The 129,271-nt window shown below is 40.3% G+C and overlaps 2 protein-coding genes across 3 annotated transcripts; both read right to left on the reverse strand.

The window, feature by feature from the left end:
• Window positions 1-1,477: 1,477 nt before the first annotated feature.
• On the reverse strand, window positions 1,478-8,448 carry arl6 (ARF like GTPase 6). The gene is made up of 8 exons (XM_033623941.2): window positions 8,310-8,448; window positions 6,632-6,785; window positions 6,269-6,330; window positions 5,983-6,051; window positions 5,800-5,894; window positions 5,377-5,506; window positions 5,214-5,269; window positions 1,478-3,919 (listed from the first exon to the last, which is right to left on the reverse strand). Exons 2-8 carry the CDS (start codon window positions 6,749-6,751, stop codon window positions 3,894-3,896), a joined length of 558 nt encoding a protein of 185 aa, XP_033479832.1. The 5' UTR covers window positions 6,752-6,785; window positions 8,310-8,448; the 3' UTR covers window positions 1,478-3,893.
• A 1,354-nt stretch (window positions 8,449-9,802) lies between these two features.
• Window positions 9,803-92,698, reverse strand: LOC117255231 (ephrin type-A receptor 6-like). Of its 2 annotated transcripts, XM_033623921.2 has the most exons (20): window positions 92,089-92,698; window positions 78,990-79,054; window positions 57,480-57,608; window positions 55,416-55,565; window positions 55,155-55,316; window positions 54,805-55,033; window positions 40,364-40,519; window positions 39,043-39,393; window positions 26,284-26,408; window positions 25,715-25,877; window positions 22,945-23,050; window positions 20,021-20,091; window positions 16,649-16,774; window positions 14,764-14,949; window positions 14,581-14,642; window positions 14,265-14,474; window positions 14,004-14,153; window positions 12,492-12,685; window positions 10,918-11,067; window positions 9,803-10,626 (listed from the first exon to the last, which is right to left on the reverse strand). In XM_033623921.2, the coding sequence occupies exons 1-20, from the start codon at window positions 92,165-92,167 to the stop codon at window positions 10,512-10,514; spliced, it is 2,979 nt and encodes a 992-aa protein (XP_033479812.2). In that variant the 5' UTR covers window positions 92,168-92,698; the 3' UTR covers window positions 9,803-10,511. The 2 variants fall into 2 exon arrangements, with proteins under 2 accessions (XP_033479812.2, XP_033479818.2); XM_033623927.2 differs by lacking the exons at window positions 78,990-79,054; window positions 92,089-92,698 and adding an exon at window positions 65,879-65,983.
• Window positions 92,699-129,271: the final 36,573 nt, after the last annotated feature.

The raw sequence follows: 129,271 nt of genomic DNA on the forward strand, positions 1-129,271 counted from the left end.
GAAGTGATACAAAATGTATAATCTAATGTATCATCTCCACTGCCTTGTGAGAGAAGGTGACAGGGCCTTGTTCATCGCTGCCTGCAGCTTTAATTTCTGTCTATATTTATATTTTGACAACACAGTGATAGTTCATTTTTCTGGATATGTCAGCCATTTCCTTAAGCAAGTCATTTTTTGGAACACCAGTTTTAATTACTTTGTTTTTACCATCCCTGCCCTGATGAAGATTCTGTGAGGTGGATACTGATCAGCATTTTAACCGATATACTCCACTAAATGAAAGTTTGTAATCAGAGGAGTACCATAGTTACAATGGGCCCCAGTGCATTCTAATATGACAGGCCCTTATGCGCCCTGTTACTAGTTATGAAGCACACACACAGAGTTTTAGGGCATATTTGTATTTTACCAGCAGTGGGTCTTACTGCCGCTTTTATGTTACGTCCACTTGCAGATGTGTCAGTCTTGAGAGATTTTGCACCTAAACTAGCTACTGTAAATCATATTGTCTTGTTACATTGATATTGGAAAACATCAACATATTACTCAGCGTTCATCACTACATATAAAATAGGAAATTATTAGTTAAACTTAATAGTTTTTTTTATAGTTAAATTATAGTTGTTAATAGTTACGTAGAATAAGATGGTCATTTTGTTATAGATTGATACTATCTTACGAAAACAGAAAACCATGATGGAGAGTTCTTCTTTGAACACAATGCTACACACACTGCAACTGCATTGCCTGCACTGTCTATATTTAAGCCCGTTTGTAATAACTTCTCTTCGCTCAGCCTAAGAGCACTTGAGGACCATTTTCCTCTCCGTTATAATAATGTGTTCATTTAGGAATACTATGACAAAACTACTTGACTCTGCTTGAAAGGCTTAACAGTGTTCTTCTGTGCTTTCCTGTTTAAATTAACCAAACATAAAGTAACAAACACAGACAATGAGAAAAGTTGAGCGATTGGAGCATTAACTTGAACTGGATTTTGTTTAACATCTGACAAGCGATTCTGTGTGATACTGATGCCAAAATCCAAATTAACCGGCAGACAGCTGGAAAGGTTTCTAACTGCATGTTTGACAGATGGCTGCCACATGACCTTGACACTTTCTCAAGCCAAACACTGAAGCAAAAGCGTGTTTACAGCTTGATGATACTAACTACACACACATGTTCCTTAATGATGTCAACATATAGATCCACAAATTTACACAATTTACAAAGATGAACAGGTGTGCTACATATAATAACAGAAACCCTCATAAGTTCTATAAATGAATGTTTATGTTTAATCAAATAAATTCTGCAGTGCTCAAGGACTGGAGGTTTAATGAGCAGCTGTTGCTGGCAGCCCTCAAGATGTCTGAGAGAGAGAGAGAACTAGAGTGTGTGAGAGCCACACAGAGGAAGAGAGAGGAGATAACACCACAGTGACATTACTTCCAAAATCAGGAAACAATACTCATTTTCCACAATATTTATTCTTTGAAAAGTAACACATACAATGTAATAAACAGAACACACACATTTGATAGTAACAATCTATAAAGTCTCTGATACTAAAGTGAACTTGTGCTCACAGAGTCTGTTTTGAAATAAATGTCTGGAGGACTTGACACACCTCTCCTCGTTTTCAAAATATGAGGTGTCTGAAGGATATGAAGCTCATCCCGGTAAATCATCACTGACATGTTTGTAGAGTTAGACGAAGACAATATATTACAAAATCAATGTCGTGTCCTTAAAGCAACTATGAGCGGGAGGATTTGAATATTTTGGACTTGGGCGTCACCCAGTGGATGTCCAAACTGGGACACTGATGTAACTGGGCTGAACATGACACACAGACTAATTTTCACTGGAAATGTCTTCTTGAAAATGTTAGACAGTAAAATGATTCAGAACTTTCAGAAGCAGAATTTTTAGCTTATGTTTCTTGTCTGTGGTTGGTAAATCTGTTGAAATGAATTCACTTTATCTGATTCACAACTAAAAGATGTAAATACATAAAATCTAACAGGAATAGTTTTATCCTATCCATCTCATACACTCTGGTAATATATTCTACAGTTAATATTTTAAACTTAAGTGAACAAGACCCTTTAAAATAAGACATAACTGTCTTAATGTTAGTCAAACATCCTAGATTTGCTGCATGGTGCAGCCCTAAATGTGACCAGGACTGTAAGGACACCCATTAGTGATTTTATCCTGATATTTTCTGTCTATATTTGGTTTCATGTCAAGTGTTATTGGAGGAAAATATTTTTGGATTGTTGCAAGGCCTTTTTGGGGTATCTTAGAACTAAAAAGCAGGTTTAAATGAGACATTTGTGAGCACGAAACCACAGATTATATAAAATAAAACACTATTATCTTAAACATCGTATCATACATTTTTGTCAGTTGTTCCCTTTTGCCTTGAACTTACTCAAAAACAGTGAAACGCCCCACACAGCTCGGTTGCAGCAATGCACCAAAACTAAAAAGCAACCACAAACTCTGATCTGTGCAGAAATTGTTTTTAATGCAAGCTCTCAGTCCGAGACTGGAGAAGAGGATCAAAGACTTGCATTAAAAACTGCGTGCAGTCTGAGCAGATGACTCTTCCTCTCAGTTGTCTGCCTTTGAATCACTGGAGTACTATGAGTACATTATACGACGCATTTTGTTTGATTACATTCTTCTTTTTTGAGCAATGAAATAAGGCAAGGATAAAAACACTGGTTGAAAAACAGCTTTGTAAAGACGAGTTTTGACTTTGAACCAAGCTAATTACCTCGACATTCACTTTATGACAAATTGTTTTATCACCTGTTACAGCTAAGTTAACTAGACATGTACACTTAGCTACAAGTACAACAAAATATACAGGGTCCCTTAAAACATTTAATTCAAAATGTATGTTTAAAGCTACTCAAAAAAAGAGCAGCATTAATCAAACATGAGCAGAGCTGCATGAAGTTTTAGCTGCAGTATAGATATAGTAGTTCTTATTTTTAATGTGACAGTGAGATGGGCCTATATGCAAGTCTGAGAAAGGCGATGTGCTCTCGAACGCATGACACAAATACCAGAAAACTTGCTTCTGCTGAAAAACTCAATTATAGTTAACTGAACTGTTGTGATGGTTAAACGCAAATAATAATATGTTTCCACAGAAGCCCTGAGAGACATAAGAAAAAAAGAAAAAAATGGAGCATTTGGCATATTTCAGAGGTGGAAACAAGTTCTACAGTGCCTTCCTTACAGGTCGTCTTGTATGTATTAGCCCATTACATGTAATAGTATTAGTATGAAAATGATAAATGTCAGCCAGTGGACAAAAAGTGGACCTTGAGTTTGCATCACTGGTGATATCATGTGATGCCAGTGTGAAAAAAACAGCTGTGAAACGTGTCTGCAGGGAAGCTGGCACATAGCTGAGGGCTAAAACATATAAAATAACACACCCAACAATATGTCCTCTCTATAAGACATCCCAGGTATTCATGCTCCCTAAAATGAAGACAGCACCAACCAACATAATGTCACAGATCATGATCCCTGTGAGCCTGCACGGCAAAGCTGTTTATCACTTTGACCTCATAACGCTTGCATGGAAAAGTAAGAATATATCCAAAATAAATGTATTTAAGTTGCCAATTTGTATGGTTCCCTTTGACTCTGGATGCATCTTTATGGTTGTGTTATTACTGGTACCAGGGAATCAAGTCGTGAACTCATTTGTCGCATGAAACCACACACATCTGAGAATCAACGAAATACCCCATTGAAAACATTTCTTTCCCGTGGTACCTCTGAAAACTGGGTCAAGTGGTCTTTCAGAAAAGACTTCCTGGTATGCTGCTACTTCTGGTGTGTCTGTCCTCACGCCCTCACGTTCTCATTGTTTTGATTTGATCTGGAAAAACATGAGAAATGCAGTTAATCAGAAAAATATAAGGGAAGTTATGAAAAAATCTAAGACAAATCTGTGTTATTTATTGGGGATGCAGATATTGGATTTTTTGCCAATATCCAATATGCCAATATATAACAGCTTATTTGGCCATAACAGATACTGAAATGGATATGTCCATTTTTTCCCCACCTAATTTCAGTGATCATCAAGTCTCTTGACTCAGTGGATGTAGTAAGGAGTACTGGAAGTGATGAGTTTTAGTCATATTGTGCTGTTAGTAGAGCTGTGACGGTATGAATTTCATACCATGAAGCTCAAAACGAAAAAAGAAAAGGGGGCGATGACGATGATGACCTCATCATCGGGGTACCTTCAAGTACCGCTATCGTATGGTTATCGTCACACAACCTTGACGTTGACTCAGCTACTTTAAGACAGCAGTCACAATAACACAGTAAGCATGGTAAGGAAAAAGTAGGGGAATTATTTTTTCATACAATCTTTTACAGCTATGCAGCAACACAATAAATAACACGCAACATATAAAGCAGCCAGTACTCACTGCATAATTTGATCTATGGAAGGATTTGAATGAGAGCATTAAAAATAATACAAAGAAAAGCAAATGATGTTAATGTAGTGGAACATTAACACAAAGTTATGTGCAGTGTATCTTTCAGTCGTACATGGACATGCATTTAAACAAACATGTGATCCATTCTGATGTGGAGAAAAACATTTTTAAATTCTACAGATTTGTAGGATTAAGAGGGAAATTGTTGGTGCTTACAATGAGGGCGAAAAATGGAAATACATATTTGTTCTGGAAAATTTCAAAATTATTAAAACCTAAATGACACCGTCCAACAATAAACTAATTCAGCCAATTGTTGAGCGTTTCAAGAAATATAAAAACACATAAAATGCAACGTAGGTTTTGAAAATGACCACTAAGATCCTTGCTGCTTATTAACTGTGGTTGTGTCTGCATTAAGTGGCTAATATTGAATTTAAAGTTATACAACTAATATAAATCCGTAACACAGTGAAACAACTTTAACATTTTTGGTTTTCTACAAATGACCTATAATAAAATGTTGTGTTTCTTGCCATCATTATGTCCAAGTAAAATTTAGATGCTTGTTTAGCTAAGATGACAAATGTCAGACAAATTGTGGCAGATACTTTGTTCCTGTTATTTTGCTCATGTACACACAAACTCAAGAACTCAAGGTAGAAGCTGATCTGATATACATGTATTCTACATGTAACAGTGAATAAAATCTCAACATACCTTGTAACCAGTCGACTCCCTCCTGTAAACCTTCTCCTTTCAGAGCATCGGTAGCACTGAAACAAATCAACACATTGTGTTAAAAAAAAGCAACAAACCTTTAGGTCCTTTTTTTTTAACATCCTGGCAATTACCGGAAATTAGTGTACATGTGTGTTCATACCAGATGTGCCAGGGTTTGTCTTTGATGTTCTCCAAACACAGCAGCTGTGAGACCTTGACAGAAGACAGAGCATCCCTGACATCCATCTTGTTAGCAAAGAACAGGATGGGGATCCTCCTGTGTTTAATATCTGTAGTGAGAGTGAGAGGGATGACGTCAGAAAGTTAGTGTGATAAATCTGTAATGTCATTCGGTTCTACTAATGTGTAACCATATTGTGAAAAGCCTGAGAAAAAAGAAGACAGATGTGCTATTGGCAAATCCTTAAGTGTGCTCATTTTTCAACAGTAAAAACAGCCCTCTTTGCTTAATGCACAGTTTAGACTGAAAATAGCCCAAGAAAGAGACAGAACAGCACAACGATTTACTGGGCTGAGATTTAAAACCAAGTTAAAGAATCATGATAAATGTACATAAGCGTACCAGGATGGTTTAATAATGTGTCCAGTTCTTCTTTGGCTACTACCATCCTCAGTTTGTCTGCACTGTCAATGACAAATATGATAGCCTGGCCTTCCCTGAGAAAAACAAAGAGATCACAGGAATTATTATGTAAAACAATCAGAAAAAAAGCATTGGTGTTTTTTGTAGCACTGGTTCACTCACTTGTAGTAGTGTTCCCAAAGGTTTCTGTATCTGCCTTGACCAGACATGTCAAACACTGTGAAGGACAGACTACAAGAAGAGAGGAGAAGAGAAGAGAGAAAACTTTGATGCGCTTATTGCAGTTGTAGATTAGGGTTGTCAAAAACAGCATAATATATCCGAATAGCTCCAAAATTATTCGAATTTACTTGAAACAGAAATATGCAACTGTTAGAGAATGACACAACATCTTAGACTACCATTTTTTAAACAACAAACAACAAGCTGTTGTTTCATGATGAGCTACCTGGATGTCTTGAACTTCTCTATGCTGAAGCCAATGGTTGGGACGATGTCTTGTGCCTGGGCCTGAAAGACAAATGCAGCATATTGTAAATAAAAACCTAAATAGGGAGTACAAAGTAACTACATGTCCTAAATTCTTTCCTAAATTGCTAGTTAACCATAAACAAGTGATGTATAGATAGCTATGGGAAAATGATAATTCTAGGAAAACAAAAGCAGTAACATAGAATATGGATTTGCAGAACTCCTGTAATCCCTCATTTGGTACATACAAGTCTATCTGACATTATACTGGAAGAATTTTACTATGATGCTATCTTAGTCCTAAATCGTCAACATCATAGTACACATTGAGTAGACTTACATTAGTGGGCTTGAGCTGGTTGATGATGGTGGTTTTTCCACTGTTGTCCAGACCAAGACACAGCACATTCACCTCTTTCTTCAAACCCAGCCATCCTGCCAACTTGTCAAACAGCCCCATTGGCTAGCCAGCAACCATCAGCAGCCTGTCTGATCTACAAGAATAAGACAACAAATACTCCAGTGGTTAGATGAAATCAGCATCTCTCGCACAAATTGCAGCTCAGTTGTCTTAAAGGTTTAGATTCCAAAAGCATAGTTGCACTTAAACACTGACATTTATTCTGATTTCTTGCTCTTGGTAAAAGATGTCATGTGTCACCCTCCACCAGACCGCTGGTGGAAGTAGTCCACAGCTTTCAGTGTCAATACTTTAGCTGTCTTTGGAATACTCTGTGGATATCTGCTTAGCGTCACAATATAATATCACTGTTTTAAAGTAATAGCTCTGTCTTACTTTCTTACTCTGTCTTTCTTGTGTCCTCTCACCTTTCTTATTCAAAATGGTGGCAGCGCCACAACTTCATATTTCCTTGGCATCCCCCCTTCCCTCCTCTCTTTCCAATTTCCCTTTTTCCAACTTATAACTTACAGGCATGAGTTAAATGAACGTTAACAACCCCTACAAAACCCATCATTTGTCAAGACAATAGATCACTTTAAATATATCTTCTGAAAACTTACAAACTTGTGTTCAATATCCAAAACTTGTCATGACAAGTGTAGTTAAAGAGAAGAAATAAGTTAACTCAATGGAGCTGTCTTTTCTTTACAATGTATGTGTGATATACAGCTGATATTAATGCAGCAGAATCAGAAGTTTTATTGCCAGGTAGGTGTTGTCTGCATACCATAAACATATTAAGTGGAAATCAAAATAAAGGCAATGATCTAAAAAAGTAAAAAACATAGAGCAGAAAAATGTAATTGTTTTTGAATGAGAGAGCTGGACTGTTTTGTGCAGGATGAACACAAGTACTGATCAGGGGATCTGCAAAAAAATACACATTATTCAGTATTATATCTGCTGCTTTGCGGCAAACTTGGAGTGCAATCATCAATAAATGGACTTTTCTTTAGATCAGACAACAAACACCCTACTCAGTGCGTAGCGTTTAACCGATTTACGTTTTCCAGGACCATTTAGCATAGTGAATTAGCACATCCACCCTCTCCTGGTAAGGCATATAAACTTAATTAATGTCAACGCTGAGAGAAGACACTCGTGTTTATTAGCTACAGAGCTATGTCTCATTGCAGCTACAACCACGACGACTTTTATTCGGTAAGCGTTAGCTTAAGCTAACGTGCTTAGTGGGCTCTAACCAGGTTCTAACGTAATTAACATTCGCTAACAGCTATTTAGTTAATCTCTTGTTGTCACTGGTGCTAGCTAGCCTTAGCTAACGTCTAGCCGCTAGGTTAATTACTTCAGCTTGCTGGGTCTAAATGAGCTGTAATGTTATCTAACGTTAGACAACTCCTCTGCAGCACATTATATCTATGTTTACAACATAGCTACATTAGTAAGACAGCATGAATAAAGCTGTTTGAAAGCTAACTTAGCTAGCCTAACGTTATAGCTTCACAGTTAAAGCTAACACGTTCGCTAGTGACGATATCGCTAACGTTAGCTTATGTTGTTCTCGCCCAAACTGTTTTATAGAGCTGGATTTTACCTGTAGTATTGTCGTAGGGTCTTGCCTCCAGGATGCACTAATGCTCCCTTAAACTAGCTCATTAAATAACCAGGGTCAAGGCAGTGTTTCATTCATTTCTCCTCTACTCTCTCATGCTCTCTAGCCAACAGAGGAAACACCGAGATATTTACACTGTGTTGCTGGGAGACCAGTATGCTGACTCAAGGCTGCCCTCTGCAGGACAAACAAGGCTGCCTTCTTCCTGCTACTGCAGCCCTGCAAAAGAAATGTGACTGTAATGATTTTCAGTTTTTCTCATTTGCTTTAACACATTTGTCTCATCAGATTGCAGGCTGAATTTTGCCCACAGCTGCATGTTGAGGATCATTGCAGCACACCTTAAGACAATGGTCAAGCAGAGAGTTTATGTTGAGTGTAATGCAACTTTACCTTTCTTTTTCAAAAATTAAGCTTTTTATTTACCTGTTTTCTCAGTTTTTTTCTTTTTCCAGTTTGAGTTGTATCCCTGCAACTGCATTTGTAAGTTACTTTATGCAAATTATTATGGATAATTATGGAAAAATACAGTGTTGGGGAGTTGTTAACTACATGTAGTTCAATTATTGGTTTAATTACATTTTAATTACTACATTCAAATGTCAGTAGCTTTTTTAGTTGTTAACTTTGGGTTACATAGTTTATGTAGTTAATTACAAACTACCTATTCATAATATTTTCATGCAGTTTTTTTGACTGAAATCACCTCTGGTTTGCAACCAAGATGTCTGCAATTGTATATTATAAATATCCCTAGATGTTTTAGCTCCCTATCCTCTCCTTAAAACGTATCCTCAAGCTGCCCTAGTCCCTAAATCAAACACACCTACACTTTACTCAGAGTCAGTTGTACTTCTGTGTATCAATGATATTACAGACTCAGGTTGTGATAATTTCCTGTGATGTTGTTTGGATGTATTGAACTACTTTTTGAAACCATTTTGACTTTGCAAAGCTAAAATTTCAAGCGCAGTTAAAATGTAGTTTAACTTCTTTTCATTGTGAAGCAGCTTGTAGCTTGATAAATTAAAGTTTTAATGTAGTTTCCCCAACACTGGTAAAATATAGACATTAAGTTAAAAAACATATCCCTTGGTAAAGAAGCATTATACTGCATTAAATTTAAAAAAATAACAAAAAGTGTGTGCTACATATTTTTTCTTTGTCTTTGTCTCTTTCAGTCTGTATACCTTGAATCTTGAACCTACCATAAGGACCTGTTTGACAAACTCACCTGACGATTCTTCATGTCCAGAAAACGTGTCAGTCTCTCGAGTGACAATTAAGAGGACACTGTTATTGTGCATGTGTGTTTGAGAAGAGAGAACATGCATCCATGGATACCTGCCGTGTGTGTGTGTGTGTGTGTGTGTGTGTGTGTGTGTGTGTGTGTGTGTGTTAATGAGCATGAGTAATTAACGGTGCGCTTTGATGTTCAGGCCCTGGGTGGTTAAAGTCTGAGAGAAAACGAAATATTAAAATAGGGTTGTTTATTAAGGAACAAACATACTGAATAAAACATACAACTTTCACAAGACTTTTTGTACAAGACATACTGCATTATCATGAGGATAGAACGTACATTTCTATAAAATCTTTTGACATTCAGCGGTCTTCAGTTCAAAAAACATGATTGTATTTACTTTTCTGTCGATCTTTATCTCTGGTGAATTTGTTTTATTAACCAGCAGGAAAGGTTGTTATTAAAATCACATACTGTACCATTCGTTACCATACCTCCTATCCTCTCCGCATCTTCTCTGGTCATGAGGTAACTGACTTGAGACCATTCAAAGTCAATAGAAACCATTGGATTGTCACTTGGAAAGAGAAGAGGTATCGGTGAACACTTGAAAAGACACTAGAGAAAAGAAGTCCTAAATTCAAGTGAATGCTAGTAGTTGCTGAGATAATAAAGAGACCGCATTTGGCCAACGCTGACAGAGGTTGGTTGTTGTGGAGGCTGTATTGATAATGATCCATAAGATGATGAGTGTGTGTGTGTGTGTGCGTGTTAACTAGACCACGTGTGTCTAGCAGCGGACCGCTCTCGCATGAGCAGCATGTGGTACCTGCTACACCTAACAGTCTGGTGTTTGTGCAATTAGTTGGATGACGATGCCAAGGAAGTCTGGTTTGTTTCCGGCTCAGTGTGTACACACAGTCTGTCTCAGCTCCGTGGTCTCACACTTGAAAGCCACTCTGTTGGATGTGGTGGAGCTGCAGGCGAAGAGACTGTATGCTGCTTATGATTCTCCTCTGGTGGCCAATCAAACAGATCCCGATACGCCTGATGTCGCTGAAGGGGAGAAGAGGAGTTACAGTTTTAAATTCATAGTTTGAGAAGAACTGTAGACCTACTTATAAATCATGACAAGCATGCAGTAAAGCTGTGAATGTCACACAAAAAAATACTTCCCTGTAATACTGTAATACTTGCAGTAGTAGTAATATAGTCACAGATCATTTCTTGCCAGAACTTAATAGTTAAATCAATTTCAGTTTCACTACTTTTTCTGTTCCTTCGATGCTACTTTGTTCCCTTTTAGTGTCTGATACTGTAGCTGCACTCTGTATAATCTTCACTCACTCTATGCTCATGGTTGAAATGGAATCCAGTGTTGTGTATCCTGCTGCAAGGAAGTTGTTCTTATACTGGCTCATTTTGATGGAGTCGAGCCAGTCGCCGATAGAGATGAAAAGAGGGTAGTCTGGCATGTCCTCTGGGGAGTCAGGGAAACTGAGATGACAAACAGAAAGTTAAAGAATACATGGAGAAAAGTTAGCAGATTGTTGAAGGATGCTATGATATACTGCTAATCGTCTTTCAGTGCATAAACCTGCCTTAGAAAAATGGTTTTAGTTCACTGTATGAGGTCTGGTATGCAATTTAACTTGCAGACACTTGCAGGAATTAGTGGCCAATATCACAGCTTTACTGATTTTTCTCCTCCAAAGCTACATTATTATTGAGCTGGGGTAGTTTTAACATCTCTACCTGTTGTTGTGGTGTTGTGTCCAACGCTTAGGATTTACCTGCTTTTAAAAGACATACTTCAGCTACAAAATCAGTTTCTCACCCCATTGTTATGTTGAATTCATGAAGAAAACTTTGGCTTGGTCATGCCTCTGCTGAACTGAGAATCCAACAAAGGAGAAAACTCTTGGTGAGTGGGAGTCAAACAGAGCCATGATTAACAACTATAAATCTATATCAAAATATCCATCTACTCATATATTCACAATCAAATTCAAACCTTTTCTTCCACCTCTCTAATTTCTGTGAAGGCTCTTTGGGAGGAGGATTTGGGGCGAGAAGATCTCTGAGTAGCTCGAATGTGTACATACCTCACCTGTTTGCACCAGACATGGGTTGATTCAATGTCAAACTGTTCATCACACTTGTTGGACCAAAGCTAGACTATTTAAAATGTATAAAAATTTGGCCCTTCTTGTGAAAAATGTCATCACACACCTGCAGTGTATGCACATATGTTTTGGTCATGTGTGTCGCTGCATAAATACTGGGCTGGGCTGCGATTTTCAAATGGGACATTTATCGAGCCTGATGCCATTACAGCCCTATGCTCGGAGAGATCTTGCAGCTGTTGTAACATTCTTGGCTAGACGTCTACGTCTCAAGTACTGAGCATGCGACTGGATAAATGAGACTTGGATTATACTGTGTGAAAGTTTGTAAAATAAACTTCGATATAGTTTTGCTGATGTTAAACACAGGCTCCTTCACCATTAAGAACTTTCTTCATTTTTGGATTCTTCATTCACCATGGAGCTCTCAAATTCAAGGTAACACAGGGTGAGTCACTGATATGCAAATTATCATTTTGTGGGCAAAGTATTTCTTTAAGGTACGAGAGATTCAAATATACACCCTCTTTTTCAAGCCAAACTGAATAAATATTCAGTGTGTGGTTTCCCCACAGTATCTGCAAGTTTTTAAGTCCATTCAAGATGATCATTATTCCCTCCTGACATTGAAAGAAATGGCTGCCTGGAGGGTAGAAAAGCAATAAACCTATACAGTGCACTATGCTTTAAATAGTGTTGTTAAGTCTAAACAACTTAAAGTAATTGGGCCAAAATCATGCAAAACCACCAGTGAACAACACCTTTTACAAAGTGTCTGTATCCACTGATACTTACCTCTGCACATCATTCACCAGAGTGAGCAGACTACTGGGATTAATTATGAGTTTGTCCAGGAAAGACAGCACATTGTTGAAGCGAGGACGCTGGTTGGACTCCTTCTGCCAGCAGTGCAGCATTAGCTGGTGCAGTGTCACAGGGCAGCCCATGGGTGCTGGCAGACGGTAGCCTTCCTCAATTGATAAAATGACCTGAGATGAACATCAGTAAGTTGAATACTAATGCAAAATAATATTTGTGTTGATCATGTTTAAAGCCCAGTTCAGACCAAAGATTTATGACGAGATAAACTGATACTTGCAGCTACTTTCTTGGCACCAGTCTGCAACGTTCAGACCACCTGCCAGGTTACACTGATATAACTAGAGGAGATGGTGTATCGTCTCCATAGCAACAACTCTATGTACTTCCTTTCTCACTCACAGCTTTTACATTAATTTTGTAGCTGAATATAATTTGTAGCTTCTTAAAATATGAATGAGGATAGTGATAGTGAGATGCTGGCTGCAGTTGCAGTTTTAGTAGTGATGAAATGGCAAAAACAAAACGACCTGAGCATCAGATGGACTCATAATACTAGGCCACAATGATTTAAATAACCAGCACTGATTAATCTGTCTATGAATATGTGGTAATACTTAACTTGAAGGTATCTACATAAGGATGACATGACACTGTCATAACTATGACATGACACTGTCATGAACCTGTCATGAACATTATGTACATGTCATAAACGTTTATGACTTCTGTCATTACGTGTCATTCGGTTTTTGTAATGACAAGTTGACATTGTTTGGGTTGTCTTGATTATGACAACTTGACATTAATTAAAGTGACATTACCAGAAGCTGTCTTTGTCATGACAAGTTGACATTAAATTTGTTTGGGATGTCCTTATAATGACAACTTGACATTAACCAGGATGATATTACCAGAAGATGTCTTTGTCATAACAATAATAATCATTATGTCAACTTGTCATCAACACAAAAAGAGGTGCATTTCTTGTTAATGTCAAGTTGTTATGACAAAGACATCTTCTGGTAATGTCATCCTGGTTAATGTCAAGTTGTCATAATCAAGACAACCCAAACAATGTCAACTTGTCATTACAAAAACCGAATGGGACTTAACGACAGCAGTCATAAATGTTTATGACATGTACATAATGTTCATGACAGGTTCATGACTGTGTCATGTCATAGTTATGACAGTGTCATGTCACTCTCATGTAGATACCTTCAAGTAAAGTGTTACTGAATATGTTTGTGTGATTGCTCAGCCGAGTGGCTATTGAAACAGGTGACATGCAGTACTTTTTAAAACCAGCCACTGGCAACTTAACAAGCTGAGTCCCAGGTGACACCATCAGCAGCTTCAGTCGAGCTGAGAGCAGTCAGTTTATACTGCTCCAGCTTTTTTCTGCAAACACTTTCATCTGGCCCAAATCTCTGGTCTGCACTGGGCTTCAGTGATTATGGAGTTTTAATGTGATCAGCAGCTTACATCTTGATTGGACATCTCCCAGTAGGGCCTCTCACCATATGACATCACTTCCCACATAACAATGCCATAGCTCCACACATCACTAACTGTGGAAAATTTTCCATAAGCGATAGCCTCTGGTGCCGTCCACCGTATCGGTATCTTTCCTCCCTGGCACAAAACAATAACAGAATAAGCCTGTTAGGGAGATATTCATCATTTCTATCTGCAATAACTGTCAGATTGTAATATGCCTGCACTAACTGCTGGACCCACACTCACTGTAGCAGTGTAGGCTGCCTCAGTGTCGTCCTCAAGGACTCTGGACATGCCAAAATCAGACACCTTACACACCAAGTTTTCATCCACCAAGATGTTGCGAGCGGCAAGGTCTCTGTGAACATAACCCATGTCTGAAAGATAGGTCATGCCTACTGCGATGCCGCGCAGCATGCCGACCAGCTGGAGCACTGTGAACTGTCCGTCACGTGTCTGGAGATGTTGTGAGAAAGCGAGAGGAAGAAAGGACAAATATGATATATGGAGGACAACAGTCTCAGGAAACAGGTGTACATCTGTGAACATGTTTTCCTCTCACCCGGAGAAAAGAATCAAGCGCTCCATTTTCCATGTACTCAACGACTATCATTACTGGTCGGCCTGAGGAGAAAGTAAAAGACAGGATTTTAGTGATGAATAGAGAGATGAAACTAAAGTAAAGATTGCTGTGAAGTGATGCTGAAGAGACGAACACCACAGATACACAAATACGTGAGCTTACTTCTGGTGACCACTCCCTCCAGTCTGATGATGTTGGGGTTGTCAAACTGTCCCATGATTGAAGCCTCACGCAAAAAGTCTCGCCTCTGTTGCTCCATATAGCCCCCTTTAAGTGTCTTTATTGCTACAGCGATGTCCATCCGTCCAGGTATGCGCAACCGACCGCTACAGACTTCTCCGAATTCACCTGTCAAAACAACACAACACTTAAAAGGGTGCTGGCAGGAGAAGCACACACTCGGCAATGTATAGTTTGTTTTGTTCTGCTACTTTTGACGAGAACTTTCAAACTGAATAACAATGGGAATGTGACATGGGTATACTCAAATATAGCCCTCAAAAATAGCACTAAAATATCAAAAAATATGTCAGCTAAGGATTTTTGAAAATAAAGATAAAATACAGGGCTTGAAGTACACCCTGCACACTGAAGAAAATGGATCACACATTATCCAAATTGTGCTGACATGGTTGTGAGGCAGTTGCTTTGGCACTGTCCTCTTGTTTAGCAGCATTGTTAAGCTATTACTGAAAATGTGCCATGTTTCTTTACCCCTTTGAAACCTGGAGCAACATCACTTTTCTTGTGCTGCTTTCAGATACCTTTCGTAAGTATTCAAACCTTTGAAGACTGAGCAACTTGGTGTGATTTTGTTCAAAAACATGGGAAAAAAGGCAATGAGCAACTTGGTAAGAAATGTCCCACAAACTGCTAAATGAGTAAGTAACAAAATAAAATAAAAATAAATAAATAAATGAAATAAAATGAAATAAAATGAAAAATACATTTAGAAAATTGTTTTAAAAAAATGGGAAAAAGAAAAAAGCAAGGGAAAAATATATTTATGAAATTTATTATTATTACATTATAAAACTGTGTTACTAAATAATTATCATTTTTAGGCACTCTTTCCAAAATTTCTTTCTTTCCCCCCTTTTTTATAGCTAATTTCCTTGTTTTTAAATTTTCTCCTTTTTTTTGGTAGTTTCTTCTTTTTGTTGCTCATTGCCTTCTTCCCATGTTTTTATATTAATTAAGCCAATTTGCTTAGGTTTCAAAAGGGTTAATATAGATATTAAACCTTCCAGTAACTAAGCAAATCAGCATAATGAATTGGAAATAATGCAAACCAAAGTTTTTTAGCATGGAGAGCTGGTGTAAGGACTTTATGGACTTGCTAAAACATATTTTATATTACTGAATCTCTGGTGTGAAATTGATTTTGTCTTTGTTTATTGTATTATTGCAATCACCATCATTTTTTGTGGTAGACGTGAAAAATGTGGATACACACACAATATACTGCAGCTGCCTTGCTGTTTTAACATCGCTAAATACTTCCTGCCTCCACCAGATGGAGCCCATGTTACAGAAACAAGACAAATAGGAGGCACCTTCATAATTACTCATGGGCTAAACAGCAGACACAATCTGTTCAATTTAATGAGCCATCGAACATTATTATTCATAGTCAGCAGCACTGGCTTTGCTTCCCTAAGGTACAATACTATAAATTACTTTAAAATCAGCTTGCTAAGAGTGGCTGTAAAGAATTTTAACTCCAACTTTATGAGGTTTAACATTTCTTATAAAATAAAAATGTTACTCAACATAAAATGTGACCATTTATCACAGGTGCTTGGAAACCATCAGTGGGACATTTTTACAATGTGCCTGAGTAATCCTATTTGGGGATTTAAGAAATAATACCCATATTGAGATAATGGCACACACTAAATAGCCTCTTCTATCTGGTGACCTGTCAGGTATTCTAAGATTTTCTTTCTTTTTCTGCAAAAAAAATGACAACTGTGCTGTTGTGAATACAGAAAACAAATGCATAGTATGCAGTGTGAGTAAATACTTGTGTGTGTGCCCATTTTACCTGCACCAATCACCCTCTCGATGCATATGTATGAGGGGTCTATCTCTTTGGTGAATTCCTCCACAGCCTGAGCAGGGTCTTCATATGTGTCTGGATCGACATAGGTCTTTATCCCGGAGAATGGGACTGGAAGTGAAAAGAAAAGTTACAAATACAGTATTCTACATATTGTATTGGAACATGACACTTTGACAACCCCCAGACAGTTGCATTGCAGATATAAACTTGAAGCAAGATAAAAGCAAAAGGCTGAATACAGACACAGGAATATTATGACACTGATTCACATCTCAAACACACTGACAATCTGCAGAGCTTCCCATGGGGAATGCTTACAGGTTTCAGCCCAGAACAAAATGTTGGCATTTTACGTTTCTGCAAACCACTGATATGATACACTTGTATGTTTCGAATGCATCATATCAACATTTCTAAAATGATGTAGTTCTGTTCACATGGATATAGGAGCTGAGTTTCCTATGAGGAGGAGGAGAGGATGGTGGATGGCGAGACACTTAGGTGAGATGGCTGCCAACAAATGGAAGGCAGCAGACCACTTTGGAGACCAACAAAAAACAAATGCTGTTATTTTTAATGACACATTGGGACATTTTTAACCGTGCTTGTTGCAACAAAATTGTTTACTTAAAGCTAAAATATGAAGTTTTCCTAACTCTAACTAAATTACGCTCTAGTGAAAGTTCAGTCAGGACGACAATACTTTTATTTTTCAGGCTAAGTTTTCTTTCTCATTCTGCCATTTGCTCCTTGCACACTTGCTCACTCACTATCTCTAAATATCATTGTCTGGGTAGGTCAACTGAGTCATCAGCTGATTCACACCACCACCACCACCACCAGTGTCTGGACTCCATGGGGGGATTTATCTTGCTGCTGCTCAGATGTCCCTCCCAGCATAAATCACATGTTAATCTGTACTCTTCATTCTTCTGTCTCTCCTGTTTGAAGTGGTTTTTGTGCCTAAACCCAACCACATGTTAACAACAGCGTTGTCACAACATAAAATGAAAAATTGAAACGTAAAGTTCCAACATATTTGCTACGAAAAAATGTAACATCTGAAATGTACAAATGTAACATGGTTTGCAGAAACATTCAATGCCAATATTTATTCTGGTGACTGGGTTGCAGGTTTACAGACACTTTGGCTCTTCTTTCAGTACAATAACAATGGAAACATAGTGCACATGCAGATGTGATGACCCCTCTGCTCCACTAGGTGTGCCTGTTTTCTTGGCTGTTCTTTAAGTTACAGGATGCAGGACAAGGCAGAGGGTCGTCATTAACCTCATGAGCCACACCTGCGCCTGGAATGCTTCATGATATAAAAGCTCACCACCTTCCAACAGAATATCCCTCTTCCCTCATGGCACAGCTGCTGTTCTTTTGGATTTCTACACATTTCTACACATCCATAAATGCAGACATGACTGATTACTGACTTTCACGCCATTGGTTATTTATCGTTATTTTGTGAATAAACAAGCTTTTAACTATTTGCACACTCGTCTAGTCTCCCGTCATTGTTGCAGCCTAAGAGCTGGTTGGTAACAGAGCAGATTATTTGTGCATCCCTTTGGACATTACAACATGATGCAATCAAGCAATGTAGAGCTTGATTATAATGTATTTAGTGAAACCCCCTCAGTGTGTTGGCAGTTTAAAACCACAGGTTCCCTCACCACACTTTAAAATACCTTTCTTAAACACGACCTTAATTTATGTAGACAAAAAAGTCTTGCATTTTACTCTACAACATGTTTTACACCCTTACCCATTATCCTATCCACTTTTTTGTGTGGGTTTTGTGAAACACATTGTCCTCATTTTCCTAATTTATTCAAAATGCAGAATAAATCTTTCATTCCCACATTTTGCCTGCATTAAGACGTTATCTTTGGACTACAGCCCTGCGGTAAATTCTGATGTACTGAAGCATATAAAGTAATTTCTGTTGAGAATGTGCAAGTGAAGTTGATTCTTGTTTCGACTGTATGAGGCCATAAATAATGGTGTATTTGCTTCCATTATACTGTAAGGTTTTTCTGTTATTTCGTCAAGGGATGGAGAAAAATGGTGAAAAAAAGGAAAGAAAGAGCTCGGAAAATGCCCCAGAGCAGCGTATAAAGACATTGCAGGCAGCCTAGGCTTCAGCATCCTCCTCACTGGCTGAGGCTGGGGACGTTACTGCAGTGAGCATTGTGCATGATGACTGGCACAAATGATAAGTTGAAGCAGCCCCTGGTACACCTCGAGCAGATGAGCAGGGGACTAAATGTACTTTATAGCTGTGTCAGCTCATATTGTGGAGGGTTGAAGGCTTCGTCTGAGATAGATTCCAGTTTGGAGTCTACACTCTACCTCTGTCTCCAGGGTGTCTAAGCTCAGCTCTATAATAGAACAAGCCTTTTCTTGGAGTTTGTTGAGCCTGCTGGCATCCCCTGCCTGGGTGATGCCTCCACAGCACACAACAGCAAAGAACAGACAACAAGGAATGACTGTGTGAGGTGAGGATTATTAGTAGTCAACTGATTTCCATAATATTTGAAGAAGAGGCTCATAAATGCATATTTGTGTAGGCAACACTGTTATCAGTTTTTGTCATGTGCTGCAAGTAAAACTATGTCATGATATGCAGAATTAAAATAATGAAGTATGACTAGATAATTCTGCAAAAGTGCATCCAACTTCCTGTACTCTGGAGGAAAAGGAGAACTTAGGAAGACAAGCACAAACTGTAAAACTGCACTCAGCCTCGTGTCCGTTTCTCTGCAAAGGCACTGGTACATCAGCATGTTACAGTATTTTTTATTCACAGTGCCTTGTTTTCTTCTTGGATCAATCACAAATCCCCAAATCAGGCCCGCAGATGATAGAATGGTTGGATTTATCTCAGGAGTCACACTCATGTCCCTGCAGGCCTCGGATCGAATCCTACAAGAGCTCTTACTGAACTGTCTAAGTAAATAACAGGACACCATTTTGTTCCCCAAGAATGATACGCCTCCCCTGCGGGGCCAATCAATAACTCTGTTTTTATCTGTAATTGTCGCACCGCACTTGGGTCAATCCTGTAATTCCTAAAACGGAACAGCGGTTACCCAACTTTTGTCACAATCCAATAATGGGTGTATGAGATACTGTGAGTGGGGGATCATGATAAAAACTGCATTACAAAAAAATTGCAACCCGGAGGCAAACTGTGACCATTTGTACAGCTTGTGTCAAAACGAAAGCCCTGGGAGTTGGAGCATGCAGTCTGTTGGAGAATGCATGCTTGCCAGCAAAGCAATTTTAAAACAAACACACACACACACACACACACACAATAAAAGACATTGTACACAATACCGTGGCCACTGTGAAAGCGAGTCCTCCTCTTCTCCTCTGACTTCATCCTGGCTTTTATGTATCCTTGACACCTGTGCAGGTGAACCAGTCAAAGAGAGAGAATAACCTTCATCACCACTTAAAACACCCCTGCACATCCCCTATCTTGTTCCTCCTTGTCCCGCCTTGTCTCTCTTTTTGCTAACAACCCTCTCAGTGTTTCGTGCTCAACACAGTGACTTAGTTGACATTATCAGCAGAAGACAAGTATGACATCTAACAGATTTACTGCCCTGATGGGAAAGAGGGGAGAAGTGAACATTTGTTCTGACAGCAGAAAACTGCTGCCACATCACCAATCTTTTTTGGTTTGCAAAGACGTCTCTGGTGGAAAATACAGGCAGCCATTTTACTCTTTTCTATAACCCATTCTTTAAGTGCAATTTTTCTTCTTGCCTTTTATGTCATTTTTTTTATATTTTCTTCTATTTCCCAGCTTTTATCCTATTCACAGTCCCACACATTCAAGGCTTTCAAGGTTCGGTCTCCATAGAGAGGGGGAGCCAGGACAAAAGTAACAATCAAACTCTAGCATTCAGCAAGAAGAACAATTTGCATCCTCTGTGTACGAACCACACAGAAGAAGGCTGTCCTTTGAAAATGTAATCATAATGCGCTAATATTTTTTAAGTTCTGAGTTTTAGAAGAGTTTATTTGTATGAAAATAGTTTATAAGCGCCAATATATTCCTTACACATCTTATCTACTGTATATATTCAGAGGGCTCCATCGCTGCTAAGCAACCTCTCTACGCCTCCAGCCGACTGGATTCACTCAGCAATTATGTTGGGTATGGAGATCATTGTTAAAGAGTGGAAATCTGTTGATTCACCTCCAGCACATGTATAGTTCTCTCAGCTTGAAATTTTCGCAGCTTATAAGAAATTGTCTTTTAGGGATTAAAAATCAGGTGGGTAGATATTGCCTGAAATGGAACGCATATTAAAAGCCCTTAAAAACTTTCACATTCAGTTATAGCAGCCCTTTTATTTGCAATTTATTATTCGCAGTCAGACGCTGAATAAGCTCCACATTGCTATGGCCCTGGACCTTTAGGCTGACATTATAATTCTCTCTTTAAAAAATATATAATAATAATAATAATAATAATAATAATAATAATTTATTTTTTAGGGGCAGATGTGGCTCAGGAGGTGGTTCAGGAGGCTGGTTTCTTCCCTGGCCCCTTGCCAGACTTCATGTCCTTGCACACAAAACTGTTGCTCAGCAAGGACGGGAGATACAATCCAGTTGTTTATCTAAATCAGTATGAATATTACTTGTATAAGAATGAAGCTTCAGATAATATATCAATTATGAATCATTCATCTGATCTAGCTCCGACAAACTGCTGTCTGTCAGAGAGAGGTTGAAGGTTGTTATGTCTGTTTAAAAACCAAATAAAGTGTTGAACATAAGAAATCAAAGTTTATAAGCTGCTTTTAAGGAAAAAAAAACCCACCTTATTTCGACTCAGTTGAACCTGGGTCAAGGAGAAATACGAGACAAAGCACGTACTGTTAAATCTTATTCACATACTTTAATCCTTTTGTATTCCTATGGCTCCCATTATTGGCACCTGAGGAGGCTAAACAATATATGAGGATTATCCACTTAAATTAATGGACGGGCAGCAGCAGGCCTCTGACAGATATCAGGTTAGATGTGATGTTGGCTTGTGTATACAGTAATATTGTCCCCAGTGATATACAAGTATATTTCAGGTCAAAATGAGGATTGGGTTGGTAGAATTCAAACTACAGTATAAAAAAGGCCTGATCTTAAAATACACTGGCAGAATTTCTGACATATTTAATATATGTTGCATAGTGGACTACACAAACATCTTAAAGGGACATGTTTGGAAACTGTATCTCCTAAGATCTCATGCAAAAACCACTTGTATGAACAGTTCTTAAGAGACACCAAGTGATTTCAGAGATTTTGTCGCATTCATCAATTTTCTCATACTTTGAATTTTAGTTTCATGTCCTACAAAAGATGTGCAGATCTACTTTCTTCCATAAAGGGAAAAAAACACTTGTTTGCCTTAATCTGAGTTTAAATATGACTGGTTAACATTTTTGTTAATGAAACTTTTTCACAAATTGAGCGCAGCAGCCTCATAAAGCAGCTTAGAGGCCGTGATTATGCAAATGATCATATCTTACAAATGTGCACTTGGTTGTTAACGAGGGGTTTTTACTAAGTTGAAACTAGCAAATTACGGCAAGTTTGTGCAGTTGAAAGTTTTGTGAATCTGACTGTGAACACTCGTATGAGCAACTTGCAGAAAAAAAAAGACATGGGGGACAAAATGTTCTTGCACGAGGCCCGACTGTGTAGTCTGGGAAGTACCTGAATCTAGGCTTCTCTGTAAAGTGAGACACATTGTTCCCCTTCCTGAGCTCAGATTTTTTCAGCGTATGACATTTGCAGACTGTGTGATCAAAGATTATCACGTTAGCTTGTATAATAATCAGGTAAAAATCCAGACAAATTACCTTCACATTCTGGGCCATTTTTCATTGTTTATTAATAAGCGCCACTAATGGTAAAACTCTGTGAACCAGGGGCGGACTGGAGACAACAGTCTAAGCTAACCTGTGGAAGTTAATGGAATGGAGCAAACTTCTGGTACATGCATTACATGCTGAGTAATTAGGCAGAAAATTGGTTCAGCCATTTGGAAAATAAAAGTGTCTGCTTGGTGGCAAAAAGAGAGCCCATTAAGAGACTTCTGGTTGTAGTGTCTCTCTGGAGAATATGAGAGGAGAAGCACAGAGGTGTGTGTGTGTGTGTGTGTGTGTGTGTGTGTGTCTGTGCGTGTGTGTGTATGGTGTTAACGATAAGCTGGCACCAAAGAGAAGCAGTGGGTGTCTTACCGTCCAGTGATGAGGAGGAAGAGGGTAAGGATGACCAGCAGGGAGAAGCCTCCTACAGACGCTGTGACGACCACAAGAACTTGACCCTGGTCAGCGATATCAGGATCTGAGGAAAGTGAGAGCAAAGCAAAGCCAGAGCAGTCAGTACCTGTTCATTCCACCAGAGTTCAAACTACAGAAGTGACACACTGCCTGGTGATACAACGCTGTCACAATTCACTGAGCATAATAGGTGGAATAAAAATGATATTCAGTTTCTGTGTAGCTAAATTACAACTTTGTCCATATGTATCACCCATGGTATCACCATAGAAGGCATCCATTTCATTCATAAAATCCTTTATGTATCACTCAGGTTTCCAGTCTTAAACATTCCTATGAACAATACAACAGCATTAATCATATCGATCGTATAAAAGCTGATTAAAATTCTTGTAATTGCTCTGCTTTGTTCTGAACTCAGAGCCTAAATCAGACTCTACTGTGATAATCCAGAAAACAAACAGACCGAGATACACAAGCAGTTCATCATGTTCCCTGAGAAATTTCACTGTTGCACATAATCTATTCAAAACCATGACTTCTCGTCCTTTTCCACTGGTATGTGGAAAGTAATTTCCTACATATCAAACTAAAAGCAATTTAAAGTATTCTGACCATTACCAGTGAGCAAACAATGAAATGAGTTTGTTTTTGTGGGCAAAATAATCTTAAAAAAAAAAAAAAATCTTAATCTATTTCTGACAAAAACCTGACAAACAGGAGCGGACAGAGGTCAGAAATATTTCTTAATGAACTGACATCTCAGTGACATCTGTTAAAGTGAATACATTTATTCAGTAATCCAAAGAGCCATTATTTTTACATTTAACTGTGGATAACTTTTCAATATTGTTGGACTTCTCCAATGGTTGGTATAAAATGAAGTTTTATACAGGGTTCATCAAGAAATTCAATGACTTTCAGGTACTTTTTTTAGCACTATTTTTTAATTTACAGGGACTTGACTCAAAGCAACTATTTCGTTTTTAAATGTTTTTCTTATAAAACATACTGTAAATAAATGATAATGACTTTAGTTTTTAGTCTTTTATCTCAGACATGTGTTAGGATGTTACATACCTTGACATGTTTCGGCAGAAACTTCCGCAAAAGTGTCACTTGGTGTTGGTTGTGACGCGTCTTTATCAGCTGATCTGTCAATCAGCCGATATTAGGGAGGCGTGACAGTGACCGTCCTGTCAGTTTTGACAACCACTACCAAGTGACACTTCTGAGGAAGGCAGAAGTTTCCGCCGAAACATGTCAAGGTATGTAACATCCTAACACGTCTAGATAAAAGAACAACTAAAGTCATTATCAGAAACTAAAGACATAATGAACACCATTGAACTATAAATAAATGATGTGATCAATGTCAATCAACTGTGAAAAAATTCTCAATAACACATCTGAATGGCACAAGCTATGGTGCTGCTTATACTACACTATAATACATCATGAAAAGTTTCAGTCCAGAGAAAGTTTCAGAGCAGGAGTGTCACTACAACCATACAAACACTCTACAACAGAACTCCACGATGGGTGTTCTCCTGCCTGCTCCACACCTACTGACTGCCTGCACATGCAAGAGGGGAGGAGACCCCATTGTGCTTGCATGATGTTAGACAAAATTGTCAAGAGAGAAACAATGGCAACTTGAACTTAAGTTTCAATTTCAGTGTTTGATGGAGCTATAATATTAGAGCACAGCTAAAGAGGTTGGGAAACAAATCAAAATCTGGCTTATTAAGTTAAGTCATGTCAAGTTTTGTCATGACAACATAAGCCTACTGATTTTGCTGGGGTTTTAAGAGTGGAGCAAAGTAGAAATAAACTACAGTGTTAGGTGGGTCATCAAAAAGGCCAGGAGGAAAGAAGATGGAGAGCATGCCCTGGGCAATGGAGGAAAAAACGGAGCAATTTCTGATGCTGAGCAATTTGATATTAATGAACAAACTTTGGTCAAAATCAAAGACAGAATTGTGTGGTTCATTTCAAGAACTTTTAAGTACATTGTTAGAAAGGAAGCACTTTTCAAGGAATTCCAGGACCTTTTTTCCCCCCTCAAAAAGCACTTCGAGAACCTTATGTGAACCCCGTGTGTAAGAAAACATAAACAAAGTCTAGATCACTACATTCTGTGAGAGTATGGGTTGAATAAGGTGAGAGAAAAGACGGCACATCTGTAGAAGCACAATCCGAGTATATAAATGGACTTGTGTCATATGCACTGGCATATGGGCGCATGAGAATATGAAGGTGGACATCTACATATTCATCACCTTAAGTGTGTATCTTGTAGGAGGATGTGCATTCTTACATATTTCAGGATTAGAATCAGCAGAGCGTGCTGTGTGTGTGTGTGTGTGTGTGTGTGTGTGTGTGTGTGTGTGTGTGTGTGCATCAGGAACTTACAGAGCTTATAAACATTTAAATAAATGGCTCACGCCTGAAGAGGCACTGATGAGTTTCACTGATCCATAGCAAAGAATGACCATAAAATGTCTCCGGGGATTTTATAAGGTTGTTGATCAACACTGATGACTTCACATCGCTGGATTTAAAACTCCTTTCTTCTCCTGTGCATTGTTTTAAAGCAAAACTACATATCAATTGGGCTTTAAACACAAATCTAACTGACTGCATGACTGAATATCAGATCTGTTCCTCACTGAAACAAAGGCAGTATAAAGACAAATGAAAGGCACAGTACAGACTACAGTCGTACCCTCAGCTGCAGTAGCAAACTCAAAGTTGGGACTGTACGCTGTGTAGCCAGCAGCAGTGCGAGCGCGCACGTGGAAGACATAGACAGTGGAGGGTCTGAGGCCTGTTACCACCACGCTGGGGGATTTGGTTCGCGTTGATGAGTAGCTCAGCTGCTCTTGCTCCTAAAAAAAAGAAAAAAAAAGAAATGCAGAAACAGATTGCCAGAGACGATAAACAAAAGCAAGTTTTGGCAGGACACACAAACATGTGTTTGCATAAACCCATTATCACAGCAACGTTTGAACAAAACACATCATTTTCATCCTATTAACTATCTGAGCAGATGGTGAGCAAAGTGGAAATAGCAATACATTATGGATGCTCTGCACTTACATTTGGGTTTCTGTATGCCAACAATGCATATTGTTCTGTGAGCAGTGACTGTTCTGTGTGTGTGTGTGATCACTTGTGATGTGTTTCAGTGCTAAGATAAATGTAACACAAAACAGCCACAGCTAAGCAATGAACACATATGGTGTATAAACTTAAATATCAAATGATCTCATTTAGTGTGATAAAAGTCTTTACCTTCTCAAAGTATTTGACTTCATAGTCCACTATGTCTGAGGGCAGCTTTTCCACTTCTGACCAGGAGAGGGCGATGCTGTTTTGAGAGGCCCAGTCTTTCCTGACTACACCCACTAGAGCAGGACCTGAGAATGCAGCCACAGAGAGCAGGGATTTCAGCTGCAATTACAAAATAATCAGCTCATTTGGCTTAGTGACTGACTGAAGGGTTAGCTTACTGAAATGTATATGTTCAAAAGGGTGATTCTTGACATAAAAGTCTAAGGATTGGGAAAGAAAAAACAGGAGCAAGAGAAATGGCAAGTTTGCAGCAGGACTGAGCCACCCAGAGTCACCTGTCCAAGAGGCCTGGGGAAATGAGAAAATGAGCGGTTCCAGCCATTTATAGCTTGAGCCACTGCGCTGAACTCTAAAGTGAATCCACTGAGTTCAGAGACATGACTGCAAAACACTTTTTAAAAGTATCTTCAGCCATCAGAAAAAGGATGTCAACACTGAACAAAAAAGTTTCGAAACTGAAATTGAGCCTGAGAGAAATGGATTCAGTACTGTAAACATATCTTCTTCACTCTCCAGCTTACAGAGGACAATCTCGAGAAAAACAACTTTTGAGAGATGTAACAACTTCGTTGCCAGTTGGAAGAGAAATTGTTTCAGTATCACAGCACAGGAATACCCGGAGGGAAAGGTGGGCCGAGGAAACAAGCATTTTACTGTCCAGCTCCAGCATGATGTGCGGCTGGAGAGAAACGTTTTTGTTAACCAAACAACTAAACCTACAGCAACTGTTTATCATGTTTGTCATTATTGCTGAATTTGGAGGAATATTTTGTGCAAGGCTGCTGAGGAGACACAAAATCACCCAGCAGAGATTCAAATATTTACCATCAATTATTCATAAAGCCTTCGCTTGAACAGAATATGATTTGGCAAACTAATAGATCCAGTCCCTCTGTTGTTGAGTGTGCTGTCTGAGAGATCATTGTTGGAATACAAATTCAAGCCCAGATTGATGTCTTAAACTGTCCTCATGCTCGGAGAAGCAGATAAACTACTTCACACAGGAGGCCTCAGACCGGATGGGGCACTTCAGAAAGGTGACGTGTCGCTGCATTTAGGCGGACGCATTGGGCTTCAGATGCAACTTTCACATCTTGTCAAGAAGCCAAGGATTTCTCACACCAGCTTGGCCCAGACACGACGCTTCACAGTCCAGCAGCTCAGCCAGTTTGACTTGTATTCAGACAAAAAAAGAGCAGAGAGAAAAATGGTGCAAACAGGAAGCAAGAGTTTGATGCTGACTCCTGCAAAAATGCACACTCGAGGTGACAAATATGTAAATACAAGGTGTGTCCGACTTTTGAATTACAATGCACAGACTCAGTCTCCTGACTCGGGTCTGTTTGAACCCACATTTCCTCATGAACTGAAACTGCGTCCTGTTTGTGAAACTGAGCCACAAATCCTTGCGTTCTCTCCTGACAACACAGAAATGAAGGTGTGTCACATCAATTAAAATTTTACACTTCTTACAGGATTATCCGAAAGAGATAAAAACCGAGTGTGTCAATCATTCAAATACCAACACACACCCTATACACACAGCCCCACATATGGATATGATAGGATCATTGGACTGTGCTGTCAGTCTGCACAGCCATATCACACATCTGCCATGTCAGCCATGTTATTCCAGGTAACATGTGTCCTCTCTATCTTGGTGGCAGGTGGTGCCTGAGCTGCACAGAGTGCCTGGAGATGTTGGGGGAATATCTCAAGCCTCTCAGTCTGGCTGCCTGCTGCAGTTATTAATGGCAAACAGCAGACACAACAACAAAAATACACACCATGTATTGACAGAACACTGCAGTGCAAAAGTGCACAGGCAAGGCAAGGACAAAATCCACTGAGTTCCTATGCAAATGTCACCTGTGCCATACCTGAAGATTGTATCTTAATAATGACTAGTGCAGTGTCCACGTGAGAAAAAGAGCAGTCATTATTACAACACGTACGATATTAAACACCACGTTCTTTGACAAATCTTTTAGCAAGTTCACGTGACGGCATTTGTTCGTTCAGTCTGATTGTTGTATGACTACATTGACGATACACTGTGTACACTGTTATTCTAAACCAAAGCAAATTATGTGCACAGTGGGGCTGCAGCTAACAATTATTTTCACTGTCGATTAATCTGCCAATTATTTTCTTGATTAATTGATTCATTTTTCATAATTGGGGCGGCTGTGGCATAGAGGTAGAGCAGATCGTCCACTTATAGGAGTAGTTATAGTTCAATTCCAGGCTCCTCCTGTCTGCATGTTAAAGTATCCTTGGGCAAGATACTGAACCCCAAATTGCTCCCTATGGCTGTTCCATTGGTGTGTGAGTGTGTGTGAATGGTTACTGAGAAGCAGGTGGCACCATCTATGGTAGCCTTAGCCACCAGTGTGTGAATGTGTGTGAACAGGTGAATGTGACATGTAGTGTAAAAGCACTTTAAGTGGTCAGAAGACTAGAAAGGCACTATACAAGTACAGTCCATTACCATTTTTGATCTAGACCATGTGAGAAATTGGTGAACAATGGCAATCTTCCTAAAGCCAGTGTCTTCAAAGTGCTTGTGTTTCCTGACCAGCAGTCCATAACCCAAACATGATCAACGTACTATCTCATAAAACAAAGAAAATTAGAATTAGGATTATTGGGCAGAGATCCCTCAGTTGACTGAGGTTTTGTCAGGTCCCTGGTCCCTGTGTCAGTGTGGGTTTTCTCTAGGTACTCTGGCTTCCTCCCACAGTCCAAAGACATGCAGGTTAATTGGTGACTCTTAATTGGCCGTAGGTGTGAATGTGAGAGTGAATGTTGTCTGTCTCTAGGTGCTAGCCCTTCCACGACCCCCGACAGAATGAAAACGAATGAATGACAACTTGAAGCAATCTCAGTCCACTGAGAGGTCTACGACTGACGATTCGAATCCTCAACTTTCGAGGGGCAGTGATGTTAAAAATAATTGGAAATTAATTTTCTGTCTAATCGATTAAACGTAGCTTCGGCGTTCAGAACTGACAGGCGGAGAAACATCTTTAATTATCCTCTGCACGTGAAAAACCTGAGGTAATCATCGACTAATCTGAAGAGGAACAGCTACAAAATACATGTCGATCAATGTCAGACGAGCAAAGATGTCTAGAGTCAAAATCAGGTTTGAAGTCATGCTTTGTCACTCTGTAGTTAATTATCAAAAACCACTGTACAGAGATCCCAAACAAATCCTGAGTGAGTTAGTGAGAGCTCGTTATTAGTTTTAAACGTAGTTAAAACCATAAAAAAGAATTCTGTGCGTGAAATTCTCAAAATCATGCATGAACATATCCCATAATTTGAATTTGTAACTACAGTATATTTGCTTGTGATTTGAATGAATCATGAATGTCATGTTTTTAATAGGAAATGATGATGTTTTCCTGCTGGCACCAGTGAAACCAGGCAGATAAATATGCATAACCCACTTAAGGGATAAGAATGTCCGCGAGAATCACATTACCAGAGGGGATTTCTGTCTGCAGCATACAGTATAATGTTATGTATCTATCACCAGGCCTGTGTGTGTGTGTGTGTGTGTGTGTGTGTCAGTGTGCTCGAGAAGTGGAATTTTCTGTGCGTGGACATTTTTGCAGTGTGAGAAAACTCTGAAAACCCTCTAAACTCCTATGCAAGAAGCTATTTTAGGTTCAGGATAAATCAATCCACTGGTTAGAAATCCACTACGTGAGCTCAAGGAAAACAATTTCGGTCATTACAGCTCAATCACAACTCACACATCAAAAGATAATTGAGAATCTTTGAGCTCTGTGGTTGGGTTTATTGGCAACATGTAAAAATAGGTTAACCCTCGACTATGGCTGCTCAAACACATAAAGAAAGGACAGAGTGGGAAGAAGAGCAAGAAAAAGAGTGAACAGGGAGAGCTGTAAAGAAATCCCACGAGGTTGCATCTCCCCAGCATCTGAGCGTATAAATAGACGTCAGCCTTATTCCCAGAGCAAAGGAGATGAAAACAGAAGAGAATCAACTGGGAAGGCTCCGAAGAAAGGAGCAAAGTAAAAGAGAGAAAATCTCCTGAATCAGGACACCACAGAACAGTGGGAGATATTCACACGTGGAATACGCATGTGAGACCTTTGCATGACTCCTGTTGTTGTTTTGTAAAAGACATATTTAAGGTGGTGAAGATAACCAAAGTCAAAACTATTTTTTGTTTTCATGGAATTTGTAGGAAATTGAAAAACAGATGAAACAACAGCCCGTCATTTCCAGTGTGAGGTGGCCTCGAGTTTCATATGAATTTTATCTACATAAACCTTGTGAGGAACCTTTCCACCTCTGTTTTAACTGGTCGAACTAACAGCACCAGTCCACCGAAAGACATGCGCACAGCACACCTGGCACATTTACATTCACAGTATATGTACATTTTAATAGTGCTCTTCAAAGCTGACCCAAATGCTGATGGAATGGTTATAAGAAAACAAACGTTCACCTATATTATGCACCGCTGTGAGAGGGTATAACTAGCTAGAAGTAAGGGTTCGTAAACATTTTTATTCCACTGTTAAACTAATCAAACATATGTTTGAGAATGTCTGCTAAAAAGCTGCAACATAAACTGTGAGTTTTTCCCGTGCACAGTTATCAGCCTGTGGTGTCTTGTTTGTATAAAAAGAAAAGATGAAGGTAATAAATTAGCCAAAAAAGCACTAAATGAGAGAAATGACTGATTCCTTAGACAGTTCCCACAGTGCCAGGCACAGCAAAAACAAAAACTATATGCTGTGGACCCAGATGTTCAACAAAGAGCCAACAGTAATGGTGTAAATATCAATCATGCAAGCAGTGTGGCACAGCGGGGCCCAGAAGCTGTCAGGGGCCCATGTAGGAAGGCAATTTTTTGCTGCTTGGAGAATTCAGACTGTGGTAGTTAGAGTTCAGGGCATAAATGTGTTTATAAATGTGGCGCTTCAGCTGCTGATACAGGGCTAGTTTGCAAGAAAGGACAACACATTCTCTGACCTCGACGTTTGGCCATGGACCTTCCACATCCTGATATGACGTGAAAGGTACCCTGGGTGCGCTGGTTGTTGACTTTCTGGGACGCTGTGTCAAGTTATGTCTGTTACATGCATTGTCTTCTTTCAAAATACACTTCTGCTTTCACAGGAAATTTACCGTTAATATACAGTCTCTTTCTAATTAAACACACTACGTCAGTACAACAACAAGAACTGGCGTTTTTTTTTTCCCCTTCAACAACTAACGCACGTGGTTGGGTTTTACAGGGTTTGGCTTTCAATCTTATGGGATGTAAGCACTGCTCTCCCAGGTGAAAGTCAGTGTTTGTTGGTGTTTGATCCCCCTGACGCTGCCAAGCACTGTTAGACTATAACAGCAACTGGCTGTGTATCACGCTGACGTTAAATTACTGCTTTTTTGTCAGTGTCTGACGTCGCAAGGGACTGCCCAAGCGCCAGATTTCTACGACTTCAAAGTGAGACATTGTTGGAAAGGAGGGATGCCCTTCAGGTCAATTATAGCACCAGCTGTTTCAGTGTGCACCATTGGGCAGTGGTGTTATTTGGCCTTACTTCATCGGGAGGAGAGCGGGCAGCAGTTGACCATCAGTGGCTGTAGCAACCCAAATTAAGCCAGTGCAAACCCAACAGAATGTTTGCCAGTACAGCCAACGTTATTGCCATCCACACATCAGACATTATCTGCCTGGGTGGGCGGCCCAAGTAGAGCCAATGTGCTGAGGATGAGCCCCGCAAAGACCACTTTGGTCAACAGCATTGACTGGCTAATGTCAGATTGGAGGTTACGGGCTCTAAAATGTGGCCATCCCAAAACAATGTCATAAAGTCAAAAAGTGACTGATTGGGAAAACATATGTTAAAATCATTTCTCAACAGTGAGTCAGAGGACAATCCAAAATGTAACATTAAAAGGTACTACTAATTACTTAAGAATAGGTACTTATGGGGTGCCTACTAGCTCACATGGTAGAGCAGGGCCCCAGTGCACAAAGGCTGTGTCACAGTGGCTGCAGGTTTCCATGTCATTCCTCCTTTCATGCTGTGGCTGTTATATTGAACAAAGGCAAAAAGGCCCAAAAAATCCCAGAAAAAGAATAAGTACTAATTTTTCCGATTTGAATTTTAAAAAGTAGAATGGTGAACACAAGTACAATCTGTTGCAGTGGAGTGGTTGAGCAGTGGAGTCTGGAATGAACGGAAAGACAATGAGCACAGCTCTGTAGGGACTTAACCATTTAAACCAGCAGCTATTCGATTTCGATTATTTCAGCAAAGGATCAATACGTCATTAAATCTCACATTTTGCGAATGATTTGATTTATGTTGTTCAATTAACTTTGATTCTTCAAGGCTCCAGAAATAAAAACCTGCACCGCCGACAGAAACACATGTAAACTTCAGAAGTGTAATATTTAGTCCAAACTTTCAAAAGCTCAACATTTATTTTCAGCCTCTGCTCGGATGGTCGTCTTACATAAGGATTACTTTTAACACAGACTGAGTCTATCTTTGTGGTTCTCTCTGCTCTGCTGTTGTACGAGCACATTCTTCCTCGGCGCAGCAAACACCTTTCACAAATTTGCACTGATTTCTCTGTGCCTCTTCACAGAATACTGCAGTGAACTTTATGGGAGCAATTGTCAGTGAGAGACGCTCTGCTGAGCAATGACTACAGTGTATTTTGAGCAGAGTGCAATTCGCTGTTCATATACAGAGATCATCCTGCTCGCATTGCTCTGCGTTGCTGCCTTGAGAGACGTTAGAAACAGCTGACCTTCATCAGCTTCAACAAGCAGAAAACCAGCAACCTGCTTTACAAAGTGAAATTAAGTGTGGAGGAGAGTGCGCACAAAGAGGCATTCAAGATGATCAAATGTGTCTTCTGAGATTCTGTGACATAAAAAAATAAATACTGCTCAGCTCTTACGGCTGCAAAACTGAATGATAACTCGGTGGATCATAACACTTCACTCTGTGCAAAGACAGACTGATCGTGCATCTTGCTTAACCGAGTATTAGGCTATAACTTATCAAGGTTAGACAAGCACACAGGCAATAGGGAAGAGAAATTATTAGTAAGTCTGATAAATAGGTTTAGCATAATTAAAAGCATAATGAGGCATTAATATGCAATTTACAAACAGATAGCATGCCAACAGAAAATAAATCTTCCCCCCTCCTTCTCGCTAAAAAAATCCAGTTAATTGCCAATTTTGCTTTTGATTGGCTATTATTCCATCATTGACACAATATCACAATCAATTACACGAATCACCTTGCAAGCGTCTGCGTTAATTGGCAATGAGCCTGCCCATCCTGGGTCCATCCAAACATAAGTTTGGACAAGCACAGATTTACAACAAGCCTTTCTCTCAACCTAATGAATGTTCCACCTCATTTGAATTTATAGTATGTTCTCGAGTGCTTGACGAATGTTTTGCATTTAACAACAGGCATACGGTGCTTTGAAGTGTTTAAATAGATTTTCCAACGTTGGTCTGTATTAGACGTCATTAAAAAGCTCCCTGGAAGTATATACCCTATATATGAAAAACATATACCCTATATATTAAATGCCACATGCATGTTACCTGCTCATTTGCATTCATGGGAATTATTCATTAAGAATTTAGCACATGTATAATATTGCGAATGATGCTGTGGACTGATGTAAACATTTCAGTCCAATAAAGTGCAGATAATGTGCCATGGAAAACTGCATTCAAACCGCATGAATGGTCTACAGCGTTCAAACTTACAGCGTTCTTTGCTTTTTATTTAGCCTGTTTACCACTTTAAATGTGAAGGACGGATATATAGTTAAACTATATGTGTGTGTGTGTGTGTGTGTGTGTGTGTGTGTGTGTGTGTGTGTGTGTGTGTGTGTGAGAAAGAGAGAAAATCAAGGGCAAGCACATGGAAGAGCTGGTAAATAACTAACCGACCACCATATGCGTGGCTGTAGATGCTACATGGGTGAGGCAAATGTCATATGTGTATGGATTTGTTTCCCTGCTTGTTTGCATGCGTGTCTGGCTCTGTGTGCATACAGTGTGTCTGCTGAGGAAAGGCAGTTTGACAAGTTAATCCATTCTAAACATCCGCATGGAAACATCCCCACAGGCTGCTTCTCCTCCTCTACAGAGATTATTTTGCATTCCAACTTCCTCCCGTCAGTCTAGCTGCCTTTGCCAGAGAGACGGGTATGAAGTGACACACACACACACCTGACATCTGGTTTCCATGATATGATGACAGCCTATCAGCAAAACATTTCTAAAAATAATACTTTGATGCAATATTTCTTCTCTGTATGCTGGGGGAAAATTAGCCACGAGAAATAACAATTGGGTCCCCACTTACTGACCATGTGCTCCATATTGCCTGAAACAAAACCACACCAAATCCTTACAGTGAGCCAATAAGCACAGAAAGGTTGGCTGGCATTGATAATAATTTTTATAATTAAATGGTAGTATGTTTGAATGGGGCAGCTGTGGCTCAAGAGGTAGAGCAGTCGTCCTCTACTCAAAAGGTCACTTGATCGATCCCCTGCAGTCTACATGTCGAAGTGTCCTTGGGTAAGATACTGAGCTTTAAATTGTCTTTGAATGTGCGTGTGAATGGCGATCGCACCTCATGAGCAGGCGGCACCTTGTATGGTAGCCTCTGTCATCACTGTATGAATGTGTGTGAATGGGTGAATGGCGCTTTTGTCCTAAAGCAGTTTGAGCGGTTGCCTAGATGAGAAAAGCGCTGTATAAATGCAGTCACTTTCCATTCAATTTCACTTTAAAGTCTGCAGCTTAACCAACTGCACTTACCCAACTATTAGATGGACTGCCATGAAATTGTTTACAGATATCTATGTTCCCCACAGGTTGAAATTAAGTTACTATGGTGATGCCTGACTTTTTTTCTCGAGCACCACCATGAGGTCAAGATGTTATTTTGGGCATTACTTTGATTTAACAACCACAAAATAATGACATGAATCCTCAGCTCGCTCCACTATGTGTTTAGTACTGATTAGCAAATGCTCGCATGCTAAACTAGGATGCTTAACATGGTAAGCCAACACATTCTCACTCCGACCTCGTCACATATCAACATTCGGTTATGGACTTTTCACGTCCAGATACAATGTGCAAGGTACCCTGAGTGCGTTGGTTGTTTATGTTCTGGGACGTTATGTTCTGTACTGTCTTCTTTCAAAATACACTTTTGTTTTCACAGGAAGTCTATCGTTTACATACAGTGTCTTCCAAAATAAAAGCACTACGTCAGTAGTGGAATGACTTCAACAACACAAATTGCCATTTTTTGTTTAGGCAACAAAATAACGTGGTTGTTCTTAGGTAAAAGAATAGGGTTTGGCTTTGTAACCTTACGGGACGTGAAAACCACTCTCCTAGGTGAAAGTCATTGTTTGTTGGCCTTAACTTTCGTCCTTGTCCTGCCACGTTTCCCCCCTGCTGCTGCAGAGTGCCGTTAAAAAATAACGGCGACCAAACACCACTCTCCCAGGTCATTGTTTGTTGGACCCATCCACTACTGCTCCAACCCACCCCACTCTGACTTTTGCAGCCTTAAATTTCATTCTTGTCCCGCTGCGTTTCCCCCTGACATCACCAAGGGCTGTTACGATATAATGACAACCAGCTGTGTATCATGCCGAAGTTTAAGGACAGCTTTTTCGTCGGTGTCTGATGCCACAAGTCACTGCCCAAGCACTGGATTTCGATGACTTTGGAGTGAGACCATGTTGGGTAAGTATTATACTTGCTAAGCATTAGCAAAGTAGCATTGTCAAGACTTAGTCTTGTTTAAATGTAACAAAACCGAGAAATAGGAATTCAGACCAGTGGACGGTCTCACAAAGAGGCTGGTCTGTAGTGTTAGGCCAGCCTTAATATTGCTCTGACATAAATTTAATCCAAGTTAGACAATCTCACAAAGATACAGACTGACTTCTTTTAAACCTAAAAAGTTAGCCACAACAGAGGCCTGTACTACGAAGCCAGTTCAACACACCCACGGTATCTTTTGTTTATCTGGCTTCACTAACCCTGACACTGGCAATTTGGATAACTGCTATCACAGAGTTAATAAAAAGTGATTAAACACAGCAGCAAACATTTCAGTCCTTGATTATGATAGTCAAGGACTGAAACGTCTGCTGCTGTTGTTTAAATACTTTTTATTATTTTTTGCACTTTGAGCACCTTTCTTTTTGTGCGTGAATGTTCTAAATAAATTGTTCTCAGCCTGTGAATCTTTTTTGTGGCTGTACAGCCCTGATGTATTGGTGTGCAGGTATCTGCTCTGCCATCCTTGCTGGATGCTTATTAAAACATTTTTCTACAGCATGAAAAACTCATTACACATTGTTATTTTTCTTTACCTGGATTTTAAGAGACTTTGTTCCAAGCGTACAGATTAGCTGTATATATGTGGCTATGGCTCAGAGGTAGAGCCAGTCGTTCATCCTCCAGCCAGCATGTGGAAGTTGGCAGGATACTGAACCCCAGATTGCTCCCAATGGCTGTTCCATCGGTGTGTGAGTGCGAGTGAATGGCTATCGAGTAGCAGGTGGCATCTTGTACAGTAGCCTCAACCACCAGTGGTTGAATGGTTGACTGTGACATGTAGTGTTAAAAGTCTTTGTGTGGGTGTAAGACTTGAAAAGCACTATACAAGTGCATTGCAGTCTACTTATTGTCTCTAAAAGTGGAAAATATGATAAACCTTTGTGTGATATGTAAATGTTCTTTTCAATCTCCTCAGTTTCATTAGGAGCCAAAAGTATTTTTCAGATTGTCTTCTGCTGAGCTACAAATGGTAAACCGCAACAATCTCTTTGGATTTAGCACAGATATACCCAATTCTCTATTTTTATATCTCAGACACTGATGAGCGTCTGCCTTGTTCTCATCAGAATTTCATCTCAATACTAACTTGCTGCGCTTGCTGAAGGGAGAGAAAATGTGCACATACAGTACATCTCAGTATAATTTATTAATCCACTCCCTTTCCTTCCTTCATCTCATCCTTCCCCATCAATTATCCCATCAATATTCTTGCCCTTAAAATATCAAGTTCTGTAGTTGAACTCAGGTCTCTTATTTTTCCCCAGTTCAAGTCAAAGACACCGCTGCCTTGAGGACATCTATCTGTAGTTGATCTCAGGTCAGCCGGATACTGCTAATTAGGACTAGGTTCAAGTCACAATAGCGCTGTCAGCTATTCAGGGGTCAGAGATTGCTTCACCTATTGACACGTTAAGCTGGAGGGAGAGACAGACACAGGGGAAGCACAGGGTGCTCGGGAGAGACAAAGGCAAATCTAACTGCAAAATAAATAAAACTTCCTGTTGCTGTAGCATCAACATCTCCGTCTGCTCCAGTGCAAACACAGCGTTTGTGAGCTGTGTGAGTCAGGTATTATGTAACTACAGTGTATGCATATGTCAAGCATAATCATCTAAATTTAATCTTTATATATAATTTAGAGCTAAATATGGCTAGGTGAATGTTAACCCACGGCAATCTGTCCAGAAAAAGGAGAACATATGGAGTACGTAAACTGCAGATGTCCTGTAAACTAAAAGGAGCCATTTTTAGGAAGAACTGCAGTTTCTGTCCTAAAGCCACTGTGCACCAAAGTTATAGACTTTAACTCAAAGCCTCGAGACACAGTTTAATGTATCAAGTACAGTTGATGGTCATACTTGCAGGAATCAATCTGAGCATTTGTTTCCTTACATCCAGTCCACAGATGCCCCAAAAAGGTGAATCGTGGACGAACAGACTACAAGAAATGCACATAACTATTTCTGCACATAATATTTTTGCTACGGTAATTTTGGTGAACACCTTTTTAATGCTCATGTAAATTAAGTAGTTAGAGTATTGTTGGGCAGCAATAGTTTTTGGTTGTGCTCTTTCGCAAGTTTGTAAACTTTGTTTTTTATCGCTTTTGCTTGGCTCCCTGCCATCCCACAGGCTGAATGGTCCACTGGGAAAATTCCCACTATTCCAGATGGCCATTTTGCCCGTGCCAGCAGGATTTAAATGATGAATGTGTTGAATATTTTGTAGCTTACCATGTACTATTTCAGCCTTGCAAAATGTTTTTTAAATTGATCTCTGTAATTACAAAATTCCATGGCTGCGACTAACACCTGTTTTTATTATTAATCTCTCACATTTTTTTTAAGTCATAGGTTAATCCAGAAAATAGTGTTCAAATAAGACTGTGGAGCCCAATGTGAAGTCTCTTATTTGCTTTTTTTTTTTTTTTTGCACGACCAACAGTCCAATACCAGGAATTTTTTAATTACAGTGATGTGAAACAAAGAAAACCGGCAAATCCTCACATTGGAGAAGCAAGAGCCAGCGAATGTTTGGCGCTTGTGCTTAATAAATGACTTTCTCTAGTGATCAATTATCTAATTGTTTGTGATTAACTGTCTGTCAGTCGATTAATCTATTAATCTGTTTAAGCACTCACAAAATAAGCAATCAATTGTGAATCTTATCCAAGTCAAGAACCCATATCAATAAATCAATCCTGTAATTCCCTTGGTGGTACAGCCGCTTGTCATCAGCGCCACAGTTGGATCTGAAGACAGAAAGTTGCACTGAAGAGCTCTGCAACTCACCGGCTTGGTGTGTTTTGACGGTAACATTCGCCAGCGAGCGTGCAGACATCCCCAGTCCAGAGACGCCATTCGCGGCCTCCACGTGGAAAGTGTAATTGGCGTGCATTGCAAAATCTAGTATTGCCACAGAGGTACCAGTCAGACCAAGCGGCCGTGGGATGAACCGCAGGTCTGGCTCACATGGCTCGCACTGTGTCACACCACTGTCGCCGTCTCTTCCATCACAGCGCTGGCACAGGATGTTGTAAGTGATGTCCTTCCTGCCACCTGTGTCGCTAGGAGGCATCCACTGCAAGAAGAGAGCCGTGTCATTGATCAATGAGACCAGGTTCCTGGGAGCTGACGGAGGCCCTGAGGAGAGAGGAAAAGTATTTAGAGAGAGATTACTTATTGATAACTCTGATTTATTTTTAAACAAATATGCTTGTACAAATAAAGCAACAGACATACAGAGGGGTTTGATTATTGTCTGACTGAACGTTGAGTGGACAAAACACATGATCTGTGATCACTGGTGCCATTTCAGACTCTGGAGACCTCTTGGGAGAGTGACTAACAGTCTACAGTTTACTAAAAATGATGAAATGAGTAGCAATAACATCTTACTTCTGGCATACTTCTGCGCAAGAAAGAAGGTTTCTAAGTACCGGTATTAAGTATAACAGCAAATACACCACTCATCTGACCTTGAGGATGAAGCTGAAGTGGGCCCACGTTGATCAAAATCTGTCAATTTAAGGAACTTTTGCAGCAAGTGAGTCTAATTTGAATCTGTAGTATGCGTGTAGGTTGGTGTGTGGGTGGTTGGCTTTCAACTTTATTCTACAGTATTTCATTCCAACAACCTATGTGTCAATTTTCTGGATAGAAAACAGATCGGATTTTTTTTTTTATTTTTTTTTTGTCCCATTTTTTACAACTGTACAATGTCTGGTTTGGCAAAGTGATCAGAACTGAAGTTGCAAGTGTGACTTTGAATAACCGTGTGCAGGCATGTGGGTGGTAAGCTTTCCGAGCGCCCCAAGTGTTTCATTCCGGCGTGCTACTTGTCAATTTCATGGATGCTACTGTCAGAATTTCCCATATCCATGAATGAGGTACATCATAACAGATGGCTTTTTTTAAGTTGAGATATAGAGGGAAGAAGTTATGGAGGCATATATCTAAATTTAGCTCTCAATCATATTGCCAAAAAAAAAAAAAAAAAAAAAAGAGCAGATGGATGGGGGGAAAGATGGCACAGCAGACTAAAATAAATTACAGATATGCAAACAGAAATTAAGAATGTTTCCTTTGCTTGTTTTGTAACTACTCTACTAACTTGTACAAGCCATGGTGGAGGAGTCTTTTATAGCTCTGTAGAAGCCTTTGTCGCAGTGACAGATGGTGGCGGCCTGGTCATGGCTGGAGCTATGTGGAGGACACTTGGAGCATTTAGTGTTCCCAGCATATGCCTTGAAGAAGCCCGGCTTGCATGCTGGAGAAAAAGACAGGGGAAGGAAGAAGCCGGTTACACAAGGCTAATGTTCCTCATGCGATTGCATTTCCATCAGCACACATACTTTTAATTACATTCCCAGCTGCTTCTCTCCTCACCTGTGGTCTGACCTTATTTCTTAAGATACTATGGATCATTGTCACCTTCTTATTAGCTCACTAAGCAACATGCTTATGGTGCTGTCCATTGTCCAGCCTAACAAATGGCACACACCTGTACTGCCTCTTCTCTCCCACAACACACACACATGTTTTGAAATAAACAGATTACAAACAGCTCATAGCGTTTGTGGTGGCAAAGCTCAACAGCAGGCAAGACAAGTGTTGGAAAAGTTACTTGACAGCATTAAGCTAATCAAAAACTCTCAAATAATCAATCAGTTAATGAGCAAGTCACCTATCACATTAATTTTCAAATTACTTGACAGGAGGTACATAAGGCTAACTTTACGTGCTACCATTTTTCCAGTTATTAACATCACTACCTGCACAGTGTCTAAAATCACCAAGGCTACAGTCTCATCTTCAGTTTCTACTGGACTAAAAGCTAAAACTGTTAACTGGCTTACGTAGCACAGGTCAATGTACACAACATTCCCAAACAAAAGTCCTGTCCTCACTTCTTTGTACATTAGTCATACTCCGAATTAGGATGTACCATTGGTAAGCTAGCTAGCGTTAGCTACGGGAAAACTGCAAGCAACAAAAACAAGTTTGAAGGTAGTTGAATGTAACGTTTCAGTGTTCGTCCTCTTTTGACGTAGAGCAGAGGCCATATTTATAACCATTGCTTACATACAAAAAAGGGATTTAAATATGCATACGCCACTCTAAGCATAAATTGCGATTTATAAAGAAAAACTTGATGAGGAAATGTGCCCAAATTTAGGAAAACTCTGACCCATGTGTACACATGTATTGTGGAAATTAGATGTACTATAAGAGGAATCATTGTACGTATAATGATCTCTCACACATTTAAATTTACCTCATGTCACATGTTTCTCATACATCCATGTCATAAACATTCAAATGCAGCAGCGTTATTTGTGTTTCTGCCAGTGAGCCATAACTTTTCCATAAGCAGCTTTAAACTGCAAAAGATATGTCACTTTAAATCTCAAATCAAATCCTGCTTAATATTTTATTAGCGCTGTCTCACCATCACATTCCCCACCACCAGAGCACCGAGAAGAGGGTCAGGGCTGGATTGTGTGCTGCTGACACTCATGGTCAGCTGTGGAGATCTCCAAGTGCAGCTGAATGATGCCAGGCTGTGGCAGGTGACAGGAATCAGGAGAGTTTGGCTTTTCTTAACCTGATAATAAGCGTGAATATTCAGTCGTTTTCACCTCAACCACATTAATTAGGTTAACTGATGAAATTAACGTTGTCGGTTGTAGAAATCCAAGATAACATTAAACAGGATTAAATAACTGCAGTACACTGCATCAACAGTTTTCAATAGTCTCCTCTAATACCGTGCATATATCACCAAGAATGATTTTAGTTGTCAGATAGTTTTTGTGTGTAAAATGGGTGCAGTGAACACAAGTGTGCTGTCAGGTGCAGAGAGTGCAGTGGAGACACCGCGGTTCTCTGCTCCTCACCTGGCACATCCTCACCACCTGCACATATGGATTGTGTAAATTAGCAAATACATCAGAGTGTAATTATTTTTTTTTGGCATCCATTAAAAAAGAAAGTCAGGTAGTGTCCTGTCCTAAAAGCGGCAGCAACATGTTCCCACTTGCTGCTTATGGACTTTGTTTTGGCGGTTTCTGTTTGTGCTCCTTGTTTCATGTAATTGATTCATGTTTAATCTACTTCCTGTTTTATTTTGTAGATTCTCTCCTCATGTGTCGTCAGAGATAGTGGATAAAGGAGATACCCCACCGTAGACTTATCCAATGTTAAGAAAACGGTTACTCTTCCTGTCTCCTAAGTGGGCGTGGTTAGCTCTCCCTCCAATCAGACCCTGTTCTCCCTCAACCCCCCCCACCACGGTGTTGAACAGAGGCTCTGTGGATGTCTGTGTATGCGGACCGAGAAGCAGGTGGAATGAAAATACATTCTTCCTATTATTGCAGCCTATTGTTGCACAAAGCTTGGGCATTTTTTGTTTATTACTAGCGGTAAATAACTGTTTGTAAGCTAACTGTGATTTTACCGCCTGTTTATCAAGATCACAAGATCTCGCGAGAACTTGTTTTCTGAGACGGACAGGGCTCAAACAAAGTTAATTTTCTCTTGATCTGTGCGGATGAAAAATGCAGCTTTAGTGTCAGAATGTTGGTAAGATGTGTGGCTTGTGGAAAACGAACCCAGTATTTATTTAAGTGACTATAGGGCGAAAGAATTGACCATAAATTGTGATCACGTTCATTTTCCTCATTGACGACAATACATTCAGAGCTGCCGCAAGTCTCCTGCGGGGGCGTGGCACTGACGTCACTGAATCAGGAAGTGAGCTGAGTGGGGTATCTCGCTTTATCCAATATCTCTGGTGCCGTGTCTGGTTTTACTTCCTGTCTTTGTGTTTTACCCCGTTTTCTGTCACACCTGTCTCGTTAGTCCTTCCCTGTTCCCACAGTCTTCCCTTCACACCTGCTCCGTATTAGTCTTGTTTGCTCCACCCTAGTGTTCCCAACCACACCCTTGTTAGCCAATCTCCATTTCCCTCCTTTTGCCTGTGTCCTCCTACTCCAGCTGTGTCTCATTCTTGTGATTAGTTTTCTGTGTGTTTCCCTTTGTTCTTTGTCAGTTCGTCTGGTTCGTCATTTGGGTCCTTCTTGAACTGTTACATGACAAATAGGCTATGTCCTTTCTAACCTCCAGCTCACAAACAAGCATCTCAATTTCTGCGTCAGGGATATTTGTTTCCTTGGTTTTCCTCTCGGTCATTGCCATGATTTACCATGAAGAACTATTGATCAGCCAGCTCATGTCTATGCATCAGCATTATTGAGATGCTTTGCTGAACGCACCCAACTCTCAGTAAGAGAGCTAACAAGGCACCCTCCAAAATATGGGAGTAATGTGTAAACACTGTGATAATAATTGAGTTTTTAAATTACACTACTGTTGAAGAAAGACTCGTATGATTCAGAGACACTCTTGCAGCCTTGCAGGACTTTATTGAAGACACAACGTACAACTTCACATACCGCAACAATGAGACAGCCCCATACAGCAGTTCACCGAACATTCTTATACTCCTCCTCAGATAAACATCATACCTAACTTTCCGTGTGTATACATCACAGTGTTTCACCATCACAATGTTTGCCAGGTCACTCTGCTCTTAGACTTCTCCCCAGAGTGAGACCATTGAGGGTTGCTCAATCTTAGTAAACATGTTTTGCTTTTAACTTGACCTTAAGGGTCAAATATTTCTAGGCCTTTTCACCACCACAATACTTCTTTAATTAAGACTTAAAGCTATTAGCAAGTACCAGATATTTTACTGACGTAAAACAGGTAATTTAACGTTAACGTCAAGTTAGCAAGACAAGATGGAGGAGCTGATAATGCTGGTGTCTGAATACCCTGAGTTATGGTGCTAGCAACGTATGACAACAACCAGAAGAAACACTGGGTTGGGATAACATTTCCGTCACACCTCAGATGAATGGTAAATTGTCCAAATATCTAGAGATCTTTGGTAATTACAGTGATTTCCATTGTCCTCCTACACTATGCAGCTACAAGCTACCCCGCACTTCTTCCAGCGTTCACCGAAGCACCTGCCCTTCATTGCAGCTGCAGACTGTAGTGGTTGTAGTCGCTTTTAAAAATATTTTGCTTGCATTTCGACGATTTCCTGGGCAGTTACCACATGGCGGTGTGCAATCAGCTCAATACAGCTAAAACAAAATGGTGTAACAACAGAATATATGGAATATCGTCTTACAGTGTACACAAATACATATGTTTAAGGCTTTTGAGTTTTCAGGAGTTTCAATGGGGAAATTATAGGGGTAAAGGATACTGTAGAATTAAGCGATGGAAAATACTCTCGAGTCCATTTGTTTTAATCAGCAGGTTTAATAAAGTCCCCACTCCCAAATTCCCCTGAATACACACAGAGGAAAGTTTTTATTTCTCGTCAGGCAGGTTAAAGAAACAGGCCTACATATTAACATACAAATAATGTATTATGAAAATGCAATTATAGCCTGCTTTCAGTCTAAAACCTCCATCCACTTACCTGGTCCGTTTTGCTGACCTAAGTATTCTTCAGTTTTCCATCCTCACCATAGTTCACTTTCCCACCTCATTACTTCTTCCAGGTCTCTCCTATTTTACCTTTCCATTTCCTTTTTCCCCCCCATCAATTCAACCAACTCTCCTTTCCTTATCTCTCCAATATTTCTCTAACTGTTGTGCTCTGCCACAGTTCTCACCTTTTCTTGTTTTTTTTCCCCATCTTCCAATATTTTTCCTTTTCCCATCTCTCCACATGCTGTCCTTTGTTTCCCTTAAGGCTTATCAGAAGAATGCAAAACCATTGCAGATTGCCTCCTTCTTCCCAGACTTATCTCAGCGGAGAAAAATAAAGCGCTATTAGTGTGATTATAACATATTCTGGGAAATCTGGGGATAACTTTATTTCAGAGTGCTTTCTATGAGAATAGATGTGCCTGGGTGGGGTAATAATTTTCAAAATTATCAAATAAATATGCCAGCTATATGACGGAGAATGATAGAGGAAAAAAGTAACTCATTTGGGGAATTCAATCAAGACTTTACTTCATGCCAGACAGCCAGCAGGATTTTATAATTTTAGTATTTTGATATTTTTCCCGAAATTACTACAAGTAGGGAGCCTCATTTATTTATTTATTCATCACATCATCAGTGACAAACCATGTTACATAATTCTATTATTGTCTGAGGCATTATTACCTCCACTGAGGAAACATTACCACTATAATCATTCTGTTGATATCAGCCCTTTTTATTATAGAGTGATAAGTTTCATACTGTGCTACATGAATGATGTCCAGCTGCTACCCCGTACTGTAGCCGCTATTGTGCCCAGGACTCCTCGTAAAAAAATTATTGTCACTGAGTGGGTTATCATTGGTGAAAAAAGTAAATTGAATTAAATTGCTTGTAATATTCATGTAGTAATGAAGATCCAATAAATTCAGTAGTTGTAGAAACACTAAATCCCTCAAATTATAATGCGGACCAAGTGATGCAGTGTCTCTAGTATCTAAATATTTGTCAGCTTGGGAGACCGGTGGGAGAGTACTGGTTGAGTGAGGATAAGACTTTCCACCTCGGGCTAGATTGTTGTTACGTGAGGCTACCCGAGGCTAGAAACTTGTTAAAGTATTTCCAGTCGCACCATCAGCAGTTCAGTTGCTCGTTCAGCTGATAATACAGGCCTTTGTGTGAAGACCCTGCAGAAGTCTGTCACACCAGCCTGGAAAATTATTTTGAGAAAAGACAAATAGGACTGTTTTGAATACGTCTCCCCTTGTTCCCCTCCCACTGAGATTGATCTGGCCGAGCTTTGACCTTCAACATTTTTCATCCATAATAAATCCAATATGAGCGAGTGGAATAAAACTCATCTCTTGTTCCCAGCTAAACTAAAATTATATCATGATATCCCTGTAAGTATAACTATACGCTTTAAAATTCTCATTTCTGATTGGCTTTCAGGTCTCCATAAATTATATATAAAGGCACCTCAAGCTAAAAATACCAATAACTTAAAAATTGCCAACCTCTTTTTGTCTTTGTTTGATAGAAAGATGTTTGAAAGTACATCTTTAAGTAAAACTTTTGCCAATTTTTCCAGTGTGTGCAGGTAAAAATCACCAGTTCTGGCTTCACCTGACCAGATTTAGTGCTACAACTAACAATTATTTCTGATGCGGATTGATCTGTGGATAATTATTTTGATTAGTTGTTTAGTTTATGAATTTTAAGTTACCAGTGTTGAATGCTATTCAAATTTGCTTTCTACATAGCTATGTATTCTTCTCCATTGTATTTTACACAGCTTTATTTCCTTAGAATGCAGTGGTCAAAGGTCAGTAAAGTGCATTTCTTTAAATAGCAATGGTCAGTGTTTTTAAATGAGGGAGCGAATGAGAGATGACATGCACAGCAGACCGAAAATGAAATATGAAAGAAGTAAAAAAAGATACAAGGAAAAACAATCTGCATAAACAGGTGGACATAATTGAGAATTAAGATATGTAAAAGGGATGAGACGAAAGATTGACACTCAGACAGAAATCCGCGCCAAAATTACCGTCGCTGCTAAGCTCCTAATGAGAAGAGTAATTTGTCACCCAGCTTCCAATTTTTGAGGCACCTCAGTTACTTGGATATTACTTTCCTCCTACACTGAGCTCCTGCCAAAGGCAACAAACACACAGATTCATTTGAATTTCCAGCTGCTCCCTGCTCTCTGGTACTCGCTGGGAAGAGCACCACCAAAAAGCAATTACAATACTCATACAACTATTTCTATCAAAAAGTTTGAAAACATCCCCCCACACACATGTGCACACACAGGCACATAATGAGATCCAATTTGTACACTATCAGTTGTTTGGCTTTTTGTCATGGAACGCATTCTTATTCATGAAAAGGACAATATTGGCACCGAATCCCATTCAGAGCAAATCCTGCTGTACACACAAAACACACAACAGTGACGCAGACACAGTACGTTTCACCAGTTAATAGCTTCAGGGCTGAAACAGACATTCTTTTCTCATTATCAATCACTCTGCAGATTATTTTGTTGATTATTCAATTAATCATTTGGTCTGTTAAGTGTCAGAAAACAGTGAAAAATGTCAGGAGATGTTTTCAGATGTCTTGTTTTATTTGTCAAATAGTTCAAAAACCAAAGACATTCAATTCACTATCATATATGATGAAGGAAATTAGCAAATCCCTACCTTTGAGAGGCAGGAAACAATAAATGTTTGGCATTTTTGCTTTAAAAATAACTGAAATGACTAATAGAATTATTTAAAAAACTAATTTTGGTCATTATTTTCCACAAATAGTTGCAGCTTTAAATAGCTTGGGAGTCTTTAATTGATGACACCTGCGTGCTACTGGTCTTGATGATATACTGTGAATGGTGTGGAGCCATAGCTTCTCTTTGACTCTTAAATCCTATTTAGCTGTGAGTGTTACATAACAAGTAACACTCTTTTCTGTTTCCACTGTGAAAAGTTGTGGATGGTAGCAATGATGTCGTTCCATACCGTTCCCATTTTTGGTCCCCCCTCTGTTGGGGTACCTAGCACAGAGATCTGGTACTAAAAGGTGGAGCTGTGAACACTGCAGTCCGTTGATTGGTCAATACTGGTTTGAGGCTCATGTAACCACTGTTCATACCGTAGAGAGTTGCATTAGAACTCTAACTATATAATGAAAGGATGTTTTTCTGTCTTTAGGAAAAAAAAATAATTCACTGGGCCAACTGCCAGCAAGTTTTAAGGCGAAACTTTAACTTGTGTTGTTACTCAGAGATTCGATCAACACACGTTAAATTTCACTGAAACAACTTTGTCCATCACTTAAGTTTTTATGTGACAGAAAATTTTAGTAATGAGTGGCTCTTCAAGCATTTATATATATTAATGTGGACCAGGTTATGTTAACTGAATATATCCCAGTCCTCACATGGAGAAAAAAAAAGCATTGTGGAGCCTCGTTCCTGTGGGCTACGGCAACACCAAATCCCTGAGCTTGCCTTAGACAGACTAAATACACAAACCCGCTATTTTTAAATATCTCATTGTGGCCTGTGTCATTTTGTTGTGAAAATGTCTGTGTGCAGCCTCGTTCTGTGGACAATAAACAACCCTCTGTGTCACCGGTAATGAGGAAATACAAGGAGTGCTGGATGGAGAGTGACAACAACCCCGCCCACATTCAAGAGTACTGTTTGCAGTGGGAACGCTACTGTAGGGTCTAGGTACCATGTCTGAAGGGTTACTTTTGGTTCCAAAGGTACCATACCGAAAGTGTTTGGCCACTTGGGGGCGGCACAACAAGCTGTAAAGACAAGATTGTTACATTATTACTTTATATGCACCAGATATGGAGCTACATTTATTTGGAGTTGAGTTTGTGTCCAAAATTCACTCCCTCCACCGACTACTAAGGGAAGTAATTGGCTCTTCAGCTGCTAAACACTTTGCCTGTGTGCCGTTTGGTGCTCGGCAGGTTGCGAAAAGTGCATTTTGAAGAGTGTTTTCCCATGAAAAAGGCTGCCTGCCTGCTGTAAACATCGCTGATAAGAGCAGTAAGTGAATCAAAACAGTAAAGATGCGGGCCGGAAAAGCAAAACAGTGAGCTGGAAGATGCTGCACAGCTCCGCAGAGCTGAGGGAAACTGCCGTCTGGTGATAATTAACTACGGGTTCAACAGGTGATCCCTTTTAAATTACTCACAGTAATTTGATCCTTAAAAAAAGACACTTTTTTTAAAAACATCTTGCAATGATTAAACTTTGCCTTCAGGTTATTGCTTATGAACGATTGAGAGTGGAGTGTCAACAGATAACCTACAGGGGGCTCGGTCAAAGGAAGTTCATCACCTGCACATTTACAGGAAAGTAATGACGTGCCAACTAAGAGATTTTGAGTTGTTTGGGTGTGTTGTGTTGGAAGTTTTCTCTTGGCTTTACGTTGTCAGAAACAGATGGAGCCAGAGACTATGTTTACTCTGGACTCTCAGCTTTGATATGCAGATGGGAAGTTCACAGAGAATGAGTGATGCTCTAGTCTGGCTGAGCTGCGTTAGAGGCCGGAGTAAACACAGTCCTTAATGGACAGAAGAGGGGCACAGTGGCTCAGATACAACTAAGAGAACGTATTGATTTCCTCATTTCCCATTCCACTTTACCTGAATTCAAGGTCACAAGTTTGTACTTTTCCTGCCTGATCAATCTTGTGTCTCGAGACAGCAGAGGTCATCAGTGAGCAGGCTAAGTATTGTCGATTTCTGGAGAACTCTGACACGGATGGGTCATGGGGAAAAAAGAGAAAAGGGAAAACACTAATGGACTTTTTGTGCGATTCTGAAAATCTCTGTTAACTTGCTTCCTCACTATTTGTTTTTACAGTAAGAAGAGAAACCGGGCTGCGTAGGTATCGACTCTGTGAAAAGTACAGGAGGTGTTAGCTGCAAACATTATCACTGAAAAGGTTTTGTTGAGACTAGAATATTTGAATATAGAAGATTTTTCTGCTATTGTATATAATCACTTAGCCAACTGGTGTTTGGTCTTGTCTGCATATTTATTCTGATTCAAATGAAATTCAAAAGGACTTCTCTATTAGCTTCCCCCACAATTCACTACCTCCTTTTGAATATGATGGTGTGACGAAAGGATGTGGAACAAATAGCATTAGCACTATGATGTTGCCTTATCTAGGTCATGATATAACCAGCCTATCTCTGAGTAATCCTCTTGTGGCTGACACTGAATGAAAGGAATAGAATAATAAAGCACTCGATTGAGATGTCAAAACAATCTGGCAGAATGCTATTGGGGTGGAAAGCAGGGTTTGATAAGCGCTGATGCCTTTGTTTAGGCAGCTGGGAGGGAAAGATGGACGTGTTAGCGCAGAGCTCTGCTTATATTTGGGAGCGTTGGGGTTTTCCCTATTCTCTCTCTCTTGCTCGCTCTCGCGCGCGCTCTCTCTCCCTCTTTTGCTCTTTCCCCATGCTGCCTCTCAGACAGCTTTGATCACAGTACCCTTTGAAGCAGTGTTCCAAAATGAAAACGAGGAGAAAGCAGAAGTCACCGCAAGTTCATGCCTAAACTTCCTGCAACTACTTGCAAAGTGCACATCTTCAGCACAGCACAAGCTCTGCAAGACCTATGGAAATTATTGATGAGGAAAAAAAGAATTGGCCGTAATTCATTAAAGCCCATAAATCATTAATTGCAAGGCCATAATGTGTTGTTAGCATTGATCACCTCTGCTAACCTAATGTTAATGAGTTCAAAGATGCCGTTTGAGAATCGCACAGCAGCTCAAACTCAATAGATGGTCCCTGACATTTCTGAACCCGACTATAACTCCTGCACAGCAAAACAAAAGAGCATAGCAATATCTCTGGATTCTTTTACTCAGGATGCTACAACAGTATTTCAGAGAAGGCTGAGTCTTAAAGGAACAGCCATTTTGGGAAATATACTTGTTTTCTTTCTGACACAGTGAGATGATAAGTTCATGTCTGTTCATCCAGTGCAGAGATAACTCTGGGAAATGTGTAGCAGACACAGAAACTCGACACAAGGGGAAACTGCCAGACTAGCTCTGTCAAAAGTGGAAATATACTGTAGGCCTCAATTTTCAAGTTTTATTTACAGGGCATGTTGGATTTTGCTAACATTGCACATGCAGTAAAATATCAATTATCATCACATTGACTAAATTTTCTAGTAGTACCTGGTCACAGCTATCGCATAGGTACCTGTGTACAGCGCTGTATCACAACCCTTGTCAGCACTCTTATTGATTAACCTTAACGCTAGTGTGGCACTTTGCTGTGCTTCATTGTGTTAGTTTTAAACTCTGTATTAAAATATTGTGGTTGATTAAATTTTTCTGTGATTGTAATTAATTATAAACTAAACAACAGATGCATTTAGCTGTGCATGCTAAGGCTAATGTTGGTGCTGAGATTATAGGAATGTGTTTCCACAGCAATTTTGCAGCCATTAAGTTACCAGTGTTTAACTAATTTTCTAATTTTAGCATCATGTATACACATGCTAGGGCTAACTTTTATGTTCAGTAATTAAGAAAGTAGTAGTGACAGTTTATTATTTTTTACAGACAACAGATTTATATTGTATTGTATTATATTATACTATATTATATTGTATTGTATTGTATCGTATTGTATAATTTTATATTATTTTATATTGTATTGTATTGAATAATCATATTATTTTATATTGTATTGTATAATTTTGTTATATTATTGTATTATATTGTATAATTTTATATTATTTTATATTGTATTGTATTGTAAAATTTTATATTAATTTATATTGTATTGTATTGTATAATTTTATATTATTTCATATGATCTTATTTTTTATTATCTATCTTTATAGTCCTTTATTTTTCTTAATTTAATTTTATTCTTCTTTTTCTTAATTTCTTGGGATTTCCAGAAACTATTACACAGTATGCCTTATAGATGCACTGATTCTTCTCTCTATATATTTCTACTGTTCCTGATACTAGTGGTTTCTTTCCACAAAATTTAATATCTGTATAACTTGGTGGAATTCTCATGTAGTTTTCATGTAATGTACCATGAGGTCAGGGGTTGCTGTGGCACAGCTTGCCATGCTTGAACGATAGCTGATAGCGGAAACACTGAATCTTATAACCACACTGATAAACTGAATTAATAATGTCAGTATTAGTGCTGATGTATCAGATCATGCAGTATATGGGCTATATTCACACATATTATTATTAATGTGCAGCTTTAATGCTTGGAATTATATTGCAGTTCTCTTACTGCTGACAATAAAGCCATAATGAATTTTGTGCAATAACCGTTGTGTACTACACTTACTATTCATCATATATTTTGAAAAATATAGATATGCATGTGTGTGTGTGTGTGTGCGTGTGTAACCGTGAGAATGATGCAATGAGCGAGTGTGTGTGTTGGTGCTTGTGTAATATTTATATGCTGCTAATGGATTGCTCCAACAAAGTTTCATTGTATAACATACAATGATAATAACGGATAAAGGAAAGGAAGGAATAAAGTGTGATTTTGTGCCGTCTGATAGAAGCTGTTCAGAACTGTTTCACTACTGTTTCACTGAAAATTATCCAGCTATTATTCAAGGTTTAATAGCAAGTCCAAAACTAGAGTAGCAATAATACCTGCAGTCTAACAGATACCAAACACCAAGAGAACTAGAGTGTTTTTTTTGTTTTTTTTTTGAAGACCCTGAAACATCCTCAAATCTTCCTGAGCTCAGTTCTGCCAACTGGAGTTGGGCAGCAGGATGATATACTGTGTACTGTGAGCTGATACACTGTACATCTGTCAACTGTCAGAGATATTGCCATAGCGTTTATACTGAGGTCGGAAGCTGTCCTTTTTAATATCTCTGGCTGTATTAGACCATTGTGAGCAGTGTAACGAATCAATAACAGGAGTGGTTTATGGCAATATTATATTTCTACACTTTCTTTCATGAATGTGACAAAATACCGGATTTTTCAGTTGTTTCATTTGCTGAATTAGCTGAAAACAGACATTCCTGCCTGGTTATTTAATGCATGAGCCCTTTCTAAATAGATTTTAGGTAAATATTATATCAAAATATATGTCAGTGTTGCAGTAGAAAATTGCATTACATTCCTACTGTCAACTCAGTAATGTGGATATAATGACTAAGTGGGTAAAGGCAAATAATAGAACAGCTAGAACAGTCTGATACGTTCAGACAATTGCATCACTTTAAAGTAACGCAGCCTTTAAAACTAGGAACAGACAACACTTACGACATTACAATATCCATAATCTTAGACAATATCTCGTCTCATATTGATACAGTATCAATATATATTGCCCAGCCCTACCTCAGAAGTCTGACACCTTAGTTTTGTTAGTTCGACTGAGTACGACTGAATAAACAGACAAACTGCATTGTTCTCCAAATGCCAAGTGGGTTACTGCTACATGAGTTACTGACCCATTCATCGCAGCGGCTGCCAAGATCCCCTAGACACTGTTGCAACTACAGTACAAACGGGAGAAGCAACTACTGTCAGCCAAAGGGGAGGAATGGGGAGGATATAGATGTAGGACATATATGAGGGACACCATGAGAGTGCTGCTCCTAAGCTGCCGTCTCATCAGTAATCTCTCCTGACAGGCTTCTGTGTTGTTTAACTACATCTTTGAGATGATTGAGAGCAAGAGAGAGAAAGGATAAATAAGAAGCAGATAAAAGAGAAGAAGATAAAAAGAAAAAATTACACCCGAGGAGCAAATAAAGGAGATATTACAGCCTGTCCTACATATCAGCTGTGCTAATGACTGTTGGAGTTCTCTCTGTAATAACCTGAGTAACCACATCACCACAGGGGCACTACATGAATTTTACCCCAACCAGCTGAGACTTCTGTAAGTCTGCAAAACGTAGCGAGTAACACAAGGTGCACTCCAATTGTAATCATGCAGTGTGGCTCCATTTAGCACCTGCCTTAATTACAACAGTAAGTCTGAGCTGCGTAAATGAAAGAGAGGGTTGGGGGAGTTTTTAAAAAAGACTAGGTGCAGGCTAAATTAGCTGTGAAACTAACAAATGAAGGCAATTAGCCAGCTAGCCCCCAGTCTGTCTGCACAGTCAAATTGAGAAACCAGGCCAAAGACTATCTGGAACAACTCAACAGTTTCTTAAACTTTTTTTCATAATCTGTTTTGCTGACAATGGAGCACATTTGGGTAATGCTGATACGACTAATTAGTGAGGAGGCATCCCAAAAAAAAGGCTTTTATAGAGGCTTTGTGGTATTTATCAAAGTTCTTAGGTTTCAGAGTGTTTATGCAAAGGTTATGAGGGAAAGTGTATGCAGTCATCTACCAAAACATGGCCTTTATCAAGGCAGCAGCAGAGAATCCAAAAACAGCTTAATATTACAAGAAATTACTTTCCTATTTGAACCAAATAATTGATAGAGTCCAGAGAGTTCTCGTGAGAGCCAAAGTAATGATTTTGAAATGTCAGGAAGTCCTTGGTGACATACACTAATCTTTTCATACTCGCATTGTTTAGGATGTCATAGCAGAAAAGGATGGCGATGAGAGTATGCAAGCGTGAGAATTAAAAGGGGAAGACTGAAAAGAGAGCAAATAAAAGGGACACGGAGGAGAAAGAGGGGGGCGTAAGTGAAGCGTAAACAAAGTGGACAAGAGAGGAGAAAAGATGATGAGGGGGAGGTGGAGCTGTGAGGAGATGAAGAGAGATGTGGATGGAGAGGATCAGACAAGGCTGCAGGATCTTAGAAGGAGAGGAGGGAATAGCAGTTCTGTAAACTCAAACTCCTGAAGATGACTGGTGAGGCCCTTGAGATCTGTTAATGTAATGCAATGCCTTCTCTTCCCACTCCCCATTTCTCTCTCTGTGTGTTTGATTCCTTCTCCGTATCTGCAGCTTCAGTGCACTGTTGGTTAGATTCCTGCTCTAAAATTAGTGCAAACACAAACACACTTTCTTACCCCGGCAGTAGCCATCCATCTCCTCGTGGCCGATACTACAGACGCAGCGGCCCAGTGGTACCAGCCAGTCTCCATCAGCACCACAGTACAGTTTGGGCGTGTCCCTTTCTTCTGCATTCTCCACACATGCACCCCTTACTTCCACCAGAGAGGATGAGTCCATGTGTGGCACCGTATCAGGAAATGCTGCCAGGTTCCTTAAAGTCGACGGGCAGCGTTTGTAGAAAACCTTATGTGAAAAGGAAAAACAGGATGTTGAAGCACTGCCAGTCTTTTAAAAAGAAATAGAATTGACAGGTTCATGGCTGTAGTTCATGCAAACATAAGCTGCACCACCTCTGTTCACTGACCTTCACAGACACAAGCGCAATACAAGCTCCCACATCTTGGAAGGCCAAGTAGAAGCCCTTCTGTGTCACCGGCCCCACCTCCCTGACCTCGGTGTTGAGACGAAGAACACGATCTCCGAGATCTGTCTGTGTAAAACTCTCATCTGCCGCTATGGTGTCCACCTTTAAAGCCAACAAAAAAAACATATAAGCACAGTTCATCATTGCTGAATGATACCAATGGCACAACAGTCTTTTCATGATACAGCTCAGATAGCCAACCTTAGCATAGTCAGTAGGTCGAAACCGTGTCCCTGCAGGAAGCGGATCTTCTGTCTGCAGGTAAAAGAGGTTGAAGGTTTCCTTACAGGTGCCAGAAACCCAAGGAATGGAGTTGCAGTCTCTCAGTGTGAAGCGCAGCTCCACATATACCTGAGGTAAGATACAGATACAGAAAAACTGATTGATCACAAGCTCATTAGACTTTACAAATACAGACGTTTTCAGTTAGCTCTTCAGGTTTAGATATTATAGACCTTTTTACATTTTAGAAACATTATGATGTTCGTAAGCATGTGCAAGGAGGATGGCAACGGAAGTATGATGAAGTGCATTAACTTGTCAAACTATGCAAGGGCATTAACCACCAAAAATTATGACATACTGACTTTGACAAATGGTGATCAACTTCCAGATCTGTGTACCATTAGTGAACGGTAAGAAGACATAAGCAAGTGGCTCAACATTCAGTGGTTTACAGATGCTTATGACAACGTTATCTGTGGTCATGTGATGAATGTCAGACACCATGACTCAGAGACTTTTGTGTCTTTAAATCAGGAATCATCCCTAGCCCAGAGACAAGGACACAAGACCACCACGTATGAGGCTCACTTTATAATCAACAAACCTGAAAAATATGTCTTAACAGAGAATTGCACCTGCATGGCACAGTGTTTTTTGTATTGTTGGCCTTCTAGCTAGTTCAGTGCTTGATGATATAGCTGTAATGGTTACAGCTGACAGCTGAGCTGACATGAATTCTGCTTCTGTTTTACTGTACCAAGAGAATTTTTGATCGTGTCCTCAGCCCAGTGGTAGTCGACATGTTTAACAGCTTGCAGCCACAGACGCCACCGGTATTTGAGTTTAACGAGTAACCGTGCAGGTGACCTTTAGCCTAATGTGTCCGTCTGTAAATGCATAGATAATAAACAAAGATGAGTATGGCAAGGGGGGTCCTGGGGTAGGAGAGCCCTTTTGTGTGTGGGTACTCCAGCTTCCTCCCACAGTCCAAAGATATGCAGGTTAATTGGTGACTCTAAATTGGCTTCCAGGTGTGAATGTGAGCATGAATGGTCTGGTCTCTATGTGTCAGCTTTGTGACAGTCTGGCCACCTACCCAGGGTGTACCCTGCCTCTCGCCCAATGTCAGCTGGGATAGGCTCCAGCTCCCTGCGACCCCTAACATGATAAGCGGTTGCAGAAAATGAATGAATGATAAAGTAAAATTGAGGGCTTTTACAACGACACATACGTGTTTTGTTCATGTTTTCAAAACCTGCTGTCAAGACAAGCAGCGTTGACATTTTCGGCTAAGTCACGAGTTAGCACAGACACTTGTTAAAATTAAACCTGTTGCTCTGAAACAGTTGTGATCGTATTGGAACACTGATACTGACACCCAGTTTTAATTCAATGTTTAAAGCTTTCTAACTCATCTAGATGGCTAGGACAAAACGCCACTTCTGTTACAAACATGGGAATGCTTATCTTTAATGATGTCGGCTGTAAAAGGGTCTATAACCAACCAAAAACAACAACAATGAAACAATGACGCAATGAAACTATACAACTTAATAAAAAAAGGTAAAAAATACAGTATAAAATTACAAGCAAGCAATAGCAAAAATATAAAGGCTTCTGCTTTTTTTGAAATGCAGTCGTTTGAAATTCTGATATAGTGGCAGACTTAAAGGGTTTTTAGTAGTTTGTAATCCAGCTCTGTTTCAGACATAATGAGCAGCACTCCAATCAGTGTGTAAAGAAACAATCCTGCATCATCTTTGATTTTTATTATGAGTTGTTCTGTACTGACTTGAAAATCAGCAGCTCTCTATCACAGTTAAGTCACGTTTTTATTGTGTTAAAGTACTTCTGCCTGCCTCTTTTTTTCTTCCCTGCTGTGTTATGTAAAAGAGTGCGTTCCCTCCAGTTATAGGTCGATACTTTCCCATCTCTGAGACGATGTCACAACCAGGCCCTGCTTCAAGACTACTTCATTTGATTCAAATATCTGGCAAAGTACATAATGTGTTTGAAGATGTGTTGTGATGTGGTCCAGACCCTCTGTGCAGCCTGCCGCTGGATCCATCCAGACCGTAGCCAGTTGTTCTGGTTTGGCTCCATTACATGGCAAACCTGGAAGGTGTGAATAGGTCTGTTCTGCTCATCCATCTCTGTGATCGCGTCCCACTGTAGATAGAAATATAGAAAGCAAATATAAGTGCGTAAGTAACAAGCAGAGTAGTTAGTCAGTTCATTTGGGTGAACTGACCCTTTAATACGGCAGTAATTTGTGTGTTGGTGTGAGCGACTAGAGCTGGCTGATACGCTATTCTGTTTCTATTATATTTGTGTGTACTGGGCTGCAGATTAGTGTAGAAAAAGAGACTACTGTATGTTTGGAGATAACAGTACATGCATGATCTGGTTTCAGAGCTGCTCCATGTAATCTTCAACCTGTGCACCTCCTATTGCATGTAGTGAAACTTAATTTCTATAGAAACATGACGTTTGAGAGACACCGAGTTAGTTTCACCAATGTTTTCAAGCTGTTGCATCAGCCAGACTCTCTCATTTGTCTGCTCCGCTTTAACGGTGTGATGATCAGAGCTTCAAAAGCCCTAACGTGTATTGACAGAACTTCTTTCTCACAACTCCTCTGGCAACAAATGGGCAGCTGAGATTGTGTCAGATGCACAGCTGGACATAATTATATCTCGAGAGCATGAGATACATGGGCGAGCTCGTGCGCGCTTTTTATTTGTTTAACGTGCCATTGTATCCATCTGTTTTATTGGGGACTAATGGAGAATTGATTTCCTGGATGTTGCGTTCTATTAGAATTCATTAATATTTATATAGCAGTAATGCTTTTTCACACCAGCTCACTATTTACACTCTGATCAGGTCAGCTGCAGTGACCACTTTATAGTTTACAGTCATGTCATGGATTCTCTGAAGGATGCAGCCCACAGAGGGGGGTTCTTGCTCCTGCTCCTCAGAGAGATCAAACCTAATGGTGCATCTGTGTCTCTCTCAAGCCCCAAATTCCCATGGTCAAATGCATCACTAAGTTGCAGAAGAAGTTACATTCAACAGTGCAGTGTGATAATATTCCATAATGCAAACAAGAACTAACAGCAGAATTTATACCTGCCCTCCATCATTTACAGCAGTGCCTTTTTCATCTGATGTTTTTATCCCATGAATGAGACAAATGAAAGACAGAAACGCCTGAGACTAAATTACAGATGAATACAATGCCGTTATGTGACCTTTACGTTGACAAGGATCACTCAAACGCTCCATTAAACATGTGATGCACAGTGGAATTATAGGATACTGAGGGTTGTAAAAACTCCATGTGCTGTGTCCTCCTAATATGAGCGAAAAAGGCTGCATATCTCAGCCATGACTGGAGCAACCCTGTCAGATTATAACAATCAATGATGGATGAAGTACCTGAAAGCCACACTTGAATAGAAGTACACATATCTTAAGAGCCAATGACTTTGGTAGAAGTTAAAGTCACCTATGAGAATATTACTTAAGTAAAAGTCTAAAAGCAATGGTTTCCAATTGGTTCACTGTACTTAAGTATCAAAAGTATGTTCATTATATTAAATGCTATTAAGAATTGAAAGTAAAAGTATAACTATACAGTCAGCATTTGAGGATTGTGAAGTTTATTTCATCTTAACATGTACACCACCTTAAAATGGAGCATACATTACACTTGAAGAAAAACTAAGTGTTCTTCATACCTTAAAGGACTTAAAGAAAACCCTTGACTATCACGGGCTGACACTGCAGTGGAGCAGTCACTGAGCAGTTACCTGTCACAGATCTATATCCTTGAATCATTACTTACACTCCCTGCTGTGGGACGCAATTTTCTGCTTTAATCGTGTAGTCGCTAACAGGGAGCATCTAATCTGACATGCAGCCTGGATTTAACTGGAAATCTAAATTTAACTAAGAGCACTTGTTTGCACTTCCTCTATGTGATTAACCTATGATCTAACTTGCAAGCTAGAGCCACTGATTTGCCAAAGCGTCCTATTTTATGTTGTAGTAAAACTTGTAGAAAAGACTCCTGCACATTGTCTAACTTGCAAAAATAATGATTTAATGCTGCAACGATGCTGCATTGCTGTCTGTAAGTTTTATTCTTCTCATCCCTCTCCTATGCACCTGTTTGGAAATAGATGTGCGAAGTATCTTACTACGAAAACTCTGTCTGTGTGTGTGTCTTTGTGTCTTTTCCACGTTTTTCTCCTCACTGACTTGGTCAATCCATATGAAATTTGGCACAGTGGTAGAGGGTCATGGGAGGATGCGAATGAAGCAATATTACATCAATTGGCCAAAGGGGGCGCTATAGCAACCGATTGAAATTGCAAACTTTGAATGGGCATATCTCATGCCCCGTATGTCGTAGAGACGTGAAACTTTGCACAGAGATGCCTCTCCTCATGAGGAACACATTTACCTCAAGAACCCATAACTTCCTGTTCCGCCATTTTGAATTTTTTGAAAAACACTTCAAATGGATCTCTTCCTAGGAAGTTTGACCGATCTGCATGAAACTCAGTGAACATAATCTAGGGACCAATATCTAAAGTTCCCTCTTGGCAAAAGTTAGTAAACTTACTAAAACTGAGCTTCTATAAGGCAATGAATATTGCGGAGGGCGTGCCTCATCACATAAAGGTGTATAACATCTCAAGGGTTTCACCGATCACCACGCAGCTTTGTAGGCATATGACCACACATAATGTGAGGGGACCCCTCCATTATTGACCCGATCAAACAAAATGGGGGCGCTAGAGAGCTAATTTCTTATCTAGGCCTAACCGCCACATCGATTTTTACTAAACTTAGTAGATATGTAGAACAGGATGCCTCAAGGTGACTGGAGAAATTCAACTCTAATTGGCAACTGGGTGGCGCTATAACAACAGAAAAATGCTTAAAAATGGCTAAAATGCGACCGATCGCTGTGGCCGAATGTTTTTTTTTGTTTTTGGTATGACTAAGTCATGGTATGGTATGCTGCACCTTTCCCATGTGAACTACCAGTGCGCCCCACTTTTAAGTCAGTACAACATATAAACACTTTAACTATCTGCCTTTCAATGTGCTATCTCAACTACTAATGTACAGTTTTAGCCCGCTAACTCTCCCACTATTGGCAATGGTACTACTGTATTTTCAATAAAGCAGTCGTACTGTCAAATTCACAAAAACTGTGTTTGAATACATTGCTCTTCTTAATGGGTTCAGCTGACTATTTAATTTGCAATTTCCTATGACCTGCATCCCAAATACACACCATGTGAAACTGTACGTGGGCAACTGTGCACTCAATGGGTATGGACTAGTTCCTTTGATTTATGTTGTACTAAAGAAATAACAAAAATGCTATGGGCATAAAAAAACATAGATATTGAAGTAAAATACTTTTACTCCAATGTATAAAAATGTATTTGAGTAAAAGTATACAATATATTTAGGAAATGGAGTAAAGTGAAAGTTAACAGAAATATAAAAACTCAAGTATTCCCAAAAAATACTTAAGTATTGTAACAAAGTATTATTATTTTGTTGCATTACACCACAGATAACAACCTATTAAACAGATTTCCACTGAAGTGATGTCACTATCCAGTCAGGATGCAAAAGGATGCATAGGATGTAGCCTTCCCTCCTCTCTTCCAGTCTTCTCGAAGACACTAAGGACTAAAGCTTCCTCCATGATTGCAGCTACCATCTCCAGGTCCACAAGATGGAATATGGAAGACGTGAGAAAGCATAAGTAGCTAAATGGAAAGCACTCTGAGACTGCTTATTGATTTCACTCTCCACCATGTTTGGTACCTACATTATGTAATTCTGTACCTGCGAAATGGGGTGTTCAACAGGAGAACATTGTCCAGAGCTGCTGTGTTGAATGTGATATGCGTTTTTTTTTTTTTTTTTTCATTTTAGAATACACACACACACACACAGACACACTGGCGGCACAATCCTTGAGGCACCCAGTGGAGGTGGTGACAGACAGAGTTGAGTCGTAGAGGAAATTGAAACAACTGAGGTAAAGTGTTCTCAAATATAAATTATTAAATAACACTTTAACCTTGACTAGAGCGTGCAAAAGCAATTAATCTAATATTAATTAAGCTATCTAAATTAGCTCTATGTGACACCCAGGGGCTAAATGATTAATCAATCATAATCACTTCCTCTTTCATTTGGAACTCCAGCCAGACAACAACACTATGCTAGCACCTTATGATGTTAGTGGACTCTGAGATAGTATGTAAGCATGCATATATCAACGCTATAGGAAACAAATAAGCAGAATCTAACATGGCATATGCTTCATGACATGTGATTACAACATAATTAATCTATAATATTAGCATTTAACGCAATTCTTTTGTGTTACCTCCTACAGCCATACTACCAGGTCTGTCAGGCTGTGAGGATAGGTTCACATATGAACACTGAAACAGGTTTTGCTTGCTGTAATTATGCCTTCCTAATGCATTTAGTGTTGGAAACACAGGGACAAAATTCACTGTCTTCATTCTGTGCATCGCTGCAGTCTCAGACAAATCAAGCAGATGTGTTCCAAAGTTATAGTCTTTTTAGTACAAATAATGTTTTTTCCTTTGTGTTACCATCCCTCCTCTGCAGCTCAGCGCAGAAACATTGTCTGGGGAAACAAAAAGAGAGAATATTACACCGAAAAGACTGTAACTTGGGAAGATACACACTTGTTTTAATTAACTCAGGCTGCTGCGGCCCAGTATTTCCGAAAAACTTCTAATAATCTTCGGATTACATTTTGTTTTTGTTGCACTGAATGACAACTGTGGATTTTGTCCCCCATCACTGACTAATGAAAGAGCATCTTCGGAAGTGATCTCTTCATGGCCAGCGTGAGCAATAGAAGAGTTTCAGCAAGCAGAAGTGGTTTTAATAGTCATAAGGGCAATTGGCTGTTATTTATAATGCTAGCATGTTGATGTTTATTGTATACATGAAAAGTCAGCGGTTTAAACATCCCATAGATGTTGAGATATTTCAAACTGGACCAAAGTGGTGAAGCGACTGACAGACCGACATTCCCATCCAGCCGTATCACTAGCATGACCAAAGATCTAAAATTCATACATTCATTCTGTGTTCACTAAAGTGAGAAGCAGCCCAGTATTTTACAGTGTAAGACTGCAAGGCCACAGCCCTTTGTCACATGCCATTTAACCTGTCATCTCTGAGATTTTCTGCTACTGTAGAAATGCAGAAGTCCAAGAAATAAATTGTAACTTAAAGCAAAACTCACACACTTGACATGAGAGGAGTTTCTTCAACCTCTAAACACATTTCAGTGCCCTCAATACAGACCAGAAACAAAAACTCAGTATCTTTAAAGAAAGCAGGCTTTCTGGTTTGCATAAGATCAGCATTAAGTAATTGAAGTTCCATTATGCATACAAACAAGAGAAAATGGTAATTTGTCACTCTGTGTGCCTCAGTGTTCTAAAATGCCCCCTTGGGATGTGGCATGGTTTAGAGCAGAGAAAACAAATGCAAACCCAGAGTTTGAAAGATGAGCTCCAGCCCACGCTCTCTGAGGCAATCAGATATGCACCTACTAATCGCTCTGCCTATTAGCCCCAAGCTTAGCAGCATGTAGCAGACACAGACCCGGTTTTGAGTATGGGGTGTAGAAGTTATGAATGTGTTTGAACTCAGGCTGCACGATTAATCACGTTACAGGATTGTGATCTTCATTCAGGCACATACGCAATCTGATTTGTAAGTGACAATGATTTTGCCATATCTGCTTTGGATAGTTGAATATATCTGGAATGAGCGTGTACAAATGCACTACAAGGCTGAGGGACTCTCCGTGAACATACCACTTTACCAACACTCAACCAATCAAATTAGCCACAAAGCTATCTGAGAGGTCAGGCCAGGCCACTGCAAATACTGTCCAGTCTTTGGTGGCAATTGTGTGGGAGGTGGACACAAGCCTAGCCTGTAACTTTTCTAACTTGCACCAACGTTACTGTAATTGTTCACTCTACCAGAGATATTCAGGGCTGTCCCTGCCATGACGGCTTAGGCACTGTTTGTACGAATGTAAAAACGATGTGGAGATCATCTGAATCAGCCGAAGCACAGGATGTTACTGTTAGCTATCAAGCTAACTAGCTGGCGTATAATTCACCACCAGTGTTGGGTAAGGGTTACTTTAAAAGTAATCAAAGTACGTTACTGTGTTACTTTTTAAAAAATATAACCAGTTACTTTACTGCGTTACTCCCTGTGTAAAGTAACTCAATTACTTTACAAGTACTTCCAACGTTACTCCCTGAGAAAAGTAACTCAAGCACTTTTAAAGTACTTTTGAGTATTCTACATTTCCTATTGGACAATGGACCACAGGGCGCTAAGCCTACATTTTTTTGTCTCCAAAATTAAAGTAATGGACCACTTGCCCTTCACTGAGATCCAATTCTCCCATCACAGCCGTCACTTTGACCAATAGAAACACAGAACGATCTGCTGCTATAGACAACTATACAGTCAGGTCCATAATTATTTGGACAATGATACAGTTGTTGTCATTTTGGCTCTGTACACCACCACAATGGGTTTTAAATGAAACAATGAATACCTGCTTAAAGTGCAGACTCTCAGCTTTCATTTAAGGCTTTTTTCAAAAATGTAGTATGAACCGTGTAGGAATGACAAGCATTTCTTCACACAGTCCCCCGACTTTAAGGGCTCATAAGTATTTGGACAAACTAACATAATCATCAGTTAAACAGTCAGTTTTAATACTTGGTTGCAAATCCTTTACAGTCAATGACTGCCTGAAGTGTTGGACACATAGGCATCATCAGATGCTGGGTTTCTTCCCTGGTGATGCTCTGCCAGCCCTTTACTGCAGCCGTCTGCACTTCCTGCTTGTGTTTTGGGTGTTTTGCCCTCAGTTTTGGCTTCAGCAAGAGAAACGCATGCTCAATTGGATTCAGGTCAGATGATATGACTTGGCCATTACAGAACATTCCACTTCTTTGCCTTAAAAATGTCTTTGGTTGCTTTTGCAGTATGCTTCAGGTCAATGTCCAACTGCACTGTGAAGCATCGTCCAATGAGTTTTGAAGCATTTGGTTGAATCTGAGCAGATGATGTAGCCCCAAACACTTCAGCTTTCATCCTGCAGCTCTTGTCAGCAGTCACATCATCAATAAATACAAGAGAACCAGTTCCACTGGCAGCCATACATGGCCATGACATAACAGTACCTCCACCATGCTTCACTGATGAGGTGGTGTGCTTTGGATCATGAGCAGTTCCTTCCCTTCTTCCTTCTCTTGTCTTCCCATCATTCTGGTAGTTGATCTTTGTTTTATCTGTCCATAGTATGCTGTTCCACAACTGTACAGGCTTTTTAGATGGTTTTTGACAAACTCTAATCTGGCCTTCCATTTTTAAGGCTAACTAATGGTTTGCATCTTGTGATAAACCCTCTGTATTTATTCTAGTGAAGTCTTGTCTTGCTTACAAGAGCAGCAGGATGAAAGCTGAAGTGTTTGGGGCACCATTATCTGCTCAGATTCAACCAAATGCTTCAAAACTCATTGGACGATGCTTCACAGTGCAGTTGGACACTGACCTGAAGCATATTGCAAAAGCAACCAAAGACATTTTTAAGGCAAAGAAGTGGAATGTTCTGCAATGGCTAAGTCATATCATCTGACCTGAATCCAACTGAGCATGCGTTTCTCTTGCTGAAGCCAAAACTGAGGGCAAAACACCCAAAACACAAGCAGGAAGTGCAGACGGCTGCAGTAAAGGGCTGGCAGAGCATCACCAGGGAAGAAGCCCAGCATCTGATGATGTCTATGTGTCCAACACTTCAGGCAGTCATTGACTGTAAAGGATTTGCAACCAAGTATTAAAACTGACTGTTTAATTAATGATTATGTTAGTTTGTCCAAATACTTATGAGCCCTTAAAGTCGGGGGACTGTGTGAAGAAATGGTTGTAATTCCTACACGGTTCATACTACATTTTTGAAAAAAGCCTTAAATGAAAGCTGAGAGTCTGCACTTTAAGCAGGTATTCATTGTTTCATTTAAAACCCATTGTGGTGGTGTACAGAGCCAAAATGACGACAACTGTATCATTGTCCAAATAATTATGGACCTGACTGTATGACAACGACACCCCAGCCTTTTTAATATTTCCTCTGGGGATGTTACCACACAGAGTAAAAGGGGGAAATGATGGTGTGAAACAGCAGAGGCACTTTGTCAACCCGCTGAGTTAACGTACGTTACTGTCATTAGCATCAAGCTAGCAAACAATGGTACATCCTCACGGTTGGACATAAAGTAATAACATTAACAAATAGCGGCGGGGCTTTTACTCACCACAACTGCAGAGGCTCCCAGCTTCATTTGAAACAAACTACATTATAGACGGTCCCTTATTCATTAATCCCTCTGTGTGTTTATATATTTACTTTTTATCAACTCCACTGTCTTTGTAAAGTTTACATATCGTACCGTCATTTCAAACTCAACACTTGTTTCAAATTAAAAGCCCCTTATAACCTCGGCTAGAGAATCCCTCCATTTTCTAAATAGGCTTTTATTCTGAAATATTTGTAGGAACTTGGTTGTGGAGGATACAGTAACTTGATGTTTACATACGGTGCTTCAAATGAAGCTCCTGCCATCTGCTGACGCTTTTAGGTGACTACAACAACATGTCGGCTGGCACATGAACAGACACAGTGACTCAAATAATAGTAAAAGTGATAAAAAAAAATAGGACAAGAATAACCCGATGACATCACACACGCCGTGAAAGACGACTGGGGATAATTGGTGAGTACCAGCGTGTAGCGTGTACCAGGCATAATGCAAGTCCTGTCAGCGAGTCCTACTACACCTGTTTAGACTCCACCATAGACAACGGCAGCATTTCTCCGACCACGTAGCGAGCCACAAGCTCCGTGGCTTCTTTCAGGCTGATAGGTTTAACGTTATCTCAGTTATTAGAACCAAACGACAGCCGTTGCTGTTTTGGAGCTGAAGGACCAGCAAAAGTAACGGAAGTAACTGATGTCTTGTTTGAAAATGTACTTAAGTATTTGATTACTCAAACAGCAAACTAACGCGTTAGGTTACTCGTTACTGCAAAAAGTAATCACAGTACTTATACCCAACTCTGCCCGTGACTGCATCACCTCTGAGTTTGCTAAAAATGTTCTCACTTTAAGACTGTGACACACAGGAGGGCAGTTTATTCATGCTTTTTTTTAACCGCTGTTTTGTCATTTCGTGTTGAAAAAGTAATGTTATTTATTTTTTAGAATGAGGTTGATTTGTTTGAGGTCTCTTACTGCAAATAAATGCATCAAACAATCACGTTGTGGTGGACGGACCTCATGTCACAGCATATTGAAAATGGCGGACCTGTTGATCATTTTTGTCTCAGCATCCTGTATTATGACAAAGTGTTTAAAAGTTTTTAGCACAGATTTTTATATGACAGCCTAAAATTTGACGGGAGACGAGGTTCAGCTCCTGTATGAGGCAGTGGAAATCCACTTCTCCTTCTCTACCTTGTAGGATGGGATGTACCCAAAATCATTTCTATGTGTGAGGAGGAGGAGGACAAAGTCATCATCACTAGATAATGTCAGATCCATCCTTTTTTCTGAAGAATGAGCCGACATGAATCTATTCAAACCTTTTACTGAACTGGTGTTGCAACTGTCGTATATTCGCATCGCTGCTGGTATGAATACTTTTAACGCAAAATATTCGCAGGCAAGTATTTCAGATTTTCGTGCTGCTTATTTGTCACGCCCCTGGTGTGTGAAGGCCTTTAATCCAAAAAGCAATTAAAACACTTTAAATCAACACAGTGACACTCACACCACAATTAGACCACCTGGCCCTGTTAAGAGCCCTATTGACTTTTGCTTGTTCAGACGCACTTTCTCAAGGTCCAAAGGGATTTTAACAAAGTTTGCAACACAGCAATTAATGGCTATGGTGTCTGCATACAGATGATTTGAAGGAGAGAGTGGGAGAATCATGGAAGACTTCATCATTATTGCTTTGTAGATGACCATTTACTTCAAGAGTCTCAGTTCCTCTTCAGAGTTGAGGTTGACACACAGCCACTGCTCAGTTTACATCAGTTCAATATGGCAGCCATATTAATGAATTGGAGCAGTACTGTGTGAATTGGTACTTGTGGTTAAAGTGATTGTCCTTGTATGGAGCATCCTTAAAGGGCAACTTCAGTATTTTTCAATCTGGACTCTATTTTCCCAAGTTTTTGTGCGTAAGTGACTAGTAGGCACAACAATTATTGAAATTGGTCAAGTATTGAGAGCATTGCAGTTGGCAGCCACGAAACAGGTTGCAATGTACCTCTCCGACCACTTGTGCACCATCAAAGGACGTCTACTACTTGGCTTGACACCAGACTCCATTTAAAAAAAGCAGTAATTTTAGCGTAATTAGGGCCAGAGCATTTTCATATCTAATTAAGTGATTTAAGGGTTTCATCAAACCAAATCAGAGTTGGTGATTATTGGAACATTGGATAGATGAACCAAGATGGTTACTGTGAGTTTAATTTTGTTTTTGTTGACTTTGAATGAAGTGTGTTTTATGATGATTAAATTAGTGTTTATTTAAATAGAGTCTGGTTGGTTTGGGGATACAATTCCGGGACTGTTTCATGTTAAACAAAAAGGATCTTACTCTTTGATAAAAAAGGTCTATCTCGGGAGGGATCCTTTCCGTAATGTTGTCAGACACTTAGATAACAATCTGAGCCTGTCAGTGACAAAAACAAGTCATTTTAGTAGACTTAAAATTTATGGTGCACAAATGCCCTGGGTTGTTAAATTGCAGACTGTTTAGCTGCTGATGGCTGCATGCGTCTTGCTTAAAACTAAACCAGTTTCAAGAATTGTTGTTCCCATTTTAGACACAAAAACATGGGGAAAATTGAGTCCAGGTTAAAGTAACACAAATGTTACCCTGTTAGAGTGGAAAATGCTGCATAGATACAACATACAGGACACTTGTTGTATTGTTCAGACACATTTATGCTTTTACCAATGTAAACTATTTTTCTTTCTGCTTTGAACATGCCTTGAGACAGGAAGTTCAATGAAAAAAAGAAAATCCATTTCAAATCCCCTTTTGTCATGTTACTGCAGGAGAACACACACATATTAAATGTCTTGATCAAAATGCAAAATACAGTTGTCAATGCAGAGTTATGATCTTTCTTTGTTTTGATGATCATTTGCCTTTTGAAAATTGGGTTTGTAATTAAATTGCCATTTTAATCAATCAGTGTTTCTGTTACTTATTTATAGTTGATTAATTTTTGCCAGCGACTGCTTAATGTGAAACACAGTTGTTGACTTGAATGCTGCTGGAACACAGTACGGCCTGTTTTCTCCCATATCTCCTGCCTGTACTGTTTTCGTCCTTGTGCTGAATGCAGGGCAGAGCAGCTGCAACCTGTGCATGTAAATCCCAATATGTTCATTCCCAGTCCTGTCTGGACAGAGCTTCAGAGCGGCCTACCTACCTCTCAGGTAAAGCAGCGTTCTGCATCCTGCTTTGAAAATTGATGATGCTAGCTTTTAACAGCCCCTCACTGACTTCACAGAGGGACACATTTCTCTATGACATTCAGAAGCAGCTGCAAAGCCATTGTGCATAGACATTCACACATTGAAAATTTGTGGTGAGTTTCAAACTCTTCTTGTTTTGACGTCTTTTCTCTTTTTTTTTTTTTTTTTTTGCACCATGGCTCCCGGCAGCTTAAGGTCTGCACTCAGCTGCTGACAGGAATCTTTGACAGCCACTGAATTCAGTCAGTGGAAAGTTGTGAGGAAAGTTGTTCATTGCTGAAAAGAGGCTCAGATGGAACTTTTTCCCTCACAGATAAAGACATCATCTTCCAAATCAGTGATGGCTTTATAGAGACCAGCAGAAGCCATTCCTTCCACTAAAAGTGAGACAACCTGGCTTCAGCTAATTATCACCATCGTTATTAATAGTCATATTTAATGCACGTGTCAGTTTTTAGAGCCAACATTCAGTTAGGTGGATAAGTGTATTTAATTTGGCTCCATCATTAAATATTTATTGATGATTTTTTATTTCACCTAGAACTTCACTGGAAATACAGCCAGGTGTGAAAGTATGACCAGAACTTTAGATTCATTTCTAAGTTCAACTCAAGTCAGCTGTAGTACTTTCTACTATTGCCTCACACGACTGCTCTTCCCAGCTGATTGTCTTTCCTCGCCCACTCATGGCTCATGTATTTTATTAAGCTAACTACTCTGCCAGTGGTGGTAATGGAAGAACTATGAGCAAAGAGAGTGCAAGAGAAAGGGAGCAAAAGAGGTGCTGTTTATAGCGATAATTTAATGCTAATTCAGTGCTTTTAATGCTGAACAACACTTAGACACTTCAGTCGAGCTTTTGCATTTGGCCTCAACCTATAAACTGCACTATGTAATCATTTTAATAAATCATACTCACATACTGACACTGAACAATTACTTGTCTCAATATCACAGATTATGTGAGACACAGGTGGCAAATACCAGCCAAAAATAGCACATCTGAGCACTTTTCATCATAATGTGTGTGAATTTGGGTTGGTAGCGTTTAAACTTTTATCACCAAAACACAGGACAGAGTGTGGAAAGATGGGAACCCCCAAGTTTGACGATGCTATTTGCCTCTTGATGAAAAGGGCCACTCCTTATTCCGCACATGATTGATATCAGTTGTTGACAATCGAACTTGAAAATCAAGTTTGTAACCTTGGTTACATGTCCATTTTCTATCTGCTACAGACATATCAAAAGCAAAAAAGCAGCATTTCCACTTGGAGCTGCAGTATGAGCTACGGCGTTGGCTCTGCATCGACACAGGACCAACACCATAACGTATGCCATAGCCTGACGTGCACCTCAGCAGAAATGTAACTACACACTGCAACGACACAGACCTCCGTCTATTTTTGTAAGATGAAAACCATTTCCCTCAGTGGAAACAAAGCTTTAATTACATTTTTTTCACAGGTAAGAAACAAATTGTGAAGAAAGTAGCAAAAGCCTCCACAAAATAGCATTTTAAGCCTTGTGTGTGATTTATCCTGGCCTCATATGAGCAGTGGAAAACTCCTCTAGCTGCTAGGCTAATTTTTACAATGTAAAATGCCATAGGCTTGTGCTAATAACGTTAGCATGTTGTATTTGTTTGGAAAACATGTTTAGTATCCACCTTATTTTCAAACAAGGAAGTAAATAGTGATCAACTTCCGTTTTTTTGTGCGTGACCTCCGGTCAGCCGCTTTCCCTCATGCTTTCCCTTACCGGAACTAACGGTTTTCAGTTGTTTATGTTAGTCAATCAGTTAGTTAGTTAGTTAGTTAGTTAGTTAGTTAGTCTGTGTATTTTGTATAGATAACTGTGCCCACGTTTCCGTTATAACGGAAATTTATTCCCCCTAAACGCGAATAAATCGCACGTCAATCATAAACTATGAACCAAAAAAGCACAATCTATCCCGAGTGAGACAAACTGCTTGATCCCCGTCTCCAGTGTACCATCAGAGAACCTGCAAAACCGAATCAGCGAAAAAACACACCGGGCTAAGCCTCTCTACCTGAGCAGCTGAAGCTGCGGCTTGCACCCTCGACACACAGACACACAGACGGTGCTTCTGCATGCCAGCCAAACGTGTGCGCAACTGTGAGAAATAAATATGTGAGGTGTACGTTGCTTTTCTATCTTTTTCCCCCTTTTCTTTCTTTCTTTCTGTCAGCAACATACACTCCTAACACAGGACGGGTTGTTTTAATTGACTGAGTTGATCATTAGTCCATAGTGATGGGCGGATCGGCTCTGATAGCACCTGAATCAGCACGTACGTATCAATCATCCAGCCGTTACAACATGATTGAGCTAGCAAAGCAGTTTTGTGTTGCTATGTGTGGTATTTATTCAGTTTTGGGAAATCACGATGTCTAGAAAGCATCAGTGGCTGCAGCTGACAGGGACAGCTAATGTTAACACTAGCAGCAAAGCTAACATCAGGATCGTCATCTGTTAAAAGCCTCCCGTTGTCGGATATGACATGAAACTACTCCAGTTAGCTCAATCATGTTGTAACTAAGACATCCGCTGGAGAAAATATTTTTTTCACGGGCCACTTTGTGAGTTTAGTGAGTTATTACAGACACGGCTAACGGCTAACAGCTAATGGTTAGCCCAGCTAATCTATGATAACCATGTTATTAATTACACACAGAGAAAATACTAATGTTTGTTCAGTCATTGTGTTTATAGACTTTACAAACATCAGATTAGTCTAAACGGTGATATAGTGACGTAAAAAAATGTGATATATACATATATATAGCTAAACTCAGCAAGGTAAACAACAAGGCGATTCCCATTTACACAGTGGTAAGAGTGCTGGACCGGAAGTGTCGCACAAAAAAACGGAAGCTGGCTGCGTTCTGTTTTGCCTCCGTGTTTCCGTGAAAAATAAGGTGGATAAGACAGTTGTTTTTTCGGTGAATCTAGTGAGTTGTAATGGAGCCAAATTATGTAATGCTAAGGCGGATTTATTCTTGTGCTTCAGCTCTATACAGAGCTTACACTGTAGTCTACACATGTGGCCTACACTGCTTTGTTAAATGTTACTGTTGTCCTTCACTTTATAAGAGTAGAGGAAAAGTCCGCTAGCCACTAGGCTAATTTATACAATGTAAAATGCCATAGGCTTGTGCTAATAACATTAGCATGTTGAATTAGTGGGGAAATTGTGTCCAGCAACTGACAAATGTTTTGTCTGTGAATGCTGCGAGTTATAGTGAAGCCAATTTGTGTACTTGTGTTTGAAATTTTCTCTATTAAGCCATATTTAATGTGTGTTTAATGTGTGTTTTGAATCAACTAAACTTTACAGCACTTCACAGAAACCCCACCGCTGACCAGTGTTTTGGAGGTGTAACTGCAGAGTGACACAGACACACCACTGCACAAGTATTTACTCACAACCGCGTAGCCACGTGTGTAGGCTCTGCAAAGAGCTGACACACAAGTATAAAATCAGCCTTAACAGTGACAGTTTCAAAAACTTGGATTTAGAATTCCAGGGTTTGTTACGTCAACTTGCGGGGTGAGGCTTTCCATAACACTATGACAAAAAGAGAAGTCAGGTACGTGACTTCACCTAGTCCTGCCCTACTGTGCTGTGATTGGCTTTTACCAACCTGAACCTCTTCACCTTAACCCTTACCACCTTTGACCTTGACGTGGACGTGATGAACACAGTAGGGTGGGACTCGATGAGTTAAGTTCCACTTAACTTCAACTTTGGGGACCAGGAACAAGGTTTATCTAACATTAGCAACACATTATTAGCTGCTTGATGACATAGTCAAGCTCTGGGCTCATGTAATTTATTATTGTTTACAAGTGGAGGTTTGTGTGTCTGATAAACAGCGTTGAAGGTGAGCAGGTAAGCTCAAGCTGCAGACTGGAAGCTGAGGGGCGGGGTTAATTTGCATTATATTGATCTGTGAATACTAAATGATGCGCAGGAGTTGTATAAAAGGCATTTTAAGGCGAGAACTTATAACGATTTTTTAAATGGAAAAACCTCTTAAATATGTAATGCTGATGAACAGGGATGATTTTTTAAAGGTTTAATCAATGCCTGGAGAGAAACTTTACACATCTTTGCTTTTGAATAACAGTCGGTTCATTAACCTTTAACCACCCACTGTTTCCTGTGAGGCAGTCGAACTTTCACTAGACTTTTAGCACTATATAAAGCTGCATTAATAATACGACATAAAGAAGCAGTAGATCAGTCTCTCCTCCTTTCAGCTAATTTTTTTTTTTTTTTTGTACAAAACAAAGCCCTTGAGGTGTCTTGAGGGGGCTGGGTGTATATGCATTCACTCTCACATCACACACTTAAGCAAAGATCAAAACTCAATATCAGTGCTAATCTTATTAACTTAAATCCCATCAACTAGTGCCACCAAATATGAGAACAAATAAACCAATGAGCACAGACTGTGATACATCTCAGTACGCTTTCACTGTGGAATGAGATCCCATGTGTTACCATTGTCTTTCTATGACTGGGTTCATGCCTCCTGGACCTGGGGCTGCCGTGGTCCGGGGCAGATGATAGTCCAAGAACAGCAGATGTCAGGGAATGATGCTACAAAGCTATGGTTCCTTAGCTTAGATGAGGATAGTGTGATAAAGTGACACCTCAGGCTAATTCACATCACTTCCAAAAATGCTTTTGTATTGACGACCCTGACAACTGTCATTATATTCTCAGTGAAAAAGAGAGTGTTAGCCATTTTCTAACCTTTATTCTTCTACAGAAAACACTGGCATTTACATCACACACCAACCAAAAAATAACTAATACATGTGAAATTCTAGCCTGACTGCCATTGTTTCATGTCACTAGCACATTAAGAAAACCGACACACACACACCTACTCTACCTTCACTGCACAGACAGATAGTGTTGTATTAACAACAACGGTGGAGGCTAAGAGGTGTGAGGTTTTGATTAAAACAAGACACTTTATCATTGTCAGACTAAGGGGACGAGAGAGAGAGAGGTGTTATGAAAATATCATTAAATCTCTGTAGTTGTGATGAATTATTGATTTGGTGTGAATCTGGGTGGTGGCGTCGTGTTTTTGTTCACCCAATTAATGGTGCTGTTGCTCCCCATAGCAAAAACCTGCTCAGGCTGTGTGCAAGGGAGGATGGGAGCTGTTTCAATATTGGTATTTGGCCCTGAAAATATCTCAGTATTTTGTTTCTATTTATTGGTTTTGCTCCAAAGGATTTATTACACTTTTAATAATAGCCCGAAAGCACAAACAGTCCCGCTACCACCTCGTGTCCCAAATTAGACGCAACATCATAGAAAAATTATTGTTGTTGCTGATGGTTGCTCAGTCCCAGCTGAAATATTTGTAAGAATGAAATCTACAGCATCCCCGCTTTGGGGCTGAGCCCTCTAAGAATGATATGCTACAATTAAATTAGTTTAATATCGAGATGTTCTAAAGGCTTGATCAGATCTGTATTCACTGCACGTACACATTGTTCTAAGTGTTTAATAAAAAACACCAGCGGAGACAACTAGAGACTATTGAGTCAACGTTTTGTGTTTTGAGATTTAATCTGCCTTTATGTTTTAGAAATGGTCTCTCAATGTGTTGTTTGTGGATTCTTATTTTTATTTTATTTTAGGGCAAAGAAGAACTAGACATGTAAAAAGCATTATGCAGGTGTTTTTTTTAATTATTTGCTGAACTCATGTGCATTAATGATCTACAGTACTCACGTTTAAAGCTTTAAATAGGCACGACCTGCTACCTGCTGTCCAGAGGGTTCATGTCAGAGCTTTATTCCAGGTGGAGATAACTAGTGGAGATCCGGCCTTTGGGGACTGGACTGTTTACATGCACACAGTTGTTATGAATCTGTCTTGTCCAAAAGATATGATGGTTACATGGGAAATAACACAACCCAGTTTCACTTGATAATATCCAAATGTCTGATCACTGTCTGAGGAGGCATGTCATCAACTCAGTATAAACCCACTTAAACTCAGATATTTTATTTAATTAAAGGTACCAGTACAACAATGTCAAAATACTCAATTACACATAAAAGTCCTGTTGTCAATATCCTAATGAAGAGTACAGAGGTATCAAAATTAAACACACCCGTTCTACAGTAAAATGTCCTCTGCGACTATATGACATTATTACATTTTTTACACTGATGCAATCATGTGTAAGCAACATTTTACTGTCATGGCTGGTTGAGCTGGAGCTAATTTATTGACTATAGATACATTCAGATCAGATAAATCTGAGAATGGATTATTATTGGGTTTGGAAAGACAGAAAAATGAAGTTCTTCCACACAAATCTGTATTTATTCTTTTCTCTTGTGTTCACCTTTTAGTGGAATATTGAGTAATTTTACCTCTTTGGTGCTCAAACAGTTATTTAAATGAAACCATCTGAGAATTGTAGAGGGGAAATGCCTCTTTAGGGGAAATGCCTCTTTGGTGGAACTGCTAACAACTCACATACATGGGGACCCAACCAGACACTGCTTTTTTTCCACAAGCCAAGTGGTTGCCACCACTTATCTTAACAACCTCCTGGATTTGACTTTGTATTGCTAAAGCTACAGGATGACGGTGACACATGAAATTCAATGTACCCTCCATGTACGCTGGTGTCTGTGGTGGCTTTTACTTGTACCAACACACAGGCTGTGATATTGTTAATCATACTTTTTGTTTCTTTGGCTAATTACTTTGTCACTTGAGTCAACGACGTGCATGTTCAGACAGCCATCAGGAATCCTGAAGCTGAATGTGGTGTTTGCACGACACAGTGCTCCTGTTTCTCTTTGAGAAAGCAATAAGTAAGATAATGATGTGTCTGGGTTCCTGTAAAAATGACATGTTTTCTAGCACAAACATGTAAACAGGATTTTGAAAAGCCGCCGTCAGAAATGGCAGCTTAATTTGCTTCTGTGTTCTCTGTTTAATTGTAGTAGTAAAACAAAATAGCGCATTAAGTCCCTAATTTTCTAACCAACATTTTAGCGTCCCCAGACTTCTGCCATCTTACCCAGTGAGCATCATTTTGGTGACTTGTAGGTGAAAAAACACAACGTCTCAGTTAAGTTTGGTTAAAAGTAAATTATTTCAGATGTTGAGGTTGCATACATATGGCTATTGTTTAAACTGCTTTTCAATGAATGAAGCGAAACCTGCAAGCATTAGGTCAGTCACAACTTCAGCCACTATACCTTTCTCAACTCCTAAATTTAGTGGCATATCTGTAAGAAATTTTAAAAAAGTGGGTGGACTTAAATGTTTTACTCTTCAGTGCTGATAAAACCAAGCTATTAGTTGTTGGTTCAGCCGAATATGGGCATTTTTAGGTTAATTTGAGTGTTAACATTGGTGGCTGTGTTATTTCTGAAAGCTCAACCATTTGCTATTTTCACCCAACATTCGGTTCTCATATCAAGGCTACCTAAGGAATACCAAGACTGCATATTTTCCATATAAGTAATAGTGCCAAAATTAAACCTATTTTATCACTGTATGATGCTGAAATTGTAATCTGACCACATTACATCCATTCTGGCCTTTCGTCACTGGTTACCAGTGCAAGCTAGAGCTCATTTTAAGGTTCTTCTTTTAACTTCTAAGGCCTTGCATGGTCTTGCGACCTCTTACTGAGTTAATTACACTATTAACACTGGCACGCCCACTACGATCCCTTGATGCTGACCAATCCTTCAGTTTAGAAAAAAGGAGGTTGCCTACCGCAGCAGCGATACAACTGCCTTTTTATGGGCATTTACAAAAATTGTACGTGAGGTAAAAGTGATACAAAGATCTAATGCTAAAGATCGGTCTGCAGAAGGGGTACAACTTGTTCAACTCCCAGCTCATCAAATATTGCCGTTTTGTCAGTGGACTTTCGCGTGTGTGTATGACATGTTGCCGTGTCAATTATCGCTTGTTTTATGCATTGTGTCTTTTCAAAATATACTTTTGTTTTCACCAGAAATGTAAAGTTTCTGCTGGTTAGATGCATATATCTTTTTCAATGTAAACTTACAAGGTCAGTAAAACACCTCGTATTTACATTAGTTTCCTTGTGCAACACAAGCACATGGTTAAGTTTGGAAAAAAACGTCTTGGTTTGGCTCAATGTTTAAGTGTACAGAGACCTCCAGGGTGAAAGTCCGGGGTATGTTTGACCAATCCACCACCTCTTCTTTATAGGGACTTTTCAGCTCCTGATATTACGTTGTCACAGGCAGCATAATAAACTGGCAGTGCATCATATTGCCATGAAAGGTGCCTTTTTGTGTCAGTGTCTGATGCCAAAATTACTGACAAAGCGGCGGTATTGATGAGTTCGGAATTAGAACAGGCTGGTTCATCAGTGACTGGTCATCACAGTTACATGATAAAGCATTGATGGGTGTAGTGGAGTGTGTGTGGAGAGCGTTAGAGTGTGAGGAGATTAAAAGAAAAAAGTAAATCATTATTGTTTATTATTGTTTTTTATCTAAGCTGTTTGTGTTGATTTCTCATTAGCTCTTGCTCTTGTTTGTAATAAATGCAATAAGTACAAAAGATAAGGGGGTTGCGGGGTGGTGCCAGGGGCAACTTGCCGAGGGTGCTGAATGTGCTCTGTCTGACACTGACCTACCATGCCCCTTTCCTCTGGCTTTCCGTTACATGTTTAAGGAACAAATTTGGCTGAAATCTTTAAATCAAGACTGAAAACATACTTTTATTTACTTCATTACAGCCTACCCTCGTACTCACTCAGGTCCATCATCTACTTAACATCCTTTAAACACTAATGATGTGGTTGTGTTATTTTTAGTTTTGTTATTTTATTTGCTCGCTATATGCTTTGTACTCTGTACTCTGTTTAATGGCAAAGTGTGCTAGGACCATACTGCATTATGATTCTGCACTTTAAGTGAAATTGATTGACTGAGTCACACTCCATACTGCTTTCACTGCAACATATAGCACACCCTTTCAATCATGGCGGTGTACTTAAGCCATCAAAGCTCCACGCACTCTGCATGGCAGCTGCCACACCTGAAAGCTATGCTGTCACTTACTGCCACCGCTGCCACTGTTCATAGCAGCATTTCAAAAACCCCACCTCCACCCCAGCATCCACCTGTAGGCTCTGACTGTACCTTCCATCGGGGGGGAGTTAATATGATTGCTCCTTACTCCCTGCTGCGCTGTGCTCGGTGCTTCCTAGTGTAGGCGAGGTGTGAGCCTAGACGCCAAATGTCAATGCTATAGATATTCAACGTTCACATAATTCATTCTGTCTGACTTGGCTGACTGAACTTTATTTCATTGTGAAGCAAATGTTGGAGTACTGCATTGCTAATAAAACAAATATGTGTAACTTGAATATTGTTCACTTTTCAACCACATTTAGTTTAGGTTATAACCTTGACATAAAGACATTTTTTTCTTTTTTAACCTGCAAATTGAGAGATCAGTGCTCACTGGATGACACGTTGGTCTGACTACTGTCAGAAAGGTTGGCATATAAAATATGTAACCTGCTGCCTGTATGATTTTTAATGAGACCCAGGGTCCTGTCTCCTGTCTGTGTCTGACTTAAGCGCAAAAAAAATTGACTACTCTGGCTCAAGAGTTCAATTTTGAAAAGAAAGGGTCGTAGGTCAGGTTACGGACAGTTTGGATGTTCAGATCTTTACTAAGTGAGTAAAATTCGTACATCAGACTGTTTTATTTAATTTTGGCTGTGAATTGTACGAAATGAAAAAAAAAGAAACTGCTTTATTGAATAATTCTATTTTAAGCTGATGTCACTCACCCCATTGACAGGATAGGTCTTCCAGTCCAGTTCTCCTAGCACTGTCGTGGTGTCCAACAGAACCACTAGAGAGAGAGAGAGAGAGAACAGGAAGGTGCAAAAGAAAGTCATGTAAAATGGAGGAGAAAAGTTGGATGAGAGAAAAAACGACAGTATAAGCACAAAGAGTGACAGGAGAGAGCAGAGAGGGGAAGAGAGAGAGTGCCAGAGAGGTTGCACAGTGAATTTAAAAAGAAGAGAAATGGAGGTGACAAAATAGGAAGAGAACAGACAATAGTTATCAAGCTGTCAATGAGGAGCTGACAGAGCTGTAAAGCCCTTATCAGATTCAACCACCTATGAAATAACAGCTCTTAGGAGAGTCTAGGACAACACCAACACTAACACAGATCCGCCCTCCATCTGGAAGTCTGGAAGATTAGTACTCTCCTTCTCAGAGGTCAGGAGTTTTCTGTGCTACATGACATCAAATATAAGCCAAAGATGAATAAAGGGGAAAGACGGAGGAAGTATGGAAACTTTAAGTATTTAACTAAACAAAATGTGACTTAATTAAAACTCTCTGGAGACAAATGCAGCCGATCTTTCTGAATACCAACCAAATATCCCTAATATTAACGCCCATATTGGATGATTCTGCTTCTCACAATGTAGGTGTAATTTCAATTATCAGTGCCAACCCAGGAAGTATCGGACATCAGAGACTCATCTTCACTCTCCACCTTCAAGAAAACCCTCAAAACACACCTTTTCAAGACTACCTACAACCTTTAAAATCAGTGTACTACCTCTCTACCTCCCTGTGGATCATTTCATCTTCTTTTTTGATGGCTGTTGTTCTGTGTAAAGCGCCTGTGAGTATCCTGAAAAGCACTATATAAATCCAATGTAGTTTTATTGTTATTGTTATTATTATTATTATTGTGCCCTATATGAAGAAATGCAATGAGTAAAAGAATGGTAGATAAGCATGTGACGCGTCTTTCATGAAGGACTTGAGTTTGCCTCCTGTAGCAGACCTGCACTCAACATAACATTTTATTAACTGTAACCACGATTAATCCCTAAACTTAAACATATAATAGAAAGCCTTTATTGTCATTGTGCACTGAGTATATAACAAGATTAGGAGTGCTACATCTGATCAGAAGCCAACTAGTCATTAAAATTAGCAAGTAAAAAACAGATGTGTTTTAGCCTGACTCTAACCATACCTTATTTATTTGCCATAAGTTTGAATTGAATGTTAGACCAAGAAATAAAAACCCTTTTCCACTGAAAGTCATCCTGGGTTTCGCAGAATTATCCAATACTGACGTTCTTGTCTGGCGATATGGTTGGGAAGCAGCTATGATGTGTGTACAAGTTTTGTCAAATTTTAACAGCAGCGTTAAGTAGAACAACATGATGATTAGTGAATACATGAAACACATGATGATCTTGGCCTCATTTTGAAAATACAACAACATCATAGTAGGGAGGTTATTCTCCAAAAGTTAACAGGTAAACACATGTTAAAGTCTGAACAGTTCAATGTCTGATATACAGATGGGTGGACAGACAGACACAAGACACAAGTGTCACAGTTGTCATTTTCACAGCCAGTGCCCACGTTGTGTAGGTAGCAAATGTACATGTGCCCATCTGTGTGCCCATTTGCCTGTAGGTCTTAACACGAGGTGCAGTCAGGCACATTGCTATTTTGAGGCAGCAGAAAGCGATAATGCTATTGACCAAAAAAAAAAAAAAAAACCACAGTATTTTCCTGCTATTAAAGGACGTATTATTGAAATAGTAAAATGCGCCTACATAGACGGATTTATGGGAGATGACACTTTGATTGACTGTATTCATGTTATGCCCAAAAACACACCTATGATTATTTAAAGGAGCAGTATGTAAGATTAAGGGGATTTAGTGGCATCTAGTGGTGAGGATTGCAGACTGCAACAAGCTGAAACCTCTTCCATTTAGAATTCCTTCAGTATTCATTGTTCAGGAGGTTGTTACCAGGAGCCCAGTTATCTGCAGAGGGCTCTTCCTCTCCCAAACAAACACACCAGAAGATTTAAACCCGTAACAAGACTGAATAAGGCTGCTTCGGGTTTCAAGACGGGCCGCTTATCCAGCATCTGCAAAAGTGTGCTCACATTTTTTCTGTAATCACTTAAGACCAATACGTTCAGGAGGTTTTTATTGGGAGACGAATTTTCAGCAGAGGTCTCTTTCTCTCCAAAACAGATGGACCTGGTGATTTGAAAAACAGTAAAAACACTGAATAAAGCAGTTTTACCGTTTAACTAGCAAAAGTGGTTGGACAGACACTAAATGCACTTGCGCAAAGCACTTAGGAAAATGCACTATAGATATTTTAAATAGGGCCCTGAGACAAATGAATGATGAATCTATGACTTAATGATGACTGCAGCCATATTTGCATTATGGTTCAAGTGTGTTCAAATCTGTTTGCTTTATGCGCAACAATGGCCGAACTGTCAGACTCGGGACATCGCTCATTTTATCCACTGTAGTGTGCATTAGTGGAAAATAACTGAGGCAGCATCTGGGACACTTTGTGACGCCCTTCCAAAATGACTCATCATGTTCGAGCTTGTTTGCCCTCTTTCACCAAGTTTTGCAATTTATACGTCACTGCTGTATGTCTTGTAAGTTGTGAAACACGGCATCTCTGACTGGTCAAGGTCTAAAGTTTAGTCTGCTGCGACTCTTGGCAAAGTCACCCCAAGAATGTAAGACTTTAATAGCTTCTCTGACGCAGTCATTATTTCAAAAGACAAAAATATAGTGAAATCTAATCTCACCATTAGTGTTTGGTGGTGTTTTTGCGCGAGACGTTAACAACTTTGTTTCTTTGTGTGCGTCTGTGAACACACTGTGTACATACAAGTGTGACAATCTCAAGCTGTCTGCACTCTGGTCACGGCTCAGGCATGAAGAGAGCCATTATCTGGCCCTCGCTAAGCCCCCTGAGCCAATTTGATATGATGAATGTGCAATTTCCTTTGTCTCCACACAGCCAGTTAATTACAATCTCTATCAATAAAGTGCGTCCCACTTCAGTGGTCGACACTATAGACCAAAGAGTCACATCTTCAGACGACCTGTCACTCCAGCGCATGGCCGACTTTGCCAAATCTGGACTAATTTAATGGGGTTGCCACTGTTTTGAGAACAAGTCAGATAACCAGAGAAGATACACTTTGGTGAGACTAAATGAACCGCTTCAGTATTTACAGAGACTTCATTAGCCTTGATCCCCTGCTGGTAATTAAGGGCTGAATTATAATAAGATGGCCTTGCGTCTGTTCAAAAGGAGGACATCGAGAGAGGGAGGGAGGGAGAGAGACTGTGAGACAGACAAAGAGAGACGGAGATATATTGATTTTTGACAAAATTAGAAAAACAATCTTTCATAATCATGAGCGATGTTCCATACCATGTTTGACAGCGCCAAACTTTTTCTGCCAAGTCCCTTCCCTGTCTGTCCTTCCCTCTGTTACACACAAACACACCCAAACATACATACACAGTAATGAAGTCATAAAATAATTAAATTCCTGCAACTGTCTTTGGAGCCAGGAAATAATAGATGACCCAAGACCACAGTGCTGAATTTGATACACAGATTTTCTCACTCAAAACACACACACACACACACACACACACACACTGCACATGCATCTGCAGACAAGTATTTATCAGGAGGACAAATCACATTACTCTTGTCTGGATATTGTGCCTGGAAGCATAATAATCTGCAAGTGTCCTTCCTATAGGACCACAGGAAAATGATCATGTTTTAGAAAACAAGGTGGGCACAAATAATATATATATATTTATATATAGCAGTAAATTGCAGCAGTTTCTCTTGTTGTCACGAATACATTTGCACTGAAACTGCAGACTGAGGTGTTACGTCAGTACATCAACAAACAAATGTTCCACACTGAATCCTCAAGCTGAACGCAGTGTATTCACTTGCTTTCAGCATTGAGGCTCCCATCAGTGAAAGCATCATTGTCAGCTCAGCGGTGACAAACAGTACGTTTCTACCCGGCTAAAAGCTCAGTGAAACACAGAAACAGTCACAATGTGATAACTCTGATGTCGTTAGGTGGTTGCTGAGCTATTCATCTTAATAACAGTGCTTGTGTAGGCCTGGTTTTGTAAACGGAACAAAAACCTTTTTCTACCAGCAACGTCACGACGACTCCGATGTTACAACAGATAACCACAGCTTGTTCCTTTTTCAATTTCTGTTTGTGTACAGAAACAAACATTATAGTATGTTGAATACCAAGCTTTAGAGGAGCTGGTGGGCAGATTTTGGCTTGCATCCAGTTTCTATGCTAAGCTAAGATAATCATCTCCCGGATGCAGCTTTATATTTACCATAGAGACATGAGAATGGTATCAGTTTTCTCTCAGTAAGAGTATGTAGTAGGGCATGACACGGTGGTGCAGTGGTTAGCATTGTAGCTTGGTTAGCATTGTCCGATTCCTGGTCCGAACCCCCGGAGGTGGTGGAGCCCTTCTGTGCAGAGTTTGCATGTCAGCATGGGTTTTCTCCGGGTACTCCGTCTTCCTCCCACAGTCCAAAGACGTGCAGGTTAATTGGTGACTCTAAATTGGCTTCCAGGTGTGAATGTGAGTGTGAATGGTTGTCTGTCTCTATGTGTCAGCCCTGCGATAGTCTGGCAGCCTGTCGAGAGTGTACCCCGCCTCTCGCCCAGTGTCAGCTGGGATAGGCGCCAGCCCTGCGTGACCCCTGACAGGATAAACTGTTTCGGAAAATGAATGAATGATTGAATGAGGTGTATTTCTTTTAATAGACAGTTAACCCCCGAATCAAAAATGCAAATTTTAGTTACCGCGTGTTGGAGATATCCTAGAGATGTCTGCCTTGTCTTGAGCATATTTGACCTACATTTCCGGGTGGATAATTAACTGATCACTTGATCTGAACAGAGTTGATCAGATCAGATCGTTGGATGAAAGGAGACGCTGTTGCATGGGCAAGTGAAAGCAAACTTTTAAACCCAGCGCAATGAACGGTTACGTTTCACTTTAACTGCCCCTGATGTACTGCTGTTCCACCTGTGCCCAGAGTACGCTCTGTGCACTGCCAGTGTGATACAGTGGTGTACAATCCGACAGCACTAGATGTTGTTTTCATGGCGGGCTACCACAAATAAGTCAATGTGTGGGAAGCCCTGGTGCTTAAAGTACCAAAAGAAAGAAATATATTTGAAAACAGCAGTATCTCTCTCTAGAAATCATGTCCCGGTTAGTCAAGATAACCCACAGACCTTGCTGTGAGCAGTTTCATGTAGGAACAATTTTCTTTCTACCAACTACACCCGACAGCTATATTACTGCACAGAAGAAAGTGTGCATTTACTCATGAATGAGAGGCTTGTGCAACTGACGGCGCGTGATGTTAACGTTAATGGCGTGCTTCTCAGCTGAGCTGTGATGTAAGGAAGCCCAGTGGTGCTAGGTGAGCTAGTAGTAGATGCACGCTTCCTTTTGTGTGGTGATGCAGTTGGCGGGAGTAATTCTGTAGAAAGAAATAGTTCCTACATGAAACTGCTCACAACAAGGTCTGTGGATTATCTTGAGTAACCGAGTCATGATTTGTGGAAAGAGACATTGCTGTTGAGTTTTTTAAATGTGTTTTTGGCTCTTTGAGCACCACAAACTGAGTGCCATCTAGTTCCAATTTATTCAAGAGAGGGCAGACATCTCTATAGTTGATATCTCCAACACTTGGCAACTCTCACAGAAACAATCTAGATTGATAAATAACACTACAGGTAAAAAGAAAAAAGCAATTTTTGATTTGGGGGTGAACTGTCCCTTTAAGTGTCACACTATTCTACTAAAGAAATGTTGTATCTTCAGTTACACAGTTATCATGATCTAGTCACGTCCACAAAGTGCAGGAACTTTGTGATTTCACTATAAAAAAAGCCTCACCTACCTACTGTACATCCACACATATTACACAGATCTGTTCAGTGGCAGGTACACAGCTTTTACTGAGCAGCAGTTTTCAGGAAATTGCTGAATATATCTGTGGTTGACACCTGACTAAAACCTGGGCTTGAGCTGAATGGGAAAAGTCTCATATCTTCCCCACAAGAGGCTCGTGAACACTCAAAAGCTAGACATTAAGTCTGAATCCTCAATTATTTAAGTATTTGGTTGAGGATATTCAAGTAGACAAGCACTTGACTGTGATCCCCCAGAGAGACAGGCATTTCTATAAGGGCCCTTGTGTTTTTTTTTCCCACTTTCCAGGATGTGGTTTCAGAGAGCCACTGGGAAAGGAAGAATCATTATTTTCTATATGAGATGATAATAAAAGTTGACAGCAGTTTCTAATTCACCTGATCATGACCCAGATGATGCTGCATCCTTGTACTGAAAGCTGCATCTGCCTCAATGCTACTGCTGCATTGGGAGGAAATGGTTACAGAGATGTCAGACCTCTACTTTTATGCTCTATGTAACAGAGAAATGCTAAGTATTTAGTCAATTCAATTGACAGAACATTGACCGCTGACAGTTTTCATGACTGATTCGTTGGTGAGCTCATCAAGAGAAAATATCAAGTACTTGCTCATTTTTGCTTGCTTGTAAACTACGGGAGACCGGGGGCAGTTGTGACATTTCAAATGGCACAAATCAGAAACAAATGCTTTCAAAATATGCAGTGTTTATGAATCAGAAGTTGTCTTAACTTTACATATTGCCATAATGGCAGGAAATCAGCATATTTTTCAACTATGATATGATGTTTGTAATAGTGTTGCATGGTATACTGGTACCAACGGTAGACCGCGGTACTTAAACTCCACGGTACATATGATACCATAATGTTGGAGTACCGTAGTACCACGGTACCTCACGGTACCACTACTGTGGGATAAGTTCAAAGTCCAATTGTAAGAGGGTGAGTGTCCATGCACCGTCCAATAACGGCGCGCACTGGCCATCTGGCACTCAATATGCTGCTGCAGTGGTTTGTTTTCCACTGACACGTCAGGTATTAGCTGAGCTATTGAGTGTCTTTAAGCAGTATTTCTTTTTACTTGCAGGCTAGATTTGTTTATATATGCTACAATGATTTGTTTTCCACAGAGCTCTATGGTGCGAGCATTTTACTCGCATTTGCGACTAAAAATAGTTTTGTGCGAGCAAAAGAAATCATTCAGGAGTATGCTGTGCGAGTACAGATTTCAACCAGCAGCAGAAACGAAAGGCCAGTCCTGCTGGTTGTGGGTTGAATGGGGGTCACAGACAGGAATATGGCGGAGCACTATGGCCACCGCAAGATAGTGGCTTACCGGTGACCGAGAAGCCCGGCTCAAGGTCCAATAATGTCCTCTTCGTTTGTGTCATGACTTCCCAGAAGTACCTGAACAGCCGAGTCATGGCGGCACACAGGTATGCGACGTGTCAGAGGAGAAACGAGCCGTTCACATTACTCTTTGTGGCAGGTAACGGTCCACAAACCTCACCGCACTTTAGGGACTGTTCATTACTTATGAAGGGACTTGTCAGGGGAGGAGGGTGGCTGGTTGATTTTTATTTTATTTATTTATTTTATTTTGATCCCCCCTATGTTAATCAGTTATTGATGCTGTTTTTGAAGTATGAATAAGTCAATAGGTAATTTATTCCATTCCATAGAAAAGTGATTTATCTTTTTATAAATGACAAAAGGCACATCTGCCTCATTTTCGCTGTGGTATTGTGATATTACTCAGAACCGTGATACTTTCACTGGTATCGTACCGTGGGTCCCAATTTTGGTACCGTGACAACACTAGTTTGTAATAGTAGCATAAAATTGAATTACTATTGAAACTGAGCAGTATTGAAACTCAGATTCAAAATCTGGTTGGAGACATTTTTTAAAAAACATTTAAACAAGGGGTATTTATAATATCTCAAAGTGCACCGATCAGAGACGAGACTCAAATTCTGAACATGCTCTGTGGTGATCCCCCTGACTGCTGCTGACAAACGATGTCTCCTACTTGTCAAAGTTTTGCTTTTATGAAAAATTATACTGCTTTAATCAAACTGGAACTAATTGTACAATGGATATTAAAGTGTTTTAACTATATCTATATTCTTGGTCGTTGATCGTTGTCCTTAGTATTGCAACTGGTACTTACAACTGCACCTACATGCTGTTACGATCACCCTTGCATGTGGGGGAAGATGTAACATTTGACCTCTAGTGCTGTAATTAATATTGTGACTCTAACATTGGTTGTCAAATTGGATTGGAACATTGGATGACAGCTTACAAGCAAAAGTGGCAACCTCTGGGGCGGAAAAAATAAAGCCAAGTTTTCGGCAAGTGCCAAAAATTGCACTTCCTTGAATGGCCACTTGAGGCTGGCTCTGGAAGCGACTCAATCCCCACAGACACCTATGATAAAATGTCGAAATAAACATCTTTACAGCCTGGTACAAAAAACGGTTCGTTCTCTAAAGCTAATTCTAACATTCATGACAACTTTACAGGAGGTACATTTTAAATGACCTGTAAACATTCTATTGATTTAGGCTTAAAGTTAGGTATATTTAAGGGCAGGGCTTCTTGAGTGACAGGCTTCCTGTGAGGTGTCGCTACATATTAAACATCAGATCCATCCCATGCTCCTTCACACCTCCATCCTTTTGTCCAAGTATTGTCATTTCTGGTTCTGAAAATCCAAGATGGCAGCAGCCACAATGCCAAACTCAAGGCTTCAAAACAGGAGTCCACAAACCAATGGGTGACGTTATGGTAGCTATGTCCCCTACTCTATACAGTTCATGAGCATAACACAGATACAAGTTACCTACATTAGAATTGCATCCAAATAGGTGAAGAGGTTTTTGAGAAATAGACTCTTTTGGGGCCGACATCACAATGCTGTCATTTTATTAGCTGGAGGCAAAACATGACTCGCCACCACAGGGCTGTAGGCTTCATAGGAGTCTTAAAATGTCCTCTTGTGGTGTTACTGGGTGCCAGAATAGAAGGAGTCATGGCTCAAAACTTAAATTTTATCGCATACCAGCCGCCACAAAAACAATGACAACTATGCTTAAATATGATAAGACAAAAGGACTGGACTCATTGGTTAGATCTTTATCTTTTGATCATTAAAAGTGAAAACATACTGTTTGTAAAAACAAACAAGAAAGCCAAGCATCAGCACAGGTTATCTCAAGGAGAATATAAAAGAAACAACAGTTTAATGTGACCTTTTTCCTCATCAAAACACTGACACTACCTTCACACTGCAGTACAAGAACAATGTTGCTCCTCTATCTCCATGTATTCGACAGTACATGGTGAATCTACAACATGTGAGGTCTTTTCCCCCCATAAGACATGTAGCTTTTGCCTGGGGCTTTTAGCATAATATCATGTATGTAGCCATCAAGTGCATATTTAAAACCCTTTTCACAAGTGTTCCCCTTTTGAGACCAGTCAACTGGAAACATTAACAAGTCGAGCAGTGACTGCATTTTCAAACAACTCCTGTAGCCAACATTAGCTTATTTAGCTAGCAGGCGACAGTTGACATGTCGGTCTGCATGGTTTTCTAACCATCTGTCTGCATCTGTATGAAAAAAGGACCGATTGTTTCAAACACTACTAACAATTTTGAGCTGTAAATCTGCCACTGTTTTCATTGTTAATTGTATATGTTATATGCATGACAAACATATAGCTACAGTAACTAAGGGGGGCGGTAGCTTGGAAAGCAGTTAACTCTAACAGTGTGTTTGCACCGGGCGCGAGGCGAATTTTTCGCGCAATAAGATTACATACAAAGTCAATGTAAAGACGCGAATAGACGCGAAATTCGCGTCATTCGCCTCTTCGCAAAATATTCGCTTGATGCTGTGTCGGGGCAGCCTATCAGCGTTGAGATTTTCCTGTTGTCACCAACGTCACTGACGTGCTGCTGTCCCGCCTGCCCCTGCCCCGTGTGGTTCCGAAAACGGAGGACAAGCTAATAATAGCTGTTTGTGGCCACCCTGAGCTTTATGACGTTACATCCCCAAATTATAAGCTTCGGACCAAGAAAGACCTGGCGTGGAGGAAAGTGAGTGAGGAGGTTGGTCTGCCTGGTAAGTTTTGAAAATTGATTCCAACTATCGGCTGTACTTTTCTATCAACAAAGTTAGCACTAGCATTAGCCCCTCCTACGGAAGCCCAAAGGGCCATCTTCTGTACCCTCCTCTTCTCTTTGGGCGAATATTCGCAAGTTGTGTACTCTATTACTCGCGCGAATGACTCGCGTGAATGTCGCGAGTAAAAACAAATATTCCAGCGGTCAAACTGGCGCGAGTAGAGCAAGGCGAATATTTTACTCGCGCCCAGTGTAAACACACTGTGAACACAAGACATCACATGGACAACTTAAGACGGACATGTACAATTATTCCTGACATAATTTATACTAAATGATGTTGACATTGACTATAAACAGCCAAATGACCACTAAATATCCTGCTATATAAAAACTACATCTTGTCTTCCTCACTTTCATTCAGTCTGAGAGGACACACACACACAAGTGATTCACATCCACCTAAAAAACTACCTCAGATATATGGCGCTTGGCTAACATATATAAGCTTGCTCTCACTGTATTTTAAACTCCTCACGTTGTCTTTTTTTTTTTTTCAAGTTTCCCCTGTGTGCATCCCCTCCCCTTCAAGCCTGTCACCACCACAGGCAGACAGGCATCCTGTGGGGAAACCGAACACACACACACACACTCACACACACATACACAAAACACACAGAAAAATGAAATGAAGGAGACTTTGACATTTGGCTAGTGGAAGGGCTCCTGTCGTCTTTGAAAATGTGTATCCTAAACATTAAACATTCAGGAAGGAATATTAAACTGACCTCTGCAAATGTGCAAAGTGGAAGATGTCGAGAACAGATTACATTATGGCAGCTGTTTACCCATGTGACTTATGAGTACGACTGAGGGGAGATAAAATTATTTTGTGCTGTGTTTCTCATACATATGTAACTGTACACACTGTCCACGTGACTGGAAAATGAATTTTGAAAAGTGGGAAATTATTCTGATATATTTAGTGTGTCTACCACTGGACCAACATATTAAGTATATAAAGTAAGAATAACGCAAGTGTATGCGAGGAATTCTCCCGGGACTGCATGGGCCGAAATCCGTTATATTTTTATTCATGAATGTATAACTCATCATAGACGACAGAAATAGGCAACTCAAAAGTATCAGTATAGCTGACAGAGTGTGCCAGAGGCTGACATTTACTGTAATGCTGTGTGGTCCCTATAGCTGTGGCAGTGTTTCTGTGCACTCAGATTTTGGAGGTGAAGTATAATGTCAGAGCCTCTTCCATAATTTGGCTGATGGAGCTCCTGTAAGAGCACACAGAGCCCAGGTATATATATTTTCTCATTTTGATGCTGTAAATGTGTATTTCATTGTATGTTTATTCCAAGCAAAATGAATCCATTTAGAGATGATTTGGGTTGGAAATGGAAGAAAGCATGAGTTTCATTGCCATATTTTGTCTTTTAAAGATGTGTACTCTAAGTTGTCCAGTATCTGATTTTCACTACAGATAGTATATTTACGGAAAACAGACAGTGAAATGACATCTCTTTGCTCATAATGAGGCTGTTAATGTGTTTTATATGTGTATTTTTTGTACAATCCAGTGCAAAGTTAATGTAATTTTAGATGTAGTGTGTTGGAAAAAGTTGTTTAACCATTGTTATGATCATATGTTATGATCAGCGTATTTGTGTAGTAAACTGTAAACTGTAAACTATCGATGACCGAATTAGATTAGATCTAACAAAACGAAGAGGGACATCTCTTGCTTGAGGCAAAAATGAACAGTTTTGCATCAATGGTGAGACTGTAAATGTATAAATGTGTATTTTTTGATAAATTCTGACTCATAAATCTTAGATATGATGTATTTTGTTAGATATGAAAAAGAGTACAGTGAAAAAGTAGCTAAAAGACAATCAATTCCCAAGATTACTGTTGTAAAATATACAGTATCATTGATTAGGATGACAGATAGAGACTTACATCTCTTAGTTCAACCACTAAATCAATTACTTGACACGCTTTGAGGCTGCAAATCTTTTAAAGTGTATTCTCTGTAAAATTTAGAGCCAGTAACCTTATTATCAACAATGCCGTGTTCAGTCTCTCGGAGATGAACAGTATCAGTGATCAGGGCAGCAGATAAATGTACTGAAACCAAGATTGTCTTTTGGTTCAGGCAACATTTTGGGTGTGCATGTCAAGGCTGTACATGCATTATTTGATCAATTCAGAGCCAGACATAATCTACAGCTGTTAAAGAGAGTGGGAGGAAAAAGTAACAAAACATTATTATGACTGCCGTGTTCAGTCTTTCAAAGAGCTGTTGTGTAAGCTATACAGTACCAGTGGTTAGGACAGATTCACCTCCTGAAACCAAGACTGACATCTCTTGATTCAGCCAAGAAACTGAAAATTTTGCATACATTTTTAGGCTGTATATGCATTTTTTAATATATTTTCTGCTGCTGTAATTTGATTAAGTCCAGATAGACCCACTTTCTTGTCATGCCAAGACCTTGAGACTGAGATACACTGGTTCAACTAACAAACTAACATTAGAGGTAAATAGCAAAACACCTAAAGCAAAGAACATCAGTCACCCAGGTGTTATTCTGTTATCTAATGTGGAAACAGCCCATAATCACCTGTAAAAAAGATGACACTGTACTGCTCATTACGGCAACCATGACCCATGTAAGATAAGTGAAGGCATCACATTCTTTAAATGTGGTTATTTTTGTTGTAAGTCTTTAATATGTGACAGTAAATGAGACTAAACTGCAAACCAACGTTAAGTTACCTTGTGTTTTGCATGTGCGTAATGGAGGAGAGCAGAGGATCAGCATTGTTGGAAAAGACTTTACAATGGTTACATGTTGGTGCATCCTCCCCTCTTCTAAGTCTGTGGCTCAGATGCTCTTTCAGCTCACCTTGGTTTGAGGTTCCCGGGTCCGACAGGATACTTCTGAGCAAGAACAAAAACACACAGTATTTCCCACCGGAGCACATCGTTGAGTCAGACACAAGTGCGCTCTGAACTAAAACGCTGCACAGACTCCTAAGTAGATCCCCAAAATGAAAAGGTAAGGTGGTTTCATCAAAGAGGCTGCTGAAATCTTCCCGGTATCCACACTCAGAAGGTCACTCTCGCATCCACAGGAGTTCTTGTGTGTTTAGTTTGCAGCCATCCCGAACCTCTCAATGTGGAGAAGGACTGATGCATGGAAACGACCGGCCATTGCGCACAAAAAACCCGACGGAGCTGTAGCAAGTTAAAAATAAATAAATGGAGGAGTTGTCCGGAAGCTCAGAGCACGGACAGGTCGGCAGGTGCAGACTATCCCGAAAAGTGTCCAAAAGCGAACTTCCCTGATGAGTGTTTGCGGTAAAGTCGGTCTGTTTGTCATTTAATGTTTTTAATCCCAAAACGAGACAGAAACAGGGAGAGACGGGGGAAAATCCCGGACTTCACTTTCAGCCAGTGCATCCCTCACTGTGTGTCTGTATCACTGCGTGTATCTCTCCCTCTTTCTCTCTGTCTCTCTCTCTCTGGCGCAAGCACAGGATTTTTTTTTATACCACAAGTCCATGCGTGCAAATCTAACTTGCTCTTTGTAATATTTCTCACTTTACATCATGTAAAAAAAAATGCGCGGGTCAGTCGTTTCCATCAGACGCAATGTGTGGGCTTCTCTTATTGATTCAGGGGGGGACGCTGGGGAGATGGAAGGAAATATGAAGCCATTATTAAAGTCGGTGTATCACTTCTGTGCCATGATGTAGGTTATACCTGCATTGGATTATGTTGTAGGAATAGTAATGTGTCTGGGCCAGTTTCTATTTATGGTGGCAGGGGGAGGAAGGCGAGCAGACAAATAGAGTATAACTTGATATGGCGTGGTGGGTTGAAGGTGCACACACACATATTCATTTACATGCTCCTGTGAGCTACTTCATGGTTGTGAGAGAAATTTTAAAGCAACGCAGCCCTTTCATGTACTGCATGTAGAGTTCCTTGCATAGATGATGCAATGAGACGGTGATTCATTAACATTCATCAATTTTGAAGAGTTTTATGTTACTCTAATTTTGCTGTTTGTGTGTTTTGGTTATCCAGGGAAGAAACTGCATGCACATGAGGGGATGCATGTGAATCCATCAGCAGCAGTAGTTAATTTGAAGAGGACAAACAACAGGAAATTCGACTGAAAATTGCAGTGCAAATACACATCTTGGCAAAAAAGAACACACGGTTGCCATTTTGATACTTAAATGTGCTTGCTGTTCCATATTTTTGTGCGATTACGGTCGATATGTCTCGACAGTGGGCACCTGCTCATTAGCAATGAACCCTCTCAACACTTTTATAATGTAATTGAACTTTCATCCTTGCTTCAAACACTTCTACCTGTCCTGACTAATGGCCTGTGAGCTTTAATCTGTAACACAATAGTGGAGCTGATTGTTAATAGTCCACAGGGAGATGGCATAATGACCCTTTGGCCTCCAGAGTTAAGCCCGGGTGTTGGAGGATAAAGGTGCTGCTTGGGCTGATGGGTTACATCAGCCACTCATTGTCTGTTTGAGTGATGGCTAAAGTAATTGGTGGCTGCATTGACAATGGCTTTGCAGCATTTAGACAGGGCAGAAGTTCAACAGTGTTTGCTTGCGGTTGCTGACAAGAAATGCCATCTTCTGTGTTGTTTATAGTCTCGCACAGAGAAGAAATGGTGCAGCAGATACACAGCACATATAGACATGTAGGTTGCTGGGCTGGTGCAGACACAGTGAGTCACCAGGATGATTGCTGAACCTAACTTTTTTGCCTTCTTGGGCTGCAACAGTTTTAATGTTACTGCTACAGTGAACTCTATCCCAGAAGCCAAACCAACACATCTGCGAGGTTGCTAATCGGGGCTGGCCTGTGGCGCAGACAATAAAGGCAAACTGTTGGCCTATTCACACCCATGTGTAATGCTTTGTTTTTTAATGCCTTTGTAGTCGTGTCTCTGCGTTCACCTTTATCCAGGTTGTAGATAATTCAGTCATTTCTGAGCAAATGGCAAATGTTCATTTTTAGAAGTTACTTTTTGTTGCCTCCCTGAGTCCAGTTTTCTCAGAGGATTTTCTTTGGAAGCATAGAAACCTGTCCCTGCAGTTACAATACAGTTTATAAAATATCTGGAGACCCTTGTTGTATTTTTCATACAAATACAGATGAAGGAGAGGGTGGATACGGAAGTCATACGCCCCAGCTGTAATCAGCTGACAGCCAGCTGATTGGACCATTGCCTCTAAGGTGGTCCATTTAAATATGGCCTCCTACTCCCTGATCGCTGCTACACTGTTGCTGCCACACACCGCTGCTGCTGCTGCTGCTGCTGCTGCTGCTGCTGGCAAAACTTTGCCTCCTCCACCCCAGCCTCCACCCTTCTAATTTCTAACATGGCTTAAAGGTTAAAAGGGTATTGTATGTCTTGCTTTCGGCCCACTCTTGTCCACCTTGGGGGTTTCTGCATTGCGCTCCCTGTATTGGTTTAGTACACTGCTTGTCTGATCCAGGGAGCATCTTACAAGAGGAGCCATCAACATCTATGACGAGAGTGTTCCTGACTGATAGTAATTTAAAAAGGTACTATTCACTTCACATGGGGCTCCCAAAAAGCAAAAGGCTGGCCCCTTCCAATGATGGAAAGAGGGCTCACCTGTTCTCTCACCGAGTGCGCCAGGGATGATGTTTTTCTGATTTTGGATTATTGCTGAAAATAAGATCTGTGGCAAACCGGTGTTTAGGATTCTTGCATGTTTTATTCAGCAAGATAATCCTCAAAAATGAGCACTACTTTCATGGTTATTGAAGCCTAAATGCAAATCACCAGAAGTCAAAAGCTAACGTTAGGCTATAAAAGTACTATAAAAACTATGGTTGCATGACCTTACATCACCACCATAACAAGACTGTAAAGCCTTGTTGGGTGCAGCTTGGTGTTATGTAGTTCTGTAATCTCATTTAGCCACTTGTGCTAAAAGCACAGAGAAGCTACAGAGTTCACGAGTGGGGTATTTACTGACATATTTTATGTTGTAGAACAAAAAGCAAAAGTCTCTTATTTCAGGGATCTAACAAAAAAACCCATTCAAGAAACCCACTGACTTTAAGTTGAAGCACCCATGAGTGGTAAAATGCTATCTCATTCCTGGGTTTTAGGACTCATTCCTGGGCACTCAATGCTCCTCAGTGGACACCTGGCATAAGACAGCATTTCAGCACCATGGACAGTGACACCAGACTGCAGGAGAGTTGCCTCTGGGATATTTTTTTTTGCCTTGCTTGGTTAAAAATAAAGTCTGAGTGTGTTTAGACATCCACTTAATTCATGAGTATTTGTGTGCCATCTACATTGCACAGTCAACCACCTATATGTTCGTCAACTATCAGCCTTGGAACCTATCAGCTGTCGGTAAACCTCTGGGAGCAACGGCCAGTATCTTGGGCTAATTTGGTGTAGCCAGCCAAGACCTCCTCTTCTGTGCACCAGTCATTTTGGCTTATCTCTATAAACAGATATTTGCATATGAATGCAGATACATTAAAAAAAAAGCTGATATAAAGGTAAATTGTTGTTTCATAACAGCTGATGGGTTCTGATATTGTATCTGAATTCATTCTGCCTCTCCACATGGACTGTTTACCTGCCACTTAAAACATGATTGATCAATACTTCTTAGACCACAAACAGGCAACAAACCAGAACACTTCCAATAACAAAATCTTGTCCTGTTGCCCACAGATATCTGCATATGTATGCAACCCTTTGTACCTACCTTCAATTTTTTAATTTTGCTAACTAATCAAAATGTTTTGATATTGCTGATTAGAGTTTCCAGGGACAATTTGCATTCCTCCATCATTATTTCCACCTTCTGCTATAATTGGCAGGATATGATGAAGATAAAAAAAAAGTTGGAATAGATTTTGGATCGTGCTCTTACAGCAATATTGTGTTTAAAATATACAGCATAAAACCATATGATAATAGATAACAACCATATTCTTCTAATTCATTCTGCTGGAAGTCATTTTGGATGACTGACTGTGCTCACTCTCAGCTGACCACAGGCCCCACTGGTTTCGTGTGTTTCGTTTTTATCTTGTTTTTCTCTCAGCTGTATCCTCCCTCTCTACCTGCTGGTTTAAAGACTCCAGGCATGTGGTGTTTGATTCTAACGGTCCATATTTTCATATTTTCATGATTCTATTTTTGCCCTACAAGCAGTGGGTCCAAAAGGATGGCAGTTTAACTTGTTCAACCATCTGTCCAAGCAACACATTTGTTCAAAGCATAATACCTCAACAGTTGGCCAGTTCCATGGGAATTGGTGTGAATGTGATCCATGATTTTCTGGACAGCACATTCTCACTCCCACCTCGTTAGATATTGATGCTTGGTCGGTGGCCCTACACATCAAACCGTGATGTTCTACTGATGAGTTGGGAGTGTGACTGGACTGTCCTGGAAGATGACCGGCTGAATTCCAATGAACACTGATGTGGATATTCATGCTCAACAGAAGATCCTAATCCAAATGTTTTAAGTGACCATGTGACCTTTCTCCTAGCACCACTTTAAGGCCAAACTTTCCACTCAAACTCCACCAATTACTCATCAAAGTTTGTTACAGGTCTTGGCGAGTACTAATGCGTATGTGAAAAAAAGTTGCATAAAGCCTTTTTTGGCTCCGGAGGGAGCTGTGTGAAATTTGATAAAGTGCCTCAAGTTATGTCACTTGAAGAAGAGGCTGAAGGCTGTGAGTTTGAAAAATCTGGGGTTGTGTAGTAAGAAAGAAGTGAGACCTCTGTAGCTGTTCCTCATCTCTGCTCGAGACTACATTAGCTGCTGTTAGCATAACACACCTGAATCTCAGACCAAACTGTCGATGGTCGGAGATTACATTGTGGGTAATGTAGGCATCTAATTCTGCCTCAAGGTTATATCCTCCTGAGACCCTGTATCCTCATATGAGGACATTACATTTGGGATTTACTGGACTTTACACTTCATTCTGCTTAACTTAGACCTGTTGTCTTCATTTGTGGACATTTTTTGTGCCATCTAGTGGTAGTAAAACCACATTACACTAAGCCATGTAAAACAAGATGGCAGCCATCTCTGCCAAGTCAGTCTGCAGCTGAACCCAACACAAAACTGGACAAGGAACAAAACCTGATCTCATTCAGTGGCTGAAACTTGTTTATTAAGATAAATAACATTTGTAGTTTCATATGCCAACAACTTTTTTTTAGCAATTTAAACAATGGTAACAAGCTAAGACCCTGTTAATTAGAAAGTACTCATTTGAAGACATTGGAAATGTATCATCAGCTCTTTATAGGACATTGGTACTTTATTATCGTTGACAATGTTTGTTTATTTTTTATACTTATCAGGTCCTGCTAAACCCAAATAGCTGGAAGAAATTTAAAATGCAAACCAAACAAAAGTTGAGGTCTCAGGAGGATAAAGCATCTCACTGACATATTTCCATGCAACATACTGAATGCATTTGTGATCCCCAGAGGATGAATCACTTCCATTTTGAAGAATAAAGAGCTCCTGTGTCACTCACAAGAACATTTTAGCTTTCCACACATGGGAAGCTAACCAGCAGATTGCCATGAAATTTCCCCAGCACATTCATGCTTCACAGAAGACAAACCATTTTGACTTTAAACATGGTATATCAACTAGCTCCGCTCTCAAGACGGAGCTTTTATGTTTTAAAAACCCTCCTAGTGTTAATCATCTACTGAATGTCACATTCTCTGGGGGCTGCAACAGGATTTAAGCTTTTGTTTCTGCTGCACATTTGACTCCTGTTGTAAATCTGCCTTTTGTGTTAGCATTGTTGTTTAGCTCTTTCCACATTTCACATGCTCGACATCATCTTTGTGTTCTCATGGGCACTTTCTTTTAAAGGTAACAACCATTCAACTTAGAGATCAAAGGACTACAGTACATCTATTTTTACCACGTGGCTCTGGATAATAATACGCACATAAAAATAAACAAATGTAAATAAATAACATGTAGGTCTTGACTGTACTGTAGGTCATTAAATGTGCAGCAATGTACAGGATATTGTGTTTTAAAAGTACAAATCCTTGTGGAAATTATTTTTTTTACACTTTAATGTATCTATAACATCTATAATCTATAATGTAAAAGGCTGTCTGTGGATTCCTGCTGAGGGGCTGTGAAGAGAGAAGGTTAACAGGGATGGCGCACAGCAGCTGCATCATGCGCAGAGTACCACCAATTATTTTAATGAATGAAAGGCTTTGCCCTTCACTGTCTTTCAATCAAGGTCTAAAATTATATTTGTCAAGCGCTGCGACGACAAAAGAGAAACAGGAAGGTGAATTAACACAAGAATAATTTTCTAAATTAAACAATGCTTGAATCTTCTTATTTTTTAATGAAGTTTTCTTTTCCTTTCATTGTACTGTCTGTGTCCCGCCACCATCAAAAGTTATCTTGGAAATGAGTGGGAAAATAAAGTTGTGTCACAATACATTTTTTTATTGCAGATATTACAGCAAATGAAGCAAAAACAAACAGAAGAATAGCTGCAGGCAGGGGACTTGAATACTGTGTATCTGCATTAACACTTTTCTTCTGTGAATATAAATTTGCAGATTATTTTTTTAATCCACAATTTAATTCTGTAATCTGTAAAATGTGCTGGTATATTATTTGTCAGATAAACCTTTAAGGCCCTCACACACCAAGCCCACGGTTGGCCGTCAATCAGTGTCAGGCCATTGGTGAGCACCCTAGTTATTGCGGTGTATCCCGCATCATTGGTACTTGTTGGCCCTTGTCAGTTTTTTTTTTCAGATGATTCAACAAGTTGAATTGACGGCGGAGCCCGTCTGTGAGCGAAATCACTCTCGTTGGCAATTCAGCTCAGTGCACAAGAAGAGCAACAGAGGTGAGATAAGCAAACAATTAGCTGAAGTCAAGAAGGAGTGAAATCAAAATGAACTTCAGTCAGGACCACTTTAGTCAAAGACAATTTTATTTCCATTTGCAGTATCATATTCGGGGGCATGGCTCTGTTCTAGGGCCACTCTACCTTTCCTAGGCCTATGCAGAAAGCCTGTTCCACGCACCTACGTGGAAAGCCTAAGTTAGAGAGCACACCTCTCGGCCCTTCTGCATACCTACTAGGACAGGTGCAGAATGTATGTGCTAATGGCTGTTGATTGTTGTTTTTATGGTGCGTTTAAGTGCAACTTTTTGGCAGATGGGCGACATGAGGCAACGCAGCAGTCGGCCTTTGTAACCACTAGTTCCTTGGTGTCAGTTGGGTGTGTCTGGGCCTTTACACTGCAGTCATCAATACCTGCAACTGCAAATCACTTTAATGTTACGTTTAAGAAAGATGTGGCTTTGATGCAGAAAACTCAACTGGGATAAAGACACAAATAAAAAAATAAATTGTCCTGACACCCAGCACATATACAGTGTATAGGCTCATGCTCTGTTCACAACCAGCAATACCTCAGCATTGCCAGATCAATTTTTTCCCTTTTCCAGTGGCTAACGATCACCCTAAATCCACCCACCAGAACACCTTCAGCTGTTGTACATCTTCGAATTGACGCATCTTGTTGCTCCTGAAACTGAAACACTTCACAGATGCTGCTTCCCCTGTGTAATGATGACTTAAGGCTTATTTGCTATTTATGCATATCATTTACAGAGACTACACAAGCTCATACATGTTCCAGTTCCCCAAAAGCCAAAACATTAAGAACATTGTTTTTCTCACTGCAACACTTTAGATGGAAATAATATTCCATAGCCACATTTGTGTGAGAAGTGATTGTTTACAGCGTTACTGTAATTGACCCATTCAGCGCTGATGTGGGATGTCTCTATCTGCAGCATAGACCATCAACTGAAGACAGAGGCGTGCGCTTGAAACAAACTCATTTGAACAGCGGGACATCCGACCACATCTGAAGGCAAAAGTGTTTAAAGCTGTTCCAAATTGTGGGGTGAAAATCTGCTGTCATGTAGAGGGGCAAGATACGATAATCACTCTAATGGGGATAACAGTGCACATTTACTTTTGCATGAGTATTTATGGTGTTGCAGAGTGTCAGTTTCAGAAAGTTACAGATATTGTCTGAGGATGATGCAAGCAGAAAGATCAGTTTATTCCAATTGAGTCTGTGGAACACAAATCTATGTACCAATTTTCATGGCAATCCATCCAAATAGTTCCAGAGATATGCAACACTGAACCAAAAATGTCAAACAGTTGAATACTGATGTCGACAGGATATATGACCTGGAAACCATGAAAATAATATAGCTTCCTGTTGTCAAAATATTTCAGTCTGGACCAGCGGATGGCAGCTTTTATGATGATAAGAGCCATTATTGGCCAAGAATTAAAAATCTGTCTGGGGCTGCAAAACATATCTGAATAAAGGTAACAGCCTCTTAAATCTAAATTAGCCCATCAACATTATGAATTGGTGTTCATGAGCATTCATTGGTATGATTTACTAAAAGGTGGCTACTCTGCAGTTGGCTATTTATAATTATTTCGTACTTTAACTTAGCAAATTGGTGGCTAGGGAGACTCCAGACTAGCCACCGCTACTGAAGTTCAGCAAAAACTTAGAGGAAAGTGCAATTTTGAGATGTACTCGAGTAATTCTGTTTATGCAACACTACACTTCTTCTTGTAAAAACTGGTGAACCAGGAGAGAATGGACTCAAACACATGACTCGGGAGGCAGTTCAGGTAAGTAAATGAGTCTTTACTGGTCAAAAGATAGGTTCGGTACACACAGGACGATCAGTAGAGGCAAACAAATCGAAAGGGACAAGGCAGAGGCAGAGTCAAAAAACAAAGTCCAAACACCCAAACAGGCACAGGCAAACAAAGGGCTGGAACGCTAGGCACACAAAGAGCTAAGACGACCTGGCACAGAGAGAGAACAAGACACACACACTAAATACTGTGGTGAGGGGAAGGATAACGAGACACAGGTGAGGCTAATCAGGGCGGGGCAGACAATCAGACACAGGTGAGGTCATCAAAAGGGAGGGTGAAGTGAAGTGGTCTGAAATGAGCCCTGCGTTCCAATACCCATACTACCATACTATTTAGTATGCCAGAAAAAGAACTAGTGTGTCCCAATACATAGTATGTCAGATGCCAAAAGTACCAGGATGTTCTACTACATCCGGTCACATTTCGTAGTATGCATGTCAGCATGCTTCTTTGGCCATTCTGACCCACAATCCTTTGCACAGCGGAAGTTACATTGCACTGACTGAGCTGCGTGTACAAGCAACGCCCACATATAGCACGGAAGACAACACGACACAGACAACTTTATTGTGATTATAGTATAATCAGTGTTAGGGTTCAACTATGACGACAATATAGAAGATTCTACCAGTATAGGCAGTGGTGTAAGTGTGGTATAAATAATGAATTAATATGACTAAATATGAATACACTATGGGCCAGGTATGAGCAGTAAGTATATAAATAGTAAAAGTCAAATACATATTAAGTAATGTAGTAAGAATGTGCAGGTATGTTAAACTACAAATAAAAGTAATGTGAAAGTAAGGCTGCTTCACGTGCAGACAGAATATAGTGCCAGCAGCTGCATAGCTGTAAATATATTTAACAACAAACATCTGCCAGCAACAGAGAGCTGTGTGTGAAGGGGGTTAATATGCTTGGAACTGTTTACTTGAACACGTCAGTTTATTAGAAACAACAACACACATTACGACATAACAGCAACAGAGCTCTCCGGCACCTCCGACGGTATGCACGACTCTGGCGAGCTCGACGAGAGGAGATTTGCTGCATCTCCAAAGTACAACAACACAAAATATTCAAATGTGGCTCTACGGACAGCGGTGGAAGTGAGCAAGAGGGTCGGAGTTCAGGGAGCGGATGTAGTGTGTCCCAATAGCATGCATACTGCATACTACGCTACATACTTTTTAAGGGCAGTAGAAGTATGCGATTTGGAATGCAGGCCGGAGGAGATGTGAGTTTCAAAGCAAAACAGGAAACAACATGAATGAATGAATAAAAACAACCTAAGAAACTTGAGCTGTGACATTTCTACACTACATTAATTTGACAACTTTGGTAACTTTGTAGATACTGATTATTATTACTTAATCTAAATTAACTAATAAATCAGGGTGTATCTACCCAACAGTATTTAAAGTATTTAAAATGAGCTCCACCTTCACCAGCTGCATCATTAAAGTGATGTACACATTAATGCATCAATAATTATAATCCAATAATATAATTGATATTATTCCAAAATGGGCGATTCTGCATAATGAGAACTTTTACTTTAGGTATATTTTGATGCTAATACAAAAGTATGACTTTGAATGCAGGAAATTTACTTGTAACAGAATATTTCTACACTTAACTATTACTACTTTTACTTTTGCTTCTATGCAGGACTTTCCTACAAAACAGAGTATGGACTCATACAGAAATAATCCCTCTCAGTTATCACTCATGACCCACTAGAGGTGCGTGGTAGCATATTTTTCTGCATTCATTTTCATATTTTCTTATTTTTTGTACTCACTACCTTTCTGGGCATGTACCAGCACAGCCTTTAGCTGAGGTGAGGCTTTATATTTGTAAAAAGTAGTGACCAGGTGCCAAAAGAAAAGCGAGGCAAAATGCAAAACAAGAGTGAATTTGGGATTTGCTTCTACTTTCACTTTCACCTGCGAGCATGTTTACACACAGTAACTGACAATCCTGCACAGGATATCTTTCTGTAAAAGATCTGATGCCACCGATGCTACCATTGCTAAAAACTGAGCAACACAGTGAATCAAATTGCAGATGAAACGGAAAGCTTTTAAATGTAGTAAAGATGAGCTTTGGAACTGTTGTTCAAGTATAATTAGCTCAAAGTAAACTTCACTCAGCTGCATGAACAAGTGTCAGAAAAGAGAGAAAAAAATTGAATTGTGTAATGATCCTTTATAACGTCGCAAAGTGAGCGGAGTGGAAGTGAATAGAGCAGCGATAAGTCTTTCAAGATACCAGGACAGAATGACCTGTGAAAGAATAAACCCTCATTAAGTGCTGGATAGGGATTATCACTCCTCAGCTGCAGACTGACTGGGACCGTAAAGAGCTTTAGAGCATCATTTCCTGCTATCCATTTACTCTTACACATCTCCTCTGCTGTAGGACACCACACATCGTGCTGCCTGATTATTCCTGATTTGGTCTGCCTGTCAGTCTACATCTTTATTTGTCCTCCACATTTAGAGCACCCATCCCTCCTCTCCCTCGCTGCTGCTGCTGCTTTGCCTTCTCTCTGTCCTGTCACACTCTTCAACCTCTCTCCCCTCTGCGTTTTTATTCTCTCCCTCCTCAGCCTTCAACATTGTTGTTCATTCCCTCTGCCTCCCTCAACACCTCCTCAGCTTTTTTTTCTTTGCTTTCTCCTCTCCCACCACCACAAACAACCCATTCCTCTCCTTCAGATCTTCTGCTGTAGTACCGATCGAGCCACCTACCCACGCACTTTTTTCCCTCCGTCCATCTTACTCTGTTATGTGTGACCTCTCTCTCTTTTTTCCTCTCACTCTCACTCACTCCTTCTCTCTCCTCCTCCTCCCATTGCTCCCTCTCTCTCTGTGAATATTTCATGATTTGGTGGCACAGTGCTGAGGTGAGGAGCCTTCCTCTGTCTAGAGCTTGCACAGCACAAATATTTACTCTCCGAGCTGAGCTTAGTTCACTGTTAGGACAGACTAACAGTGTGTGTGTGTGTGTGTGTGTGTGTGTGTTTGCCTTATAAGTAACAGTGATTACATGTGACATGGGCCCCAGAGGGGAAAAGAGGTCTTTGGTATTGTCCTACATTGATGTTACTGCTCCATCGCACACTCTCTGAAGTCTAGGAGGGATGGATGGATGCATAGATAGATAGATAGATGGTTAGATAGCAAAAACATAAAGGGAAGTGTGGATAAAAGCAACACAGAAGCAAAGGAAGGAAAAGGGAGATAAAATGGAGGGCAACAACAGAAACTGTGCGAGAGAAAGAGAGTGGGGAAGCTCACGGTGCCTGTGCATTGACAAATGTCTGTTCTGTTTTGGCTGGCGGGAATGGAGCTCAATTGCAGGTCTGGAGGAACATCAAAACACAATTAAGGGCTGACATGGAACTGGTCATGCAGAAGAGTGAGGACAGGGGAAGAAGAAGAAGAGGAGGAAGGAGGTGTAGGAGGAGGAGAGCTCGGTAAGGAGAGGAAGACAAGAAAGTGAGATATTCAGGAAGCAGTGAGAGAAACACAGAGACACTTAATTGTATTTTATTGGCTATGATTAGAGGAAAAGTGAGAAGGGAGTTGACAGAAAGGAAAACAGACAAGTACAGTCATTTAGGAGGTGTGTGTGTGTGTGTGTGTGTGTGTGTGTGTGAAGAGGAGGGAATAGGTTATAAGCCTGTTACTGACTGGGCCTGTTCATCACATGAATAATCATTTCTTGTGTACAGGAATTATAATGCATTTAGAGAGGCTAATTTAATTTCCAACTAAGTGACTCTGAAATTTACTATGCATGAACTTGTTTGAAGTGTGCAGACACGACCATCAATTCCTGACAGATTGTGAGGAGTGGCTTGAAGTCCAAAATTAACTACGTGGCTTCCCAGCAGACCAGATTTCAGCCCATGTGTCGATTGCCAAGTTCACCACTTTGGTCTAATGACATTCCCAGCTGTACTTTGTATTTAGTGCCCATTAGCAATTGTTAGCATGCAAACCCAGGAACCCAGAAAACTAAGAAGATGAATAGGGTGAGCATTGAACTCCAAGCAAAGCTATGCCAAAGTGCAGCCTCACAGATCCAGGCCTCCAGTGAGCCAGACTTTGAAGCCAATGTGACAAAGTGGCCAAATTGTTAAAGTACATCTTCCATGATACCATGTGGCCCAAAAAGACTTTTCCCCATAGACTTACTTTGTGAAAGAGACGTCTGTAAATGAGGGGATCATTTTTTTGAGCATCTCAGCCCTCATGAAATGACTTGTTTCATGATCGGGATTTGATCCATTCCATCCAATAACATTTCGAAAGACTGGAGGAGCCTCACTATTCAATCCTTTTATCTCCATTCAAGTTAGCACAGGGCTAAATAGGTAGTAGCTGGGTCAGATGGCAGAAGTCTCTAGTGTGCTTGCTCTGTGAGCAGAACAATGCAAAAGATTCAGGCAATTGTACAGCCATGAAGTTTAACTTTTTTGACTTCATGCACCACTGAGCATCTTTCTTAGAAATAAAGGGTCCCTGCCTCCAAGGCTGTAGACTGCTTAGCTTTACATAAAGACTGATAGCAAGGGGAAATAGCTTCCCTGGCTAACTCCAAAGTGGAAAATATATGGCTACCAACATCTCTAATATTGAATTAATGGACTCAGTGTGGCAGGTCAACTCAGTCCCACTCTGAAGTCGCTGAATATCTGCGCTTGATAAGGGACTTCTGGCGTCAGACACTGGTGAAAAAAAGACATCCTTTCACTTTGGCATGATATGCCACCGGTTGCTGTTGTTGTTTAATGGTGACCAGCAGTCTTGGGGGAAATGCAGCGGGACAACAACGTAAGTTAAGGGGACAGAAGTCTGAATGGGGCAGACGGGAGAGGTGGTGGATGGGTCCAACAACCACCGACTCTCACCTGGGGGGCCAGTGTTCACTTCCTATAAGATTGTGAAACCAAGCCCTGTTCTGTTTTCATTTCTTTTGTTGCCTAAACTTAACCACATGCATTTGTTGTTGAGGGAGAAACCCTCAGTAAGAGGCGTGATACTGACGTAGCTTGTTTATTTTGAAAGACACCATATGCAAACTGCACATTTCCTATGAAAACCGCAGTGTATTTTGAAAACAGACAATGCATGTAACAGGCTTAAGTTGACACAGCATCCCAGAACATCAACGACAAACACCTTTTACGTCATATCTCGCTGTGAAAGTCCATGACCAAATGTCGATATGTGACGAGGTTGGAGTGAGAATATGTTGGGTGGCGCTTGAAAAATACCAGCCAGATTCAGTGACTTTGTGAAGTCTCCCTATTCTTGTCATCGTGAGGTTTCCTTGTGTGGTACCATCGTCCCTGTGCAGAGACCAAAACTTGTGCTCACTAACCATACATGACAGCCTGTGTTACAGACGGAGACACTGCACAGAATTGTTGGTTGGATGGAGAAGCTGTTTGTATCTCTTAAAAATAACTATTCCTTTAAAGATGTGAAGCTAACTGTCAGGTGGTTACCATGGACTCCTTTATCTTAATCAGGAGAGCCTCATTCTGAGTATAATAATATTTATTTACATGTGCACAAAAAAGTATAAGAAATGTGGATAGCCTTTGGTGATTAGAGCCCATTGTGATGTCATATATTTTAAGGGTTGATGGTGAAGCCATAGTAGAACAGGGAATCCAGGGAACCCCCCTAAATGAAGTCTAGACACAGATGAGATGAAGAGGATGGACTTTTGATGAGCTTAATCTGGGCACCGGATATGATGACAGAAGGTGGAGGTGGTGGAGAGGGGTGCAGCTATTCTGCCTATAATGTAAGCTGACAGCAGCAATGAGGAAGACAGATTGAAGGGTTGACAGCTGCAACATGATTGGTTGATAGAGATCATGGCAAAATTTAAGCAGTTTAACTGGAGGAGTGAACTCCCATAATCAGCTGATTGGAAGAAGCAGGAGGCGAGAGATGAATGAATGAAGTCATCTGCCTGACTGTGTGTACCATGGCTGCTATTTCTTTTTACTTTTCATTTCAAGCCAAAATTCATATCACCTCCCCCTCCCTTTGCTTCGCATACATCTAAATACATTTTACAGCTTTAACTTTATTAACCAAACGTCTTCATTTTGAGTCACAACACCATCTGACAGTTACAGTTTCCCATTACCATTCATTCCATCCAGAGTGCATTATAATTGATATGCTTGAAAAATCTGGATTTGAACTTTCAAGTAGCTCTATTGTAAAACTGAGAACGCTATCCACCTAAAGACACAACAGCCTCAAAGCTGTGAAGTCAGCAGGAAGAATCCCTAACTTTAACATTACAGTCCAGTGGACTAAGCCCACCTCTGCTGTGACTATTAACCACAACTTCATTGCTATTAAATGGAACAGTGAGCATTGAACGAGAAAATGGGCCATATGAAAATTAAGTCGTGTGTATGTTAAGTTTAATATCCATTCTGGGCTCGTTCTGCCCTTTTGGCGAGCGTGTAGCGTTTGATTGATAAACTTTATTTTCCCTCAGGGAGAAGTTTCATTTTAGTCAAAAGCAAAAAGGTCACAATTAACATTTTGTTAATATTTTTCTTTGATCCCCGTGAAGAATAGTTATAACCATGAAAATAAATAAAGGGAGATGAATAGATACACACCAAACAATTTAGATAGCCCACATTATAATTTCTTCGAAGACATGCAGAAACAGGGCACTCTTGATGAGTCACCATCCTCACATTGCCAAAGAAGAAATATCAGAAAGTTTGAGCAGAAAAGTGTTTGTCATGCTCTGAGTTTGACCTTATTAATATATCATATAAAACTGTTTGCTGGGGATAGGTGGTAGTCATTGTTAAGACTACCACCTATTTGTGTAACAGCAAATCCGTCGTGTCTTCCTTCAAGTCAGAGGACGTTTTAGGTATTCAACCCTACGTCTCCGGTGCAAAGAGAAGGTGACATATCAAACATCTAGAGGACATCACATAAACTGCGACCCTCCCCCTCCCGCTGCCTACTGAGCTGATTTCCTTTGTTCTAAAGCTGAGAAAGGCTTTCAGTCGATGCGTGACCACATTTGAACACCTGTGAACACCTGTTGTTATAAGATCGATCTCAGTAGCAGGAGGGGATGCCCAGATTTGTGGTTTAGGAATTGGATTGAAGCTGTGTCTAAGAGGCCCAGTGGGATGTTGAATCCTCTGAGTGATTAAGGGATGTGAAAGGCTTCATGCCCTTCAAAAGTGTTTTATAACTACAGGTCTGCGCACACTATTGTTTGAGAGAACTATCGACAACTCCTTATTAAATAGACCACATTCACCATATGCGTCGCCTGTCTACCTTCCCGGACAAAGCGCTTTACAATTTGCCTCTCATTCACAAACATTCATACAGCAATGGTGACTGACCTGCAACGCCCGTCAGAAGCAACTTGGCGCTCAGTGTCTTGCCAGCCTTGTATATAAAGGACAGCTTGCTCTTCCTCCTTATCCACAGCTGCCCCGAGCCTCAGCTGATATTAATCCATAACAATGTGATGACAAAACCTGCCCTTTAAATAGATGGAAGAAGTGGTCTGTGCTACATGTTTTCTATCAAAGGCAGTATTATGGATTCAGCAGCCTACATGATCCTGTAACTCTGTTTATTCAAGCCCAAAGCTACACCAGGAAAAACAATAAAAAAAAAACAAAACAAAACTTGACACTTATGAAAAGCTCCTGTAGCAGCGCTTTCTCTCTTTTTTACCCTCTCGCTCTGAAGCAAAGTGTCCTGGTGAGGATTAAGCTCGGGCCCAGTTTGATAAGATGAGTCAGTGAGACCTATGTATCACTCCTCCAGGGGAGATTATAAAGAGGTGGCACCAGGCTGCTGCCCTCTCACTGACCACAAAGACAGCCAGCACAGCAAACTCTCAGCAAGCTCCATCCTCCCACGAAAAATGCTCAAGCGAGGGACTCTATGACTTAATTTATCCAAGAGCACCTATAGTCTTGAGATGCATGGCTGATAATGCATGATTGGTAAATTATTTGTACCTGGCAGTGATAGTTTCTCTCACCTTAAAAAAATGAATGTCCCAATCAGAACAAAGCAAACATTCATATCGTTGCCTGTGGCTACATGCAATTATCTCTGCAGACACTATTAAACATTTGGTTAATATTAAACTCTGGAGTAACTGTGTTTTATCTACACTTTAACGGTTTGCTTTGAAATCTCTCTGTCAGCCTCTTCCTCCTCCCGTTTTACATATTATTACTCTCTTTAATCCATGCTAGTGGCATTGCTGTACGGAGGGCAATGTCGGTCTGTTGGCCGTCCATCACTTCGGTCCAGACTGAAATATCTTATCAACTATTAAATGGATTGCTATGAAATGTTGTAAAGACATTCATTGTGCCCAGAGGATAAACCCAGATTATGGTGATCCACTCATCGCTACTCTAGTGCCATCATGCTAGCATTAGCATTTAGTTCAAAGCACCACCATGCCAAAGTGCAGCCTCACAGAGCCACCAGCTGTAGCCTCTCAGGGTCCTTACATACCAAGATGATGTTCAGCCATTGGTCGATGTCAAACCATTGGTGAGCCTCTGTTGCCCTAGATGTTGTGGCACTTGACGGCTTTTTTTTGGCCAATTCAGTTCATTGAATTGGCATCAGAGACAACGGAGCGCGTCGGTGAATGAAATCACTCTGATGTGGAGTTCAGCTCAGTACATGAGAAGAGAAACAGAAGTGAGGAAAGTAAACAAATGGCTAAAGTCAAGAGGGCGTGAGGTCAAAACAAACATGTTATAGTGGGTAAGTCTTTTTTTTTTATTTTTTTTTTTAGCCACTGAGCCATTTAGCAGAAATTGTCCTAACTGTTTGTGGTATTGTTTGGTAGCACACGGAAAATATCCTTTGTTCTTTTAACAACAGGCTCTGTTGGTAATGTGCTAACTGGCTAACTTGAGTCTTGAATCTTACCTGTTGGTCTTCCAGTTTGCCTTTTTAATGACAAATACAGATGACTGCTTGAGAGTTAAGTTGTGTTATTGTACCTGCTAGTTGGCCGTTAGCTGCAGCATGTTCACGTGAAACCTTTTGGCTGAGAGACAGGCAACAGTTGACCTTCATTGCCACCAGCTCTTTAATGTCATTTTGGGGTGTCTGGGCCTTTAGCCTTATTCCTAATATTTTTTCTTCATTTCCATCATACTCTCTTCATCTCTGTCCACTTTCAATCTAATTTAATACATTTTAACATCCTCTCACCTGCCATCTCTCGTCTTATGGCTCATTGATCTCATTAAAGGTTAGAGGCTCATTTGACCCGCCGTATCTTTCTACTTCCTGCCAGCTATTTCATCTCCTGTAGATCTTCCACCTCATTACCTTTCAGTTAACATGATTAACCTTACCTGTCCTTAATAAATGTCACAGTGCCAACTCTGAATGAGGATCTGTCTCAAAATAGCACCTTTGTAACGACGTTCAGTCTTATTTATTTTTTTCAGTTGGACATTTTTTGTAATAGTTTATTTAGTACAATTCCCACCAACGGTCATTTTACTAAAATTCCACAAAGGTGAAAAAAAGAAAAGAATTCTCACACATCTCTTTTACATTCTCTATTTATTTTGAAGACCTTTTCATGTTGCATTAACTATTAGTAAGTCTGGTTTATCTCTTAATTGCTTAGAATTTAAGTGAAAGACCACAATTAAGCTGTCATATTATGCTAACATGCACTACATTTGACTAATTATACATAGTAATGCAAAATTAAGCTAATATTGGTTCAGCTAAAATTGGCTCATGGTGATTTTTCACAACAGATTCCTCTTTCTCTGCACCTTTTAGTCTGAGCAGGTGCACTCTGGTAGTTTCTCAATGAAATCGAGCTTGCAGCTGTGGTGCCACGATGCGGATTTAGCTGAAACCAAAAAATGTGTTTGTAAATTGACATAGCCATGGCCTGGCCAAATGCATGCTGGGAAAGACTCCATTGCACCCTTGACACTGAATGCACTAAGCACATATAATATGCAGAGGGGATGTGTGGATGATGTGGAATGCTGAAGAGTATCAATTAAAGCTTCATTTGGATCTTAAAGCCCATTAATAATTTAAATCCCCTCTAATTTCCTGGTTATAGCTGATGAGTGATGGACAGGCAACTGGACGAAACATGGCCGAGGTAAAAGGGTTGCAGAGAGTTGAAGTGATGGAGGAAGATTAAAGTTTTATGTGATCATTTAATTAGGAGAGAAACAGTTGGGAAAAGAAAATAAGATCATTTCTCACAAATGGAAATATGTGAGTTTGTCTCTTTCAGATGCTGATGACTCAGTTTCTTCACAGTTTTGTCACATTTTGTTCCTTTTGAGCTACTTCTGGCTGTAAACAACTCAAGATGAATCAGTTACCTTGAACAAGTGTGATTTTATTTTCTGAAGAAAACTAAAAACTCGATATCACCCTTGTGAAAGTGTTTGGCGCTGCCGGAGCACAGATATTCTGCTGTTTTCTTTTTCTCTTTCTGCAATTGGTAGGTTGTGTTGAAGAGGAGTTTATTTGACACACAGCAAAGTGATTATGCACCGCCTCACTGTGTGACTAAAATCTCCAAGCACCTTTTAATAATACATTTATAATTCATGATGATAATTGAACTACTTCTGTAGAACCATTTAGTCACCTGCATTATTCATTTAAACTAGCAGTGCATAATGAATGTGGCAAAGCACCGGCAACACAAAAGACTGTCTGTTTATGTTTTCACACTTGGACCTGTGTTGTTTGACATTCGTGTTTCTTTGCTTGCCGGCATATTTCATCTGGCATTAATTAAAAAATAATCTGGCATTTCCTTATATGTATCAGTTCAGGAAGTCATGTAAAAAGATAGAAACTAAAAAACTTAATAAAAAGATTGTTTGTGTGTCTTATCATTTGCACATACTTTCATGTAAAGCATGTCTGCTTGTGTGTGCACTTAAAGTCAGCCCTGCTCCTACAGTGCTGCTGTACCCACAACATATGCCAGTGTGTGTGTGTAGCATGAAATTAGACACATCAGTTCAAAGAAAAAGACCCTCGGAGACATGAAAAGATAAAACATTAATTTCTGGTGCATGGTCTGTAGTTCAGTTAATGTTCAGCCTTGTTTCTCCTTATTGCCTCAACCAGAAGGAGTCTCCTGGTGCTTGTTAATAAGGAAACAAGTGCACATGCAGGACATGAACAAATCAGCCATGTTGCCTTTTCAATCACTCATTGTCTACAGTTTGATTCACATATAAAAATGTAGATTGTTAATAGCTTCACTGTATCCCTGAGGAATCGTTTAAAGTCGCTCGATTACACGATTTATTAAATGCAACTTATTGATTTCCCAAAGCCTTATTCCTCAAATATACAACTTATTGATTCCAGGAAGGGAAAAAAACCCCACCTCATTCAGTCACCTGTCCCATCGATGTGATCCACCTCTATGGGGAGAAATATTAACACACAAACAACACCTCTCTGTCGTCTCAGCATCTACACTATAGACTGTAGACAGCTTTGAAACACCTCACCCCCCACCCTAATGAGGTGATGTTGCATTGTTGTATATGACATCAAGGTACTCTAGTGACTATTTTTAGTCTATCTCCCAAATGGCCTACGTTGTGTCACCACTGTAACTGTCCAATGAGAGCTCCAGTGTGACTGTCTCCTTTTCAGAAGCTTTGGAATCCAGCATGAACAGCAGTGTTCTTATAGAGACTTCATAAATGCAACAATAAATGTCCTCTGTGATTATTTATTCATTTATCCATGTTAAAAAGAGTTGTTGTTGTTAGCTGTTAGCAGATACCTACTGAGCACAAGATGTATCCCATGATGGATTTGAGTCTACTGACTAATCAGAGACTGTTAAACATGTGTGTGTAACAGTGCTGATTCCAGAGGCCTTGCACAATGACATAACATGACATTAACCCCACCCTAATATCAGTAGATTTGTGCTGTATGGGCAGCAACCGAAAACATGAACGATCAATGTGGATTGTCCTTTGCACTCTCGGATAGTACTGTAAGCCACACAGTTACTTATGATATCGTTCCATATGATGATCCTTCATCTTGATATTATCAGTCAGGGTTAAACATTTAAGGCAATGTTCATGCGCATGGTTAACAATGCTACTGATGATTGCTAAGAGGCCTTTTTCACAAAACCAGTAGCCTCTCCCTACGTGTTGCATTAGACCTGAGGAATGTTCCTGTACTTCCCTGTGACCTTTCCTATCTGGGGGGTAGTGTGTGCTTCATTCACCACCAGGCCACCTTTGCTCCTCGCGACCAACTCGCAACCCCACTGCACACCCCTTGGGTGCAGGTCCGTCAGTTCAGTTGGCCACCTTGCTCTTCTTTGGTTTTGTTCAGAATAAATGTGTATTTACATGAATAATTTGTGGAGGTGTGCCAATTGCTTTGTCGGTCTCTTTTTGTCCTCAGAATGTCTTGCCTCCAGTATCTTCCTCACGCCCATTCAGCTCAAAGGCCTCTCCAGCTTTTCCTCCAGGTGGGGCTAACCCCCAAATTCCACCAGATGTGTGTTGGTTGCGTCTGTGCTCTGGAAAGGCAGCGGAGCCGATACGTTTCAATTCTAGTCAATGTGTGTGTTTCCACCGGCTGCGGCTGTGCTGCATTCCGGCTCCATCACAGCTGTGGCAGTCCGGAGCCCTCCACAACAGATACGCAGGCTGGAGCACAACGCAGCAATTCAGCACAGAGCAGATCATGTGGGGTAGGAAGTCGTGCACAGAAACAAAATAAAACATTCGGTTAATTTTCAAAATAGAATACACAGTGTTCATGTTGGATCATATTTCCCTGCACTACACCTTGAAAACATCATAATGGGTGGAGGCAGGCCTGAAGTCAACAGGTCAGAGGTTTTCAGATGTCATTTCACCCCGTTGACACCATGGATGATGAGATGTTAATCATGGAGGTGCACCGAGATGTCTTCCTACTACTCCTCTGGTTTTGTGGTTCTGTTTATAGAAACTACATCTTGTTATATCGCACAATTATGCGTGAATTCGCAAGATCTCGTGGGTCCTCGTGACTCCCGCTGTCCAGCGGAGCTGCACTGCTCCGCACAGCAAACGCAACCGGTGGGTGTTGGCGGCGGATAACCAGCGCAGCCTCCGCAACAGACACGCATCCAGTGGAATTCAGGTGTAATAGCGGGTAATAAGTCAATACCACCAAACCCCAAGTGTGATGTCAGTGCAGACCCTGCCTCCTACCACCTGCCTAAACCACACCCACAACTACAAGACATCCATTAAACTACCAATAAAGCTATCATAACATGGCTTGTAAAACTGTAAAAGGTATTTTCTCTCTTACCTGTAATGCTATTTGTCAGTCTAGATTGTTTTGGTGTGAGTTGCTGAGTGTTGGAGATATCTGCTATAGAGATGTCTGCCTTCTCTTGAACGTAATGGAACTAGATGGCACTCAGCTTGTGGTGCTCACAATGCCATACTGGTAGACTGTCTGTCTGTCTACCAGTCTACAACTGCCAATTGTATCACTGCGCAGTAGGACGCATTCATGAAACTGCTCACAACGAGGTCTGTGGATTATCTTGACTAACCAGGTTATGATTTCTTGAAAGAGGCATTGCTGTTGAGTTTTTCAAGTGCATCTTTTTGGCACTTTGAGTACCACCAGCTGAGTGTCATCTAGTTCCATTATATTGGAGAAAAGGCAGACATCTTTACGGCTGATTTCTACAGCTCACTCCAAGAGTCTAAATTGATTATTAGCACTACGGGTAAGGGGAAAAACATGTACGTTAGATTTTGTGGTGAACTGTCCCTTTAAGTTAAGGCTGTATACAGCCCACACACAGGTGTTTTCACTTATGTTGCCTAATTAGACTCTCATGAATATGTGGGCGTGTACAAGCTGTGCTCGACTGACACCTCCCTCCTCTTGTGTTGCACCTGCACAACTTGTGCCGGTCTTATGATCACATGGAGATTAGTCACATCCCCCAGCCTCAGTAATGTAAAACACGTGTGTGCAGGGCCTTCAAACGTTGGAGAAGTTGCTAGTTTTATTATGACTCGAATAAAACTGAAGTCATAGTCAGCTGATACATGAAGATGTAAGGCTTCAACAGGAAGTTAACAGTACCTTTTGTCAAATCAAAAAGGCTAATTGTGCATTGTTTTTAATCCTTTTGTGTGTAAAATCTGATGTACATTAACAGTTACAAAAACTGATAATCGTATACGGTAAAGCCATGAAGTGAAATAATGGTATAACGACAAGAACATGAAGTAAAAAAACAGACTTACAATATGCATGTAGTTTTTTCAGTCCAGGGCACGCTGGTTATGGTTCAGCACTTGAAGCGGCAAATATTTATGGGATTTATGAATGCACCTAAGTCGACACAGGATTTTATTTTGCCTTCACGTATATAGCGATGTAGCGTTTTGTGTGCATATATACAGCTGCGAGTGTGTACACTGCACTGACAGCAGTAATAGTAAATACTCTTCCTTTCTCCTCCGTCTCTTTTCCTCTGGGTGACCGGTCTTGAAAATGTATGTTATGGGTCTTGAGTGCTGAGTGCACTTGTAAGTTTCACAAGAACATCAAAACACAATCAAGTCGTGTGGATCCCCGAGGCTCAAGGCTGGGAGCTAGCACTTAGGGAAAGGGAGGATTAAGGGGGGAGGGAAAGAGGGGAGATGAAGGGAAGCAAAGGAGGGATGTGCAGCTGGAAAATAGATGAATGGAAAGACTGGGGTAAATGACTTTCGTTCATTTCACACTGTTATAACCAACAGATAAGATATTTTAATACAAAACCTAGATGGGATGATATTGCATTGTTCATATCAGTTTTTTACCGGAAGCAGAGTTTATGACTAATTGATTCCCTCATACATTCATTCAGAAGTTTTTACCCTCCTCTGTTGTTAAGTACCGAGTTCACTGAATCGTTCCAAAGCTCAGCTGCAGTCCAGAAACCTCCTAAATTACAGGTGTCACTATTCACTACCGAGCTGAGTGAACTCTGGCAGCCGGAGAGGGAGAGTGAGGGGAAATTAAAAGTCTTTTTTTTTTTTTTTTTTTTTTACATGGTCAAGAAATCCTGCTCCATTTTGCTCACTTTTGAAGCCTGAGTGTGAGGAATGGTAATTGAGCCATCACTCCAGGAAAGAGAAAGATGAATAGAGAGCAGGGAGACAGAGGGGTGGAGGAGAGAAGGAGTGACTTAAGACTGGTTCAGAGAGATGGGAGCTAAGCAAGCGTGTCTCCTTTCAGTTTTGTTCATTTGCAAGTATATTCGTATTTAAGGGAAAACATTATGATGCTAAGATTATTACTAGGCATTACTGCAAAATCTCCTCTGTCAGTTGATAACTGCTTTTTTAAATTTGTTATTTGCTCAGTATATTAGTGCGGAGTGAGGCAACAATAATCACTTGGTCAAGCTTAGGGAGGATTGTGGCCAAGGTAAAATAATAGGTAAAAAATAGCCAGTGGTGATGTGGGGTTTTGTTGTTTAAAAATAATAATAATTGTGTGTAGGATCATTCCTCAAGGTGGTTATATTCAGGTTTAGAGGTTGGAAATTGTTAGGTTTAAGGTGAGATTAGATTTAGTTGTGGGTTTCAGTTATTTAAGTGTAGCAGGGGTGGAGCAAAACAATGTAAACATTCATCCTGGGCAGATTTTTTCCTATTTACAGCAGCTGCATGCACCATTTTCAAGCCATTGAGATAATAGAATGCTATAAAGCCCAGACACACCACCCCGACATCAAAGAACGAGTGGTGACGAAGGGCGACTGCTGCATTGTGGGAGTGTGTTCTGCTTCTGCATGAGTGGAAATAGCTCTCCATACCAGCAGGTGGCGGTGGTCAGTATTTGTCATTAAGGCTGTCAGACCTAAAGTTCACTTGCTTTGGTCTGAATCAGGGATTAATTTTGTTACAAAGATGCATAATTGCCTAGAGTTGGTTTGTGTTCTCACGGCAGCATTTACAGGCAGACAAGCTCAAATGCCTTATGTAAGAGAGTGGCTCTTAATTGGTCAGAATTTCCATGCGGGCAAAATCCAGGAAGTAAACCAAACGTTAAAGAAGAGTACACTTGCAAGATGAATGTGACACTTTCTAATGTCACAATGGAGGGACAACTACGCAGGTTGATTTTAGCGCTGGTCATCGTGTACAGAGGTGGGTAGAGTAGCCAAATATTGTACTCAAGTAAGAGTATTGTTGCTTTAAAACAATATAACTCAAGTAAAAGTAAAAGGTATTTTGCATTAAAACTACTCTGAAAAGTACAATTTATCCAAAAAGTTACTCAAGTAAATGTAACTGAGTAAATGTAACTAGTTACTACCCACCTCTGATCGTGGACTATATTGCTGTCATTGTTCATTTTAGTCAAACCATACAGTTTGAAAACGAGGCGCAGCTCCAACTAGAAAACAATGTTTTGATGCATTGGATGTGCTGAATGTGCATATTAAGGCAGTACAGGAGGAGGTGCACATTAATAATCCTCCAGGACTGTAACATGCTCATGTTTAACCCAAACAATGTGTCATGTGACTGCAGTTGGTTCGGATCAAAGTCGGAACTCGTTCTCACCACAAACGAACCGCACCAGAGTTCGTTTGTAACTGGGTTGAGACCACCTCTTCAAGAAGGTCTCACGCCGGTTGTTTTGGTGTGCGCCAGAGTGCAATTGCTGTGTTCACACCTGCCCAAATGAACCGCACTCAGGGGGCGCACTTTGAGTTCGACTGAACCGCACCAAACAGGGCAGGTGTGAAAGCACCCTAAAAAGTGATACAAGACACTAGTTAGCCAGTTAGCACATTAATAACGCAACCTGTTGTGGAAAGAACGCATGGTATTTACCATGCTCTAATGAACAATAACATAAACAGTTTCTGCTTAAGTGCTCAATAGCCTAAAAAAATAGTCTTACCAAATATGACATGTTTGTTTCAAGCCCTCTTGACTCTAGTCGTTTGTTCTCTTTCCTCACTTCTGTTTCTCTTCTAGTCACTGACCTGAGCTGACGGTCAAAGTGATTTCATTCACAGATGGGTTTTGCTGTCTCTGACACAAAGTCAACATTCTGAATCGGCCGGGGAAAAAAAGACAGACAGGGGCTGACTAGTGCCAAAGATGTGGGACACGCTGCAAAAAATAGGGAGACAAATGCTCACCGGCAATCCAACATTGACCAACGGCTGACCCTTGGCTTGGTGTGACAGGGCCCCTAAAATCTATATATCATTTGGAAACAACATGGTAGGTGCCAAGGAACAAAGCCATCCCATAGAGCTGACATCCTATTTCTGTATCTAGCTGTTATTCAGCTGCCTTTATTACTCTAAAAACCATAACACAACACTAAAACTCTAAAAACCATAACACAACAGAGGTTGAGGATGACTCATTTTCACTCCTGCCACCTAAAAAGAGGCAAAACTCTCTGTTGTTACTATTTTGAAGTTACACAACATAGGTGGGGTGGCATAAGCAGCTTTACTCATTTTGAAACCTATTTTTGTGATACTCTGCTGGAGTAGAGTTCACTGAATTCATTTTTAGCTGTGCAAATCTGCTGCATTTGAATCCACGCCATAATAATTTGGGCTTCTCCAATTACGAATCAAGGATTCCCAACAATGCCAATGTTAATGTGGTTCTCATTACTCTGAACTGAATATTAGGCCAACAGAAAACAATTACTCAGTTATAGTAGATTATTAAGATGGTAAATGGACTGCACTTGTACAGCACTCTAGTCCTCTGACCACTCAAAGCGCTTTTTACACTACATATCACATATACACTTATTTACACACACATACACACACTGGTGACCGAGGCTATCATACATGGTGCCACCTGCTACTCAATAACCATTCACATGCACTTACACGCCAATGGAACAGCCACCGAGAGCAATTTGGAGCTCAATATCTTTCCCAGGGATACTTCGACATGTGGACTGGAGGAGCCAGGGATGGAACTGCCGATCTTCCAATTGGTGGACAACCCGCTCTTCCTCTGAGCCAAAGCCGCCCCAGAGAATAGCATAGATTTGGGGCTTTTGGGAGAACATTTGAGGCTGGAGCCCCAGAAGCCACACACAACATATTATGCAGGAACATGGCAGACGAACGTAAATATTTGGCTCCAAGAGTTTTTTTTAAAAATTCATTAGTGCATATTAATTTTTGCTCACATGATTTGTAATATGGTATTAGGTTGTAACCGTTAATTGTCCATGTAGAGTGACCTAGATTAGTTAGAAAAGTTATTTGTTAGCATTAACTCTGAAAACAAGTCAGGTAAAGCAATATTTTAGTGGTTTTAGGGAATGTACTGGCTCAGCAACAAGAGTGCAACAAGAATGCAGCATAAGTTAAAGAAAATACCTCAGCCTGCCAGTGACAACTGTGGGATACTTTAAAATGTTTTTCATCAAGTTCTTTGCTTTTGTTTACATAATTTTGTTTACCTGAACATGGAGTGAAATACAGCTGGAACAATTAGTTAGTTAGTCTATGGATCAATCAGTAGAAAATCCACCAGCAGCTGTTTTACCTTTGTGCATATTTGTGTGCAGCACCGTATTCAAATGTGTTTTTGTTTTGGTCAAGTTCAACTTGTTTGTTTACAGCCACCGCAAGGGTAAACGTGTCAGTGTGACTGTTTCAGTAAATCTTCAACTCTCTAACTTCCTCCCGTTCTGACGATTGTGCTCCCTTGATGTCATTATTTTTGTGTGACACTGGGAAAGCAATCTTGGCAACAATCCACGATGGATATTTATCTTAATTTACCAGTTTACTTTACTGCCACAGAGAAATTTGTTTCCTCCCATTCTCCTGGAGCAATAATGATTCAGAATAGGCTCACAGAATGATGCCTTGATGATGCAAAGTTTAGGATTAAATATTTAGGCAGACTTCAGCCTAAGATTTTTCTGTTACCTTAAAATATTAATTTATCCTAACACAATGGCTTACATGAAAATCTTATAGCGTGAAGTTATTCCTATCTGCATTCATCCCTCAATGTTTTTCATGTCTGTGTCATCTTATTTATTTATTTATGTTGTGCCACAAAATGATTATTTGCATTAGATTACAATGGGCAAGTGTGTGCTGTGCATTATTTATGGAAACAAACAGCAGACTACGTTTTGGTGTGTTCGTCATAGGGACATTGGAGTGCTATTGCTGTCACCACATTTATTTCAGCTTATATGAATTTTAAACCTGTTCCTCACTTCATTTGAATTTACTGTATTCCTCATCGGCACACACACACTCTCTATCACACACGCACGCATGCACACAGAATCTGCTTGTGATTAAGGGTGTCCAGGCCTGTCATTAGACCGTGTGGTGTGGGGAAATGATGTCTCAGTAGACCTCCTGCAAAAGGCAGAGCAAGAGTTAAGACATTAATAGGCAGAGAAAAGCTATACAGCATCACTGTCTACCTCTGTGCTGGGGCTGGCAAGATCAAAGGCTGACTCTGAGAGGGAGAGAGGGAGAGGAGGGGGGTAGAGAAAGACAGCCAGATACACAGAGGAAGAGAGAGAAAAAGTCATCCAGCGACAAGGAGACCGAGAGAATAGCAAGTTCTGGAAGCACAGAAGGGACAGGGAGGCAGGTAAAGAAAAAATCGACAGGGAGGATAAATAGAAGACATTTCCCTTCTGCCACCTGCCTTATTGCTGACTTCAGATTATGCGCTGCATTGGCCTCAGTGTCACCTTCTGTATGCCTTGTGAAACCCTTGAAACAAGGCAGGCATCCCACTTGTCTGGTCAGCACACTGACTACAGAGTCATGCTAATTGGATATAAGCCTGCAGTGGTTTCATTGAGAAATGATGCAGCACCCACTTTGCACCAATGATGGATCCTTCTTTTTTTTGTAGCCAAGACATGACTCTGTTGGTCGGTTGGTTCATCACTTTGGTCCAGACTGAATCAGCTCAACAGCTATCAGACAGATTGCTATAACATTTGGTTCGAACAATCATGTTCCTCTCAAGGTGAATTGCAAAAACGTTGGTGATGCTCTTGCTTTTCATCTTGTGCCACAGTGAGGTCAAAATTTTAATTTTTCCAATACCTGAAAAACTTAAAGGAGCAGTGTGTACGATTTAGAGGGATTTAGTGCCATCTAGTGGTCAAGAAAATATTCATTGGAGGAGGTTTTACTGTTTTTTACTGGTAGCTGAATTATCTGCAGAGGTCTCTTCCTCTCCAGAACAAATGGACTTGGTGACTTAAATCAATAAAAATACTGAGTAAAGCAATTTCAGGTTACAAATCAGTGTTTCTCATGTGTTGTTTGGCTTGTCTGCAACGAGCACCTGCTAACGTGTGCTCACCTTTTTACTCTGATAACTTGTGTGTGCCAACCTAGTCTCACTCTGACATTGTTCAGCTCAAGCGCTGGGTCAGTGACTTCCGGTGCCGGACACCAACGCAAGAAGCTGCCCTATCACGTCGACATGATGCGTGGCCTGTCATGGTTATTGTTTAACAGCACCCGGTGGCGTCAGGGGGCAACGTAGTGGGACAACAACAAAAGTTAAGACGGCAAAAGTATGAGTAGGGTGAGTAGAATGGGTAATTCAGCAATGGGTCCAACCATCACTGACTTTCACCTGTGAGGCCGGTGTTCTCTTCCTGTAAGACTGTAAAGCCAAACCCTGTTCTTTTTCCTAAACCCAACCACGTTTGTTGTTGAAGGAAAAAAATGCCAATTCGCAGTGTTGTACTAACGTGCTGAATTTATTTTGAAAGAGACTGCATGTAAATGTTAATTTCCTGTGAAAAAACAAAAATCTTAACTAATATATGTGAAAGAAGACAATGCATCTAACAGGCAGAACTTGACACGGCGTCCCAGAACATCAACAACCAACGCACCCACGTCGTATCTGGACGTGGAGAGTCCATGACCAAATGTGAATATGTGACGAGGTCGGAGTGAGAATGTGTTGGCCACCTGGCACCCTATCCATAATTTGAGGCTGGAAATTGAGTATCACTGCACTAAACTAAGATGGTGAACATGGGATATGAAATGTTAACCCTTCTTAACAACAGCGTATTAGCATTGTCATTGTGAGCATGTTAGCATGATAGCATTTTACTCAAAGCAACAGTGTGACTAAGTGCAGCCTCACAGAGCAGCTCTTGTTTCATAACATGTAAGAAAAAAACTTTTTGGAAAGTCTAATGCAAAATAAATGGATTTTTAAGAAAACAAACGAACCAAACTGTATAATCGTGATAGATCAAACTTCCCAAAGTAGCGCAATCATTGTATTACTGTACCAAACATAATGAGTGTAATTATTATCAGTGCCAGATTTTCAAAGGCGAACTGCCTGAGTTAATCAAAATATAGAAATACATGGTGTGAAAAAACAGAGAGGAGAGAGATGGCTTCTTGCAACACTTAACAGCTGCACATTCCACTATGCATACGAATAATAAATATATTATGTATAAGTGCTTAAGTGCTTACATAAAATGTGATGAATAGACTATTGAATATCCAATCTAAGCATTTTAAAGGTAGGCTCCAGGAGGGCTCCATTATTTCTGAATTACCTAAAACCACTCTGCGAACATGTTCTTAATTTGAGGAAGTGCCACCCATTTGATCCTTTGAATAACATCCCCCACTAATGTTTTTTATATGAAGTTTTAAACTGAAAGTATTGGTATGAAATCTATCAGTTTTAATCAGCCCCTTCATACCTCTCCCCCCTCTGACTTCCTTTCCCCTTTTTTCCCTTTGGGTGAAGAATCTATTATTCATGCTTCTCCTTCACTCGGGGAGTGTCCACTTCAACAAGGTTTGAAGTCGGGAAATTTAACAGAGGTGAAGTAAAAATTGAGATGAGGCAACTCAATCTGGGTGCACTTTTTCTGGATGAACATTTTATTCTTGGAGAACACGTACCATAGGGATCTATGCAGGGGTCAAATAAGTGTTAACACAGGGCTTCAGTGTGCATGTTCCTTTAAGGGAGGATCAAATGCACATGAACTGCAGCTGTGGAGCTCGGAGCTGGTTAACATGAAAAGTGCTGGAATGAGAGGGAGATTTAATGATGTGACGTCAAACCGATAATGAAGCATGGAGTACCCTGAAGTTGAACTGAACTTGCAGCAGTCCAGGCACAGAGAGCGGCTGATTATCACATGTTAGGAAGCAGAATCTAGGATAGAGGAGAAATTAATTTAGACAATACCAGGCCCAGGTGTGGCTCAATCAGTCATAGACCCTCCTCTCAGCTCCTGCAACACAACAAATGAGAGCCAGCAAGAGAGCCATCTAGAGTACATCACATCTAGTCATCACATTTTTAAGACCAAATTTTAGCAAACTGCAACACAAGCTGCAAGCATGGGCGGATTATGACACAACAGGCCCCTGGGCACAGGGGCCCCACCACCTCTCCTACACAGGAGCAAGACTGTCAAAGGCAAAAATGCAGCAAGGGGCCACATGCTGGAATTAAGCCCATGGCTGCTGCAGCAGGGACTGAGCTTTTGTACATGGTGCGCCTGCTCTATCCACTAAGCCACTGACGCCCCATTTTGTGTCTCTTTGTTGCCGCTTCGTGCCTCACTGTAGCATCTCTTTGTGGTCATTTTAAATCTCTTCCTGGTCAATACGCGTTAATTTCAGTGACACTTTTTCCAGGTGAAGGACACAGAGGCCCCAGACACTTTGGGCCCCTGGGCCTGTGCTCGGCAGACCTGTTCAGTGACCCATCTATGTAGGTCTTTTAATGCTGACAATTAAAATACTGTGACAGTTAGATGCTTTCAAATCTGTGTTAGTAAAGTTTTTTTTTTACAGTGCTGAGACCAAATCCTGTGAATTCATATGCCCCAAAATTCCCATCTATACAAGGCCTCTTTGACAATGTCTCAGGTCCAAATCAAGTCACGTATTCTGATTTTCTTTGATCGGTCCCTGTATGTCAGAAGGATCCAAATCTGGCAAGTCACGTGGAGTGTGTCATTTTTCTTGTTTAATAAAACTTAAAAATACATATATATTGTTGTGGTTTCGACTTCTGGAGTAAGCTAGGCTACTCTGTCTGGAGGTGCGGTGGTGGAAATCACTTCACACGACAAGGAATCCTCTGTCGCTGCACTTTACTTAACTTCGGCAGGTGAGCAGTGAATATACAGCCATTTGCATCAGTGAGGTCAACTCTGCTGGGTTGCGGTCTCTAGCTTGGGGGCAGGACAGCAAGCTAGTGCTGTCCATGCAATGAGCCATGAGCACTGTTCAGCCTTTACTAACTGACTCCTGTGAAAACTTGCCTTCTTCATACGTTATCTTGTCACGTCAGCTAACCAATCAACACGCTGCATCTAGCAACAATGAACACATTTGTAAGAGAAGAGAGGGTATACAAACTTAACCTTCCCCTTACACACACAAATTCAGAATATTTCACACAGGACACTGGTGATGAATTAGGGACTCAGTTATCCATAACCCATTCACAGTACATTAAAAAAAAAAAGAAAAAAAAAAGCAGAGGTCAGTACCTCAGATATTTACAAGAATATTTTGGCTGGTCGTGACATATTTCATGATGTGGAAAAACCACACTGTAATTCTGCTCTACGAGCCTTTAAACCATGATTCACTGTTGGAATAGTTGCTGTTTAAGTGGTCAGAAGTGTAAACTCGCATTCTAAATTGCCATAATTGCTCCCAGTTTTACCGATCTGCTGTTCCAATTTGCATTTCATTTGTGGGAGAGTGATGACTTGATTCTTAAAACTGAAAAAAAAAAGCCCTAGTAGTTTTCTCCCAAATCCCATTTCGCTGCAAGACTGTCCAAGGCTTTTATTTAGTTTTTATATCTCGCGATCAATTCTGTCTTTTCCTCAAAGGATGAATGAATGTCCGGGCCTGAGTAATCTGTCCTGCCTTCAGTCTGTTGAGCCTGTGCTTTGTCTTCTTAGTGCAGCTGTTATGGATGTCTTCTTCATTGCAGCTGCTGAGGCTCACAAAGGTCTGCGGGAGGGACAACTACACTCTCCTCCTAGTGTAGTAGTTTATCAGTGCCCACACTGCAGTTAGTCTTGAAGTGCTCTTGATGCTCGGGTGCTTTTATCTTTTGCCCATGAGTCCCTTTTGAATTAAAACAAGTTTAGAGGAAATTCTAAACTACGATATGCGGTACAAAAAAACAAACAAAAAATAGGTCAAACAGTAGCCAACCCTGTTGCTTTTAACAAAATTTAAATATTACCCAACTATGATTCAAGTACAGCTTTATATAAGCTCTGTGGCATGGTGGTCCAGTGGTTAGTGTTGTTGCCTCACAGCAAGAGAGTACCTTGTTCAAACCCAGGGTGGGGGAGCCCCTCTGTGTGGAGTTTGCATATTCTCCCTGTGTCAGCGTGGGTTTTCTCCAGGTACTCCAGCATCCTCCCACAATCCAAAGACACGCAGGGTATAGCCTAGTTCACATTACACGATTTTCACCCTGATTTTGCGTCGTGGAGACTATTGTAATCTTTTGAGTGTTCATACCTGGCGACGTGCATTTCTGTCAACGGGAGTCTCGCCAACTGCGTTACGATCTGTGTGTGCACACCACAAGATTTCTCCACCAAGAAAGATCTGCCCCAGATAACGCGGTGATGTCACCAAACGGTGACGACACATCTTAAAGGCATGGATATTCTTCCAAGTGTTGAATCAGATCTGCCTCCAGGGCCTGGGTCCAAACACAATGCGCTCCCCGTGATCCTATGGACACTGTCGTTGTTGTTGCTTGCCGTCAGTGTTGCCAGATCTTGGAGAGAAACAAGTAACCAGGGCTATGGAAACAAGCCCAAAAGAAGCGACTATCATGCGTTTATTAAATAACTTACTAGACGGATATATATAGAGAAAGGTTACGTTTAGAGAGCAAGCCCAAATAAGCAACTCCACTTAAGAAACAAGCCCAAAGTCGCGGCTAATAAGCAGACCTGGCAACCCTGCAGCTTGTCCTGTTTTACTCACATTTCTTCTGTCCTCCTGCGTGCTGGTGTGGGACGTATCCCGCCTCTCAGTTGCTGATGCTCTTTGTCAGTCGTGTCAGTCTTCTCCAGTTTTCTAGCATGCCAGATATCCAGTCCCAGTCACAGACAAGGGGGCAACTTGCTCATAGTCTTGTTCACACATGAGGACTCGTCATGGCAGACTATCTGCCAACTCACCTCCGACCCAAGGTGGCTCTCAAGATCCTCTGCGACGTCAAAATCGGGGTGAAAATTGTGTAATGTGAACTAGGCTTAACTGGTGACTCTAAATTGTCCGTAGGTGTGAATGTGAGCGTGAATAGTTGTCTGTGTTTATGTGTCAGCCCTGTGATAGTCTGGTGACCTATCCAGGGTGTACCCCGCCTCTCACCCAATGTCAGCTGGGATAGACTCCAGCCCCCCTGATCCCTAACAGGATAAGCGGTTCCAGAAAAGAAATGAATGCTTTCGAAGACACACTCTAGTATACATTTTCAGTATTGTGCTGGAATCTTCTGAAATAGACCAGGATCACTGCCCTTCAGTATCCTAATTCATTCTTACTTACACTGCTCTCCAATGTGTATTTGACATATGATGCACATATTGCACATATTCTTATTTTTCGGGTTATATATATTGTGTTGTACAGTGCAGCTTGATACACATATCTTTATGTTTCTAAGACTTTACATACTAGTGTTATACATTGTGGCATAATGCACATATTTTTGTTTTTACATACTTCTTATGTTCAATCTACTTATCCTACTTCCCTATAATTATACATGCTATATATCAGCAACTGAAGCGAATCACAATTTCCCCCCGGGGATCAATAAAGGATTTCTGATTTCTCTGCAAAGTCCCCAAACAAACAAAACAAACTTTTACTTCTCTTTGGAGTTTCTTTCACATTTAGAGGCAGTGTGTTTGACAGACAAACAGTAGATAAAAGGATAAATATGTCTGTTTATCTTGAAGTTTCAGTTACCCTCTCACTTTCCCTCCCATTAATTTTCCTCTGGCGTTGTCTGTCTCTGCTGACATTGATGCCGCCCGATGTCTCCCCAGGCCATAAAACACATGACAGGAACTTTTCTTTCACTCTGTCCTCAAATAAAAGCCTTGAAAAAATATTTTCTGTGTTATGTGTTGCATTTGGATTACACAATAACTTACAATTAATCAGAACTGTCATCCTCTGGAGTGTCACAGGTGGTGGTTTCACATTGACTGCTAGTTCATCATGTACGTATGTAGCCAGAAGTGGCAAGATGATGACTTGAGCAGCTTTTTTTTTTTTTTTTTAGTATTGCATCGCAGGTGTACTGTAGTTGTTGGGCCCAGTCCTAGTCCATTATGTGTTTCCAAGACTGCTAACCTCAGGTTTTCTTGCCGGGCTTGTTTATTCTTTGCAGCAGTGTGTGCTTGTCCTTGTCTTTTATAATACCTCATGTTTGTTCTTGTAAAATGCTGTAGCTTAATTAACACACGGACAAACAGTTTAACTTGACCTCTATAAGTATTCATTCTTTGCAGACTTTTTCCCCCCTCAGAGATTAGTGGTGTGACAATCAATCAAGAGCAGCAATCCTGGTCTCTCACTTCCACTAATGGAATATTGACAAATGATGACGTTTGAAATGAGTGATGGATACCCCAAAAGGTACTAAATCTATAGACCCACTTGTTAACTGTCTGGCACATTCAGTGTCAAACGCCTGAAGTTAAACATTTGTCACAAGGGGGAAAACATCCGATTGACAGTGTGATTATTGTGTGTTGAATCCGATTGGATTTTAGCAGCACAAATGCTGAATAAACTTTTCTAAGTCAGTGATGTTCTGTATTCCTGTGTGCATATATCATAGTGTGTTTTGTACCTTATAACTCCAAAACACTAAAACTACTGTGGGTAACTTTTATGAAAATAACATTCCTGAAACTGTCACTTTATTCTGAAAGAAGTAGTCTGAGAAAAAATCATGTCCCCTCTTTTCTGCCAACTGCTTCTAATGGGACACGGCAGAATCTACTGCAGTGCGCCAGTAACAACCACTTAGAGTCAAGGAGTCTCTAATACAGCTCAATGTTGTCAATCACTGCTTATGAACTGTGGTCAAACTGTCAAACTAGGCAGTGCTGATCAAATATGAATGAAGATTCTGTTACTGCACTGCCTGTTTCTCACCTCATATGTTTTCTGAAACATATTTTTTACTGTTTAGCTGCAAAATTGGGAAAATAGCCTCACATAGATCCATGCATCGCCCACTAGCTGGACCAAGTTTCTCATTTCACAGCCAAACAGTACACTAAAATATGTTTCTATAAATATTTGCGGTGAGAAATAAGCAATGCAATAACATAGACATGATTCATACTTGATCGTGCTGCCTATTTTGAGAGTTTGACCACAGTTTATGAGCCGTGATTAACATGATTGACAGCTGAGCGAGAGACTTCTCAGCTCTGATTGGTTGTTTTTGTGCATGATTTGGCTAATACTAGCTAGGATTTTGACCAAGATAAAACAATCCTCCCACATCACACCTATTTTTAATTTCCCTGCATTGGCTTTCAGTCTCGTATAGAATCCATTGTTAAGTTATTTTAATCACACACAAGGCTCACAATGATCGGGCCAGAGTATAACTGAGCTTCTCACACTGTACCGTCAAAACAGGCCCTTCAGGTCTGCTAGTCTGCGTCTTAGAACTACTTGCTCCTTGGCTTTGGAACAGCCTCCCACTGAGCATCAGATCAGCCGACTCTGTTCACGTCTTTAACACACTGGCCTTTCCTGACAGTTGATAGACCTATTGTGTGTATGGGAGTGTATATACAGCCATGTGTTTAAGTGTATATGTTGGTGTCGGCGTATGTATATGCTTAAGTTTTATTAGTATCAGTATTTTCACTTTGTGCTTTCAGCTCGAATACACCTTTTTTTTAAATTAACAAGCTCTATTTATTAACATTCAAATAAAAAAAAAAACCCAGTGTGAATCCCTTTACTTTCATTGTGAATTAGCAAATGGTTGGTGGGCCACCCAGCACCCTATCACAGGCCAGATTTGACTATTAGAGGCACAGGAGTGGC

Source organism: Epinephelus lanceolatus, chromosome 2 (genome assembly GCF_041903045.1).
Source record: "Epinephelus lanceolatus isolate andai-2023 chromosome 2, ASM4190304v1, whole genome shotgun sequence".
Lineage (NCBI taxonomy): Eukaryota > Metazoa > Chordata > Actinopteri > Perciformes > Serranidae > Epinephelus > Epinephelus lanceolatus.

Bases quoted from the DNA above. Each gene is read 5' to 3' on its own strand.
- arl6 (XM_033623941.2), bottom strand. From the start codon at position 6,751: ATGGGGCTGTTTGACAAGTTGGCAGGATGGCTGGGTTTGAAGAAAGAG. The intron at 6,052-6,268 runs GTAGCTCATCAT...CTCTTCTTGTAG, and splicing joins GAGAAGTTCAAGACATCCAG to TCTGTCCTTCACAGTGTTTG. The intron at 3,920-5,213 runs GTATGTTGAGAT...ATGTTTTTCCAG, and splicing joins GGGAGTCGACTGGTTACAAG to ATCAAATCAAAACAATGAGA.
- LOC117255231 (XM_033623921.2), bottom strand. From the start codon at position 92,167: ATGTGCTCCGGTGGGAAATACTGTGTGTTTTTGTTCTTGCTCAGAAGT. The intron at 12,686-14,003 runs GTAAGCTGCTGA...TGTTCATCTCAG, and splicing joins GGGAGATGTCCAATCAAGAT to GTCATTTTATCAATTGAGGA. The intron at 10,627-10,917 runs GTGAGTGAAGAT...TCTCCCCTTCAG, and splicing joins ATTTCAACCATGAGCATAGA to CGACATCAGGCGTATCGGGA.